The sequence below is a fragment of the Sorex fumeus genome, unplaced genomic scaffold, assembly GCF_029834395.1.
Source record: "Sorex fumeus unplaced genomic scaffold, SorFum_2.1 ptg000055l, whole genome shotgun sequence".
Lineage (NCBI taxonomy): Eukaryota > Metazoa > Chordata > Mammalia > Eulipotyphla > Soricidae > Sorex > Sorex fumeus.
This window is the reverse complement of record NW_026606112.1, coordinates 861,207-1,005,385: the sequence shown is the minus strand read 5'-3', so window position 1 is coordinate 1,005,385 and position 144,179 is coordinate 861,207. Positions and strand designations below refer to the sequence as shown.

The 144,179-nt window shown below is 37.3% G+C and overlaps 1 protein-coding gene and 1 non-coding gene across 2 annotated transcripts; one reads left to right on the top strand and one right to left on the bottom strand.

Annotated features, from left to right (window-relative positions):
- The first annotated feature begins 25,895 nt into the window (after positions 1-25,895).
- On the top strand, positions 25,896-135,317 carry GRXCR1 (glutaredoxin and cysteine rich domain containing 1). Its single transcript, XM_056125564.1, has 4 exons — positions 25,896-26,291; positions 51,248-51,490; positions 124,285-124,350; positions 135,138-135,317. The coding sequence occupies exons 1-4, from the start codon at positions 25,908-25,910 to the stop codon at positions 135,315-135,317; spliced, it is 873 nt and encodes a 290-aa protein (XP_055981539.1). The 5' UTR covers positions 25,896-25,907.
- On the bottom strand, positions 109,446-109,548 carry LOC130034047 (U6 spliceosomal RNA). Its single transcript, XR_008794048.1, has one exon. It is a non-coding gene; the product is annotated as a U6 spliceosomal RNA (small nuclear RNA).
- Positions 135,318-144,179: the final 8,862 nt, after the last annotated feature.

Below are 144,179 nucleotides of genomic sequence, written 5' to 3'. Positions count from 1 at the left end.
ATAGACTTTTTAGCAATAATTTTCTAGAAGGCTAGACCTTATTTGTTATGCACCATAGAATCCAGGTGTGAAGTACCTAACCAGTTCACTCAAATCATAGATCTGTGAAACCTCATGATTAAAACATGATCACAGTTGGGGCTGGGGAAATGGTACAGAAGAAAGAGAACTTGCTTTGCACACAGCCAACTGAGGTTAGATCCCTGGCACCATAAAAGGTCCCTGGAGCACTGCCAGAAATAATTCCTGAGTGGAGAGACAAAGTAAGCCCTGAACATTGCTGGCTGTGGCCCCTCTTTTTTTAATTTTTATATTTTTAAAAAAGTTTTTTGCTTTACGGATCAAACCTGGTGATGCTCAGGGGTTACTCCTTGTTCAGCACTCTGGAATTACTCTTGGTGGTGCTCCAGGCACCATATAGGATGCTTCATCTGCATGTATAAGGCAAATGCCTTCCATGATGCTATGGCTTCTACCCTAAATTGTGCATATCTAAGTAACCTCATGATCATTGACCTTTATTTGGGCAATTGCTTAACACCAGTGTAGCCAGTGTCCTCTACTAAAGTCCTTCTCTTGAAAATAATAGAGCTGTTATTACTTTCCTTATTAGTTCTTTATGATAAGGATCTATTAAAGGAGGCAGAAAAGCAGACACAAGCAGGCAGGAAAGAAGAAACAAATCCAGATATAATGTTGGCCTTTTAATTAACTAATTAAAAAGTCTTGATTACTTAACTAATAAACCAGTCTTTGTTATCAACTCATTTTATAAAAGTAGCATTGCTGTTTATCTCATTTGAAAATTGTACAGGTAACATTTGCAGATTGTGCAGAAGTCTGTGCTGCACTGGAATAAGTTCAAGAGACAAAGATTACATAATATATTTCTTGTAGGTTTATAAAAAAAGGTTATTTTTTAGGAATTTCCTTTGTAGTCTAAGAAACTGCACTTTGATTCTGTGCTTACGTGCTAAAATGGAAAAATGTGTGGAAGTACATCTTTTTTTTAAATTAACTGTCTTTTTCTCGCGAAAAGTTATCATCTACCTGTGTGTAATGTGAGATATTGGACTTTTGGTGTGAATACACGTCTCTGAATTTATGACAAGCCCTTGAAAATTATATAAAATTACAATTCAATGTTACTAAAATGAAAATTTATTTGAAAAAAGTTAGGTTACTGATGTTCTGTAGCATTAATAAGATGCCTGCTACCTCCCCACATTGTCCTGTGTTATAGGGTACTTAAGACTAGGAGCTTACATTTATATGGAAGAAAGCAGTAACTGCCAATGTAGACTACAGAGAATATTCTTCTCAGGGTGTTTGCTCTGTTGACTGCTCCCGGGGATAACATTTATAGTTTTAAAATTCCTGGGTCTTCAGCTAGTTATATTCTTGGATGCTGGACCTAGGTCCCTGATAGTGTAGAAGGAAACTTCTCAGGCCAACCTTTATCTCATTTCAATTTTAAGGACAGAAAATATCCTTCTATTGTTAGTTCATCTGGAAACATGATCTTAGTTCATTTTTTACCATTTTCTTCTTTATTAATTTCTGGGCATGCCTGGTTTACTTTGTGTAAATACTAAGGACCCATTCCTTTCCTGACACAGCATGGATTAGTGTGGGACATATTATCTATGTTTTAATAGATAGTGGATGATGATAAGAGGTGTTGCCCTAAGCTAACCCCACTAGACACTTCTAATGCACATAGCCTGTGGTAGCCCTAGTAGAGGTTGAACTCTAATGGTACATTAATTTCTGAATTGTTGGTTCCCTTCATAACAAGAAGGCTTGTAGTTATCTTTTTATTATGGCTTGTAGTTACTGGAATTAGTCCTGAACCTTAACATATTATTATTAATCTCTGATAGTATGATTAGTTCTGGCATTACAGCTTTGATTCAGAGAGGGATAAAGTTGTGTCATATCAAGCTATGGTCAGGGTTTCCTTCAGTCTTTGTGCTTTGGGATCATTCCTGGCAGAATTGGGAGACCATACTCAATGCTTCAGAACAAAGATTGGTTTACTATTTACAAAGCAAGGGCCTTGTCATCGTACTACCTCTCTGTCCTGCCATAACATATGATATAAATCTCTCCCAGATTACAATTCATGACAATCCCATTTCCTTAGGTACATGATGGAATCTTTTACAGAGAATCATTCATAATCCTGACCCAGTTACTACTACACTAAGCTTTTGTTTATCATTAAGAATGTCCCGTTCCCTGGAGTCTTCTGCAGCCATGCTGCGTCGATCCAACCTTTCACTGAATCAAGTGAAATGAAGATGTGCTTATCATACTGTAGATTGACTGCTTGTTCTGTTCTCTCTTTTTCCAACCTTTGTGCTGTCTAAATCATCCCCCCATCACTCTCCTTTTCTCTTCTTGATTCTCTGTTTTAGTCAACTTGAATTTTGACATTCTTTTACTTGGATTCTCTCGGGGCTCATTTTCATTCTGGTCATTCCAAATAAAAGCACACACAATGATTTGTGCTGAAATTTGAGAGTGAAGTAAGAGAAACACCAAGGCAACTTTGTAAGGATAGATGATCTGGAGCCCAACAGGTGTGAAATAGAAGGGAAAATAATGGAGAAACAGTTGGTGAGCATTTATCAAAAGAAATGTATAGGAAAGTGGATCCACAACAATACATATCACCTTAGGAGCACAGCACTAACCAAAGTAAATTAAAACTTAACACATATATGATCTTTTAGACTATTGAGACTTGGTAGACTGAACAATGGTCATGGAATAGAAGGCTATCTTAGTCTGGGAGATATCTATAACTGTTTATTGGATGCTCCCCATTTCTTGGTTTAATTATTGATGAAGCTGGATTTTATATCTCTTAGCTTCTTTATATGTGAGCATGCCAATGACTCATTCTAACACCTGGTCTTTTATATAATAGGTTCATTCACTGGCTATTTTCAAGTTCTTTAAATAAATATTAAGAATAGAACAAAATTGTGGTTATAGGGTGGAAAATGAAACCAGCAATGTTACTTGTGAAACATTGACCGGAAAGCATTTAACTAACAATTTAAAAAAGAAATCTCATCTCGACACTAGCTTGTTAAAGATGTATCTCTATTGAGCTTTTATTGCCATTTTTGCTTTGAAATCATTTTTGTGAATATCTGAATAATATATTTTAGTTAGTCTGGATAAATATATATGAATATTCAGATGTTTGTATTATATCAGAGGTTTAATATAAGGATGAAAAGAGGTAATATAGAGAAATTTTTAGAATAGAATAAAAAGTAGTTTTTATCTTAATAATTGTCATATAATTTAAAATATTCAAAATGAAAGCTATCTAGTAGAAATGCCAATACAGGTGAATGGAGCTTCTCATCTTAAATTTACTTTTTAAGTATTCAAATCCTCATCATAAGTTATGCTTTTAATTAAAATTACAAAATTTTATTTTGTGACAATAAAAAAGTGTTCACAAAATAAAAAAATCTTGGTCTTTGAAACTGCAAGTTAAAACAACTGTATCAATATGAATATGAATATAGAGTGTTTTCATATCTTCCCAGTATGACATGCAAATTATGTGTCATTTATAAGATATAAAAAATCTGTAAAGATACTTCTAATTTATTCAATAGTAACTCATTACAATTAATAATTTTACTTGCCCTTTCATTTTGCTTACTTGCAATCTAAGTACACAATTGAATATGGAAATACCTATCACACGTCTTTCAACGTCTTTCAACAAGTCTTTCAACATGTCTTTTAACAATGCTTTCATCAACACGTACTCTGAAGTTTATTAAGTAATGTTTTATTATTTTTTAAAGAAGTTATGAAAAACAAGCAGAATCTGTGGAATATTAAGAAAACTTGATTGGAATACTTACATAGAATTTCTAAGAACAGAATAGCTTAGGAAAAATAATGACAATGATTTAGCATTAGCATTACATGATAGGTATTTCAATGTTCAAGTTTTCAGTACACTTACTACATAGACTTTAAAAATACATGTTTTTTTTCTGCACTACCAATTTTATTTTTTCTGAGAATAAATGTAAAGAGTAAGTTGCTTCCCTCTACCACACATTGAACAAGAAATATTCCCATTTGTTACTACAAGACTTTTCCTTTATACTTTCAGAAATTATAATGGTAATGACTATCAATTTTATTTTTTGCAGAATCCCCCTTTGACCACTGAGCACAAAAAATTTCTTGCATTTATTATGTACTTAATTTTACTGCTTGTTAAAATCGATAGGAAGTTCTTTGAAGAAAGGAGCTCTCTTTATTTCAAATCTGATATAGTTTATCTTCAAGGAAATGCAACACTGTGTATATTAAAGGTAAAAAAGGTAAAGGCCCTCCCGTTGATCATCGATTTGCTCGAGCGGGCCCAGTAACGTCTCCATTGGAGACTTTGTTATTACTGTGTTTGGCATATCGAATACGTCACGGGGAGCTTGCCAGGCTCTGCCGTGCAGGCGAGATACTCTCGGTAGCTTGCCGGGCTTTCCGAGAGGGCGGAGGAATCGAACTCAGGTTGGCCATGCTGGCTGCGTGCAAGGCAAACGCCCTACCGCTGTGCTATCGTAGGGCATTCTGTGTATATTAAGTTGAGCAATACTTTTTCTTTGCTTGAAATGTGATTCACTGAAAGGTGTTCACTATTATCATTCATTACTACTTTTTGTTTTGCGACCATGCATTCTCCAGCATCACCTCTGGAATGGTTGGGAGTAACTAAATGTGGTATGTGTGCAAACACTTGTGTACAAGACAAATAACTTAAGTGTTGTGCTATTTCTCCAGTACTTCTTCATTATTTAAGAAATTTGTCAAAGCACTAGTTGTGCAGGGGAGCAGTTGACATTACACATGCTGTCTAAGTGCATATGTGCCTGGTAAGCCCAGGACAATTGGATTGATGCAGTCATCAGAAACCTTCAACACACTTACTACTGAAATATTTTGTATAAAAAAATTTTAGGACTAGATTAATTTGGGGAAAGAAATTCAAAGAAACTCAGGCTTTAAAAAATACATGAAGTTAATCAATGAATGAGTTCTGACCTATATTCAGAGTTCTGGATCAATTCTCTAAAGATAGAGCCCAAGTTAGTAAGTAACCTTATTTATCTTTATTCTTTTAATCAGTAAATTATACTCAGAGCCAATGGGACTTTGCTAATTTGAGAATCTTATTTAGTCCTCTAAATAAATTTAAAACAATAGTCAAGAAATCCTAATGAGCTCTCCAAGTTTAAAAATATTTTTTTTTACCTTTTTCATAAAAGTTCAGCTTTCTAAAAGTTGTGCTTCTAATGTACTCACCAGGTACCAGTGCATTAGAGTAAAAAGTGGAGACAACTAAAACAAGAAAGTTAAACAGTAAAGTTCTATTTTAAGTACTTTTCATCAACTGAAAGAATCATTTCTTGTTGGGAGTCTGCTACATATAAAAATAAAGGAAAGTTAAAAAGGAACTTTGAACCATCAGTATGATTTCATTCAAATGCATAAATGCCACCCATAATGTCACTCATAAAAGCAATCTTTGTCATTCTCAGCGTAGAGGGTTAAAGATGTTTTCCATTTGACTTTCAGGTCCCAAGAAATAAGTGACAGATCAGCAATCAAGAGGAGAAATGGACAAAACCATCATCTTAGAGGGAGTTCAGAGTTTGAGTAAGTGAACTTGGTCTGAAAGGATATAATTCCTAGTGAAAAGTTGGAACTTGACACCAAATTTCAGAAGGCGTCCTTAAATACCAGTACTTTAAAAGCTGCCTGGGGTCATCACTTAATCACTTAATCACTTAATCCCCGTTATTCATCGATTTATTCGAGCGGGTGCCAGTAACGTCTCCATTCATCCCGGTTGCGTGCTAGCGTAGCCCAATGGTATCTGTTCATTTTAGGAACATGTAGAGCCTCAAACCGATCATTTAGGGTCTTGACGAAGAAGTCTGACCATCTTATAGGTGGGCGTCCACGTGATCTTTTGATGTCTCGTGGAATCCAATCAGTAATGGCTTTAGTCCAGCGGTTGTCTGTAAACCTCATTACATGTCCAGCCCATCTGATTTTTGATGTCTTGGCAAATGAGACAGCGTCTCTGATTCTTGAGCGTTGACGAAGATCAGAACTCCGGATTCTATCTCTCATTTGAGTGAATCGTGATATTCCAAGCATAGTTCTTTCGATTCCTCTTTGAGAGACCCGAATAGTGTTCTCATCCTGTTTTCGTAGGGTCCAGGTCTCTGAGGCATATGTTAATGCAGGAAGAATAGTGGAATCAAAGAGATGTGCTTGTAGTTGGAGGTTCTTTGTCCTTTTAGTTATTTCTTCAATGCTCTTGAAGGCATTCCAAGCCGCTCTCTTCCTCCTGCGTAACTCAGGTGCCAGGTCATTCATCATGTTGATTTCTCGACCTAAGTATATATAACTGTTGCATTCGGAGATGGTGGTTCCGTTGAGAGCGAATGGAGCGTCAGGAACAAGGCTGTTTCTCATAAACATTGTCTTCGTAAGATTCAGCTATAGTCCAACCTTTCCACACTCACGGTCAAAGTCCGCAAGCATTTGTGCCGCTTGGCTGATGTTTGGTGTTATTAGAACGATGTCATCAGCAAAGCGGAGGTGGTGTAGTTGCCGACCATCTATCTTCACTCCCATGTTTTCCCATTCTAGTAGTCGCATGATGTTCTCGAGGGTGGCACTGAAGAGTTTTGGTGAAATGGTATCACCCTGCCGAACCCCTCTCTTGATATGGATGATTACTTCTTTGTAGAATGGTGAGATCTTGGTAGTGAATCCGCAATAGAGCTCACGAAGGATCCTGATGTATTGAGTTTGTACGCCCTGATTGGCTAGGGCTTCCATGACCGCTTCCGTCTCAACAGAATCAAAGGCCTTCTTTAAATCAATGAACGTTAGACAGAGCGGCATCTTGAACTCCCGAGATACCTCAATGAGCTTGGTTATTGTGTGGATATGGTCGATGGTATTGAATCCTTTTCGGAATCCAGCTTGTTCACATGGTTGTCCTTCATCTAGTGTTCTGCTAATCCTATTCAGGATGACTCGAGTGAATAGTTTGTAGATGACAGACAATAGGCAGATTGGGCGATAGTTGCCAATGTCGTGGATGTCTCCTTTCTTGTATAGTAGTACAGTCTTGCTGGTTTTCCATTGGGATGGAACCTTGCATTCAGACAGGTAGCGTGTGAAGAGTCGAGCTAATGTATTGATGAGTACTGATGGTAAGTTCTTCAGGTGTTCAGGTCTGATCTTGTCTGGGCCAGGTGCTTTTTGTTTCTTTACCGACGAGATGGCATGTTGGATTTCGGAAGGGAGAACATTGGGAACGACATATCCATCATGTGGTATGTGGTATGTGGGCAAGTGGATGTGGCTATTAAAGAGATCTGAGTAGAATTCATGAATAATCTTCTCCATTGCCCTTCTGGAAGATGTGATAGATCCATCATGATGTCGGAGGGCAGTCATCTTGGTTTTGTAGTTGGTGAAGTACAGGCGGGCATTACGAATGTTTTTCCCAGCTTCTGCTGCATCTACCAGTACTGCTGCTCTCCTGTTTTTGAGGTCATCCTTGATGGCTTTTCTGCACTGTTTTGCCAGTTCGGATGTTTGCTTGTGGTTGCCTGAGGCACGTGCCACACCACGTTGGCGAATAAGTTCAAGAGTGTTCGAAGAAAGACGGTTTTTTGTGGTTATCTCTCTCTTGGCATTCCTTGCACAATCATGGAGGTGCTGAATCATTCGATCGTATTCTTCATCAATGTTGTCAATGACGGCATCTTCCCATGTTGCTGCAACAGAGCCAAAGAGTTCCCAGTTGGTGGTTGTTCTGGGAGTCTTCTTCTTAAACCTTGCATTCTTTTCTCCTCGTTCTGTGAGGTAGAATTTTGCACGAAGAAGACGGTGGTCTGATCCCGTTTGGAATTTTGGGACAACAGCAACATCGGTTAGGCAAAACCGCCGATTGAATATGATGTGGTCTATTTCATTGTGGAACCGTCCATCGGGAGACTCCCATGTCCAACGTTTAGATTCAGCCTTTTGGAATTGTGAGTTACCATGGAAGGTTTTGGTTGACATGATGAACTCAGACAGTCTGTCACCTTGTTCGTTCCATTCCAGGCCATGGGTTCCGATGTGGAGTTCATCGACTGATCTTCTTGGTCCTATCTTGGCATTAAAATCACCGACAATGATCTTGTAGAAGGTGTGATCTTCTTTATAGAATTTCTCCAGCTCCATGTAGAATTTCTCAGTTTCTTTTTCACCATAACTGGATGTTGGTGCGTAGACAACAAAGATAGAAACTGCCGGTAGTGAGCCACATTTATTCAAGTGTAATCGTCCGATTCGGGTTGTTAGGCATTCAAATGAATCAATGCTTGTGACTAAGTTTGTGTTGACAAGGATACCGACACCACCGACGCCTCTTTTATCACATGTTCCAAGGAACAGTTCTTCTCCAGTGTCGAAAAACAGCATGATGGGATTGATGTCTTCTCGTTTCGGTCAGACCAATGATGTCGTACTTGATCTTTCGTGCTTGTACCATAAGGTCTTCAATAGATGCAGCAGATGCCAGCGTACGAGCATTAAAAGTACAGACAATCATTTTTGTTTTTCTGCGTTTTGGCAGCCCATGTCTGCCTTGGTGTTTTATCAGCTTCTCCTTCCATATCCTTCTCGACTCTGCATAATCAGGGCTAGGCGAATGAGATCCATTTATTACCTGGGGTCATACAGACTGAAAAATAGTATTTTTCTAAAAATTAGACTGAAACAACAATCGCAATGGGAACAGGACCAAGGGCTATGTCAGTCTAAATTCCATTCTGAACTCTACTTCTTTTTGCCTTTCTCTGAATTACTCTATCCTTCCTTTTCTTTACAGCTTTCTTAGTCTTTCCATGAAAATTTTGAAAATTGATGAATCTGAGAGTTCCTAAATGCCCGTGTCCACAAACACTGATAAAATTCATTGCAACCATTGAGAACTTCACCTAATGGACACATGGATTGGGGTTTGAAGGATCTTAAGTGTGCAGAGCTTGGAACCTGTTTCCTTGCGCACTCCAGGGTGTGGACATGGTCAGCATGTACTGATATGTTTGCCGGATTTGGCACAAAAACACAGAAGAAGCCAGAGAAGGTTGTTTTCTTCTTTTCTTTCCCTCTTCATGTAGGCTTGATTTTTTAAAAATTGAATCACTGTGAGAAACAGTTACAAAACGTTATGTTTGAGTTTCAGTCACAATGATTGAATACCCTTCTCTCCACCAGTGTACATTCTCCATCACCAATGTCACCAGTATTACACCCCCCTTTCAAACCTTCCCCCTGCCTCTATGGTAGACAATTTTCCCCATACTCTCTACTTTGGGACTTAATAGTTTGCAATATAGATACTGAGAGGCTATCACGTTTGGTTCTTTTATCTATTTTCAGCACACATCTCCCGTCCTGAACAATTCCTCCAACCATCATTTACTTAGTGATTCCTTCTCTATTCCAACTGCCTTCTCTGCTAGTTGATAAGACAGGTTTCAAACTATGGGGCAATATTCTTGGCCCTTGTCTCTACTGCCCTTGGGTGTCAGTCTCATATTATGTTATTTTATATTCCACAAATGAGTGCAGTTATTCTATGTCTGTTCCTCTCTTTCTGATTCATTTCACTTAGTAAGATACTCTCCATGACCATCCACTTATAAGCAAATTTCAAGGCTTCATCTTTCCTAACATCTGCATAGTAGTCCATTGTGTAGATGTTCCAAAGTTTCTTTAACCAGTCGTCTGTTCTTGGGCACTCGGGTTGTTTCCAGATTCTGGTTATTGTGAAGAGTGCTGCAATGAACATTCATATGGAAACTCTATTTCTAGTTTTTAAAATGAATGTCCATATTGTTTTCCAAGAAGGCTGGGCCAGTCAACAGTGAAAAAATGTCCCTTTCTTCCCATATCCATGCCAGTACTGGCTGCTTTTGTTCTTTTTGATGTGTGCCAGTTTCTGGTGTGAGATGATATCTCACTGTTGTTTTGATTTGCATCTCCCTGATGATTAGCGATGTGGAGTATTTTTTCATGTGCCTTTTGGCCATTTGTATTTTTTTTTTTTTGAGGAAGCTCCTGTTCATTTCTTCTCTCCATTTTTGATAGGGTTGGAGGATTTTTTCCTTGTACAGTTCTACTAGTGTCTTGTATATCCTGGATATTAACCCCTTTCTAATTGGTATTGGGCAAATATTCTTTCCCATTATGTTGGCTCTCTCTGTATTTTGGTCATTGTTTTTTTATGAGGTGCAAAAGTTTCTTAGTTTAATGTCATTTGATTTGTTTATGTTTGTTTCCACTTGCTTGTCTGTGGTGTTTCACCCTTAAAGATGCTTTTAGCTTCAGTGTCATGGAGGGTTTTGTCTTCATGCAGGCTTTATTTTATTCAGGTGTTTTCACAACCATGGGGTCTGCCTTTTCTCATTCTTAGCTGATCTTGACCTCAGGTAACTATGAAGATAGGTTTTCATGTTCTTCTGGGTTCCCAGAAATCTTGGAAATTAGTCAAGTAACTTGGAAATCTGATGATCAAATAAGACATATTCAGTTCTCATCTTTTGGAAAGGGGCCAGAGATACAGTGTAGATGTGCATATCTAATTGCACGTGACTCCATTTCCAGTTTCACCTGGTCACGAGAAAATCTGGGTGCAGCTCTGGTGCTCCAGGAGATTGGTAGGTGAGATCCTGGAGATTCATTGGTGTTGCCAGCATTGCCTGGGTCAATTCCTGAGCTAGAAGGGCTTGAGCATTTGCATCTTCCATTACCGGCCTGATTGGCTGAGAATCACTGGTTTCTTGAACCTCCTGAGAACAATGTCAAAAAAATGGTGGTGGTGGTGGTGGGGTTATAGCGTATAAATTGGAAGATAAACCATCTTTAAATTTTAAAGAAAATAAGTATTTGGAGAAGATACCATAGGAAGTCATCTGTTTCTCTTTGGATCGGTCTCCCATTTTTTTTCTTGAAAGTTCAGGTCTTAAATAAGGAAACGTCTTTCAAGTAAGTGAGAACTAAATACTGGTCATCCTAGAAGTGCAAAAGTAAAGTTTCATTTATTTCTGCAGAGTAGTTACTGGGAAAAAGAGTAGCATTATTTTTCCATCTTCCTCAAGAAATAGGTTAATCTACATTGTTTGTCCATTAAAATATACAGAAGTTGGAAGTGAAACAATAATACATGATCCGGAGAGCTTGCCTTGCACGAATATACCCTGGTTCTATTTATACACCCTCACATGGTTCTCTGAGGCCAACCAAGAGTGATCCCTGAGCTCAGAGTCAGGAGTAAATCCTGGCCCCAAGACAAAAAAGAGAAAAAAATGTATAGAAGCTTAAAATATATGTATTTCTTTGAACTGTAGTTCAATAAATTCCCAGCTTGTCAGTTATGTATTTGTTGCATAATGTATGGGGATCAGGAGTAAGAACTATTCTTTATAAATATTTAAAAAATAAGTTTCCCTTGGGGGTATGGTGCCACCAGCAGGTCAATCTGTACCTGTGAGGCGAGTGCATCAGCAGCCGATGGCACCTTCAGACTTCCAGATTCCCCAAAATTGCTGCTGTGCCTTTGGCCAGACCCCAAAAACTTGGGGCAAAGTTTACCAAGAAAGGAAACGGCCAAAAGTTAGGTATGTGGGAAACATACTCACAAACCACCTCCGGCTCAGCTATATAATTGGAGGCATGGCCTCTCTGGTTCCTGATTGAACTGCTTAATGGCCCATGATCCCAGAAACAAATCTTGAAACCCAGCGGCTTTTGGCAGAAATGCATCCGGTCCCTGTAGTAGGTTACCGGTGCTGGGCCAACATAGGTGGGAATAGGTTTCGTGTCTTGGCCTATTCCCCGCGATAGCCCAGTGGCCACCATACTTCAGAGGCCACTGGACAGTCAGGTTTGGGCCCCCAGTGATGAGACATGCAGGGCCTCACGGGATGGGGGTAGAGCTGGTCCTGTCCTCCCCACCCCAATGAGATCCCAAGTCATTGCCCATGAATGGCCTCTCTGGCTCCTGATCAAGCTGCTTAACGGCCATGATCCCAGAGACTCAGAAACAAATCTCGAAACCCAGTGGCTTTTGACAGAAATGCGTCTGGACCCCACTGTACACTACTATCACCAGGTCACTCCAGGGAGGAAAGGGTGTTGTCCTTCCGCCTACTCCCCCTTGGCAGCTCGGTGGCTGTCATCCTCCAGAGGCCATTGGACAGTCAGGCTTGGGCCCGTAGTGATGAAACTTGTTGGGCCTCACTGCATGGGGAGGGGGGGAATAGGGCCTGTCCTCCCCACCCCAACGAGACCCCAAGTCATCACCCACAAACGGCCTCTCTGGCTCCTGATCAAGCTGCTCAACGGCCATGATCCCAGAGGCTCGAAACCCAGTGGCTTTTGGCAGAAATCGCTTCAGATTTAAGTGTTAAAATTTCGGAATTTCAAAATCACATGGCCCTACTGCAGCCAGGCGACATCATATGTTTTTCATAACCAGCAATAGAACACAAATTGTCTACTGTTGCCTTTTAAGCAGATCTGAGTGTTGGGGTAAAATCTCAAATAATAATGGTGGGTCTGGTGTCGAAATATTGAATGTGATCAAAGTAGAGAGAGAGTAATGTGGAAATCGACTGTCCCACAGGTAGGGGGAGGGTGTGGAATGGGGGTATACTGGGGTTTTTGGTGGTGGAGAATGGGCACTGGTGAAGGTACGGGTGTTTCATTGTATGACCGAGACTTAGACCTGAAAGCTTTGTAACTGCTCTCACGGTGATTCAATAAATAAAATTATAAAAAAATGAAAAAAAAAGTAAGGCAGAGTTCATGCACAATCAGCTAATCAGTGGCTGAATAAATAGCAGTACTCTTACATAAAAAAAAAGTTTCCTTGTTCTAAACCAGCACTTCTCAAATTCTGATATGCACATTGGAATTCAGTGAGATCTTGTTCAAAGTCACTCTGATACAGTAACTCTGGACAGTATCTAAAGGTCTGCATTTCTCAGAAGTACTCAAGCCACATGGTAGGAAGTGTGTGCCATATTGAGGCCAGTGCTTCAATTTTTGTTAATTAAGCCACATCCAAGTGTGACTTTGTGGTGGCATATAGTAGTGCCAACGTTAAGGGCCACTAGAAATACCTGAAATAACAAAATTGATTACTTTGCATTCCTATGCACTGCTGGCAAATATTTCAATAGGATTATTATTTGGGGATATACTTCTCTAAGGTGCCATAATAATTTTATTGGACACATTTGGCTATTGGAAAATGGAGAAGTAAAAGTGCTTGCAATGTGTTGAAGTGAGACTGGAAGGTATAATAATAGGTATTATTAAATTATATTATAATTAAGTATTATAATTGGTTCCTATGCCTTTTCAACAACCTGAATTAAGCTCCTTTCTTTGTGTGAACAAACAAGTCTATGCAAAATGTAGGCCTCACAGTCTGAGGAAAGTTTGATTCTTATGTTAAAGACTCTCTGACAATTCAACTGATTAGGTGGGTGAATTTTAGGTGCTCCAACACAGAAAAGCCTCAAGACTCATTTCAGAAAAGGGAATGAGTCTAATACAGAAAACTCCACAAGTACTCATGAATCCAGCCCTATGAAGTTAATACCCTTTTAGTTGATGTTCACCAGTGATCACTGCCCATGGAGTTATTTAAATATAGTGATGCTGCTGATGGGAATGCCAATGATTCAGCCCTTTTGGAAAAAAGTATGGACAATTCTCAAAAAATTAGAAATTGAGCTCCCATTTGACCCAGCAATACCACTCCTGGCAATATATCCCAGAGAGGCAAAAAAGTACAGTCAAAATGACATCTGCACTTCTATGTTCATTGCTGCACTATTCACAATAACCAAAATCTGGAAAAAACCCGAGTGCCTGAGAACAAATGACTGGTTAAAGAAACTTTGGTACATCTACACAGTGGAGTACTATGCAGCTGTTAGAAAAGATGAAGTCATGAAATTTACATACAAGGAAAGTATTATGCTAAGTGAAATGAGCCAGAAAGAGAGGGACAGACATAGAAAGATTGCATTTATCTGGGGAATATAAAGTAACAAACTAGGAGACTAACACCCAAGAATAGTCAAGATTAAGTACCAAGAGGTTCACTCCATGGCTTGAAGGCCTGCCGCACATGCTAGGGGAAAAGGCAGCTCAGATAGAGAAGGGAGCACCAAATAAAGGGTGTTGGGAGGATCCTCCCAGGATGGGAGAAGTATGCTGAAAGTAGACTATCGGCCAAACATGATTGCCACTCAATGCCTCTTTTGCAAACCACAGCACCAAAAAGGAGAGAGAGAACTAAAGGGAATGCCCTGCTACAGAGGCAGGATGGGATGGGGGGGATGGGGGATGGGAGGAATACTGGGATCATTGGTGGTGGAGAAAGGGCACTGGTGGAGAGATAGATACTCAATAATTGTATAACTGAAACCCAAGCACAGAAATTTGTAAGTCTACACCTGTACCTCATGGTGTTTCACTAATAAAAAAATCATGTTCTAGTGGTAGAAATAAGATATATTTCCAAATGTCTTAAATACAAAGTGGGAACTTGGGGTATGATTTGAAAAATAAATATAGTGATGAAGGAGGCCAGGGTATAATTCTCAAAGGAATAATGAAAATGCCAATTGTAGACCTTTCTCATGAAGTCACAAAGTTCGAGTCAAGAGTACTCTCTTCCAATGCTCCCAAGGATTTTCTATTCCCTGGGTATCAGCACTGTGGAAGTGTTCATTAGGTTTCTTCTACTTCTTGTATCATTTTATATTCCAGACTTACTCCTTGGGTACAAACTCTTCCAATATATACTTGTCTTTAGTCTATTTCTCCTGTAACCTTAGGGCTTCAACCCATTGGAAGGTTTCATTAGGGAAACAGAAGCCAAGACATCATTTCCACTATACATTTATATTCATTCATATTTACTTCTTGGCTTGAACCTGACAAAATAGAGCAAACAACACTAAGAAACCACAATCAGGAACCATCCTTGTAAATTAGAGTTGTGCGTGATGAAGCACAGAAGCATGATGGCCTGTATTCTATGATACCAATGTTTGTTCAGCAGAGGTTTTCTTTTGACCTTTTGGCCACAACCTGATAATGCTCAGGGTTTAATCCAGCCTCTGCACTCCTGGTGGGGCTCAGGGAACCATGCTGATCATATCTCATTAAATAAAAGATAAAAATTTTTTACAAGCACAGAGCATGTCAAATAATCTGTGAATATTTTATAAAAGTTTACTGGTCATACTAACAATTGATGAATTCTTATTTAGTTTCTAAAATGACTGATGACAGGACAAAGAGTATTTGCAATGTTGACTAAACTCCATGAATCTTTTGTCTTAGGGTGATGTGTCTTTGGACCAATGAGCTAATCACTCCGATCCCATTAAACTTCTCTTTAGGACAATTTTCCTGGTCTCTTCTGGGCACACGCATGTGGCACAGAATTTTCTAATTTGTAGACTCAAAATTAAGATATCTCAGGTGATATCTATAGATTTCTGTATTTCTCCCTTCCTTTCTTTTAGTTGTTTTGGTTTCTGTTTTGATTATCATTGTGGAACAGTGTGTATGTGGTGCACACATGTGTTTGTGGAGATCTCTGGCAGTTGAATATTTAATTGTGATTCTTGTGTGTTGCTGCAGATTCCAAGGGATAGGACTCTTATTACCCTCAACATGTGAAGCAGCATCATGTTTGTAGGGTATTCTCTCTACCACTGAGCTATCATCGGACTCTGTAGATTTTTAAAAGAAAAACACATAGTTTTTCATTCTTGCTGGTTCTCTGTTTTCACTCTTCTTGAGAACTTTAACCTTCATGTCAAACAGTAAAATCAACAGTCCCCTGTTACCTTGGCAACTAGCATAGGCTAATAGAATTAGTATGTCCCTGGGTTCTGTTCCAGCATTTTGTTAAAAAAAAACTAATTATGAAATTTGATTTGCTAAACTTAAAAGTACTAATGTCCCATTATCTTAAAGAGTGGAAGTTATTGGTTAAAGATGTTGCATGTTAATCTTTACAGGGTTAAAAAAATTACTATAAGTTTTTTTTTTTAATTTTTATTAGTGAAATACCATGAGGTACAGTTGTAGACTTACAAATTTTTGTGCTTGGATTTCAGTTATACAATGATTGAGTACTCATCCCTCCACCAGTGCCCATTCTCCACCACCACAGATCCCAGTAACCCTCCCATCCCCCATACCCCCCATCCCATCCTGCCTCTGTGGCAGGGCATTCCTTTTTGTTCTCTCTCTCTCCTTTTGGGTGCTGTGGTTTGCAAAAGAAGAATTGAGGAATCAAGTTCGGTCATAATCGACTTTCAGCATGCATCTCCCATCCTGGGTGGATTTTCCTAACACCCTTTATTTGGTGCTCCCTTCTCTATCTGAGCTGCCTTTAGCCCTAGAGTGTGCAGCTGGTCTCCAAGCAATGGAGTAAACCTCTTGGTACTTATCTTGGCTATTCTTTGGTGTTAGTCTCCTATTTTGTTACTTTATGTTCCCCAGATGAATGCGATCTTTTTATGTCTATCCCTCTCTTTCTGATTCATTTCACTTAGCATGATACTTTCCATGTAGTACCACTTGTATGTAAATTTCATGACTTCATCTTTTCTGACAGCTACATAGTATTCCATTGTGTAGATGTATCAAAGTTTCTTTAACCAGTCATCTGTTCTCGGGCACTCAGGGTTTTTCCAGATTCTAGCTATTATAAACAATGCTGCAATGAACAGACAACTGCAGATGTTGCTTCAACTATACTTTTTTGCCTCTCTGGGATTATATTCCCAGGAGTGGTATTGCTGGGTCAAATGGGAGCTCAATTTCTTTGAAATTGAAAGTTTTTTGAAAATTATCCATACTGTTTTCCAGAAAGGCAGAACCAGTCGGCATTCCCACCAGCAGTGTAGGAGGGTCCCTTTCTCACCACATCCGTGCCAACACTTGTTGCTTTTGTTCTTTTGGATGTGGACCAGTCTCTGTGGTGTGAAATGATATCTTATTGTTGTTTTGATCCGCATCTCCCTGATGATTAGTGATGTAGAGCATTTTCTCATGTACCTTTTAGCCATTTGGATTTCTTCTTTGAGAAAGTTTCTGTTCATTTCATTGCCCCATTTCTTGATGGGGTTGGATATTTTCTTCTTGTGGAGTTCAACCAGTACTTTGTATATCCTTTAAAAAATTTTTTTAATAACACCATGAGATACAGTTGTAGACTTACAAAGTTTTGTTCTTGGGTTTCAGTTATACAATGATTGAGTACCCATCCCTCCACCAGTGCCCATTCTCCACTATCACTAATCCCAGTGTCCCTCCCACCCCTCATCACCGCTTCCCACCCTGCCTCTGTGGCAGGGCATTCACTTTTTACTATAAGGTTTAAGAAGAAACAGAAAGGCTTTTTAAATAAGGATGTAAGAACATCACATTATACATAATTTATCCATCATTGAGGTCTCTGTTTTAATTTTACTTTTTCATAATAGGAAAATAATGACTAAGAAATGTTAGAAGCAAGGCACTTGCAAAGAGCACTGACATATCTCATTAAACATTTTAAATGTTCTTGTTTTTTCTTTCCTTTTTGGGTCATACTCAGTAATGCACAGGGATTACTCCTAGCTCTGCACTCAGGAGTCACTCCTGGCGGGGCTCAGGGGACCATATGGGATGCTGGGAATCGAATCTGGGATGGCCGCATGCAAGGTAAACCCACTACTCGCTGTGCTATTGCTTCAGCCCCATGTCCTTGTATTTTTACATTTTTGACAAACACACTGTCATTATAGAAATATAAATCAACACTCTATAATTGTTTTTTGTATGTGTGGATGTTGGGTCAAAAGTTTTGGTACTTTTTGTACCTTTGGTACTCAAAAGTTACTCCTGGAGCTGCACTCAGAAATTACTCCAGTTTGATTAAGGTATCATATGGACTGACAGAAATTAAATCCTGATCATTGACGTGCAAGGCAAATTATTGGTCCAGCTGAAAGGACATTCTAGAAACTGAGAGTGACAGGCTATCGCATTGATAATGACTGAAAAGCTCCTTTTAGTTTTTGGAATGATATTTCCAGTACCCTGACTGCATTTCCTGTATTCATATTCTAAAATAATCCAAAATATAAACAATGTTCTTTTGTTTAGCAGTTTGTGGATACAAAATTAGAATAGAAAATTGTCAGAATTTTAAGGTTGTCTTCTATAGCTATGTATGATCAGCCTCCAATTTTTGTGTGCCTATTGAATATTGACATGCTACTAAACTAACTGTCCTTAAATTTTCTGTCTACAATAGATAAGCTTTTGGAAGATGAGTGGAAGAGAACATTAGTTTTGGAGGAGAAATAATTTATCTTAGATTTTGGCAGGCCTCTTAAGCACTAATGTCTACCCAGATGACCTAAAGCTCGGAAAATTGTTTCCATTTTCTGTGTCTTTATGTTTTCATTCTCTGCAACTAGCCTCTACAACACAAAGGTGCCAAGTCTTAGGCTTAGGAAAATATACAAGATAAAGTCAAGGCTTAGGAAAATATACAAGATAAAATTATATATAATTTAGTCACTGATAAAACATACATTAGTAATCTTTGATAAAGGAGCAATAAATGTGAAGTGGAACAAAGAAAGCCTCTTCAACAAATGGTGCTGGGAAAACTACACAACTATCTGCAAAAATATGAACTCTGATCTCTAACACCAGGCACAAAGTCAAATCAAAGTGGATTAAAGACCTTATTATCATACCTGAATCCATAAGGTACATGGAGGAAAATTTAAGCAGAACCCTCCATGATGTTAAAAGCATCTTTAAGGATGAAACACCACTGACCACACAAACATAAACAAATGTGATTATGTTAAATTAGGAAGCTTCTGTGCCTCAAAAGAAACAGTGACCAAAATACAGAGAGAGGCCACAAAATTGGAAAGAATATTTACTCAATACCCATCAGAAAGGGGTTCATATCTAGTATATACAAGACACTAGTAGAATTGTCCAACCCCATCAAAAAATGGGAAGAAGAAATGAGCAGAAACTTCCTCAAAAAAAGAAATACAAATGACCAAAAGGCACATGAAAGGAAGAGGTCAACCTATCACTATTTGTGGATGATGTGATACTATCCTTAGAAAATCCTAAAAGTTCTACAAAAATAGCTCCTAGAAACAACAGGTTTGTATAGTAAAGTGGCAGGCTACAAAATAAGCACCCAAAAGTCCATGGCTTTCCTACACACAGATAATAAAAGAGAAGAAAGAGATATTAAAAAACAATTCCGTTCACAATAGTGCCTCAGAAAATCAAGTACCTTGGAATCAGCTTAGCCAAAGAGGTGAAGAACCTATACAAGGAAAGTTTTAAAACACTACTTAAAAAATTAAAGAGGACACTAGGAGGGTGAATAGTGCTGCAGTCATGGGGAAAAGTTTTTCCACAAAGCGCCAAGACACATTTCACACTGGGTCCGGGCAAAAGTGGGATGAAGGATGACGGGTGCAAGGAGAAATACCCTCCTGGAGCAGCTGATGGCTGTTCACTTTATTGCCAAACACGCACACATATTTTATAGAGGGTCTCGGCTTACAAGAAGGTCCAATTACATAAAGTTCAGCTATTATTGGCTTATCACCTTTTCTTCTCTGCTTTCCCCCAGTCCAATCTCAATGAAGGCTAGATGCTGTGGTTAGGATGACCTGCAAAGCGTGACAGTTTCTGTGTCTTTGGCACATGCAACTAGGAGGTTGAGTGAGGCTCAAGGTCAAACACCCTGTGCTGACAGCTTGTTCTTGCCAACTTTGCCCAGATACTCCCTCTTGCGAGGCTTTGTTTCTCGGTCACTTTGTAAGGTCAGGTCTTATCTGCTCCAGTGCCCGTCGCTATGCTCCACACTGCAGTATGATGCCACTCTATGGAACATTTGAGTGATCACACAAGATTGATTCTCCGATTCTCCTTCTCGACCTAGATTAGAAGGAATCTATTAGGAGGGAATGAGGGAGGAAAAGGTGCCTTCACTAGAGTGTCCAACAAAACTTCACTTGCACAGGATATATGCTATCGAGTAGTTTGTTTCACAAGATCTTTCTTGCTTGGAGCATAACAAATCACACAACAGAAAGTGCAAAGGTGATTGGATAAAAATATATATGCATAGATAAAATATATTCGGTGACACTTTTATTTCACCATAGAGGGGGAAGGCAGAAGATGCAGAAAGACTGTAAATGCAGATATCACAGACAGACAGCACAAGTGGCTTGCAAACTATTTAAGAGGAAAAAAGTAGGCCTGGCTCTTGGGGTAGCTATTTTGGACATATTTTCCTGCTTCTGCTGTTGCTCAAGCTAAATTATCAGCCAGCAGAGAGGCTGCTACATGAGTTGTAAAATAAAGAGCATGAACACTGAAGACATCTGGTGGCTTCTTAACTGATTTTGTTTTCTACTGTTTTTCTTAAATTGAATAATCGCGAGATATGGTTACCAAGCTTTCTTGACTGAGTTTCAGTCACAGAGAAAAAACACCCATCCCACCACCAGTGCACATTTCCCACCACCAATGTTCCCAGAATCCCTGAAGCCCCCACTATTATCTCACCATTTGCCTGTGTAACAGGCACACTCCTTCATATAGTATGCCTGAAACTCACTAATGGCTAATATATAAAATATGGTGCTTTAATTAAATGATAGCAACTATACATACATACACGTGTATCTATATATACCCACAAACACAAATATATTGCACTGATCTAGATAATTTTGTTTAAATATGTTACCAATGGGGAATATATATATATATATATAATACCATTGAATTTAAAAGTGTATTATTATCTCTTTGAGTGGAACTCAAAGGACTTGTGGAACTCTCACTATCAGAATGAAAATAGATTTTCAAAGGTCTGCCCATTGTAAAAAACAAATTATATTTTTATTTTAAAAGAAATATGTGAACTATTGCTATCGATTATCAGTCACATATTTCTCATTGTAGCAGATTCTTCTGTATGCAGAGACGTTTCAAATCTATTTCACTTTCAGGTGCTGTTAAAGAAATGATGATTTAACTATTCATATAGTTTCAGATGTATCATATAAACATATATGCATGCACATATACTTATCTATAGGTATAGTTATTCTACTGATACCTCTTCTCAAATAGATCTACCGACTGTGATCCTTTATAGCCTGTATTCCTCCCATTTCGCCTTATTTCTTGGCATTGGACAAAATATTCCAATATTTGATTCTCAAGATAATAAACTGTGACATAGAGACTTTTCTCCATATACTCTCCAGTGAATGTTATTTATGAGGAAATTAATTAGAATGAAAGGCATCAAATGTATTAAAGTTTTGAAATAGCAAAGAAACTTTGATTTTGAACTTGCCAAGATCACAAGTATCTGAAATTGATCCTTTCCATGTAGGCATTGGCTTGAGAGAGTAAAATGGAAACTCATATACTAGTAGAAATATACATTATACAACTTTGCATGTTAGATAGTTTGTATGAAAAGATTTATATTTTAAGAATATCTTAGTCTGTCGATTCTACCCAGAAGATGTAAAAAATAATTACTCAGATAAGTATGTATATACTCATAGATAAAGAATATTATTAAATTACCATTTTATTAAATAGATTAAGTAACTAAAGCACTTAGAAATTCAAAATAGCTGGAAATGTGGCTAAATAGTCCAGCTCAATAATCTTGCATACGAAAACTCTGGGTTTGATTCCCAACAACACAGAGTCTTGGATTAGCCTCTGACACTTTCAGTTATAGTCCCCAAACTGAAACAAAAAATTCAGCGAACAATTCACTAGAATACATTAAAAAGGTTTGGGGAAAAGGCTGAAGTGTCAGGGGTACAAAGTGCAGAGTTCAAACCCTGCATTGAAAATTAACCCTGCCCCTCGGCCCCTTCCAAGCATTGCTAGAGGTAGTACTGGTAGACCCTGAGGACTTCAGGTCTGGAGCATTGCATTGACTCTCTAGCCTGGTTGGCTCTTTGTCATTGGGTTTGACTCAGAATACCCCTGACATTGCTTGGAAACCTCTACCTCAACTAGAAAACCCCAAAACTCAAGTATGATATAGCTACTAGAAAAAACTTTTATATGCACATTAAGCTAAATGGTTGTCAAAACTAAAGATAGAAGAAATGGCTCACTAAATCTCTCTAAAACTATAGCACTGTCATTCCGTTGTTCATGAATTTGCTTGAGCAGGCACCAGTAATGTCTCCATCGTGAGACTTGCTGTTAATGTTTTAGGCTTATCGAAGATGCCACGGGGAGCTTGCCAGGCTCTTCTGTGCGGGCGGGATACTCTTGGTAGCTTGCCGGGCTCTCTGAGAGGGGCGGAGGAATCAAACCCAGGTTGACCACAAGCACGCCCTTCCTGTTGTGCTATCACTCCAGTCCTCACTAAAACTATATAAACTAGGTATATATATGTGTGTGTGTGTGTGTGTGTGTACACATACACAAAATACACACATATATATCACTGTATCACTGTAATCCCATTCCTCCTCAATTAATTTGAGTGGGCGCCAGTAACGTCTCTATTCATCCCAGTCCTGATATTTTATCAGCCTCTCCTAACTCGTCTTTCCCAATGATTGGAGGCTCTCTCAGGGCCAGGGGAATGAGACCTGTTATAATTACTGGTTTTGGCACGTTGAACATGCCACGGGGAGCTGGCCAGGCTCTGTCTGTGCAGACGAGACACTCTTGGTAGTTCGTCAGGCTCTCTGAGATATATATATATATATATATGTATATATATATATATATATTTGTTGCCTACTGTCTGAACCCCGTCAAACATGTGTGGTAATTATGGAAAATGGGTGGAATTTGCAGCCACGCAGTCTGGAAAGTGGCCTGGAGCATGGCAGCGGGTAGGTAGTGGAGGTCAGCTGCCGGGGATGAGTCCCTTGGGGTGGGGGAGGGCTCTCACTCATCCCCCTCTGGGGCCCCCCAAGTGAGAGCAGCCTGGTGTGTTATAAATAATGTGAACAGCCTGGCATGTTATATATAATGTGAACTAAAAAAAGCAAGGTAATAAGTGCCTTATGAGTCATATAAAGGTAAAGGTAAAGGTAAAGGCCCTCCCGTTGATCGTCGATTTGCTCGAGCGGGCCCAGTAACGTCTCCATTGGAGACTTTGTTGTTACTGTGTCTGGCATATCCAATACTCTCGGTAGCTTGCCGGGCTCTCCGAGAGGGGCGGAGGAATCGAACTCGGGTCGGCCATGTTGGCCGCGTGCAAGGCGAACGCCCTACCGCTGTGCTATAGCTCCGCAGTCATATGAGTCATATGAGATATATGAGATATACTATTTGAGATAAGATATTTGAAATATAAGAGCACATTAGTAATGTGCTTTTTTCATTCAGTAATGAAAAAGCGGTTCCTATCATCAACTCTTACATCGTTATTACCTTGGTTTAACAGAATACATATTTTTATTTTCATGACACAGGATAGCATGGTTGAGAATTTTCCTATGACATAGAATTAGTGGAGTAGTAGCTAAGAAAAGAGAGTTAGTGGGAACCAGGTCCTACTTATCACAACATCTGCAGTCCACAATTAAAATATGATTTAGTTCCCTTTATTCCAATTTTTTAAATATAAGTACCTGTTCTCTTTCGATGTAAAAGCAAGTGCCTGTCTTTTTTGTCCATGCCAGAGCCTTTGTTATTCATATGCACTCTAATACAATCCACATTATAATTAACATGAGACAGATTGGGAGATTGGGAGTTTTAACAGATTGGGAGATTGGGACTTTAAAAAAGGAACTGATATTTTGGGGGAGGTATTTCAGACACCTAGTGGTGCTCAGGGCTTACTTCTGGTACTGCAAGCAAGGACCACTAGTCCAGCCTGGCATAGTTGATCAGCTATACAATCACTTGGTCTGAGTTTGTGACTTTAATATCTAACTTTTGAGATATTTTATTTTATACTATCTTATTAAAAATTTTCTAAATTCTATTTTAATTAATATTATTATGATTCAAATTAGAAAATGATAAAATTCAGATAAAAAATTGGGGGCATTAAAGCAACTGGAAATGTACTGTGAGAGGGTCTTGTAGGTTTCCTTTTTATGCAGGTGCTAACAAAATGGGCACTCCCTGTAGAGTAATTTTAATATCGCTTTAGAGTAGATTCTCATATGCTTGACAAAGTGACAGAAAACTACAGTGCATATTGCTTCTTAAAAGTTTTTCTCAAGACATGGATAATTTGGTTTTAATATTTATCAGTGTCGATCACTTTCACTACTTGGGCTCATCTGGCTAGCAGGGAGGATTTTCCATTCTTTCCTCACTGTTCCATATGTTTTCTTTCCAAAATCTTTCCCTATATCAAAGACATAATGATTCCCTCTTTGTTTGTTTTTTTAACTTGCGGGAGTTGAAAAGAAGCGAAACAGAAGTTTCCTATTTTTGTTTTGTTCAAAAGGTATTTCTGCGAAATAAAGCAACTTTGGCATAAAGATGTAAATGAAAATTCATTTTATTTTTTATAGCACAGAGTTTCTCAAGCCCATCTGAACCTCTACATATGACCCACTATACCCTCTTTAAACAAATACACCCCCCAAAAAAATCTCTCAGTGCATATCTGGAAATATAACTTCTTAAAGGAAATAGAAAGACCCATCTCCCACCTTCCATTTGAGGCTACTGGAGTGGTTCCCATGCTCCTCAGGTAGAAATATCATTCACTTTAGAAAACTATTAAGATGTAGTCTATGTATCATAAATGTAATATATATAACTCTATGAAGGTATGTGTTTTCTGATTTAGAAGAGAGGCAATAAACATTGTGAGAAATCTATAACAGCACTTATCCTCTGCAATTGAACTAATATTTTGTCTTTGGTAAATAAAATGCAGAGATAATTGTGCTAGGAACCTTTTATTTTTTATTTTATTTTTTAAAATTTTTTGTAGGGAAACACATGAGGTACAGTTGTAGACTTACAAATTTTTGTGCTTGGATTTCAGTTATACAATGATCAAATACCATCCCTCCACCAGTGCCCATTTTCCACCCTCATGGGTCCCAGTATCCCTTCCACCACCCATCCCCCCATTCCACCCTGCATCTGTGGCAGGGTATTCTCATTTGTTCTCTTTCTCCTTTTGGGTGTTGTGGTTTGCAAAAGAGGCATTGAGTGGCAATCATGTTTGGTTTGTAGTCTACTTTCAGCATGGGAGGATCCTCCCAACACCCTTTATTTGGTGCTCCTTTCTCTATCTGAGCTTCCTTTTCCCCTGGAGTGAGTGTGTGGCTGGCCTCCAAGCCATGGAGCAAAAAGGCTAGAAACCTTTTAAAACTCACGTCTGGCTACCAAGTTAAAGAAATATTTCAATTGCTTGTCTTGTACTTTATTTTGTTTCATCACATGCCACGTTTTTTGCACTTATCCTGTAAAACAGTCGACCACGGCTATTTAATATTTAAGCGATAGGATCAATTTGCAGGTTTTAGTTTAAGGGTAACTATATCAAGCTCACACACATTCATTATTAACGGCACTCTAAGTCCTTGGGAATCTTCTTCCCTTTCAATGTTAGTTTCATGTGAATGTGCTGTCACCGGAATTAAGCTCTGACATGTGGCTAGGAGACTAAGGGATTAATGATAGATATGGAACTATGTGAACTGTTGCTATAAGTGGATGTGATCATGCTCAAAAGAGAGACCAAATCAGAAAATGACAGGCCACGGAGAGTCCGGTTTCGAATTGCTTCTTCTCACAGCGGGCGAGTTCTGAAGGAAGTGTATGAAGATGGGCAACCCGCAGGCTCTCTGGATTCTGAATGTGCCAGTATATGTGGCATAGATGGACTAAGTGAGTCTGACGGACAGCAGAATGGCCACCTTGGATCAGAAAGTGATGAATATGAGAACGAACAGGATAATTTGCTCGTGTTAGCTAGAGCTGCATGTGAGAAGGGTTTTGGTACAAGAAGAGTTAATATTATAAGCAAAAATGGGACAGTGAGAGGCGTCAAATACAAAGTGAGTGCTGGCCAAGCTCTTTTCAACAATCTCACCAAAGTGTTACAGGTATGTCATGGCAGTTTGATTCTCCTGAGTGCAGTGCTAACTTACCATCTAAATCTCTCTCTATTCTCTAGTTTAAAGTAAGTCTTTCTAATTCATGACTGCTACTCCTGTATTTATCTTCCATATAAGAAGTCCTGAATTGAAAATGTGGTCACTACTCCTAGGAAATTAGATGGGATTTTTTAAGCCATAACTTATTTCTTTTTTTATAAATTTTTATTAGTGAAACACCATGAGTTACAATTGTAGACTTACAAGTTTTTGTGCTTGGGTTTCAGTTATACAATGATCAAGTACCCATCCCTCCACCAGTGCCCATTCTCCACCACCAATGATCCCAGTATCCCCCCGCCCCTCCCCGCCATCCCATCCTGCCTCTGTGGCAGGGCATTCCCTTTTGTTCTCTCTCTCCTTTTGGTTGCTGAGGTTTGCAAAAGAGGCATTGAGTGGCAATCATGTTTGGTCTATAGTCTACTTTCAGTATGCATCTCCCATCCTGGGAGGATCCTCCCAAAACCCTTTACCTGGTGCTCCCTTCTCTATCTGAGCTGCCTTTCCCCCTAGCATGTGCGACTGGCCTTGGAGTGAACCTCCTGGTACTTATCTTGACAATTCTTGGATGTTAATCTCTTATTTTGTTACTTTATATTCCCCAGATGAATGCAATCTTTCTATGCCTGTCTCTCTCTTTCTGACTCATTTCACTTAGCATGAAACTTTCCATGTAGTATCGCTTGTATGTAAATTTCATGACTTCATCTTTTCTAACAGCTGCGTAGTATTCCATTATGTAGATGTACCAAAGTTTCTTTAAGCAGTCATCTGTTCTTGGACTCTCGGGTTTTTTCCAAATTTTGGCTATTGTGAATAGTGCAGCAATGAACATAGAAGTGCAGACGTTATTTCAACTGTACATTTTTGACTCTCTGGGATATATTCCCAGAAGTGATATTGCTGGGTCAAATGGGAGCTCAATTTCTAATTTTTTGAGAATCGTTCATATTGTTTTCCAAAAGGGCTGAACCAGTTGGCATTCCCACCAGCAGTGAAGGAGAATCCCTTTCTTGCCACATCCGCATCAACACTGTTTGCTTTTTTTCTTTTGTATGTGGGCCAGTCTCTGTGGTGTGAGATGCTATCTCACTGTTGTTTAGATCTGCATCTCTCTGATGATTAGTGATGTAGAGCATTTTCTCATGTGCCTTCTTGCCATTCGGATTTCTTCTTTGAAAAGCCAAAACTTCTAATATTTCATTATCCTTTAGAAGTATAGCGTGACCAATACAATGCATCTATTTCTAAATCAACAAAAAACACTCACTATACCATTAAAAACATTTGATTTACACTTGAATAAACTTTAAGTTTTATATATTTCAGGTGCTAATTTAGCATTTATACAGATAAAATGCTAGACATATGTAAAAGTGTAGATATTTAACTAGAAAAGATTGATTGCTGCATTCAATAAGGTTGTTTTTAGTTGGAAGGTTAGGAAGAAAGAAGGGTTACTTTCATCCATTCCATAGAAGGTCATGGGTTTCGCATGAGATTTATTGCATTTGCATATCTGGAAGAATCTTATAGCAACAGTTAAAAATATTGTTCTTCATAAAAATGAGATCCAGATTTTATGGCAAAAATATCACATAAAAGGTAATAGATTACACACAATTTTAAAGGAATTTATTATCAAAGTCCTTAGTCCTATAGAAATGTTCTACCCTTAAGCCTTTGGAAATTTCCTGAAAGTATAGTAGATGATATTCTTTGGAAACAGACATCAGTTCTAGAATAGAATTCATGATCATTTTAGCTAAGGCAGCAAACTAATATTTTTATGCAATACTCCCTTCTGGGAGAGCCCGGCAAGCTACTGAGAGTATCACGCCTGCACTGCAGAGCCTGGCAAGCTCCCTGTGGTGTATTCGATATGCCAAAAACAGTAACAAGTCTAGCAATGGAAACGTTACTGGTGCGCACTCGAGCAAATCGATGAACAATGGGAAGACAGTGCTGACAGTGCTGACTGCTCTATCAGTATCAATATTTTAATAAAATGATCTTTTACAATAAATTATTAAATTAATCAACATTATATAGATTCAGGAATGAAGGGAGAAGAGACATTAGCAAAATGGGACAGGATATTTCTTTATTTCAAGAAAAAAACTTTAAAAATATCATGAATTCATAAAAAATTCATTTAAATAGTAAGATAAGAAAACTAAGACAAATGGTTCATTTTGTAAATGGAATTTACCAGTGAAGATAATTTAGGGGTGGAAATGAGTTGCCATAAACTGATGACTCTGTTAGAATATGCTGGTAGTCATTTGTACAGATTTCTAGAAATGAATTAGGTTAAATTTATCTTGGTTACCACTGATACCCAAGTACTGCAAAAGTTATTACTGCAAAGGGCCAGAATAAAACTCTGTAAAACTATTTTGAATGCAGATATTTATGCTTAGCATGATTTGTATTGTTTGAAAAGTTTGAGTATTCCTTCAAAAACTGCTATATGCTAGTGTTAGTACTTAATGAACTTGAAATTTTCAGATATCTGCCAAGTGATCATTTATGTTAAATTATTATTGTGTTAAAGCCTGCAAGAGTAAAAGTTTTCTTCCCGTGATGTTATACTGATAGCAATGTAAATTTTGAAATAGAAGGAATTTCATTATAAACATTTTAGTGATGCATTGAATTACAATATTTACTTGTATACTTTTTAATACATGATTCCATAACTCCATTTTTAAAAACCTCTAACAAAACTGCTATTTCTAACATGCAAGTATTGTATTTGAATCGAGTTCTCTTTTTATTGAAACTTTAATGTCAAAGAGTTAAAAGGAATAAAATAACCACTTTATTCTTATTAACTCTTCGACATGAACATTTTCCACCTTGAACGTCATAGTGTTAGTAGTATTAATTTTCTTGTTGAGTTATTAATTTTTTTTATAGCTAGGGGTCATATTATATAGTGTGGGAAAGAAAATCCATTTGTGTTTTCATGGGATTAATATTTAGCATTGCACTCTCAGAAGTTGGATAAAACTACTCTTGTAAGAACTTAAGTATAAAAAATTGATATTTTTTCTTAACGTCTAAAGGATTCTCCTTCTGCTTTCATGTTAGTCTAACATAAATTCTTTTTCTATTCATATCTCAATGCTTATTCCTTCTTCAATTAAATATTTCTGTAATATCAAGCCATAAGTTTTTGGAAAAAATTTCATTTTAATCTACTTCTCTGTTCCATTTCAGGGTTCAAGAAGTGAAGGGTAATTTACATAATTTCATTATTTTTTCTTTATTTAGTAAATGCCTAAAATAATTTAAGGCAACTTCTCCCACATCTTACTTATCCAAGTTCTACAACTCACTGAAAGCTTTTCTCTTTAGTAAATGGATAAATATCATAAACACTTTTCCAGTAATACTCATCAAACTCAGTGGATATCTAAACTGGAGTATTTCTCATTCTTCACTATTCATCAGAACCCTTGTACAAGAATGTAGCACTGTCCTCCTGTTGTTCATCAATTTGCTCGAGCGGGCACCAGTAACGCCTCCATTGTGAGACTTGTTGTTACTGTTTTGGCATATCGAATACACCGTGGAGAGCTTTCCGTGCGGGCAGGATATTCTCGGTAGCTTGCCGGGCTCTCTGAGAGGGACGGAAGAATCCAACCTGGATTGGCTGCATGCAAGGCAAACGCCCTACCCGCTGTGCTATGGCTCCAGCCCTGTACAAGAATAATGTTTTAATTTGTGAAAGCCTTGGTTTCTTTTCTGTCCCTTTTATTGACCTGCACAATACCTTATAGCCTTCTTCTGTCTCTTTCCTCTGACAGCTTGACAGCATATCGTAAGCACCTAGCAGAAATGTCCTTCCACATTCCAATATTCTAAACTCTCTCCTTTTCAATAACTTAATTTTCCAAAGACATGAAGAGTGGGGCTTTTGGAATCCAGATTAATTATTCTGACTATATGAAAAATTAAACCAGCCATATCTATATTTAGGAGAGACTTAATAATTCCGTGCATTACTTTTCTCTTACTGTTGAAGAATTACCCAAATATAGTGACGTCAAAGAACAAAGAACAAAACTTTTATAGTTTTTGAGACCAGAGATGAAAATGAGTCATTTGAGATTTTAAAAATATTCAGCAATAATAATGTTCCTTTTGGAGACGGTAGGTGAGAACCCGGTTTTGGTCTTTGTTCAGCCAGTGGCTGCTCATGATAATGGCTTATGGGTCATGCCCATTAGGACTTCTACTTTCAGGATATCACCTGCTTCCCCATTAAACCTATGAAAACGGTTATAATTATACTGTGCACAGCTGACTAAGCATTATCTGTTGCAAAATGACAGTAATAAACCACCAACCCTAAGACTCCACTTATATTTATTTATTCATTTATTTATTTAGTGTCTCACCTGGCAATGAACAGGGGTTACTCCTGGCTCTGCACTCAGGAATTACCCCTGGCGGTGCTCAGGGGACCATATGGGATGCTGAGAAATCCAGGCCGGCCACGTGAAAGGCAAATACCCTACCTTCTGTGCTATTGCTCCAGCCCCTCCACTTATTTTTTAAACATACACAGAAAAGTAAATAATGGGCATTTCAGCCAAAGCTTTACTGAGTATCTGAACTGTAACAACCAAGTCACTTTCTCTGTTATTTGAATTGTGGGATTTATCTATATATAATTCTTACATATATATACTTTTGTATGTATCAAAACACTATATGTGTGTAGATTTATAATTATCCTTTCTATTTAGACTTCTTGGCTTACATTTATTCCCACATTCTATCAAGGCCAAGGCTACCTGCATCATCTACATGCTAACTTTCTTAAAGAGGTTTTTTTTTACGTTTTAGTAAGATATTCTGGAGATCAAATTATACCGATAATGATACCCACTTAGTAATGGGGGTATCTAAGGAGAGAAACAGACCCAAAGACCATTTTGGAGTTTACATGGCTTCCTAACCAGAGTGAACAACTATCCTGTCTTCCTCTATACTTACCTATTTTCTTTCACTTTCCTTCAGATAAAAACTTGAAACACAAACAATGCAAGAAAGTCATTGGAAGTTATTTATTCTTGTCAGATGATAATTTGTTCTTGGCTTTTATTTTTAAGAGCGATCAGGAAGTCATATATTCGTCATCCTGAGGTCTCCTTTCCACATCCTGTGACCATCAAGGCACAAAGTTTTATTAGAGGCCAGAAAATACAGGGACAGTCTTGTGCAGATATCCTTCTGAATCTCATTATTACATCCCCTTTTCCCCATAAGACTCAGCTGATGCAGAACTTTGTAAAGGTTCTCTGATATAAGACATATCCAGGATGCCCAACTTTGACCTCCTCCAACTACCAGAGTTCCTAACTTTATTGTCTTTTCCCAAGTCTCTATCAATTATTCTAAAACAGTAGACTCAAGTTTCTAGGACTCAAAGCTTCACTTTGCTTTATGAGAGATTAGCAAAGTACCTATGTTCTCTTTCAGGTAGTATCTTAACATATTTTTGTGCTCACTCTCCCTTCATTAATTGGCCTGAGTTCCAAGGCAGAGTCTGTTATATTCAAATTGGGGGAAATTTGCATAACTCCTCTCCATCCCCATTTTTGCCTTAGGAAGGTGGGAATGGTGTCTTTTTCCTATGAAATAAAAGAGCTGTTTTATATAAAACATTGTGCACCATGGTGGCACATCAAAAATACTTAAGTAAATACTGTTATAATTTTTATTACCCATCTCTCAAATTACGTATTTATGATTGCTAAGTATTCTGGTGATCAGAGAGGGCAGAGATTTTGAAAAATTTTATTTCTGTGCCCAGACTTAATTCCTTGTCATAAGAAAGACTATCTTATGATTACTGATTAAATATGATAAGCATTCAGGATCTCTGACCTGGTCTTAAAATCTTACAGAGATCCTGTTCACCCACACTAAGAACTTTATTTAGGAACAAAAACGCCATTGGAAAATCCTGGAATATTCCTTAAAATACATGCTGATATTGAAAGTGCTACTGATAGAGAACACTTCCCTTCAGGAAGTCTCTGTGACCGGCTTTAAACTTTGCTTGACCTTTGCCAAACAAACCTGTTTTACTAAACCCTCTCTTTAAGATCCTGTTGTTTTGGATTCATTTCCTACACGGCCTTTGTTTCGAGTTCTTTAATTTAATTTTCTAGGGATTCTTGGTATATGTTTGTTAGATTGTTCCTGCAGATCTTGGCTCCAGACCTGTGTGAGCATACCTGCCACCCACACACCTTGTATCTCAGCACTGGATATAACACTCACATTCACCCACCTGCTCCTTCCTGTTTGAAGTAAAACTCTCTCTTCTTTGATGATAGTCTGAATTGACTTAAAATGCCTTACATCAATAAATTAGATATACATTATTATTTAGACAGGATAAGCCACAGATAAGATATTTAGACATGATAAGCAACAGACTCCTGGACATGACTTAAAATGCATAGACATTCATTATATTCATTAAGTTTTATAGAGACCACGTTGAGTTGTTTGGTGGTGTGATACTGTGATAAACCACACAGCTGCTTATTCTGTGCTATCATTCTGCACTTGCTTTTTTCCCCCATCTGGGTCTGATAGATTTTAGTGCCAACCCAAATGAAAACCAGGAAGAGTGGTGGCAAAAGAAAACATACTTTTTAGAAAAGATGTTACTATCAGAATGAAGTCCAGAAACATCCAAGAAAAATTATACTATTTCATTTATGAAAATATAGTCTTATTCACCATTTCTTGCTATGATAGGATGCTGGGATTTTGAATAAAATGACATTGACAATTTTTATGGAAAACATGGAACATAGGGAGGGAAAAACCTTTTAGATAAGCAATGCTGCCTGAGCAGCATTTATCAACATCTTCCATAAGACATAATTTTTATTTTTTGCAATTCAACTCACAGTGCTGGAATAACAAAAATATATTCATAGTGATTTTATTTCATAACGGGCACATATTGCTTGATGTGATCTTTTTTCCCCTTTCCAGATTTATTTCCACTTATTTTCCCCTTTTGGTATTTATTTCTTTTGAGTTTGGGTAAATTGTCATTATATATTGGAATTTAAAAGGTAAAAATTAATGTATTTATAATATGGTGGAAATTGTTTCTTTTGCAAAAGGTGGTTGAGATTCTCGACTTAAAAATTGAAAACAAAACACTTTCTTCCAAGAATGTATATTGATTGTTTTCTCTCTCTTTCGTGACAACATTCATGTAAAAACAAAATAAACTATAAAGTACAGTGATTTCCAGCCACAATAATCACTTCCCACAAGAATACAACTGGCTTTGGGTTCCACAATTAGTGCTGTGGGATTCTTCTCACATTCAAAGGGAACAAAGATAGACTAGTGTTTTCTCGCTGCAGGGGGAGGCATTTCCTATCTCAGAAAAACTCTAGCAAATCCAAGTTGCTCTTGGATTTCTTGAGCAATACTGTAAACAAGTAACCACTTAAAAATTATTTAGGAGAACAATAATTTGATGATAACAAGAGCAACCATTTGTTGAATGTCTCTATAGCATTGCTATAAGTTTAGCCTTACAGTTATTGCTCTTTTTTTTTTTTGGTGAGTTCTATTCAAAACTAGCAGATTTTGGTCATCTGATAAAAGGATATTGTCTAGTAAAATGTAAAAAAAAATCTATGATTTTTAATAGAGTAGAAGGCTCAAAATAGTCATCTGTTCTTTTCTCTTAAGGAGATCGTTAGACCACGAAACACTTACGTCATTAACCAGTTGGATCACTGGTGGACTGTTCTCTATGCAGAGAACAGGTTTGTTTTGTGTCCTGATAGGAATTTTTGTGTGTGTGTGTGTGTGTGTGTGTGTGTGTGTGTGTGTGTGTGTATGTTTTAGGATGATGCCACCTTTGCTCAGGGCTTAATCTTGTCTGGATGAACAGATATGATCCCTGACAGTTATGGAGTGGGAGGATCAAACTCTGGTTGACCAATTGCAAGGCTCATAAGGTCTTAATGAGATTATGTTTCAAATAGAGGCGTCCGAATGTGAGTCTTTTTGTTCATGTCAGTGGTTACCCTTCCAATTTCCCAGATGAAGTAGTTTCCATTGAGCTAAGAGATTAATATTTTTGTCTAGGGAAATATACAGAGAGAACAAACAGTAGACACCCTTAATGATGTACCAGCCTGGTAAATGAGATGAAATGGCTGAGACCCACATCAGAGCCTGTCTACTCCTTGTAAATATAAAACAATGTTTTATGCAGACAGGGAGGAGTGGATGTGAATGGGTAAGTGAACAAAATTTAGGGTAGGAGGAATTCTGTTTATGGCATCACATTGAAAAGCTGTGAAAGTTCCGTTTCATCAGAGAGAATTGGTAACCAGAGTTCTGAATGGCCAGGCACATTTTTTGTGAAAACTGAAAATGGTGTGGTACAGAAAGTGGTATTAAATATTAATATATGTGAGTAACTTATTATACTGTTGGCACCTTGATTTTGGCCATGGATTCTGTCCCTCCAATACAGAAATCTACATAAATTTGGGTACACTGTCTCCCCTAAAATGTAGTTTACCAGCACATCACCCCTACAATAAGTTTATGAGAATATACAGAACAGGAAAAGATAAAGGAAAAGAGGCAAAGTCACTGTCACGAAGAACAACAAACCATATGAACAAAACACAATACAAGCTCTAACTACATAATTATTCTGGAAGCCTGTACATGTATGCTTTACTAAAATGCAATCAGTAAATGCCATCTGTTTAGTCATTTTTGAGGCTATTAGTGGTTATTTTCTCATTAAAATTTTCCATTAATTTTTGAATGGAATTTATGCTTAGTATAATTTTTGTTGCAGAAAACATGAATAACTCTTCTGATTTGTTTTCCATTTCTGCCTTAGAATAATTCTTTCTTAATGTAAGTTAAAATTGAATCACATCATTCTCTGCTAAAAAAATCCAATTGTGTTTCTTAGCATTTGAGTAGAAAAGTAAGCTGCTTATTCTAGTGTATGCACTAGATATTTTAGTTAGTTTACTGAATATATGAACTCGATAAATTTGAGAATGTAAAACTGTTTTATCTTAACAGTGGATGGTTGCTTAACAGTCAAAGATAGTACCTTAGAGAAAATTAAGCCAACAATTATTTCTTAAAATGAACAGATAAGAGGACATACACAATTTCAATTTATTTTTATGCATTGCTTTTAGGGGCTGTGCATACAGACAGCACTTTCTTAAATGTTAAATATATGCTATTATCATACATATGACATCATTTAAAGAGTAATCATTGGCATTGATAAAAGTCTAATCTTATTTATTACTGAATGCATGAATATATAAAGAAGAAAAAATGTGGCTTATTTCCTCCAGTACTGCTAGTGCAAATGAGAGTTCAGTATTTCATTTCAAGGAGGCCGTGGCTTTCATTAGTCTCATATACATATGATGAATGAAAATTGTTTTATTGTATGAATACGTCTGTTCTTGCAGAGTAATTAATCCCAAGTGAAAGATTGGAACAACAGCTGATGAATATACAGTTTATCTGCAGCTCACCAGTGAGGGTTTTGCTGGCAGCAAACATGACTTTAAGATTTTTCTCACTTACAGAAGAGTGACAAATGGGTCACCAGACAGGCATTTTAATTCGTATCTAAAACAGGTTACCAGCGGGGTAAAGAAGGTACAAAGGTGATATAAGAACTTAGATAAAGGCTTCTTTGAATAAATGATGAAACACAAACAGGAAAGCAAAAAAAAAAAAAAACAAAGAGACATATTGATGGTTTTTAAGAAAATCTATGCAATATTGACTGTACTAATTAGTTTCTGAGCATTATTAAATTTGATATAGAACTTAACTAATAAAAAGTCATTTTTAAAGTTTCGCTTAAGAATCACAACGATAAAATCCTGTGATTTGTAACGGCATGAATGTGCCCTGCCCAGAAAAGTGTAATAATATGTGGAATTAGTCTGATGGAGAAAAACAAGAACTGTATGCTTACACTTATAAATGACAATTAACAACCATAAGATAAATAAAAAATATAACGAAAACACAATATTACAGCAGCAGTAGTAGCAATGAAAATCTTCCAGCACAGGAGCTGGAGAGAGAGTCAACAGCAGCATAGGTGCTTCCCTTGCAGATGCTGATCCTGGCATGACAAAAGGTAATCAGATACCTTCCAGGATCAATATCCCTGAGCTCAGAGCTAGGAATAGGCTAAATACCTCTGGGTGTGGCCCCCCCAACAAATTAAATAATGTCTGTTCAAATAGCTCATCTTTTCCTTTTATGTGGAGCTTAAAATATTAATTTCTACAGACAAAATTTCTAATAATTTTTTCGATACATGTAACTTACTTGGGATTCTGCTTGCTAATATTTGTATATATATTAAGGAGTTGATTTCTATCACTCTCAATTTTACTTTTGGATATCTGGACTGTGGAGAATTATCACGTATGTCTCCATTTCCAACATGCCTGTGGAATATCTGCTTTATGCAAAGAAGGCTGGCCATTGTTGCGAATGAATGGACTACAGACTTCAGAGAGTGAGGAGCTGGCAGGGAATAAAGCACTGCTGCCTATCCATTAGTGGAGCTTTCTAAAAGTGCATTGCTAAAAAGAAGTTTAATATGGGACAATGGATGTACTGAAAAATGACTGGGTGTGAACATTGAGCAATGTGAATGTCATCCTTGGCAATTATATCAATGAAAGAGAACTCCTTGATGTTCCTAATAGTATGCTTGCTGATTCAGCCAAGAAGCCTTTTATTTCACGTCTTATGATGGATGAGTATGAGAACAATTTCCTACAATTGCCATCTCTACTTAATGTCTACATCAGAAAAATTAGCTTTCAAATATAATTATGAACTTATGTATATATGTGAGGATAGAGCATCATGTAGAAATAACAAATAGCCATATTTTATGAGGCAAACATACCTAGTATGATGGAAACATAGAGAATGTGTCTATATATAAAACCTATTAAAAGCAATAGACCCTTCTACTTCCTAATGCCCAGTGCTTAGAAATAATTTATTATCTCTATTAAACTGGTCTGTATCTTTCTTCCTTTCTCTTCTATCTTAATCTGTCCTTACCTTCTTCCCTCCTTTTCTGTTTTCCCCTTTTCTCTCTTCTCACACCCTCCCTCCCTCCCTCCCTCCCTTCCTCCCTTCCTTCCTTCCTTCCTTCCTTCCTTCCTTCCTTCCTTCCTTCCTTCCTCCCTCCCTCCCCTCTCTCCTTCCCTCTCTCCTCTCTTACTCCCTTCTTCCCTTCCATTTTCCTTTCTCCCACCTGCCTCATTCCCTTCCTGCTTTCCTTTGTACTTTTTTTTTATCTTTTAAATCATTTTTACAAAGTTTAAAAACCAGCTGTTTGGAAAATGTTTCCCTTTTCCATACTTCCCTATTGGCTATTACATTAATCTTGATGAAATCATTAATATATCCTTAATAGTATTTCTTTTGGGTTTTCCACCTCCTGTCTTCTTCTTTAGCAGAGACTAATAAATTACTCCCAGTATACTTTGCTTTGGATTTAGTTTGTCAGAGTCCTTGAAGTCTCTATTAAGAAGATAAATGCCAATGAACTTTCTACACAAATTCTGTTTGTATCCTCAGCTCACTTCTAGATTTTTATTTCCTCCAAGAATATTCTAAATTTTGGGTCTCAGAACACAGTCAGGCTTCTGGTTATAGAAGACTTATGCAAAATATGCATCGATGCATAGCAATTTAAATAATTGATGCTTTTATTCCTTTCGAATAACTATAGATTAAATTTATTTTTCCAATCTCTTTTTTTTCAATAACTTAGACAGATTCTATTACATGTACAGAAGTTTTTACTTCTAAATATTTCTTGGTCTTACTCAAACTTTTTCCTTTGGTCATTGTTGACTTACCTTGGGTTAGAAAGATAAATAGATGTGGTCTGCTCAGAAAATATCTGCATTCATTGTCCCATATGTTTTATTAGATCTCCTGGTGCTAGAGAATGAAGAACATTGATCGAGAGTAACAAGTACCAGTCATTTATGTATTGATTGGCACTGGTTGATTGACTCCAGTGTCTTTCAACTGCTGCCCCTAACATCTGGAACTAACTCAGATTTTGTATGCCTAAATATGAATATGAACTTCTGTTTTTATCTATCCTATATTCCACGGGCTTATAGTGATGCACATGCACCAAACATACAACACAATAGCATTCAAGATCTGGTTGAAACAGTTTTCGAATGCCATATAACTATGTGGACTGATATGGTGGATCGACCATCAATGGATTTTCCCTTTCTACCCTTTCTACCCACAAGCCAAAAAGCTCCGTCCCTTATCTTTCCTAGATCTGATTCACCCTGGTACTGATCTTGCACAGTAACTACAGAGGACAAGACCAAGTTTTGCTTTATTTCCTGCCTTCTATTATAAATGGTCACTTTTGGCATAAGGTTTGTGATCTTTAGATAAATGACCTCAGGAAGAAGTGTGAGAATATTGTATAATTTGGTTTAGGACCATTTGAGGGAAAATAAATGACAAAATTTATTTAGAAATTTATAAAGAATTTTTGCAGAATTTTACTGAAGTCTTACCTCACTTTAGAACCTCAAAATTTTCATTTAAGAGTGTATCAGCCTTCATGCAGCTATTGAAATTTTAGACAAGGTCACAGAGAATAGGCAGCCAATGGACCAAGCTAAGAGTTTATGGGAACCAAAAGCTTTGGGGGATAACTTAATTTGAAGAAGGAACAGCGCTATGTAAAAGAGAACTAGGGGAAAATGGGAATATTAAATAATGCCAATGAGAACAGACATGTTTTGTGACCTTGAACAAGTGTGCAATATCTCTACAACTTGTTTACGTTGATAATGAAATAATGATTCTACTGCAATGTAATGATGAGAATTACTATGACAATAAAACAATTATCTGACATAATACCTAAAACATAAAATTCATCTATGATATGCTTTTGTTTTACAATGTTTATGGGGTTACTGCTAAAATAGATGAATATAGAATATTATATTTTCTCTTCTTGGTACTTATTGTTTCAGTTAGCAATTTTGTTACATTGCCTTTATTATAGCTGGGTCTTCAAAATCCAACGACCAACTCCAGTAAGGAGTCACGGTATCAAACTAAGTGGAGTCTGATTAAGAATATGTCCAGATTAATTTTTCCTTTGCATTATACTGTGCACAATATTGTTTTAAAACCCTGGGTTTATTTTATAAATTTTTTATAAATATTTTATAAATATAAAAACAGAAGGAATAAACACCTCTTATAAAATTTCATTGGCCAGACCAAATAGTACTCTATGTATGTGAGGAAATATGTGAATATAAAAATTTGAGGATTATCCTGATTATTCATATGTTTTCATTAAGTTAAAGTGCCTCCTCTTAACTTAGTTGTTTTTATTAAAGCACCGTAAATTGGGTAAATTCCAGTAAACATGAAAGACGGTCTCTTTTCTTCAATATTGTTTTGATTCTGGAGTCAGAAATTTTATGATTTTTTTTTTGGTTCATGTTAAAACTGCATTAAAAATAGCTAGATTTTTTTACAGGATTTAAATTTTTTTAATTTAAATTTTATTGAATCACTGTGAGATAGTTACAAGCTTTCATGTTTGGGTTACAATCACACGATGATCAAAACCCATCCCTCCACCAGTGCACATTCCCCACCACCAATATCCCAGTATACCCCCCTTTACCCACCCTCCCCCTGCCTCCATGACAGAGATGATTCCCCATAATCTTTCTCTACTTTTGGGCATTATGGTTTGCAATACAGATCCTGAGAGGTTATCATGGTTATTCCTTTATCTACTTTCTGCACACATCTCCCATCCTGACCAATTTCTGCAGCCATCATTTTCTTAGTGATCCCTTCTCCATTCCAGCTGCCTTCGCCCCTTTGCTTATAAGGCAGGCTTCCAGCTATGGACCAATCTTTCTTTCTTTTTTTTTTTATTAATTTTTATTAGTGGAGCAATAGCACAGCGGTAGGGCGTTCGCCTTACACGCGGCCAACATGGCCGACCCGAGTTCGATTCCTCCGCCCCTCTCGGAGAGCCCGGCAAGCTACCGAGAGTATTCGACATGCCAGACACAGTAACAACAAAGTCTCCAATGGAGACGTTACTGGGCCTGCTCGAGCAAATCGACGATCAACGGGAGGGCCTTTACCTTTACCTTTACCTATTAGTGAAACACCATGAGGTACAGTTGTAGATTTACAAAATTTTGTGCTTGGGTTTCGATTATACAATGATCAAATACCCATTCCTCCACCAGTGCCCATTTTCCACCAGCACGGATTCCAGTATCCCTCCCACCCCCCATCCCCCCATCCCACCCTCCCTCTGTGGTAGGGCATTCCCTTTTGTTCTCTCTCTCCTTTTGGGTGTTGTGGTCTGCAAAAGAGACATTGAGTGGCAATCATGTTCATGATCCTCCCAACACCCTTTATTTGGTGCTCCCTTCTCTATCTGAGCTGCCCTTTCCCCTAGAATGCCTGGCTGGCCTCTAGGCCGTGGAGCAATCCTCCTGATACTGATCTCGGCTATTCTTGGGTATTAATCTCTTACTTTGTTACTTTATGTCCCCCAGATGAATGCCATCTTTTTATGTCTATCCCTCTCTTTCTGACTCATTTCGCTTAGATGATACTTTCCATGTAGTACCACTTGTATGTAAATTTCATGACTTCATCTTTTCTAACAGCTACATAGTACTCCATTCTGTAGATGTACCAAAGTTTCTTTAACCAGACATCTGTTCTTGGGCACTCAGGTTTTTTCCAGATTCTGGCTATTGTTATGAGTGCTGCAATGAACAAACAAGTGCAGATATCACTTCGACTATACATTTTTGCCTCTCTGGGATTATATTCCCAGGAGTGGTATTGCTGGGTCAAATGGGAGCTCAATTTCTAATTTTTTGAGAATCGTCCATACTGTTTTCCAAAAGGGCTGAACCAGTCAGCATTCCCACCAACAGTGAAGGATTGTCCCTTTCTCGCCACATCCGTGCCAGCATTGGTTGCTTTTGTTCTTTTGGATTGGGCCAGTTTCTGAGATGTGAGATGGTATCTCATTGTGGTTTTGATCTGCATCTCCCTGATGATTAATGGTGTAGAGCATTTTCTCATGTACTGTTTAGCCATTCGGATTTCTTCTTTGAGAAAGTTTCTGTTCATTTCATCTCCCCATTTTTTGATGGGGTTGGATGTTTTCTTCTTGTGGAGTTCAACCAGTACTTTATATATCCTTGATATCAACCCCTTGTCAGATGTGTATATGGCGAATATTCTTTCCCATTCTGTAGATTGTCTTTGTATTTTGGTCACTGTTTCTTTTGAGGTGCAGAAGCTTCTTATTTTAAGATAGTCCCATTTGTCTATCTCTGTTTTCACTTCCTTGGCCAGTGTTGTGACATCTTTGAAGATACCATTAGCTTCTATGTCATGGAGGGTTTTGCCAACTTTGTCTTCAATGTACCTTATGGATTCCGGTCTGATATTGAGGTCTTTAATCCACTTTGATCTTACTTTTGTATGTGGAGTTAGGCAGAGATCTGAGCCCATTTTTTTGCATGTAGCCATCCAGTTTTGCCAGCACAATTTGTTAAAGAGGCTTTCCCTGCTCCACTTCACTTTTCTTGCCCCCTTATGGAAGATTAGATGCTCGTATGCTTGGGGGGAGATGCCAGTATATTCAACCCTGTTTCATTGGTCTACACCTCTGCCTTTGTTCCAGTACCATGCTGTTTTAATTATTACTGCCTTGTAGTAGAGTTTGAAGTTAGGGAGGTTGATTCCTCCCATTTTCTTTTTCCCAAGAATTGCTTTAGCTATTCGTGGGGGCTTATTGTTCATATAAATTTCAGGAATGTTGGCTCCATTTCTTTGAAGAATGTCATGGGTATCCTAATAGGAATCACGTTGAATTTATACAGTGCATTGGGAAATATTGCCATTTTGACAATGTTAATTCTCCCGATCCATGAACAGGGGATATTTTTCCATTTCCTCGTATCCTCCCATATTTCCTGAAGTAGCGTTTTGTAGTTTTCTTTGTAGAGGTCCTTTACTTTCTTAGTTAAGCTGATTCCTAGGTACTTGATTTTCTGGGGCACAATTGTTAATGGGATTGTTTTCTTCGTGTCACTTTCTTCTCTTTCACTATTTGCATATAGGGAAGTCATGGACTTTTGGGTATTGATTTTATAGCCTGCAACTTTACTATACAAGCCTTTTGTTTCTAGGAGTTTCTTGGCAGAAGTTTTAGGGTTCTCTAAGTATAATATCATATCATCTGCGAATAGTGAGAGCTTGATTTCTTTCTTTCCTACCTGGATGCCCTTAGTATTTTTTTCTTGCCTAATCGCTACTGCCAGTACTTCCAGTACTATATTGAACAGCAGTGGAGAGAGTGGACATCCTTGTCTTGTCCCTGATCTAACTAAGGAATTTTGAGCAGAAAATTTTATCTTGAATTACTGATGGAGTTAATTATGTAACAGAGTCTTGAAACAGGCAAGAAAGTCAGAATCAGAGAGAAGATGAGACCAAAAAAAAGCAGAGTTTTCTATGAGTATATTGAAGACAGCAAAGGGAATAGCAGGAGTCAAGGTTCCCACCAGAAAGGAGGCAAGACAAAGCAATGCAACAGATTCTGTTCCAGCCAACATTTGGTTATGTGTTTACCAAGGATGTAAATTGTAACCTCTAGGATCACAAAAATAATAAATATTGCTCCAAGCTACTAAATTTGTGGCGATTTTTTTCTACAACCCAAAGAAGCAAGTACACTATCTCTATATACTTATGAAACTTTAGGGTTCAAGATTCTTTGTCTCAATAGCTACTTGTTCTCCTGCAAATTGAATGAAAAATAGACTTTAGAGTTAGCAGAGGCATTGCATCACCAACAGGCTCATATAAAGGTCCGGTGATGTGTTCAGATCAAGTACCACAAGTCATTTCTAGTTGTATTAGTTTAAGCTTCTCACATCTCTCTGTGTCTGTTTTTTCTCATCTGAAAAGTTAAGGAACTTTCTGAATATAATTAAATGCCTTAGCACTTTAAAATGTACTTACCTGTCCCAGCTTTTCATCACTGATTCCCTGGGTATCTTTCTTGACTTGAATAATGTTTAAAATATGGAGAAGAGTTTCTTAGAAGTGATTGAACTATAACCATCTGTACAATCAGAAGGACAGAGGAATTAAATCAGTAGGTGTGGGAAGAACAGAAATGAGGGAATTGCCTGAGTTCAGTCAAATTTTCTTAACTCTTAATTTCACTTGCTTTCTTGCTTTCAGATTTTAGTCTATTCTGGGAATTCCACAGAGAATTCTCTTCATCACAAAGGAATTTATAATGCATTTCAAGCTATGATATTTTTATGCAGGTATTCATATTCTAAAATAGATTCTTTTTATAGCTAAACACTCTAAAAGGGATTGGCTACACTTAGCTAATTATTCAAACATTTTATTTGATATAGAAAATGGAGAACATTCGAATTATTAATTGTTTGATATTTATTAATGCTATGCATGCACTTAAGAGAGTGAAAAAAGGGGCATCTTTCTCTTCAAGGAAGAGCCATGGATTTTGTAAAGAATAAGAACATTCTTGAAATGGTCAGTATGGGGTTGCCAAAGTACTTAGTATGCTTATGTTAATTGTTCAGCCTTCAAGTATTTTTTTTTCCTTCTGATTTTGCAACTTGAATTCATGTGCTGGGAAGAGATTTTGTTTTTGTTTGTTTGGGGATTATATTTATGGATTAGGCCTGACTTTGTGCTCAAGGGTCACTTCTGGTGTGCTCAAGGATACATCTATGGTATAGGGAAGTGAATCACATGCAATGGTCAGCCACATGCAAGGCAAGTACTTTACTTTCTGTATTATCTCTTTTGATCCAGAAAACAATTTTTATTTTCTGTTTTAGTTTTGGGTGCTCAGTTATTACACATGCAGGCTTGGGAGGAAGGCCATATGAGGTGCAGGGGATCAAATTTTAGTCAGTCACGTGCAAAGCAAGCACTGTACCCGCTGTACTATCCCTCTATTCTCCTGGAAAAAAAAAATATTTGAAATCATTCCATTTGCAAAATGTTTCTGATTCATTTGCTGCCTGTCATTTTGCTACTGTGAACTCATTGCTTTGGGATTGCCGCCTCCTAAGTATAATGATTTTACCATTTACCTGAATATCAATTTTATCTTTAGAGAGTAAAATGCAAATATGCATGTTTATGGTAATGAATTCTTTTTCTTTTGGGGCTACACCCAGTGATACTTTTGGCTTACTCAGGGATCTGAAAACATGTGGCAAGTTCATAAATTGTGCCAGGGATTAAACCCCTGTCAGAGACATGCATGGCAAGTACTGTAATATTTATTTAAGGCCCTGTGATAAACATGCAAAAGCTAAACTATACTTATCTGGACATAGATACTTTAGTTCAATTAAAAGGAAGTTCCCATTTAAGATCCTTGTCACACTTCTGCCAGCTGCTTAACTATCAGGGACGATGAAGATTGATGTGTCAGTAAAGTCTGAAAATTTACTATTTGCATTTACATAAGATTTTACATATTTTTTGCTCTTTAGATCTCTTCTATATCATGAAGATAAAACTTAATCCCAGAATGTTATCAGATGTCTCCAAGCTCCAACTTGTAATGAGTGCTAATTTTACTTTCTTAAAAACACTTGATTTAATTACTTTAAATACTTAATCTGAGACTTTCTAATTTAGGCGTTAGAGCACAGGTTGTAAATACTTAAACTTGAGTCTCAGTTTCCTTCCATGTAAAGTGTGTACACAGATGCATTAAACTAGACATATTACACATTCACATCTGAAGGGGTCACAAAGGTAATGCTAAAGAAAAGATTGGAGACTTGGGCGAATGGTATTGGATGGCATCCAGAGCCCTATGAAGAGAAAGCTTCTGTCAGACACCAAGACACCAGATTCTCTTTTCTGTGCAAAATGAGTGCTGTCAGATTTTTCTGCCTTTTTCAGAGAAGTAGGAACACTAGATTTTTAAATGAATCTACCCTCTACTTGGTTAGTGTAAACCATGACTCCTTTTTAAGGTCTCAATGGGTGGTGGAAAAAAGCAGCCACATTTTCATTAACTGAGGTGTGTTGCAAATCAGCATTGCTAGGGTTGAGCTTTTGGGAAAAATCCCTTCCATTTTGATATGAGGGATTTACTAGACTCCTTAACTTATGAATTACTGACTAGGCCAATTCAGTAGCTGATCTGGACAAATAGATCATTCCGGTGAAAAAATTTATACTTATTTACTTGATTCTGGAGCACTTGTGTAAACAGAAAACACTCCCTATAGAAATTCTTTCATGCAAATATTATTCCCATGCATTTTTTTCATGTCACTGAAAATGTACCTGGACTTTCATTTTTAACCATAACTGATATGCATGTCCTACTTTTTACTCTCACTCTCAATCAAGTGTCTGCTGTTTAAAATTATGGTTCCTAGAGCCTGGATGGCCCATTGCCTGATAATCAAGCAATTTGGATCTGGCCCTAAATTTCTTCTGACATTCTGCATAGCTCTTTGCCTCTTTGCCTTTAAACAGATGATGGGGGAAAAGCCCTCTACCTCTATGCTCTACTTATATCAAAGGAATTTGAGGGTGAAGAGAATGTTTTAAATCCTTCCCCTCAATCGTTGCTTGGTAAGTCTTTGTTGTTATATGTAAGAACATAATTTATTGAAGAGATAAATTTCCTTAAATCACAAGAATTATCTCTTGGATAGAAAACTAGGCGGACAACAGTCTGTTTGGAAACTAACTCCATGCATGGGAGCAGGGCACAAACTCAGAGTGAGACTCCATCTGCTTGGCTCAGTGGAAGGCTAATAGATATTAGGTTAGGCCGAGGGTTTCAAGTTAAACTATACTGAATAAATCTTTTCTCTATGGAATTCGTGGTCTTTGTATATAGAATTCTAGATTTATAAATAGAACTATGGTGAGGTAAAGTTGCTAGATCATGTCTGCCAATGACATTGAAGTATATTTTGTTTTAAATTTTTGTTTAAGACAGAGGTCATGGAGTTTTGTGGAAACTCACATTTACTTGGTGACTAGGGACCGTATTTAGAACTAGAGTAGAAAGCCAATTTCAGGTTGATTTTTCAAATTTGTACCAGATTTTTTAGGAAAAGAGCCAAATGTAAATTAACCAGTGAATTTCCTCCATCCTGATAACTGTGTATTATCCTTTGTGATTCTGTCTTTGTTATTGGACCTGGAGAATGTTTAATAAGCTTCTTGGCTTGAATTTCAGAACAATTTCATTGGGTGTGGAGAGGTCTTACTGTTGTTGGGAGATAACTAAGTGACTAAAGTACTCAGGTTCAAAGCAATTCTTGCAGTACAAGGTACATAGAAGATATACATTAGCTCATTAGTAGTAACCCATTAACTTCATTCACAGAAATTTCTATCCCTTGCCGACACTACTGTATTTGCTGCAGGTTGTTGTCCGGGCAACCCCTAAGACTCATCTTTTCAATCAGAACCAAATGGACTGTCTTTATTAACATCTAGGTCAGTTCTGCCAGAACAAGCCAGCTGTAAATCGCAATGGCTTCAGAGCGTTCTTTCTGACATTCCTGTCCTTCACTGAGTGATTTCCATGGTAACTCTCTAGAAGGGAGAGGAGGGACAGTTAACCACTGAAAGGCTATTTTTAGATTTCTGGCCAGATGCTTTGAGAAATCTGTTGAAAGAAGAAAATGAAGCAAATTTTGAAGAGGATTTCTTTTCAACCCAAACCAACATCATTTAACATTTCCATAACAAATGTGGAAACCTTGAAAAACAGTTCGACCCAATTTCATCTCTAGGAAGTAGTATCCAGTTCCAAATCATTTCACCAAATGAAGCCATATGATAACTTTCCATGGCTTAGCGCAGTAGATGACCATATTTTCAACTCTGTTTTCAATTTTATTTTCACGTCAAGGAATGATACTGGAGATGTGACTTACACAATGGTTTTGTTTTTTGTTTGTCTCATTTTGGAGGTCACAAACCAGTGGTGCCTTGATATTTCCTGGTTCTTTGCTAAGAAATGACCTCTGGTTTTGCTCAGGGGATCATATATATTATGCCAGGGATCAAACCAGATCTGCCACATGCAAAGGAGTGCCTTAATTCATAAACTATCTCTCCAGCCCTTGTCACAGAATTTTTAGGTTTATTTATTTTATTTTATTATTTATTTTGAGGTGCCACAACTTGTCTTTGCTCAGACTTACTCCTGGTAGTGCTTGGTGTGTGTGTGTGTGGGGGGGAGGGCGGGGGGGTATTTGTAGTTACAGAGATCTAAAAGATGTCAATAATATGAGAAATACCAAGTTTATTCTAAATTAAAGATTCACTGTTTTCAAGCGAAACTCATTACCAATATTAGGCACAGAAATATTTTTGTTATCTCTCGCATTAGACAGTATGACACATTTTATTAGTGTTTTAAAATTCTCATTTTTTATAGACACACTGAGAAATGGCACTTTAGTGTCTTGTGAACAGAGATAATTCTATGTGAGTCAGTTAATGCAGCAGGAGAATTATCTACTCTTAATGTTTGTCCACTCTTTTACACATGGCACTTGTGTACTTATCAGGTATATCAAAGTAAGTGTGGATATCTAAAAAAAAAAAAAGAAAGGAAAAGAATCATTTTAATAGAACCAAAGGCAGTTATAGCAACATTTTAGTGGAGAAAAAATGCATAAATACTAAAAAGTATAATCAGAAAAAAGTACTACACTTCTTAAATGTGCAATCTTTATTAAAGTTCCTTGATTCCCACAGACATGAATGTGTACTGGAGCCATAGACTCCAAGACCTGTACTTACTTTCTTAAATCTAAATATCTTCTTAATAAAAAAATGTAGTGTTAATTCCTTCATTGTCATTAATTTTATCATTTTACACTGGCTTATTTTTGCCTTTTAATATGAAACATATAATTATATGGATACAATGTGTTTATTATTTTAACAAAATGATACCACTAAACTTAAAGTCTCATGCTGGTTGTTTGACTCTTATAGACATTTATCACAAAGGATATCAAAACATTAATTTGGAAGGCTATTTACACCAGTAGAGCATTATTTGCTATTGCATATATATGTAATCAACTAATACCCATGTATAAGTTGATTGATAGTTGATGGATAAAGCAGCTCTGGTACTCAGTGGAATCCCACTATTACAAAATATAAAAGAATGCCTTTTGGAACTAAATATTGGGTGTTGAGGTGACTATGGTAAATGTAATAAGTAAAAATATGAAAGGAAATTATCAGATGGTTTCATTCTCATTTGAATACATAAAGCAAACAGGAAAGAAGAAACAAAACTAAATCTTAAGCCTGGTAAAAGATAGGTGTTGTGCGGAGGGGAAAATGAGTTGAGGGGTGTTTTTGGTGGTTGGATTCTACTGAACTTTGGTGCTGAGTGAAGTGACTTCTCTAACATATGGAGTTGTGAAGCTAAATCCTTAAAATTTTATAATATTGTAAGCAAATAGGGCTGGAGTGATAGCACAGCGGGTAGGGTGTTTGCCTTACAAGTGGCCAACATGGCTGACCCGAGTTCGGTTCCTTCGCCCCTCTTGGAGAGCGCGGCAAGCTACTTAAGAGTATCTCACCATCACGGCAAAGCCTGGCAAGCTCCCCGTGACGTATTTGATGTGCCAAACATAATAACAACAAGTCTCACAGTGGAGACATTACTGGGCCCACTCTAGCAAATCGATGAACAACCGGGAGGACTGTGACTGTGTAAGCAAATGATATATTAATTATACAATGATCAAGTACCCATTGCACCACCAGTGCCCATTCTCCACCCCCACCACTCTCAGTATCTCTCTCACCCCCCCATCCCCCATCCCACCCTGTCTCTGTGGCAGGGCACTCCCTTTTGTTCTCTCTCTCCTTTTGGGTTCTGTGGTTTGCAGAAGAGGCATTTGGTGGCAATCATGTTCGGTCTATAGTCTACTTTCAGCATGCATCTCCCATCCTGGGTGGAGGAAAATATATTTTTGCTTAATCTACTAGCAAACTTTTTGAATAAGATACTATTGTTTTTATATTCTAAAAAATCTTAATAGTTTATTAATTTAGATATACAGATCAAAATCCAGGTGTATCTGAAGATTTCTATATACTAGTGTTAATAAATTGGCATCATATAGGCTAAAATTTGCCTTCAGAGACCTTGATCCATAAATTCTATGTGTGTCTTTATAATATAGCTAATGATTTAGAAATCATACTTCATCTATAAAACCTATACAAATAATATTTGGTGTATATATTAAGTGTAATAATGTGTGAAAACATTGAGTGATGTGCCTGCAATCCAGTCATTTCTTGAAGCCAAGTTCCTTTTTAGGTAGCACTCTCCTTGCCTCTCACTCTTTTATACCCAACCAGCCCCAAGATTTGTGGTATTACATATGGTCTCTAAATTATATTGAATTATTAAATGATTCTTGAATATTTAAAATACTTGTTATCAGGAAAAACACTCAGTGAGGTAGGGACCAATATTGTATCGCATATTCACAAGCTTGCACATTTTCAGGACTACCTGTACATCTACTTCTTTAGGAAATGTCTGATTTCTTTGAATAATAAGTGATATTTAGTAATCTACTTTATAATTTTATTATACAACCATTTTGATCAAAATTTATTTCTCAAAGATTTTCAAGCAGTAACGTTTTGTTTTACAATTTTCACTTCTACAAAACTCCTGTATCCCTGTATCCCATGATAGAGTTGTATTGTGTTCAATCTCCTCCAGGAGAGATTGATAATGAAGGACTTTTCCAGGTATATGATGTACTAAACAAAAGATTTAAATTATGGATTCACTTTAGTTTTTGTTTGAGTGTGTTATTTCTTTCTATCTCGTTCCACCACTGGGTAGTTTTCCAAACTGGGTAGTTTTCACCACTACCCAGTTTGGTATTATATCTTTGCACATTTTCTGAGCCACTCAGTCTTCTAACTCTTGTACATGAAAGCCCTGACACTCACTAAACATATATTATTATTCAGTGTTAATTGACCTGAGAATATCCAATCCTGTCATTCCCAGGAAATCTTACTTTGAAATTTACAATACATAACTTACTGGTAAATTGAAAAATTCTCAAATGATTACATACTAACATCAATTACTTTGTTGCAATGAATGTTCTTTGGCAGGTGAAATGTTTAAGCAATTGCTGCATGTCATAGAAAAAATAACTCAATCATTGGTTATTTTCCCACATAACATGTCTGTCTTATAAAACAGTTTAAGGTACTCCATTGTTTTACATGCCTCTAAAGACATAAAATATACTGTCATGTCATATTTTGCCATTTTTTGGATTGTTATCTCTTAGTTACAAATATTCCAATGGAAAGGCACATCTTAGAAAGGCATATCTCATTCAACCTTTATTGCATACCTTTAATGTAAAGGATATACATCAACAACATTTTTTTGGTGTTGTTTTGATTTGAGGGTCACACATAACAATGTTCAGAGTTTATTTCTGACTCTATGCTCAGAGATTAGTTCTGGCAATGCTCAGGGGAACATACTTGTTGTTGAAGATAGAAATGAAATTAGCCATGTTCGAGGTCATGTGCCTTAGTCTCTGTATTATGTACTTGATTCCCCCAAACATAATTGTATTAAAATAATTAAATGATGCAAACATATTTATATTATAACGTTTTCTCTCCAGCAACCATCAACCGAGCTAGAATTTGACCGTGTAGTGATATATACCACTTGTCTTCGTGTGGTACGGACAACCTTTGAGAGATGTGAACTCGTTAGAAAGATCTTCCAAAATCATCGAGTAAAATTTGAAGAGAAAAACATAGCATTGAATGGTGACTATGGCAAAGAGCTAGATGAACGCTGCCGACGAGTATCTGAAGCTCCATCCCTCCCTGTTGTGTTCATAGATGGCCATTATCTTGGGGTAAGCATCTGCTATGGAAAAAAAAATTCATGACACCCCCCCTACCACCCCACCCTCAAGGGATGCTGAGAGAAATGTAAGACTATGACTATGTAACATGCAGTACCTAACTACCAAAGCACATTTGGGAGTTCAAACTAAAGGTATGATGCCCTTGTTTTATACTCAATCATGTTTTGTGTGAAACATGGAGAGATGAAATCAGCACAAAAGTGCTAGAGGAATAGGATATATTTTCAAGGTGTACTATTGATTTGACATTTGCATTGTTCTGTTTAGCAAGTGTTATAAAAATGACTTTTAGTGTACACAAAGAAACATGGAATATTTGTAGATACACCATATCATCAAAACCCAGTTTTCTTTCTAATGAACCTATGATGATAGTCTTGAAAGGAAATCAATAAGATATGAGGTTTGGATTTAGAGATTTATTTTCTAATTGTGAATGAATTTGGCTGGAGTGATAGCACAGCGGTAGGGCATTTGCCTTGCACGCAGCCAACATGGTCGACACGAGTTCGATTCCTCCGCCCCTCTTGGAGAGCCTGGCAAGCTACCGAGAGTATCTCGCTCGCACAGCAGAGCCTGGCAAGCTACACGTGATGTATTCGATATGCCAAACACAGTAACAACAAAGTCTCCAATGGAGATGTTACTGGGCCCGCTAGAGCAAATCGATGAACAACGGGAGGACAGTGACCGGACAGTGACAGTGACCGAATGAATTTGGTAGTGCAACACTGTGAGACACCAGTTCAGACTTGGAGTATGTGGGGGGGGGGGGGGACACCCTCAGGGGCAAAGAAACAGGCCTGTTGCACTTGTCTTCAAATCATAAAGTTAATTTAATTAACTCTTCTATCAATCAGCTTGCCAATCAGCAAGAAACTAATAGAGAACTCTGGAAAATGCATTTGGAAAAGAGTGAAAGGTTAAGGTGGAATGACTATCTAGTCCCTTCTCAGAGTGATGGAGGGAGAGGGGGGTGGTCTCAGGGCTCAATGAATACCTGGATCTAGGTTTAGTTTTGAACTTGATTTTAACTTCAGATTTCAGGAAGGTCAGAAAAATCTAGAGATGTTCCTCTTTTGTGTTGTGGTAGTCTGTGTTATGATATTGTCTCGAGTCAGAGATGTTAGAGACACCCTGCCATCTTAAGGAAAGATAAATGCAGAAAAGCTATGAATTAATAGTTAGGACATTATGAAATATTACCTTTAATCAGCGCTGGGCACAAATTATATTGTGAAGCAGTGAAATTTGATTTGAATTATTGAATTGCATATATACACACATATACATATATATGTATATATACTACATCTATCTTTATCTTCACTATCAGCTACATATATTTCTTATCATGTAATCCTCAAACTAGCAATAGAAATTGGCCCTCCATATGACATACTGATTAGGAGGCACACCAGAATCAGTCTTGTTTCATGTTCCTATTCTTAACATATTCCATTTGATTCTGGGCAATCTATAAATTGGTGTCTTTGTTTTTGCATTTGTGAAAGAAGGTTGATAGTAGAGCTCATATTATAGGCTAATCACTGTCACTGTCACTGTTCTCCCATTGTTCATTAATTTGCTCTAGCGGGCCCAGTAACATCTCCATTGTGAGACTTGTTGTTACTGTGTTTGCCATATTGAATACATCCCAGGTAGCTTTCCAGGCTTTGCTGTGCGGGCGAGATACTCTCGGTAGCTTGTAGGGCTCTCCAAGAGGGGCAGAGGAATCGAACTCGGGTCGGCCATGTCAGCCACATGTAAGGCAAACGCCCTACTGCTGTGCTATTGCTCCAGAAGATTTTATGTTAGAGATGTGTGTATATGTTTTCATTGAATATTTATACTATTCCTGTTTTACAAAAGACAACTTTAATTCCTCTTCTTTGAGTCACATGCTGGTATTGAGACAGGGCCAAATTCTAAGGTAAGGTCTGGCTGGTTACTCAATTTGTTGCTGTTTGGTACATCTTCTCCAACGGTGGGTTCTCTGATGGTGTGTTTTCTTATTTACTCTTGGCACCAAAAACAGAACCTTGCACCTAGTGCTCCAAAAACATGCTAAGTGATGTCTACATTATGCTGTGTTTTTTCTGCATGTTTCTCCCTTCTCTCCCTAATACATAAGGGAGAATACTATAAGAAAAGTATCTGAAACTCATCTACACAGGGATGAAGTCACTGCTGAAATTTGAGGCATTTACCTTTTAACTGAAAACAATTTTTCCTCGAAAATGAAAATTATTATTCATTTTGGAAACTTCATCTTGTAAAAATTTCTCACGTGATCTTCTTAGTGGTTACTGCCTAATTAAACAGTAGCAGCTCCCTCACCTGATAGATTGTTCTTGGCACCTTTTTCCTACCTGAGACTATTTAACACGTTGCAGTACCTTTCCTGTACTTTGTTTTAAAACAGGAAACAAAGGAAGTAGGTGCAAGTTTCTCTCACTTTTTCTCTGTGATCAATTTATTTATACATTTTGTATCACAGAAGTGTAAAGGATCGCATAAATTCTGCCTTGTTTCTGAAATTTGTGGCTAAAGCCCCAAACCTGGAGAGAGACAAGAGACATCATATATATTGCTTTGGCCCATATATATATGGGCCAGAGCAATAGCATAGCTGGTAGGGTGTTTGCCTTGCACGCGGCTGACCTAGGTTTGGTTCCTCCATCCCTTTTGGAGAGCCCTGCAAGTACTGAGAGTATTCTACCCCCACGGCAGAGCCTGTCAAGGTACCCGTGATGTGTTCAATATGCCAAAACCAGTAACAACAACTCTCACAATGGAGACGTTACTGGTGTCTGCTTGAGCAAATTGATGAACAAGAGGAGGACAGTGCTACAGTGCTATATATATATACACACACACACACATACATATATGTATATGTATGTATATATATGAATTTTTTAATCTATAAAAGAACAATTATTAAATATCCCAAACACCATTAAACATTCCAGAACTACTTAAATTCTCTCTACTTTCCCCCCAAAACCCAGTACAATGGCCCATTTATTCAAATCCCAGTGTCAGGGTTGATAGTTCTTTTTTTATCCCTGCAATATTCACATATCTGAAATGGAAGTATGCCCTCTGCTGGCCTTTGGCAAATGGTGAAACAATTTTTAGGGATGAAAAGAGACCATTGTTGATAACTTCCTTAACATCTATCATCTTTACCCAGTCACTTGCACCTACTTAATTTACATTAGCACTGTACACTGCACTGTCCTCCCGTTGTTCATTGATTTGCTCGAGCGGGCCCAGTAACGTCTCCAATGTGAGTCTCGTTGTTACTGTGTTTGGCATATCGAATACGTCACAGGTAGCTGCCAGGCTTTGCCATGTGGGCGAGATACTCTCGTGCAGGCGAGATACTCTCGGTAGCTTGTGGGGATCTCCTAGATGGGTGGAGGAATCGAATCAGGGTCTCCCAGGTCGGCCGTGTGCAAGGCAAACGCCCTACCTGCTGTGCTAAAAATCCAGATTTGTCAATCATCTGTGCAATACAGCTTTAGCAGAGCAAATGAGAGATGAAGACAGAGGCCAGAGTATGGGGAAGACAGACAAAATGACATGTGGAGGCAGAATGTTGGACAAAAGTGAGATGGGATTGGAAGTTTGAGAACATCTTCCAGTTCCCTTATTTACTTCCATTATTACCACTTCACCCAAGATCAGTGGTGCCATAATAGATGAGTTATTGACATCAGAGGGAAATAACAGAGTTAGTGCACAGAATGGAAGAATGTAGAAAAATATGGAGCGAAAGCACAGCGGGTAGGGCATTTGCCCTGCATGCAGCCAACCTGGGCGGACCCAGTTTCAATTCCTTTGCCCCTCTCGGAGAGCCTGGCAAGCTACCGAGAGTATCCTGTCCTCATGGCAAAGTTTGGCAAGCTGTGACGTATTCGATATATCAAAAACAGTAACAACAAGTCACAATAGAGACGTTGCTGGTGCACGCTTGAGCAAATCGATGAACAACGGGAGGACAGTGCTACAGTGCTAACTTTTTACAAGACAAACTAAAACCTGTAAAGGTAAAGTAAAGGCCCTCCCGTTGATTGTCGATTTGCTCGAGCGGGCCCAGTAACGTTTCCATTGGAGACTTTGTTGTTACTGTGTCTGGCATATCGAATACTCTCGGTAGCTTGCCAGGCTCTCCGAGAGGGGCGGAGGAATCGAACTCGGGTCGGCCATGTTGGCTGCGTGCAAGGCAAATGCCCTACCGCTGCGGAAAGAGGAAACGAGGGCCGAGCCGGTTGGTTGATCAGTTGCCGTTTATTCCATTCTCCCCATGCACCTGTTACAGTCTCGCTAAGCTCCCCATTCTAGTGTCACACTGCCCCTCATTCCCGTCTCCTCCTGTCTCTCCCGCCCATCTCTCCATGCTCCATCTTGTAGCCTGGTCTCTCATCTCTTCACGCACCTGCTCTTGCATTCTTCCCCTATATCCTTCTTTCTCTGTCCCCCTTGCTAGTCTCTCTGTGCTCCATCTTGCTGTCCTGGTCTCTCTCTCCTCTCCCCAACTCCCCAGCACTGGGGATAGATGCTATACTCAGTCTGCTAGCAAAATTAACGTAATAAAAATCCTTCCCTGTCCACCCATCATGCTCAAGGCCCATCAGACTCAAGGGCAAAAATTCCACCTAGGGGTGTTCCTTTTCTTCTTGGTCGAATAACTTAATTAACATCTTAATTCTACTACTTAATATTTAGTTATTTTGTATGGACACAGAGATAGATTGAGCTTGTAGGTTGACTTTCCTGGGAGCATCTTGCCACAGACTCAGGCTACAGTGTTCAGGCCAGATTAATCTTTCCTAACCCTAGCAGTGTCCAAATATAGTTATTACTTTTTGGATCATGACAGAATTTGTCCATGACCATGTTCTTAACTTATAGTCAAGTATTATGGCACTTTAGCCAGGCCCATTTTGATGCCAGGATAGCACATAGCTCACAGCTCACATTGCCCTCGTCGGGACCCTGCTTTTGGGGTGCAAGGAAGTAAGGGAAACTGAATCTTAAGTTTTCATTTCATTTCATTTCATCATCCTGTTATTCGTCGATTGCCTCGAGCAGGCCCCAGTAACGTCTCCTTCATCCTAGCCCTGAGATTATATTCAAGGCTATTTAGGAGAATGAGACCCATCATTGTTACTGGTATTTGGCATATTTGGTACGCCACGGGGAGTTTGCCAGACTCTGCCCTGTGGGCAGGCTACATTCGATAGCCTGCAAGTTTGTCCAAAGTAGGAATGAGACAATAAATCATAAAAAAAAGTTCTGAAAAGATGTCGCGCGGCCGCGAATGCTGTTCTCGTCCGGGATCTGGATTTTATAGTCTCTGAGTCTTGGCCGCTGATGGGATCACACGGCGCCAGGGGGCCAGGTGGTGGGTGTGACCCCTGCCTACTGGAATTTGGAGGATCTGGGTGGAAGAAAATCCAGATCCCGGACGAGAACAGTGCAGTCTTCTGCCCCCGCGCCTGGGTGTTCCTTCCCGGAGCCCCTTGGAGGGGAGCGGGTTGAGCTTTCCTCCCCGCCCCGACCAGGGTTCTGGCAGCCGAAGACCTCCAGGACCAGCCACCACCATGCTGAGACCACTCTCCGCACACATGAAGGTACTGGCAGAGGGACAAAGCCACGTGGGTTCCGGGGCCGAGACCTCCAAGCCTACTCGAATTGGAGTCGAATCTTAAGTTGAGAGAACATATGTGCAGGAGGAAAATATTATTCAGAGTCAATTAACTCCCAAGTTACAAAAGCATAGCATTAACTGTTTTCTTGTGTCTATACAAAAAGAGCATTGCTCTGAATTAACTATGTAAAGGACTTAAGGAGAAGAGAAAAGCAATATTTACAAATCAACAGAGCACAAAGAAAGAAGTTACAAATAAACAGAGGAATGGGAGCACTATGATGGGAGTAACCCAATAAACCTAAGCTCCCTGTGACAAGGCGGAAAGGACAAACCAATGTTATCCTACAGTTGGTGGTAGATATGATGGTTTTTTTTATAATCTTCTTTTCTCTTTGAAGGTAGATATAAGTTTGATCTTCAAGTTTTTCTGTTCAAAATTTGAAGTATCAGTTCTTTTTTACCTATTTACTTAAGTACAAATCTGAAAAAGTTGGAATTTTAACCCTAAGTCTGTCTTTGTGATTTAAATTAAATGATACTTTCTGTATAATTGCTCTTACCCCATGACTAAGGATAGCTTTGCAGAGCAATTAAAAAAAAACTAACATGAATGATTATTCTAGTATGGTTCCTTTCTTTTTCTCCTTTTTCTGGGAGCATGGCCACACTTGGAAATTATCAGGGATCACTTCTAGAGGTACTAAGGATCACTTTTGGAGGTGGATAGAGGACAACATGTGCCAGAAATATATGTGCAAGGCAAGATCCTAAACTCCAGTACTATTTTCTAGACCCTGTTTGGTAGTATTGAATTAAAGTGGGAAAAATCAGAACGATTCTCAGTTTTTATTTACTTTTAGGAGAGTATATACCTGGAAATACTCAGGGTCCCAGGGACACTTTGGGAGCGCTTGGCTTGTGTGTCCTGCAGTGCTATATGGTTGTGTTAACAAGTTACTGAAAGTTAGGGTCCTATACATACTAGGCATGCGTTTTATCACTTGCTTACCTTCCTAGGTAATCATTTGTATCTTAGTCCAGTACCTTTTGTTTTCTTCCTTCGACATTTGTGGATCACACCAGGTGTGGCTCAGGGTCTCTTCACTCAGGAACTACTCCTGGCTTTGCTCCGGAGACCATATGGGATGCCAGGGATCAACCTGGGTCAACTGTGTGCAATTGCAAACACCCTACCCTCTGTACTATTGCTCTGGACCCCAAGTACCGTTTTTTTTTTCTCCACAAGACGATTCTATATTTTTTAGCCATTGAGGTCCAATAGCTTAATTTTCCTTGACTGTGATCCTCTTCCTCATATTTACCTAGTCACTCATCTTTCAATCTTCACATATTTAGGAACTTCTCTCGGTGAGTAAAAGTAGTAAAGCAAAGTGGCAGCAGGTATCAGTAGGGAAGACTATGTGGTTTTTTTTTTCTGTTAAGTGTTTTGGTCAAGTTATTTACTCAAGGACTGGAGCGATAGCACAGCTGGTAGGGAATTTGCCTTGCACACGGCCAACCTTGGTTTGATTTCTCTGTCCCTCTTGGAGAGCCCGGCAAGCTACTGAGAGTATCCCACCCGCACGGCAGAGCCTGGCAAGCTCCCTGTGGCATATTCAACATGCCAAAAACAGTAACAACAAGTCTCACAAATGGAGACATTAGTGGTGACTGCTCGAGCAAATCAATGAACAAGAGGAGGACAGTGTTACAGTGCTACTATTTATGCTATTATATTAATTATACTATTTCCAATATATTAATACGATTTATAAATCTATTTTATAAGCCTTTAAGCTTAACAATTTTTATAATACAGCTATTTTCTCTTAATTGAACTTGTATATAAGACTCTGATGATTATATACTCTGATAATTTTTCCTTAAAATATGACTTTCAATTTCCCACTCTCTTTTTTAATAGTAAATAAAATTTTACTCTTATAGATCTCAGAAATAATTTTATCATATTAAAACGCGATAGCACAGCGGTAGGGCTTTTGCCTTACAAGCGGCCAACATGGCCGACCCGAGTTCGAGTCCTCTGCCCCTCTCGGAGAGCCCGGCAAGCTACCGAGAGTGTCTCGCCTGCACGGCAGAGCCTGGCAAGCTACCCGTGACGTATTCGATATGCCAAACACAGTAACAACAAGTCTCACGATGGAGACGTTACTGGGCCCGCTCGAGTAAAACACAAACTGACTTCTAATACTCTCTATGAAAAAGCTAATAGATTTAACATCTGTACCTAAATATTAAGCAGAGAGAGCGAAAAGGGCTCATATATTCCATTCTTCAATTAGTACCCCCTCTTCTAATATATCAGGATCAAATAGGGAGTCTGAAGGAAATCAGTAGGATGTGATTGCAGCAATCTTAATTATCTGGTTTTAAAAGAAAAAATGTGATGATAGACATATTGGAAGGAATTCTAGAGAGCATCCTGTCTAATGTTCTTTTGGTGTGTGCATTTATTCACCATATCCTTGATGGAAATTATATTTGAATATGCCCTGTGACAATCACATCACTTCTGTTTAGACCAACAATTTGATTGAGGTGTTCCTTTCATATTAGAAAACTATTTTATATATTGAAAAAAATCCATCTCTAACTTTATTCACACAATTGATCTTAGTTCTTCCAGAACAATTCAAATCAACAGTTCTAGAGCAATTCAAATCGGCCTTCCCTTATTTTAACTAGAACTTAATGTACCGTTTTCTCATGGTTTCCTTAATTTCTACCTTACTTATGGTTAGTTGAATTTACACATCCCATTCTCTCAAGGCCACAATTGATCTTTAAGTGTAACAATCAAATTAAAGTCAATATTATCACTTACTTGCCTGGCTAGAAGATGATCCCTTTAGTAATGGAACTTAGGTTTATTTTAAACATCTATATCTCATTATGAATCATATGGTGTTTCTGGATTCGGGTTACCTTAGGCATCTGTACTTCTCATAAGCTGCAGTGTGTTTCTGGAATGTTAAAACACTCATGTAACTTTCTTGTGAACTCTTATCAGGTCAAGACTAACTTTGTATACTTTAATTTTCTGATCCATTTTACTAGATCTAAAAATTATTTTCCCATGTAAGTGTAGTTAATGAGCAATCATTCAAACCACAAGAGGCTAAAACTTTCTGAGACATAACCCCATGATTTTTGGCTACCGAGGCTGAAGTGATAGTACAGTGGGTAGGGTGTTTGCCTTGTATGCGGCCAACCCAGGATCTATTCCTCCGTTCCTATTATAGAGCCTGGCAAGCTACAGAGAGTATCCCGCCCACACTGCAGAGCCTAGCAAGCTCCCCGTGGTGTATTCGTATGCCAAAAACAGTAACAAGAAGTCACACAATGAGACGTTACTGGTTCCTGCTCGAGCAAATCAATGAACAACGGGAGAACAGTGCTACAGTGCTACAGTCCTTCTCAGAAACTTCCAGTAACTCAGTGGTACTACATTTACTCCTTAGACCAAGAAGCAAATAACTTATAAATGTCTCCCATTTCACCTCCAGACAAATGTGGCCTTGGTATGAAAACAAACCAGAGTCAAAATTTAGGTTGTGTGAGGTAAGTATAATAGTACTGCCAAATTTAGTGGTTTAGAACAACAATTATTTTATGGATTACAATGTTGGCTGCCTTCACTGCTGTTTATTACTTGATGATAAGCTAGCTAGAGCTTGGTGATTTAGATTGACATTTTTTACATGTATAAAAATGTTTTTTACCTTCTCTAGAAGACTAGCTGGAACATATTAAAAGGTTGTCAAAATGGATCCTTGTAATGAAAGAGGGTACACTTCAATGTTCAAGCATATTTAAAGCCTCTCCTCAAGTCCTTTGTTTTTGCCCTACTGACTAAAGGTTACATAGTCAGGGCTAGATTTAAGATGATGAGAATAGAGAAGGTCTACATATGTGAAGGTTACTATCAAGTACAGTATACAGTGTGTATATGACACAGTGTATATATAAGTAAGTAAAGTAAAGTAAAGTAAGGCCCTCCCGTTGATTATCGATTTGCTCGAGTGGGCCCAGTAACGACTCCATTGGAGACTTTGTTGTTACTGTGTTTGGCATATCGAATACGTCACGGGGAGCTTGCCAGGCTCTGCTATGCGGGCGAGATACTCTCGGTAGCTTGCCGGGCTCTCCGAGAGGGCGGAGGAATCAAACTTGGGTCGGCCATGTTGGCTGCGTGCAAGGCAAACGCCCTACCACTGTGCTATCGCTCCAGCCCATGTGTATATATAATCATATACCAAATGCAGAATTTTGACATATAATCCTGACTCATTAACATTTTCATGATGGCAAAGATTAAAGATTCTTTTCCTAAACGGTCAGTTATTATGCTATTATGCTAACATTCCAGGTGTCAATAATATTTGTTTTATGGAAAGTTTGTTATCTAAACTATGTGGAAACTAAATCAAAGCATCAGTCCTCTTTATATGTCCAGTCTCATAACCACTCTTTAGTTATTTTGTAGCATCATCGGTAACATTGTGTTATATGTGCTTAATTTACTAACTAAATCTACATCTCCAGCTTCATTTTATGCATGAATATTCCTTCTTACAAAGAAATGTGAAATTACTGTGATCATAAATTCTTCATCTTATATTTTGATCCTTCAAGAATTCAATGGAATAAAAAATCATATAATAGTAGCACTATCATCCCGTTGTTCATCGAGCTGCTCAAGCGGGCATCAGTAATGTCCCCATTGTGAGACTTGTTGTTACTGTGTTTGGCATATCGAATATGCCACGGGGAGCTTGCCAGGCTCTTCCGTGTGGGCAAGATACTCTTGGTAGCTTGCTGGGCTCTCCAAGAGGGACAGGGGGAATTGAACCCAGTCAGCCGCATGCAAAGCAAATGCCCGACCCGCTGTGCTATCACTCCAGTCCATGTAAACATATAATATATAATAAATATAATATATATGTAAATATATAATAGTAAGTACTTGATAACTGGTTATATATAATTCAAACACCTTTCAAAAAATGGTCATTGAAGAAAGAGGACTTTTGAGACATTGCAGATATTTAATATTGGCCGAAGACAGTTTCATCTTTAATATATTTCTTAATATATACCCTAGGTTTATCATTTCATAAACTTAAATCTATTTTCCAATTTGCCTAAAACTTTGCCACTTCTCATTTTGCCTATTTTAATTCTCTAAAAAGTGTTCAGTAGGGCCATGGTCTGAAGATTTACATAATGTTTCAAAATCTGAGCTTAAATTAGTGCTTTGGACCTATGGACTACAAATACTTAAATTGTGGGTTTGTTTGTGACTTAAAGAGGACATAAACTATATCACCTAACAAATAGAAATTTCTGAAGTCAATTTACCTATATCTCAATTTAGATAAAAATTTCTAATTATCTCAATCTGGTTGTAAAGAAAATGCATTTGTGCATAATCGAAGGTTCGCTTTTTTTAAAATTTGGAATTCAAAATTTAAGATCTTTTCATTTAGTCATACAAAATGCATAAAATAAATTAGCCTACCATTCTGTGATCAGGTAAAATCCAATATAAATTTTAATAAATAGCCATATCCAAAGATACTTTAATCAATATCCCAGTAAAGAAAGATTTTTCAGGTATTGAACTATACTTTTATTTTATAAGCAGAGATTTAGTCTCTTTCTAACCACTAGAGGGCTCTCACAATACAAGAAATAATATTAAACACAAAAGTGAAAGTGTGATACAACCTTCTTTATAGATGGCGTAATAAAATGTGAATTATAGATAAACTTTTAAATAGAAAATTCCCCTTAAGATAATAAAAAAGTCTTAATATCTTAAAATTACTCTTAGAGTAATAAAAATTAACTTTAAAATAAAAGCCATAATAATGTTGATACTATTTAGGGTTTAATCCTGAACAAACATTTGTGGCATTTTTAAATTACAATTTATGTTTTAACTGAAAAAAAGATGAATGGAAAATAAATGTTTTTTAAAATTTTTCTTTGGTTTTTATGACATTTTTCTTTAAACATCTAGTTTGTTATCATGATATTATGTATAATTACCAAATGTCTTACACAGGGATTAAACAAAGTAAATCACTACTGTGCCAAGGAAGACAGACTTCCTTGTTTACAGGTAGAATGATGATACATTTTGTTGTGGTTTGATTTTATTTTAATCACTCTGGGACTCCCACATTAGTTGAGCTCAGCCCAAGATGCCTCTCTCTCCAAAAACAAAAATTAAGCTAAAGAACCTAACCATATGTTTGGTCCTGATGGTGTTTATTCTCTGGATTAGACGAAAAGAATGAACAGAATGAATAAAATGAAACAAACCACCTGTCCAATAATGTCCTGAAAAGTAGATTTGCAGAGTTGCGGCTTTACTCTACCTACCCTGAATCGGCTTGCAGAAAATTAACAAAACTGAATAGGGGGCTGGGACGGTGTTTTTCCCTTTGTGCTTCTCTCTGATTCTTGAAGTCTTGAGAAGCCACTGAGAAGGCTGAAACAGGATTAGTCATATTCTAGTTATTTTCCGTGGTATCCTAGCTCTGTATTTGACCGTTCCTGAGGGGGTCATAAAAACAAGAGTGATTTTAAGCTCTTCTTGGAGTTAATATGCTATACTCTCCCGTTCATACACTTCATAGCATTCCACGTTCTTTGACAACTTTTTTTTGGTTTTGTTTGGAGGCCACACACAAAAAAGGTGTGGGGGTCACACTCCTGGCTCTCCGTTCAGAAGTCACATCCAGTGAGCACAGGGAAATCAAATACATTCCCATAGATTGCCTGGTATGGAACTCTGGTTCCATGCATGGCAGGCACCCTGCCTACTGTACCATGGACCCTGCTACTCCTTGATTATTTAAACAAAAGAAAAATTAGCTGAAGATCTTGTTCAGCACAGAAACAAATGATCTAAAATTCCCTCTCTGGGGCTGGAGCGATAGCATAGTGGGTAGGGCGTTTGCCTTGCACACAGCCAACATGGCCGACCCAGGTTCAATTCCCAGCATCCCATATGGTCCCCCAAGCACCGCCAGGAGTAATTCCTGAGTGCATGAGCCAGGAGTAACCCCTGAGCATCGCTGGGGTGACCCAAAAAGCAAAAAAAAAAAAAATAAAGAAAGAAAAAATAAAATTCCTCCTCTGCCCAGTTATAATATTTGGATTTCTATAGCACTAGGGTTGGAGTGCTAAATACAGGGCTTAAGTGATGATCTACAGTCAGGGGTGAGTGTGGGAGGGGCATGTGGGATATGTCATAGCCTCCAGACTCTCTTATAAAAGGGGTCACGAAAGAGCTTGGAAGGAATAGGGCAAACAGTCCTTGAAGAGTCCTTGAACAAGTCATGGAACTCCTCATCCTATAAAGCACTGGGCAATATTCGAGGCATTCAATGATTTTAAACACATAATTCCTGTCATCCAGGCTCAAAATTTATGTTAAGTGTTCATACTCTCCTACAACCCTTAAATTTTTGAGTCTATATGACAGTGATTATGTGTTTAAAGTCATTGAACGCCACTGTGACAAGTGTTAATTACTGTTATGGTGAAATTTATGTAGATGGCGGCTTTTAATCAAGATGTTGAGGGAAATTTGTCTGTTGATACAGAAAGTGTTTAGTTGAGTTATAGCCAACTCCTTGCAGCTTATATGTTTTATTGCAGAATGTTACCTCTGAAAAGTTACAGCTAACATGTTCAGATTTTATTGGGGCTTCATAATTTCAAAACTTTATTCCCAGATACAGACCAAAGATCTTCAGCTACGTAGGTTAGTGCTTCCAGGAAGAAGAAGATATGCATGTGGGCAAGAAAGGGATTAACTAGTCTCATTTAGCTCCACTTTTGCAAAGTGTTTCAGACAGTACAGTTTTGATTGGTGAGAAGTTGTCTGGTGGTGACTGATTATCTTTTATGCCTTCATAGTCTTTGTTTTGGGCTGGAGCGATAGCACAGTGGGTTGGGTATTTGCTTTGCATGTGGCTGACCCGGGCTTGGTTCTTCCGTCCCTCTCTCGGAGAGCCTGGCAAGTTACCGAGAGTATCCTGACCGCATGGCAGAGCCTGGCAAGCTACCCGTGGTGTATTTGATATGCCAAAAACAGTAACAACAAGTCTCACAATGGAGACGTTACTGGTGCCTGCTTGAGCAAATCGATGAACAATGGGAGGACAGTGCTACAGTGCTGCTAGTCTTTGTTTTGCCAGTTGTTTCATTTTCTTGTTGGACGTCCCTGGCATCTGGAACATGCTGAACAAGCCTGTTGACCATAACTCAGACAGACCTTCAGCAGCCTCCAGGCTCTTGTGTTTTATTTATTTATTTATTTTGTTTGTTTGTTTTTTCACTTGAACTGGGGATAGTTGCCTGTTTACTTTTTCCTCTTTTACTATGTTTTAGCATTTCTAACAAGAGAGCCAGCATTTGAGGTCTGCTTGGCAACATAAGTAAAAAAGAATTGCATAGGTAGTGGAGAGAATGAGCCCCTAATTATATGTCTCTCCTGCATACAAATGTCTAGAAAGAATTTAATGTGATACTGAAAGTGTGAACACGTCTGATTCTTTTTAATGAAGTGTCATTCAGTTCAGTTCTGAGAGAGATCTAGAGGATGCAATACAGGATAAAAGAACTCCAGAGACTCATGATCGGTTTTCTCAAGTGAATTGCCAATCAGCATAGATAATGCTAAAGCATTAGTAACTAAATAAAAGAGTGTGGTACTTCTCTGACATACAGTTTAATTCCATGCTGATTGCAAATAGTTTTCTTCCTACTTGTCATTTTATTAAAAACTCAAAATAAAAAATCCTAAACGGCACCAGAGATTACGGAGGACATGATGTGTTTCCCTAGTTGTCTCTTTAGAATTTGTATAGATGACAGTTATTTTTAGAGTGTCCTGTGTTCTGGAGATTAACTTGAGCCTCAATAATTTTTTCATCCCTGTAAATCAAGAGAATGTCCACATGTGGTGCAGGGTGTGAGAAGCTGGTGTAGCTTTCAGATGGGGAATGTTTTCTGTGAATCCTGGCTTGACTTTCTCAACAGTGTCTTTTCTCTTGGGAAAAAAAGGGGACATCTTCTTTCCTTCCTTCCTTCCTTCCTTCCTTCCTTCCTTCCTTCCTTCCTTCCTTCCTTCCTTCCTTCCTTCTGTCTTCCCTCCTTCCTTTCTTTCTGTTTTCCACTCTGGTCTCCCTCCTTCCGTCCTTCCTTTATGGAGACTACACAGAGTATATCTGTTTTCTCCATAAAAAATCTTTGTCTCTCACTAAATGTACTGAGATTACTTTTAGCCTAAGGAAAAAAAAATGAAGGTTGCAGGGGTTGTATGTGACACACTTGTAATAACAACAACTAACTTCCTTTACCAAGGTAGTAGATACTTTAAGCATTGTAAACCAATGTAAATGGCATCTGAAGACTCACTGTTGCTTGATTCAGAAGCTCATGGTTGTTTAGTTAGTGTTTTCAATCTTATTCTTCAATATTAACACCTCTCTACTATAGTACTATAGATGTCTGTGATTTACATAAAAAGATTAAGGATTTTTTTCTTCACATTTCTCTAATCCTAAAAAGAAAATTTGCTCACCTGGGCACATTCTTGTTTTTAAGAATACATGCTATTTAGAGAGGTCTCCTTGCATGTTGGTAACATGTTTGAAGGTATTTCCCATTTTTGTTTTAGGTGTTAATCTCCCTTATATGACAGAGTTCTTGGAATTTTTCTTCTTGTTTGCCCTTACATTTGCTACATTTCCGGTAATTACCTAATACATGAATATTGCCCTGTCCTAATATTTATCATTAACTCAAAAATTTCCAAGTTCCCAATTCCCTTTCATTTCCATGGGAAGTCGAGTAATGAAAGTATAAAGGTGTTAGTCACAAACATTTTTCTTAATCTTACCAGAAACCCATATGACTGTTTCCTAAGAAAAGTTTTGAATATAACTATAAGATGGCATTAAAATAGAATATAATTTTCTTAAAGCTCCCTTTTACCACTTTCTTTCTTAGAAAATGTCAACATACTAGAATTTAGCCAATATACAGTGGGTAGGGCGTTCGCCTTACAAGTGGCCAACATGGCCGACCCGAGTTCGATTCCTCCGCCCCTCTCGGAGAGCCCGGCAAGCTACCGAGAGTATTCAATATGCCAAACACAGTAACAACAAAGTCTCCAATGGAGATGTTACTGGGCCCGCTCGAGCAAATCAACGATCAACGGAGGGCCTTTACCTTTTATATAGAAAATAGCAAATGCTGATGTAATTAACCATGGAATTTCCTTCCTGATTCCTTTCCACTTGTTCTTCCACAAAAGTGTGTTTCATCTTTCACAGGAAAAACATACATAAAATTAAAGAAGTAGCAAAAATGTGCTCCAGATGCGAGCAATTTGTTTCTATATCATTCTGAATTCTTCTTCTTTTTTTGTTATTGTCCTTTTTCTGTTTTCTCCTGACTCTGGAGAGTTAATTCCTGATAAATCTGTAGCTTGAGCTGGAACAGTGGAAAACACAGTGAGGGTATGTATAGACTTTTACCTGGAGTAAATAGTTTCTATTTACTAATTTAGGAATATTGTAGTCCAGTTTTTAATGACTTAACTTTAACAAAGAAACATGTTTTAGCTTCTGGTAGGCACCGGTGATTTTTCTGACGCTATGTATGTTCTGAAGAGCAGAACACATGTGACTCCTATTTATAACTTTTGTCAATAACTAATTGGAAGAAAATTTTCTAGAATCTTGCAGTGAGCATAAGTCATTCTTTGATAATGTGACTGTAAGAAGACTTGGGAAGACCTTTCTGCTACTGAAAGGGGTATGAAATATTTTACTGGACTGTAGCAAGAATAGTTCATTGAAAGATTTAAGGCCTAAGAAGAACTGGCCCAAGATAGATCTTGAATAATTATTCTCTCTTGATTAGTAACTGTCAATTGGGAGAAGGGTAGAGTAGAAGGCTTAGGACAGAAGTCATGTGCAAGAGGAAGACAAATGAACAAAGAGACAAGAGACAGGGATCAAAGAAGACACAAGATAAACATTGTTAAACTTTGGTGTCTATTACTTAAGAATATCTGAGGACTTTAACAGGAAGAAGTAAAGAGCAAATGGTCAATTAATATTTACTACAGAGTACTGGATAATTATGAGATCAACAAAATTCTTGTGGATTGTTTGAATTTCCCAAAATGAATGAATACTTAAAAACCCTGTATTGCTCTGATCCAACTGCCAGTACAATAAAAGCAGTAAAGTGTTCAAGTTCAATGTCTCACAGAGACAGTGATGTTATTCTACTTGTTCCATGTATTTTATTGAGTGTATATTCTCTTTCTCACAATGTAATATACCTCAAATCATGCCAAACCTTTCTGATTTCTTCATTAAGCTACTTTGTCACAGGCAGCATTTAATCAATACGAAGTACAATTTTTTTCAGATTATTATATACTTTAGAAAATTGCAGAAAAATTATATATATTTTTTCAAGCATGTTTGAAAAGATAAGGTTAGGGTCAAAATGATTTCATTAGAAGAAAAAATATTTGAGGAAGTGAAGTGAAAATTTAATTTGATTTGTAAATCCTGCTCTGTATGCAATGTCACAGAAATCTATCTCTTACATAAATAGAGTTACAGTCATCTGTCCTTGTGACTTGTGGTTTGCGCTGCATGGCTAATACTGTCTGATTAAAAATACACATTATAGTCAGGTAGAAATAGCTTTGGTTACAAAATGTCAGGGAGAAAAGCAAAGACATGAATTTACTACATCCAGTGCTGTTTTATGGCCCTAATAAGTTATGTTTAACTTTGACTTAAAGTGGCTTGGAGAATATATCATCTTGTTTTTCCATCTTTTACATTTGAGCTCTTTGATTTATACAATGAGAAAATTTTGACTAATACGCTATGCTTTTGAAAATGTGTTTTGTAATTCTAATGAAAGAATATTTTCTTAAGATCACTTAAAATTTTGCTTTAAAAATGATCAGGTACTATTTTTGTTGTGAATTTAATAGTGGAACTATAAATACTATAACTTTAGAGTTATTGTAATGATCTGTTAATCTTATAGTACTCTGAAGTCTCCATAACACACTCTCAAAAACTAAGGTGGAGAAAAATCTTATCTCTACAGAAAAAGATCTCCATAGAAATACAGGCTCTATTATATGTTATACATAAGTTTATTTATATTAATAAGCAGAAATTAATGATTAAGAATATCTTACAGCAGGGCTCGAGCGATAACATAGCAGGTTTGCCTTGCATACAGCCAACCCAGGTTTGATTCCGGGCATCCCGTATGGTCCCCCAAGCACTGAAGGAGTAATTCCCGAGTACAGAGTCAGGAGTAACCCCTGTACATCACTGGGTGTGACCCAAAAATTTAAAAAAAAAAAAAAGAATATCTTACAGCATGCATGTATGTTCCTTTCTTTATCTCTTTCTTCACAGTGAGATGGTCACTACCTAGTACTCTAGTACTCTGAATTCTTCTTCCTAATATTGTTAAACTTCGTTAATTTTGAGAAATCTTCATATTATTTTCCTTGGTGTCAGAGAGTATTATTGGTTCTGTGCTCTGTGCTTGGGGGTCATTCCTGGCAGTGGGGGAACCAAAACATGTAGAGCTAAGATGTACAAAAAGAATGTGCTCAACTTGTTGAGCAATTTCTTTAGCTCCAACAATACTCAGCAAGCCTACATCAATAGAGAACTTTATGAGAGGTACAGATATTGGTGCTTACCTGTAGATTCTCACTGAATTCTTCCTATTTTATTATGTGGGTGCTGCTATGAGTCTCCATTTTATAAATGAACGGATTGATACTGTGAGAGATTAAGAACGGTCACGGTCCTCCCGTTGTTCATCGATTTGCTGGAGCAGGCCCAGTAACATCTCCATCGTGAGACTTGTTGCTACTGTGTCTGGCATATCGAATATGTCACGGGGAGCTTGCCAGGCTCTGCCGTGCGGGCGAGATACTCTCGGTAGCTTGCCGGGCTCTCCAAGAGGGGCGGAGGAATCGAACTCGGGTCTGCCATATTGGCTGTGTGCAAGGCAAACGCCCTACAGCTGTGCTATCGCTCCAGCCCGAGAGATTAAGAAATCTATTTAAATTTCCACAACCATAAAGTTCGAACAAAGTAGAACAAGGATTTCTAAACTGAGTATCTGTATTCTTAACCACAAGGTTCACCCATGCTTTAAACTACTGAGGTGCATTGTTTATCAAATGAAACACCATCTCCATTCATACTTTTCATTTAAAAATGCTTAATTACTTTCTTTACCTGTTATAGAAACAACTTGAAATAAATATATCAAAACTTATACCCCATAAACATAGAGCTCTACATTTTATTTATGCAATCAATTTGTTCTAGCTATATTTAATTAGGTAGAGAATCTGCTACAACACATGTCCAAAAATAGGAAATGAGAAAAATCATAGGTTTTAAAGACAAAAAGAACTACTAGTAAAGAATAAATTATAAAGGTGTATTTAAAAATCACTAAATGATGAAATTTTATTTAAAAAATACTTAAAAACTGTGGCTTTTCAGTAGGAAAAACAAATATCAAACTAAGAAAACAGAGCAAGGTCAGCACTTGGGCAGGCCAATTTGAATTTTATACCAGTTACATTTCCCAAGACTCCTCTGTTTAAAATACTCATGGGTCTCTGGCTTCTCTAGAAAGCAGAGGGGCATATCTTAATGCATTACTTAAGGAAAGGGAAAATTAAACAAAATAGTATTTTTATCTTTTGGGTTATTTTTCCTTACTGGGGTGACTGGATAAATTTTATATGTGCTAGAAAATATTTTGAAAATAAGCTTAAAATATAACCTGATGTCTTGATCTTGGTCTTTTTGCTTTCATTAGAATTTGATATCTACATGGGCTGTCAAAAAAGCATTTCAACTTTAACATATTGATAAGGAAGAAAGGGGAACAGGCAGAATGAGATAAAGGATATGGCCCTAAGCAAAAGAATTATTGCAATGGAATGGTACAAGGGTCTTGACCTAGGTGGGAGAACCTGTTGGATCCTAACCACAGGAGATAATAATCTCAGAATCCTCTCACCCATTTTTTTTGTCAGTCACATGTTTTATTAATCAAACTTGCATGCAGGGATACAATTAATACATAGAAAATATTAAAAGAGTAACTGAGATGCATTAAAAGATAATTTTGTATTCTCTTACGCATTTTTAAATTTTTATTAGTGAAACACCATGAATCACAGTTGTAGACTTACAAATTTTTGTGCTTGAATTTCCATTGTACAATGATCGAGTACCCATCCCTCCACCAGTGCCCAATCTCCACCACCACTAATCCCAGTATCCCTCCCAACTCCCTCATCTCCCCATCCCACCCTGTCTCTGTGGCAGAGCACTCCCTTTTGTTCTCTCTCTCCTTTTAGGTGCTGTGGTTTGCAAAAGAGGCATTGAGTGTCAATCATGTTCGGTCTAGAGTCTACTTTCGGCATGCTTCTCCTTTCCTGGGGGCATCCTCCCAACACCCCCCATTTGGTGCTCCCTTCTACATCTGGGCTGTCTTTACCCCTAGAGTCCTTTCACCCATTTTTAATGGAATTTTTTGGCCACATTCTTGGAGCTTACTAATGAAATGCTCATCTATCTACCTTTGTTAAAAAGGTCAGCTGCATTAAAGGCAAACTCCTTATCTTCTGTACTATTTATCTGGGTCAATATTTTAATCTACTTTAAAATAAAAAAAAGGAATTTGTTTTCCTAAACAGTCTATGAATGTAAAATTGGATATTGTAAAATCACTAATTTAAGTGTCCATTTAGTAAATTTCCGTACTGTATAACTCTAGCACAATTCAGACAGAAAATTCCTTTCTCTCAGATGAAATCCCTTAAACTCTCTGCAATCAGTCCATTAAGATTTCTGCATGTATGTCTACATACATATATCCTTTCCCGAATGTTTCATATGAATGAAATCATATGACTTGTGATCTTCAACAATTTTGTTTCATTTATTGCTATACTCTAATTAAAAGTGGGGAGGGTGTTGCTTGAGCAATAGTACAGCTAGTTGCCCAGGGTAGGATTCCCTGCACTCCACATGGTCTGCTGAGCACTGCTGGGAGTAATTTCTGAGTGTAGAGTCAGGAGTAACCCCTGTGGGTTACTCATCATGTGTAACCAAATAAAACAAACAAAAGAATCTGAGACATAAATGACCTATAATTGTCCCAAACAATGAGTCAAGTATACTGGGGATATAAGACTGACAAAGCTGCACTGTTTTGACTCAATCATAAATTATGTGTAGTGTTTTAAAGTTTAAATTCACATTTTATTAATAATAGAATAGGAAGGTGATCTTTCATGGCACGAGAAATTTTAGGGGTTGCAGTTAATTTAAATATATTCAAATATATTCTACATAGTATAGACAACTCCTACAATAGTATTGATATTTTCTCTAATAAACACATCTTATGGTGATGCCATCAAAGACATGTAGCTAATTTTGGTCATTTTATGTAACTGATCAAAGTGACATAAAATTTTATAAATTTATAAAATTAGAAATCGCTTTGTATTCAGGCTAAGCAACTCCTCTGTGAGCTTTATGTCATTCAACTTTTACTTTCAGTATTAATGGAAAATGATTTTTGTTGTTGTTGTTGGCTTTTTGGATCACAATCAGAGGTTACTTACTAGAGATTCTGCACTAAGGAATTACTCCTGGCAGTGCACAGGAGAACATTTGGGATGAAAGGGGATGGTACTCTGGTCGGCTGTGTGCAAGGCAAATGCCCTACCTACTACTATGTCTCCTGCGACAATGAAACTCAATTTGTCTGATTGAATAATGATAATGAGCAGGAGTTAAACTAAGAAGAAACCAGTCAACATTATTTTGACAGATAATAGACATATACGCTGTGGTTTAAGATGTCCCAAATATGGTGTTGACATGGAAAATGAGTGAACCACCCACTGGAAGACCTCTGGACTCTTGCGGCGTCAGCTGCCTCCTTACCAGAGTGATGCTCAGAGCCACTGAGGAGCCTTCAATGGAAGGCCAGGAACTTTAAAATGCCTTGAGAATGGTACAGTCAAAGCCTTGAAATTTGATGTCATCCAGCTTCCAATTGCTATTTGATGCTCTCTTCCGGAAAATAGCTGCAAGCCAGTACTTCTGGTTTCTTGAATTTCCCCCCAAAGAGGACTTCTATTTGTTGGAACAGGTCATTTTATTCACTTTGTAGCATTGATCATCATCCCACTTCTTGTAGAGGTTGTCTTGATTGGTGGCCATGATCTATCCACAGGATATGAGAGTTCAACCTGAGTTCTGAAACGTGTCACTTCTTCAGGGTCAATTTTCTCTGCAGTCACAAGAGTTGATAATGGGGATCTCCCGACTTTGCATCTAGCTCCAAAATCTTACTATCAAGCAATGGCTAGTTTTTTCAGATGTTTTTCCTTCATTGGAAGACTTGTGGAGTCTTCTCCAACCTTTTTGATCACTCCCATGTTTTGGTAGTTTTCTGGCTACTTCTTTCCCCCCTGTTTAGGATATGGATGGGACACATTTGCAGTGAAGTTATCTACCTTCCAGAAATACTCAATGAGATGAATGTTGTTAACACCCAATATTTAAAGCTTTTTGTTTTTCATTTCCAATTTTCATAAATCAATTAATTTAATTTAAAATTATTTTCAAAATATGTATTGTCTTTGAGAACTGATAATTGAAATCCAACATTAGTTTATTTTCTATAATTACTAGGGTGAAGTTTTTTGATCTCCTTTTCGCCTTTTAAATAAAACAGCTGATATATAGAATATCAAAGTTTTTTTTCTTTTTGTTGTGCTCTGCTTTGTTTTCACTGTTGTGCTTGTGCGTGCACATGTGTGTTTGTATCATATGTGCACAACATGTACTCCTCTGCCCTTCTTTAGTATTCAGGTAAAATAAAAATGTTCAAAGTCCAAGGTATGAATAATTATGATGACATCATCAGTTTAGCATATTTGCAACTAATTTCTTATGCAAAATAGCAAGGATAAGAACTTAAATATAATTAGACACAATTGGAGGACTATAACTTTTAGTGCAATTATCGACTCTAAGCTCCTCTAGATCTAAATCAGAAGTTAAACATCCATCCTTTGGACTTATGTAACAATTTGTTAAAATAATAATCAATGTAGTAGATATGACTAGCGGTGGATATGAAAATTTTCCAGAACCTAAATAGGTGAACGCTGAAATCTAATGCATTTATGAATCCAACTTTTATTATTTTCTTCTCAAGCTGCTACCAATAGATATTGATTCTCAATGTCTATAGTTTAACTGAGATTCGGAAGAATTTCAGAGTTGTGATATTATTTATGAATTATTAGATGTTATACAATGAGTCTCATTCCCCTGACTCTGAGAGAGTCACCAATATGGCAGCATTAAGACTTATTGATGATTGAGAATCATGGACTCTGTATCATTTGCCAAGGCATCGAAAATCAGATGGGCTGATATGTAATGAGATTTGGAGATGACCGCTGGACTAGAGCCATTATGGACTGCATTCCACAGGACATCAAAAGATTGCATGGCTGCCCACTTACGAGATGGTCTTCTTTGTCAATACCCTGAATGATTGGTTTGAGGGTCTTTGTGTTCCTGGAGCGAGCAGACATTATTGAACTACACTAGCATGCAACAGTAATGAACAGAGACGTTACTGGCACCCACTCGAGCAAATCGATGAGTAACGGATGTCAAGTGATCAAGTGATTAGATGTTATGAGTTGAATTATATTCCTGACCCCCATTCATATTTTGACGTTCTAATCCCCAATACTTTAGTTGGACGGTGAATGAATAATAATAATGGAGATCACAGAATGATTGCTTATATTTAAAAGTATTTCCTTGTTTTCATGATTCTACCAAGTTCACATGAAACTACTTCAGTTTTAATATATTTGAAAATAGAAGTACAAGTATTGGCTGTGAAGAGATTGAATATATACATATTTTATTATGTAAAGATATACATATTTGTATACATAATAAAATATGTATATATTCACAGTCCATTATATGTATATATTCACAGTCTATTATATATTCACATAATAATGATAGGAAAATTTACTAGCTATCTGAATAATGAAGAATGTACTAATAACCAGTGGTTTCAGAGAATTTCAGAAAATTAGACTGGAAATTGAAATTAAACTAGACATTTCAGTTGAGAGAGTTATTTTCTTTCTATGGTGATGTAAATTTCAATAATTTGCAGAGACAACTTTTGAATAATTACTAAAATTTGGAGGTTATAGTATTCCTTTAATGTATTTTTCATTTAAAATGGCATTTTTTTAATCATTGTAATTTTTTGAAACATTCTGTGGTTAAAAGTATGTAAGTTTTATTCCCCTTCCATTTCCGCAATTAGAAATAATACTTTTTTTATCTGCTATAAACTGTTTATTTCTTGATCTCTCAACTGATGCTTAGAGCAGAAATCTAAGTTGTAATTCATGTAAAATTAAGTATATGTCCAGTAAGAAGTTCATACATGTCTGAACTTTTTCTGCATTTCTATGTGTCTCTGATCAAGATTTTCTTGTAAAGTATAGAAACTTCCTTAGTCAGGAAGTGAGCCTAAGTGATTTTTATAAATTATGAAGTGAAGGCTATCACTTATATTGAGAGAGATCTCTATTTTACTAAATGTTAAAATTGAAGTTATGTTTGTGCTATTTCTCTCAGGGCAGTGAAAGATAAAATCACTGTAAAATGGATCTCCTTAGGAAAACAACTTAAAAGAATAATTTATAGATCTGTTTATGCCTAATAATGTCAATTTATTGTTTATTTCAGCAGATTAATATTTCTTCCTGTTTTATTTAAATTTCTGTTTTTTTTTTAAATAAAACTTAGACTGACCTACTGACCTATGGATTATTTAAGCTATCTTTTGAGAAGTTGCTCTTGGGACATCTGGAAAGTAAACCTTTAAAACAATAAAATTTGCAGACCTCTTTACTTTTTTCACAGAAGACTTGATAAAAGTAATCAGGGGTACAGATACTGAGCAAAAGGTGATGGTATTGTAGGCTCAGAGTACATTGGTGTTGTTATTTCTGACTGAATTTCTTAATAATGGAAAATACATTATATTGAGTTTGATTTGCAATTCTGCTAACATGTGTTTAACCATACCAATACTGCTGTGCACAGATGCATTACTCATACATGGAAAAATGGAGTCATCGTAGGGAAAGAGAGAAGTTGAATCTAGTTTGGCCAGATGAGATCAGGTGTATTCAGGGTGGTATGGCTGTAGACAAATCTAGCCTGGCTAGAACACGTTGTAGCAGAAGCATCTTTGTTTCAGTTCTTTTGTTTTAAATTTAATTTTAGTTTTACAAAGTTGTTAACAATAATTAATTACATTCAATATTCCAACAAAAATCCCTTCACCATTATACATTTCCACTGCCATATTTCTAATTATTCCACCCCAATCCCCAAAGCCTGCACCCAATGCAGAGCATAATAATTTACTTTGTATTGTCTGTTATGAACAATCTGTTAAAGAAGATCCAAAAAGTTTTCTTAGAGGAAAGTGTGTGAAGATTGTTGTATCACCCTGGAGCCATTAAGCCCTTGTATAGATTATAAGACGTTGTGTGGCTATGCTCCAGAAATTCTAAGATTTTAAGTAGGGTGATACAGCAATAATTAATTTTTTAACTGGATGGTGACTTGGGGTCTGATTCAGAGGCATCTCTGCAGGGTGTTGCTCTCTTCCTCTTCTGATGTTTATTTGTGAGTCTCTTATCATGGCTCTGGATCATGACCATTAATGAGCTTAAATGGCACCAGAGGAAGTTCATGGGTGTGACTGGCAGACTACTTGAAGTGTAGGTAAATGGCAGTAGGCCACGCATTTTCCAGCTAAGCGAGCCTGGAGATTTCGGTCACAAGTCCTTCATACCTGGGTTTTTCAGCAGATTCACTCATGAATGAGGTTTGTCTGAACTTGTAGAGATCGGCCCTGAGCATGCCTAAGACTAAGTTTTGTAGATTTTCAGCTGCAGGGGCTTTTTTAGGGGTGGGGGGTGAATCTCACCTGCTCCCCCTCTGGATTGCCCTGGATGAAACAGCCTGCTGTGGGATCTAGTGGCATCTCTGCAGCACGTTTCTCTCTTCCTCTTCTGAGGTTTATTTGTCTTGTTTAAGTTCTTGTTTTTATTTTTGCACAAAGTACAATCTACTCATTGATATGTGATTCCTGCATATCATGTACTATTCTCTTTGCCTGAATGAGATTCCCTTTTCAAATTCAAACAAAGTTTATTTATCTATTTTTGGAAGGCCTAGAGTGTAGCCTATATGGACTAAATTTGTTTTGTACATGACAAGATTTCACATTTTTTTTATGACTGGCATTTCATTGTGTGTCTATAAGTATAGGTATATACAGATACAGATATAAAGGCCTGTACCTACATATAAGTACAGAATACCTAAATTTAAATAGGGGAAAGAATAAATATAATACTCCAAATAGAAATAAACAGTGATAAAATTACATGAATAAGAGCCACACTTGAGAAGTATCATCATTATTGTCATTGTAACCATAATTGTTTATATATATAATATTATGTTGACCTCAGCTCTCATTGTATGGTCAAGTGAGAGCTGAGGTCAATATCTCACCAATTTACTTTCCCCCAACAGTGAAGGGTTTTTAACTTTTCACATTCTCTTCAACACTTGCTTGTATCATTTGGATAATAGATATTATCACAACTGTGAGGTGATGCCTCATAATTGTTTTTATTTTCACTTTCCTAATAAATAGAGATGTGGGATGTTTTCTTACACTTATTTGCCTCAAACTTGTCTTCTTGGTATAGTAGCTATTTAGATCCTCTGTCCATTTTAAAACTTGGATTACATGTTGTATGTTGAGAGTTTAACAACTGTTTACTCAAGAATAAAAACTTTTGAGTTTGTATTGTCCTCAATCTCATTCATTTACCCCCCTTTTATTCCTGGGCGATTTTTCAGCTCTAACTTGGCTATAGTTGGTTTGATCTTATATAGGTGAGAGAAAAGAAAAGAAAAAAATTGAACCATTAATGCTAACACTGTTTACAACTTGTGAATCTTAAAGTTAATCAGAAAATTTAAAGAATTATAATAAATAAACACTTAACTCTACCTATAGCAAATTATTTTATAATATAATCAGGACTGGTATAATTACTTAAGGCAATTAGCCATTTTCCAAGTTGCTAAATATATTGCATTAACATTAGAAAGTAAAATCCAAACAGTTGCTAACAATTATGTATTTCAGTGAAATTTTTATAATTTAAAGTGATGTTGATATAAATGCATTGATTTTACACAGAAAAAAGGACTTAATTAAGTGTAACAGATATATCTATTAGGTGTAATAATTTTTCCTAGGAAATTTATAGGAGCATTTAACTCATGTTTAAAATGAATCTTAGAAAAAACAATTTTTATTGAGTCTTCAAATTATTTGAGGAATTTCATCTATGTCCACTCCTCAATATTTTTTGTATACTTGATTTTATTGTAGTTGTGATGTTTATTCAGAATTTTCTCAAACATTGTTTCACTCTCTCTTATGTTATGTGAATCAAACAATATAAGGCCTATTTTCTCCAAAATTCCCCTCTAATAATGTGCATCCTCGAATTTTATAACCAGAAGATGTAGACAATGATCTTTTTACCACCTGTCCATTGATACGATCATGCAGTTTTAAAAATTAAAAAAAATCTCATGTATTACATTAATTGACTTGCATATATTTTCAGACTCTGTCCATAGAATGAATCCAATTTGATATGGATATATAATTGTTGTTGCCTTGTTTGTTTTGTTTTTGGGGTCACCTCCAGAGTAGCTCAGGGCTTACTCATGGCCCTGTTCTCAGGTCATGGTGTGGAGAACCTTATGTGATGGCAGAGATTGGAACTAGTCAGCTGCATGTAAGGCAAGAAAGAGAGAGAGGGGGGAGAGAGAGAAAGAGAGGGAGAGAGAGAGAGAGAGAGAGAGAGGGAGAGAGAGAGAGGGGGAGAGAGAGAGAGAGAGAGAGAGAGAGAGAGAGAGAGAGAGAGAGATATTTTCTCTGTGGCCTTTGTTGTTGCTAAATTCGGTTCACTAAGATTCTGTTGAGAATTTTTGCATTAATGTACTTTAGGGCAATTTAATTCCTGATTAAAAAGAAAATGGCAAAAGAAGGACAGAGGTTTTCAGGGGAGAAAATCTCCCTTAATAAAAACCCAAGGTAAGACAAGTTTAGTTTAGACAATTATGACAGCAAAAATTTGTGCAAGCAAGGAACTTCATGCTATCAAAGAATAGGAGATTGCCATGACTTCAATACTGTACATCAAAGATACTTGCTGATTGCTCATCACCCTAAACCAAAACAATGTAAATGTCCCCAGTATTGTTCTTAGACCTTGAAATAGGAGGCAGGTGGAAGGATTTTTTTTGGAATGATGCAAAAAAGAAAATTCTAAGAGAAAAATATATGATTAAGCTTTTCCCCTAATTTCTAAATGAAAAAAAAAATAAAATGAGACTCTCACAGAAGCTCTGCTCCATTGGAAAAGGTCTGAATAGTTTTTCCAGGTGATAAAATAGTGAATAAGCCTTATTCTCACACTATTATTTCTTTCAGGAACCTTTGAGGAAGAAATGATGTGAGGGAACTATGTTTTAAATTGGATTTTGGGCTGTATAAAAATGAAAGTACTTAAAAATGCTCTAATATTTCTTCTCTGGAAATGACTATATAGAAGTAATTCTGTAAATAATCTTTATCAATTATATTTTGTTTCGTGGTTTAATATTGATTTCTGGAAGGAAATAATTTTTTGTTGTGAATGTATAAGGGCATATTACATCTATTCTCAAACCTTTGAAAAATGTTGGAAACTCATTTTCCTTCTTTATTTGCCTTTCCCAAGGTGCATCAGGAATACTAATTTTATTATTTCTAAATAGAAGAGACTCAAAAATTATTAAAAAATTGATGTTCGTATTTTCTGTGCCTGATCATGCTCTATACTGATATTCAACAAACAAAACTTCAAATCATCTTGGAACTCACTACCAAAATTTGCATTCTTGTAATAGAATAGAAAATTATTTGCCTAAAAATATTAAGAAAAATGACAAGGCATAGTGTTCAGAAATATATCAAACTGGAGACTAAAAGGATACTTGGTCACTATTCATGCAGAAAGAAAACATTAACTGAGCAATAGATTTGACATCAAATGAGCCAAATACATTTGAACCCCTTCCTTCCACATTGTATTTTATCTTCTCTAAACAGAATGGTTCTGAGAGCTATCTTTGCAGGGAGATTATTTGCATAATGACTTCTCTGTTTTCCTTTTTTGCTTATTGAGTGGATTTAGGATAAACCTATTATTTCCAGCATGGGTCAGATAGAAATTGCCCTTTTTATTTGAAAAATATAGAAATGTTTAAATATAATGTTTTGATTTATGTAGGCTTTATGAACAGAGGATTAAGAAATCTAGTGAAGACAATGACTGACTCAAAATAAAATATATGAAGCACTCACAGTGTGAAGCAAAATGACAGAACAACACAAATCTTTTGGATTTTTTTTAGCTATGATGTTTATTTCTTTAAGCCACCCTAGGATATTATCCTATCTCGACTACCAAAACAGTGGAAGATGGACTCTTCTAACTTTACCAGTAACTCTTTTGCTTATTATAAATGATTTATCCTCAGTTATATATGATAGTTAAAAAACATTTTATTTATATTGATGCATGACATATATGTATATATATGTATATATGTCATGTATGTCATATATACATATATAATAAAATCAAGTGTAAATATATATATATGTATATATATATATATATAGATCTCCAAGCCTACTCGGATTGGGGCTGAGCATCCTCCACCCAGATTCTCCAAATTCCAGTAGGCGGGGGTCACACCCACCAACTGGCCCCCTGGCACCGTGTAATCCCATCAACAGCCAAGACTCAGAGACTATAAAACCCAGCTCCCGGAAGCATGCGGCCGCATTTGCGGCCGCGCGTGACATCTTATTATAACATTTTATTATCTTATTCCTACTTTGGACAAACTGGCAGGCTACCGAATGTAACCTGCCCACATGGCAGAGTCTGGCAAACCCCCCATGGCGTACCCAATATGCCAAATACCAGTAACAATGATGGGTCTCATTCTCCTAACTCTGAAAGAGCCTTGAATATGGCACTTTTTAGGCATAGTGTTGAATATGGCACTTGAATATGGCACTTCAGGGCTAGGGCGAAGGAGACGTTACTGGGGCCTGCTTGAGGCAATCGACGAATAAAAGGATGGTCATGATCGATATATATATATATATATATATATATATATATATATATATGCTTTTTGGGTCACACCCAGCGATGCACAGGGATTACTCCTGGCTCAGCACTCAGGAATTATGCCTGGCAGTGCTCAGGAGACTATATGGGATGCTGGGAATCGAACCCAGGTCAGCCACATGCAAGGCAAACGCCCTACCCACTGTATTTAATCCTATTGCTCCAGCTCCTACATTGATATATTAAGTTCTGAATATTCCTATGGAAGAAAAATACATGTACCCCAAACTTTATTAGGTAATTTAGTAGTTATGTGATATCTCCCTTTTATTTGGGCTTGTGAAATATTTATGACTTTGAAATAAAAATAATTTGATGACTTTAATAATTACCCACCTTGTAGGAAAAAAAATGTTTCTGACAAAATGCAGAAATAATTTTTTAATTATTTTAATTAATATTTTAATTTATATTTAATCAGTGAAACACCATGAGGTACAGTTGTAGACTTACAAGTTGTTGTGCTTGGGTTTCAGTTATACAATGATCGAGTACCCATCCCACCACCAGTGCCCATTCTCCACCCCCACCAATCCCAGTATCCCTTCCACCCCTCCCATCCCCCATCCCACCCTGCATCTGTGGCAGGGCACTCCTTTTTGTTCTATCTCTCCTTTTGGGTGCTGTGGTCAAAATGCAGAAATAATTTTTAAGAATAGCAATGAAGGAATACTTTATTGGTTTCTTTTTATGGTGCATAAATGAATCTCCTTAGTGATACTTGGGGCCAGGAATCAGTAAGATTGCTGCATTTTTGAAAACAGAGAAAGTTGCTTTTAAAAGAATAAAAAAAAGCAGAATTTTCGCTTCTGAGATCTCCTTAAAATATTCCAAAATCATGTTTTTGGGGGCTTATCTGAGATTTCCTATCCGCTTTCTGTAGTAAGTCTATATTAAAACACTGTACAGGCTTCAGTTGTGTATCACTGAAAATGTCTACAGAACATTAAGTTTATTACTAAAACCTGATCCTCCATGCCACTGTACAATTATCACTCCATCCCGAATCACATACACACCTTTCTCTTCCCCTTCTGGCAACCACTAGTGAGATCTTAAATCAAATAATAAAAGCAAAATGTATGAAGGTGAGCAATCCATTCCTTTTATGTGGACTCGATGTTCAACGCTCCATCTTTTTTTTTTTCTCTTTTGGTTCTGACTGACTAGAGCTTTGTCAAAATCCTTCAAGTCTATGATAATCCTTTTCTAAGATTTTTTTTTACTATGTTTAAGCTTATTATACGACCTTCATGTTCCTAATTATAGATGATTGTTCTGGGATAGATATGTTGGAAACTCATTTTCCTTATTTATTTGTTTTTCCCAAGGTGTGTCAAGAATAGAATATTTATTATTTCTAAATAAATAAAATTTCTAAATTTGCATTCAGCAACTAGTAAAAAAATAGATAAATTGAGTCAATTTTATTCTTCTAGTAGGTTCCACGACTTGTTCCAAAAATGTATTATGTGAACTTTCAAATATATATATTCTATTGGAGCACATTTTGTAGGTTTTATGTCAAGCTCAGAAATACATAAGTAAAAGCCAAACGCACTGGAGAAAACTGAGCCTGCAGTGTAGTTATTTGATATTGCAGGTAGTTATTTGTTCCAGAATTATTGATATGCATAGAATCCCTTCTAAATTTTTTGATGTCCCAATGCAGTGATATCAAGATAAACCTAAGAAGGGAGATGCTTTAAAACTTGACCATTTTCTTCAACTTTTTAAAGATTTCTTTCTAACATTCTCATGACTTCATCTTACCTAATAAAGTTACTTATAGGCTCTTGGAATCTAGCCCAGGCCAGAATGGGAGTGAAAGAAAAAAGTATAAGCAGAGAATTGTGAGGAATTTTTTTGGTCAAAAATAATTAAATAATAAAACTTTAGAGTGTTTACCTTGGAGACAGGAAACAAAAACCGTCAATGGAATAGAGGTAAACATTGCTCATATTATTGATAGTATATTGATGCTAACAAAGGGTACAAAATTAAATTTTATTTCGAAAACATAATTACTTTCAGCTTAAGAATAATAGAAAATATGATAACTTTTAGAAAGGGTCCTTTGAGAATTGCATAATATTAGAAAACTCAAGACACTTCAAATGCCCCGATTCAAGTAATAAAATATGCTTGCCTGAATTCTTACTCAGCTGTTTTAGAAAGTATACTACTTCGACAATTAAGAAAATAAAATGTTGGACATCGTTAACCTTGAATGCCTGAGGGAATCTTATTTATATTTAGTATAAAATGGCTAAATCTAAGTTTAGGCACTCGTTTATAAAGCAAGTCGTTTATTTTCTATATCCTTTGCTCCGTTTTGGGAAAATCATGACTTTTCTTCTTAACAACAAAACAAAATCTGCATATTTTATTTCCTCTTTTCACTCTTTTATGTTATCTTTCATCTACTCTGTCCACACATTTACCATAGTAAATAACTTAAAACTGGGAAGTTACTTAAGACAAAATTCTCTGAAGTAGTTGATGAAATAATTTTCTTCTGACTTCCACACAGTAGGCTATTAAAGTTTTCAGGTGTTATTTTTTCCAAGCCTGAAATATTTTATACTCAATTAAATTATACTGTGGAGAACACTTATGTACAAAGCAATGTACAATTTTTATGAATATTAAAATTTTTAGATACATCTTTCACACCTGAGAGTCAATTCTACAACAGGATTTATTATATGGCTGTGAGAGTGCTCAAGAGTGAAATTTCACCATGATGGATATAGATTAGAAAGTATTTTTCAAGTAGATGATACCTGATCTGAGGTTTTTTTTCTTTTTTCTTTTTGGGTCACACCCGGCGATGCACTAGAGTTACTCCTGGTTCTGCATCAGGAGTTACACATGGCAGTGCTCAGGGGACCATATGGGATGCTGGGAATCAAACCTGGGTCGTTCTCATGCAAGGCAAACACCCTACCCATTGTGCTATCTCTCCAGCCCCTGATCTGAGATTTTTAAGATAATTGAGTTAACCATATGTGACAAATATGTTCACTATTAACTATATTTTTAATTCTGTGACAACGACATTATATCTGAAGGTGTGGTTTTCCAGTAAGAGATTATAAACATGCTTTGGAGAGAATAACACACGATTTTAAATTCCTGTCAATTAAGAGTGAACAGAAGTCATGTTTTCCACTTGCAGGAATAACCTATGACACTTGTATGTTACTCTATACTATAGCTATCCATGTACTTTGTAGTAGTTGATTATTAAAACTGTCAAAGATTTTTTTTATCAATGTCAGAGCCACCATAGGCTTTAAACTTAAAATAATTGGTTTCAAGAAAATGATTTTATTTCTTTGTACTGTAGCACCAACCCTCAATTATTAGGTAATAAAACATTAACTAGTTTCTTTCAGCTATAGACCTATCTAATTGTGTATTTACTTCCTCAAAAAGAAATTTACTCTGACTTGTTAAATAAAAATTAATGACAATATCCATTGACATTAAGAAACTAATGACAACACTCAAATAGTGAGATAAATATGCATTTGTATGATATATGAAGACAAAATAAAATGATAAAATATATTTACATCCAAAGTGGGATTCCAAAGAAGCCAGACAAGGTTTAGAAAGAAAACTTAGGGGAATGTTGATATCATATTTTTTATGAATAAAAAATTCTCAAAGAAAAAAGAAAATAGCTTACAGATAATACAACTGAAAACAGTAATTAGAACTCTGAGAATTAAGTGGAATAGTAAAGAATTTACAGGGATATTAAGCATAAAGGAATATTAAAAAAATAAATGAGAAGCATGAACATAATATTGCCTCTATAATGTGAAGGAGGTCCTATGTAATACTCCTACTTTCCTCATTTAGAAAATAGAATTCAGAAAGTTATATTTACATGAAAAATTTCCATTTTTAAGTGCCACCAGTTAACTGTTAGAAGTACTGGTAGGCTATACATAACAGGCATGTGAGTACATTTCATTCCTCAAAATGAAAGGGATGTAATTTTCAGTACCTGGTCTTGAAAGTTCAGTTGTCACATTTTCTATTTTCCACACCTAGGAACTATGATGATGAGACATAGTTCTACTAAGAATATAGTTCCACTAAAACACAAGAATCTTTTAATTTTTATAATTTTTTTATTGAATCATGGTGAGATAGACCCTTACAAAGCTGTTCATAATTGGATTTCAGTCATACAGTATTCCAACAGCCATCCCTCCAGAAGTGTACATTTCTTAACACCAGTGTCCCAGGTTCCCTCCCATTACCCTCCAACTCTACCCTCTGCCTGCCTCTATGGCAGGAACATTTTCTCTCTCTCTCTCTCTCTCTCTCTCTCTCTCTCTCTCTCTCTCTCTCTTTCTCTCTCTCTCCTTCTGGGCATTGTGGTTTGCAATATTGATAATGAAAGTTTATTAAGAAAAATGCTGTTATCTACTTTTAGTCCTCAGATCTTGTCCAGCGTGAAAATAACAGGCTATTATTGTCACTGTTCTCTTCTCTATCTTAGCTACACTTTTTGTATATTTATATATAATATATATATAAATATATAAAAAGATCACTTGATCACTTGACATCCCGTTACACATCGATTTGTTCGAGCGGGTGCCAATAACATCTCCATTTGTCCCTGTCTCGTGCTAGTGTAGCTCAATGGCGTCTGCTTGCTCCAGGAAAATGAAGAGCTTCAAACCATTCATTCCGGGTCTTGATGAAGAAGTCTGACCATCTCGTAGGTGGGCGGCCATGCAATCTTTTGACATCCCGTGGAATCCAGTCAGTAATGGCTCTAGTCCAGTGATCTTATTCAAATCACATTACATGTCCAGCCCATCTGATTTTCGATGTCTTGGCAAATGAGACAGCGTCCTTGATTCTTGACCGTGGAGGGAGGTCAGAACTCTGGACTCTTTCTCTCACTTGAGTGAAAGGTGATACTCTAAGCATAGCTTTTTTGATTCCTCTTTGGGAGACCCAAATAGCGTTCTCATCCTGTTTTCATAGGGCCCAGTTCTCTGAGGCGTATGTTAGTGTAGGGAAAACGGTGGAGTCAAAGAGATGTGCCCGGAGCCGGAGGTTATTTGTCCTCTTAGCTATTTCTTCGATGCTCTTGAAGGCGTTTCACGCTGCTCTCTTCCTCCTGTGCAACTCAGGTGCCAGGTCGTCATGTTGAGTTCTCGACCTAGGTACACATAACTGCTGCATTTGAAGATGTTTGTTCCATTGAAAGCAAATGAAACGTCAGGAATGAGTCCGTTTTCCATGAGCATTGTCTTCGTGAGATTCAGCTGCAGTACAGTAACAATATAAAATTATATTTTTATTATATCACAAACGAATGCAGTCATTCTATATTTGTCCCTCTTCTTCTGACTCATTTGACTTTGCATTATACTCTCCATTTATAGGCAAATTCTTTTTTTTTTTTATTAGTGAAGCACCATGAGGTACAGTTGTAGATTTACAAATCTTTGTGCTTGGATTTCGGTCACACAATGATCAAATACCCATCCCTCCACCAGTGCCCATTTTCCACCACCATGGATAAAATCCCCCCCCCCACCTCCCCCCCCACCCTGCCTCTGTGGCAGGGCATTCCCCTTTGTTCTCTCTCTCCTTTTGGGTGTTGTGGTCTGCAAAAGAGGCATTGAGTGGCAATCATGTTCAGTCCATAGTCTACTTTCAACATGCATTTCCCCTCCTGGGAGGATCCTCCAAACACCCTTTATTTGGTGCTCCCTTCTCTATCTGAACGGCCCTTTCCCCTAGAATACCTGGCTGGTATAGGCAAATTCTTGACTTCATTTTTCCTAACAGCTGCATGATATTCTATTGTGTAGATGTTCCATAGTTTCTTTATCCATTCGTCTGTTCTTGGACAGTCAGGTTATTTCCAGATTCTAGCTATGGTGAATACTGCTGCAACCATAGGAGTGCAGATGGTGTTCCTGGTGTGTGTTTTTAGGCTTCCAAGATATATTCCCAGAAGTGGTATTGCTGGCTCAAATGGGAGCTCAATTTCTAGTTTTTTGAGAAATGCACATATTGTTTTAAAAGGCTGGACTAGTTGGCATTCCCACCAACAATGGAGACTGCCTTTTTTCCCACATCCACAACAACACTCATTGCTTTGTTCTTTTGGATGTGTGCCAGTGTCTGTAATGTGAGATGATATCTCATTGTTGTTTTGATCTGCATCTCCCTGATGATTAGTGATAAAGAGCATTTTTTCATGTGCCTTTGGCCATTCGAATTCTTTCTTTAAGAAAGCTTCTGTTCATTTCATCACCCCATTTTCTGATGGGATTGTATTTTTTTCTTTCTTTAATTATTTTATTTTTTAATGAATCACTGTGAGATAAAGTTACCGACTTACAAACCTTCATGATAACATTTCAGTCATACAATGATCGAGGTCAGAACTCTGGATTCTTTCTCTCACTTGAGTGAAAGGTGATACTCCAAGCATAGCTTTTTTGATTCCTCTTTGGGAGACCCAAATAGTGTTCTCATCCTGTTTTCGTAGGGCCCAGGTCTCTGAGGCGCATGTTAGTGTAGCGAGAACGGTGGGGTCAAAGAGATGTACCCCGAGCCAGAGGTTCATTCCATCCCTCCACCAGTGTTCATTCTCTACCACCAATGTTCCCAGTATCCTTCCCACCACCCCACTCTCGACCGCCCACCTCTGTGGCAGGCTCATTCCCATTTACTCTCTCTCCTTTTGGGTGTAATGGTTTCCAATACAGGCAGTAAGTGTCCAAGTGTCCATCATGTTCGGTCCAAAGTCTACTTTCAGCACACATCTCCCATCCTGAGTGAGCCCGTCTAGCATCATTTACTAGTGGTTCCTTCTCTACCCAGCTGCCTTTTCACATGTTGGGGGAAAAGGAAAACATGGATTGTTCTTTTCTTGTAGAGTTCAACCAGTGCCTTTATATTTTTTATATTAACCCCTTACCAGAAGAGTATTGGGTGAATATTCTTTTCCATTCCATAGACTGTTTTGTATTATGGTCATTGCTTCTTTTGAGGTACAGAGGCTTCTTAGTTTAATATAGTCCCATTTATTTATATTTTCTTTCACTTGTTTGGTCAGTGGTGTTTAATTTTTGGAGATACCTTTAGCTTCAATATTGTGGAAAGTTTTGCTGACCTTTTCGTCAATGTACCTTATGGATTCTTGTTTGATGTTGAGGTCTTTAAACCATTTTTATCTGACTTTTGTGCATGGTGTTTGGTAGATGTCTGAGCCTGTTTTTTTTTTCTTGCATGTAGCCATCCAGTTTTGCCAGCCCTACTTATTAAAGAGGCTTGCAGTCAATCAACATAATCTATCATATCAGTAAAATAAAAGATAGAAACTGTATGATCTTAGATGCAGAGAAAGCATTTCACAAGATCCAGTACACGTTTATGATGAAAACTCTCAGCAAAATGAGAATTTTAAGAACTTTCCTCAATATAGTCAAAGCCATATACCACAAGCCCATGTCAAGCATTTTTTATCTAAGAATAATGGGAATAATCTTGCCTCAAAGATCAGGGACAAGACATGGATGTCCACTGGAAGTACTGGAAGTACTTGCCATAGCAGTTAGGGAAGAAAAAGATATTGAGAACATCCAGATAGGAAAAGAAGAAATCAAGCTCTCACTCAATGCAAATGACATGATACTATACTTAAAGAACCCTAATGCCTATACCAAGAAACTCCTAGAAATAATAGACTTGTATAGTAAAATTGCAGGCAGTAAAATCAACACCCAAAAGTCCATGACTTTCCTATATGCAAATAATGAGTGAAGAAAGTGATATGAAAAAAAAACCAATCTGGTTCACAATCATGCCTCAGAAAATCAAATACCTCAGAATCAGCTTAACTAAGGAGGTAGAGGACCTGTACAAAGAATACTACAAAATGCCAATTCAAGAAATGAAAAAAGGAGACAAGAAAATGAAAACATGAATTGGGAGATTAACATTGTCAAAATGATAATACTCCTCAAAGCAATATACAGATTCAATGTGATCACTATGAGGATACCCATGACATTTTTCAAAGAAATGATCAAACACTCTTGAAATTCATATGAAACAATAAGTCCCTATAAGATATATGATTAGCTAAAGCAACTCTTTGGTGGGGGGGAGGAAAGATGGGAAGAATCACCTTTCTCAACTTCAAACTGTACTACAAAGTGGTAATAATAAAAACAGCATGGTATAGGAATACAGACAAATCCGCAGTCCAATGGAATAGGGTGAATATCGTTATACATACCCTCAAATATATGATCATTTAATCTATTTAACCTTTGATAAGGAACACGAAATATGAAGTGGAGGAAGACACAAAAAACCTTTAGTGGTATTAGTGAAATTCACAGATCAGTTCTATCTTCATTCTACCTGATGATAGATTTAGGAGTGGTGTTATGGTAGATTTGCCTGTTAATATTTTCTTTCTATTGACTGAGAGAACAAAGTCTTTTTAATTAATATTTTCCAATTCCAGTGTGACTGTAATTGGCTAATGTCACGGTTATATGGTTAAAAGAATACAGTTTTTTCGAATATCTTCAGTGATTTTCTGTCAGTAGGATTGATTGTAACTGCTTTTAGCAAAGGGTATTTTGGAAACCCCATAGCCAGAAGCATAAGGAAGCAGGCAACACTAAATTAAAAACGTTTAATTGTAAAGAATGATCCTATTGGCCCTCTGGGATATGCCCTAGATAAAGCAATAGCTTTCATCTTTAATTGAGGTGTCTGTTAGGGTGAAATTCATTATTAAAATTTTCATTGACATTCAATCTATTTTAAACTATATAATTAACCAACCTTGTTAATCTAAGTGTGAACATCTAACTTTAGAGGTCATTGTTATAAATGCCTTCTAAAATATTAGTCCTTTGATTTTTATAATATTTTGGAAAATGATTCATCATATCATGTCATCTTATAAATACTTCAGGTCTAGAAGTTAAATGACAAAGAGATTTATCATTTAACAAATTACTTTTCACAGACCTACTTTTCATAATTTTAGAGTCGCTTAGTTTGTTACATCTAGGGATTTATTAAATACATATCACATTGAATTAATTAAGCTTCAGCTTGTGAAGTAGACTCCACTATGGGCAATTTGAGTTTAAAGGTAGACTGAAGAGGAGTTTTAAATGAAAATATTTATGTTAAACTCAATGATGTTTATAACAATTAAATAATGAAGCATATGTAATTTCTCTGTCAAGTTGATATTTCATAGCTTCTTTTGAAACATTTTTGTGAAATTATAAAAGGAAAATAAAGATGCATATTTCATGTTATACTCTTTGGGAGAGCTGCTACGATAGCACAGCGTGTAGGGAGTTTGCCTTGCGCGTGGACAACCCAGATTTGAGTCCTTTGTCCCTTTTGGAGAGTCTGGCAAGCTACAGAGAGTATCCTGCCCCCACAGCAGAGCCTGGCAAGCTCCACGTGCATATTCCATATGCCAAAAACAGTAACAACAAGTCTCACAATAGAGATGATACTGGTGCCCACTGGAGCAAATCGATGAACAACTGGAAGACAGTGCTACAGTGTTACTCTTTGGGAAGAGCCACATTCATGGTGATTAAATACTACAATTTTTGTCATTTTCTTTGAATGGCTCTTACATACAAAACTTAGTTTCTTAAAGAGACAAAAATATAACTAAATGTATTAGAAAAATTAATTGAAATATGGATTTTTATTCTTGTTTTATAATGCTCTTATGGTGGTTATTCTTCTTTTTATAATTAATTTATCATTAGTCTAGAAAGTCTGGCATATCGAATACTCTTGGTAGCTTGCCAGGCTCTCCGAGAAGGGCGGAGGAATCGAACTCGGGTCAGCCATGTTGGCTGCGTGCAAGGCAAACGCCCTATCCGCTGTTCTATAGCTCCTAATACTTAACATTATTGTCATTAAAATAGCTGGGATGTGGGTCAAATGAAGAATTTAACATGGTAATATAAGGATGTACTTTTCTTTCACTATTACCATAAGTGTCATTGTATAAACTTCTACAATATTCAGTAATTTTAATCATCTTAGAGCAGATGTGAAGCAGTCATAATAAGTTAAATTTTCTGTATACAGAAAACCTCCAAATTTTTATGACTTGAACAAAGAGAGCCTGTTCTTTACCTATTTAAAAGTTGTCAGGATAATGTCATAAGGACAATTTACCAAGATGAAAACTGATATGAAATGGCCCTATTTGAACGTTGCCCATATTCCTGGATTGTGTGGTATGTTATAGAGTGAACGACTGATGCATATGTACACATATGTGAAGCATGGTAGCAAGGTGCTCCAATTGTTCATTGATTTGCTCAAGTGGGCCCAGTAACGTCTCCATCATGAGACTCATTTGTACTGTTTTTGGCATATTGAATACGTCACGGATAGCTTGCCAGGCTTTGCTGTGTGGGCAAGATACTCTCGGTAGCTTGCCAGATTCTCCAAGAGGGGTGGAGGAATTGAACCTGGGTCGGCCAGGCCGGCCACGCGCAAGGCAAACGCCCTACCTCTGTGCTATCGCTCCAGTCCATTCAATATGGTATCCTTGCTTATTTTGTGTTTTTGGTGAATTTAAAGCAGAACTGAAATTGGGGTGGGGAAATGGAAAAAGGAATTTTTTTTTGTCTTGAGCCACACCCAGCAATGCTCAGACCTTACTCCTGGCTGTGTGCTCAGGAACCACTCCTGACAAGGCTTAGGGAGCCATATAAGGTGCCAGGGATCAAACTCTAGTCAGCCCCTTGCAAGACAAGCGCCTTACCTGATGTGCTATCTCTCTGGCCCCAAAGGGATCTTTTAAGTGTTCAGCTATTCTGGCAAAAAGTTGGGGGAGAACAAGTGCTCATGGCTCAGATACCTCAGGAGACTGTACGTTTTCTTGGTAGAGGGGTGCCGACATGAAGCTCTTGACAGCTGGGCTGTCCATTTCAAAGATGACCATCTGGAATAAACATATTACCAACTGTACCACAGAGCTGCAAGTACAATAACTAGATAAGGAAATCTCCACCAAGCTCCTCTTTCAGAAAACTCTGGAGAACACAGATAAGTGATCTCATAGAAGATATACAGACAAATTTCTCAAAGGGTGCAGTCTCCCCCTGCCCACTATGTTCTTCCTTCAGGCCTAGCTGCTGACCCTTCCAGTACTTTCCACCCCTATTGCTCCCCAAAAGAGTATGAAAACCCCTTCCCTAAAGTTTCCAACTGAGGTGAGTGGAATTCTCTTTTCTGCAGAACCATGACAGAAAAGACAACTGGAATACACCAAGCTGAAGAGTTAGGCTCAGCAACAAAAACCATCCACCCACTGGACGCGGAGGTTCACAATATAAATACCCTAGGACAAAAATATATAACGTTTCCACCCTTTATAGTAAACTTGATAGCATTGCATTTTTTTTTCTTTTTGGTCACACCGCTATGCGCAGGGGTTACTTCTGTCTCATGCATTCAGGAATTACCCTTGGCGGTGCTCAGGGGATCATATGGGATGCTGGGAATCAAACCCGGGTTGGTTGTGTGCAGGCAAACATCCTACCCGCTGTGCTATTGCTCCAGCCCCTGTAATTTTTTTTTTTAATCTCAAATAGCCATGTTTCTGTCTTTCTAACAGAACTTCATCCACCTCTTTTTCAATCACAGAACTTAAAACTCTACATTGTATGTATATAGTTTCAATTAATCACATGCATTGGTAACTTTCAAAGATTTCCCAAAACATAGAAATAAATCTTATGGGGTGAAAATATTTTCATTAGAATACATGCTTGATCAAGTTAGATGTAAAGTATCTTCAATTAGATTATTTACAAAGGTAGTGGCAGAGAGTAAGTCTATGGAACAATTCATAATCTCATTGTTCTCTCTCAAAATTTGGTACTATATGACAGTGGATGTTAAAACATATTTTCATCTATATGGTTAACCTTGTAATTAGTATGTACCCTCTCTTATGGAAATTAAATAATTCAGAAAATTTCTCTAAATAAATAGATGCTAAAGAATCATTACCTGTCTATAACTTACAATATCATCATCTTGGCTTCAACCATCAGAGTATAGAAATGAATATTTTTTGGATTTTTTTAGTATCGGGATACAAAAAATACAAATAGTCTTGCTTCCTAAAGTACTCAAAAATATGGTTTTATTATAACACTTTCATCAATACAAGTTAGATTCAGTATACAGACCAGTTGATTCTTTTAAACAAACAAACAAAAAGAAAATGGCCCACAAAAAACTCAAGTGTTCAAGAGCTCTATTAGGTTATTTTTGCTTGAAATATTAGTCTCTTAATTTTATTATTCACTTATATACATTTTGAAAGTTACTAGCAAAGGTATTTATAAAAAAGAAATTTTCTTTACTTCCATAAAAATGAATGCAATTCCTATCTCAAATGACTTTCTGTACTCTGGTGGAAAAAGCAGTACTGATATGTGAAATTTTGTACCTTTGGGGTTTTATATATCATTTCAGTTTTAAGTCCAATCCCAGAAGGTATGAGGAAGTTTTTACCTGCCTTAATCAGCCACTGAGACACTGATGCTTGACTATATCAAATCTAGGGGCTTGATGCAGTCATTAGAACTTCTTTGCCCCCTTGTGACTTCTCTCCTTTGGTTCAGAAATTCTACATAAGCATTGATATTTCTGTGAGACTAGCTCTTTCTTTGAAGTGCAGCAGTACTTCTTCAGTTTAATTCAGGAAGCTGGATTTATTTTCTCTTCTTTTAGATACATGCATAATTTTTTTGATACATGCATAATTTTAAAAGTGATTCCAGATTAGACTTTGATTTGTGTGTGGGAGTCTGGACATATGACCCTCAAATTTCATATGACTGACTTTATAACTCTTTATCTTCAAAGACTCTTATGAATAAGAGTTGTGGTGAATTAGAAAAGTCTAGTAAAACCAGTGATTCTTTCATTTTTCTGTCTTGGTATAAATGAAAACTTTTGAATATTAATGCAAAGGGTGTGGTGCTATCTCCTACTTCTTTCTCTGAAAAAATGGCTGTATACATGAATGTAAGATGGGAGGAGTACCTCTAGCATTGAAGAGATTATTAGGATTAAAAAGCAAAATTCACTTTTATAAGATTACTTCCTTACTCAATCTCTGATTAGAAATTGGGGACAGAGCATTTCTTTTTCTCTAAAAGCAACAACTATAGGATCAAGGGACGACTGCTCTATGAATCTAATGCATAGGTATGGATTTACCATATCAAAAGTTTTTGGTTACATTTGGTATATTTGAACATACTAAATGACTACCTTTTTTTTTTTTGATTTTGAGGCCGCACTTGATGATACTCAGGGCTTACAAACAGCTTTACATTCAGGGATCACTCCTGATGGCCTTGAGGGACCATATGTGGTAAGAAGGATGGAACCTCGGTCTGTCATGTTGCAAGGCAAGGTCTTCACCAGCTGTATTATCTCTCCCCACACTGCATAAACATAATCATTGTGTGAAATGGTTGGTAATTAGCATCCAAACTATTTGTTTAATAAAGTATCTTTTCTTCTTAAGTTTTAAATGTCTGTACCTAAAACTATAAAATGCCATTACTAATGCTTGAATGTTATTATTATATATACATTTTGTTTCTTTGTTTTGGGGCCACACCTGGCTGTGTTTAGGGATTACTCCTGGTTCTGTGTTCACATCTCACTCCTGCAGAGATTGGGGGACCATAGGCAGTCTGGTATCAAACCCAGGCAAGCTATGCCTTACCCATTGTAGTATCTCTTTGGCCAGGTTTTAATATTTTAAAGTATATATTTCTTTGTTGCTGTTTTTAATTTTGTTTTGGTGCTACACCCAGAAATACTCTCGACTCACTATGGGAGGTATCACTCCTGGCTGGGTTCAGGGGACCACGCATGATGCTGGAAATCAGACTTTAATTGGCTGCATTCAAGAGTGTGCTGACTTCTCAGCCCCTAAAAAGTCTACATTCTCAACATTTACAGATCACACAGAGTTAAGGTAGTTGTCCCTATGCGCATTAATTTTTTTCTCTTCCTATTTTATTTTTCAAAAGTTATGCTCAGATGGTCTAGGAGAAATAAGGAGATTTCAAGAGCCTAATTTTCTTTGCTTCAATATGGTGGTATATTTGAATTTCTATAGAAGTGTTCTTTAGTAATGCTATTTTGTTTTTATTCTTTCCTTTATACAATGTAATTTGAAGAGAGTTATTTCTCTGGCTTAAATGTTATTAAGTAGTGGGAAAAAGCTTAACTGAAATAAGGTGATACAGAATCTTCTCTCTACTATTTGAATTCACTATGTCATATCATGTTTCAGATAATTACATTTCTAGGAGCTTCAATAACCCTATCTGTTAAATAATTAAATTGTATTGGATTATTTCCAACTTTGCAGATTCTAATTGTGTTCGTTTTCAATGTATATCTAATCTAGCATCTGCCAGGTCTATTTTATTATACTATGCATTTTAATATGATTAATAATAGCACAGGGGCTGAAGCGATAGCACAACAGGTAGGGCATTTGCCTTGCATGCGGCCAACCAGGCCAACCCGAGTTCGATTCCTCTGCCCCTCTCAGAGAGCCCAGCAAGCTACCAAAAGTATCTCGCCCTCACGGCAAAGCCTGGCAAGCTACCCATGACATATTTGATATGCCAAACACTGTGACAACAAGTCTCACAATGGAAACATTAACGGGCCTGCTGGAGCAAATCAATGAACAACAGGAGGACAGTGCTACAGTGCTAATATATTATTGAATTGTCACTATCAAATCTTTATTATTAGCATTTTATATATTATGCAACTAAAGATCAGAGAAATTTAGTGGCTTGCATAGGATTATGTATCTAAATGTCATTTACTATTGCTATAATGCAACTCAGAAAATGAAGGAAAAAGATCATTTCTTAATCAGTCATGGAAATTGGAGAACTACTTTTTTCTGAAAAAACTATATTTGATGTTAATTGATTGTTATTCTTTTCATATGCTGAAAATTTGTGTCAGTGGTTTAATTTTAATTTTGACAGGATTAAAATGTATATTCTATATTAGGAGATCTTAGAAAATCCAATTTTATTTATTATTAAGAAATTATGCTTAAGAAAGTTGTATGTAATGAAGAAAACTTAAAAATCATTGGAGGAGAGGCTGGAGTCTGGTAAGAGGCTAGATAAGGAACCAGAGGAATATAAAAGATGATCTAATTCCCTAAATCTTAAACTAAACCTGCATGTGGATATCACTAAAAATCTATTTTGATGGTTTCTATTTGACCTCGCTCCAAAGAGTCACGGTCCTCCCGTTGTTCATCGATTTTCTCGAGTGGGCCCAGTAACGTCTCCATTGAAGACTTTGTTGTTACTGTGTTTGGCATATCTAGTATGCCACGGGGAGCTTGCCAGGCTTTGCCGTGGGGGCGAGATACTCTTGATAGCTTGCCGGGCTCTCTGAGAGGGGAAGAGGAATGAAACTCGGGTGGCCATGTTGGCTGCGTGCAAGGCTAACGCCCTACCCGCTGTGCCAGCCCATCACTAAATATCTTCTGATCAAATAGGTTGGATGCCTGTAAAGAAATTGTCCTGTTTCTTTGATATGCTATTATTTTGTTCAAGAAAAAACAGGGGACTGGAGCGATAGCACAGCAGGTAGGGCATTTGCCTTGCATGTGGCTGACCTGGGTTCAAATCCCAGCATCCCATGTGGTTCCCTGAGCACCACCAGGAGTAATTCCTGAGTGCAGAGCCAGGAGTAACCCCTGAGCATTGCTGGGTGTGACTCCCCCCAAAAAAAAAGAAAGAGAGAAAGAAAAAATGAAAAAAACCCTTTATTTAAAGAAGAAAAGTAGAATTACTCTTGCTAAATCCTAATATATAGATGAAAGTGGAAAGGGGCACATGGAACAATAGAAACCAGCCTCCTTTTCTCACTCTCACTCTGCACAAGGAGAGCGCAACTTATTGAAATTCACCTAGTAAAAGCTTATTCACAAAGTTTATTAGTAAACTTATTCAAAAAGAGTATAACATGGATTGCTGTTTATGTTATTCAGTAAATAAAGAAAATATTCACATGTTGTAAGATAGACTTTATCTATCTATTGACTTACTTTCATATTTAAGTGCCACCACTTACTAACCTGAAGCCTTCAGAAATATTATTTAACAGTTTTGGTAATACAACATTTTCCATAAATATTGAGAATTAAGTAAAGTCATTTTTGCACAGCAGTTGAGAGAATTTTTGCTCATAATTATAGTTTATAATTTTCAATGGTTAAACTATTGTATGAAGGCAAAGGGAAAAACCTCACAAAGGAAAATGCTCACTGAATATCCAACTCTCAAGACTGGATGCTTAGCATTCTCCATTTAAAGTCTTTAGTGTCTGTATTCCCATAGCACACATTTGGATGAGTATTTATGGTTTCCCTAAATTACACTATTGGAATTACCAGTTAAACATCCCTACAACTCTATTCAGTTACTCATTGTGTACTGTTACTTTAAATATATTTCTTTCTCTTTTTACTGCTTTAAATATTGGCACACACTATAATTTGATACAGAATGCTTCTCCTAATCTCACTCTTCTCCCAGGTCACCCTGTACATAATTGCTTTGTGAAACAGAATATATTAAATTTGTTCAAATACCTACCTCCTTCACAGTATTGTGGCTTCATCAAGGATCAGATCAATGCCCTAAATTGTTTACTGAGAAACTGATATCTAGGATATCTGGGATATTTTATTTATGTCTGTTGGCAGAATACATAAACCAATGAAATTTTTAAATTTTAGTACATTTCTGCAACATTTTATACATGTTAAGAAAATTTAAATTTTATGTAACAGTCGGAATTCACTAAAACAAGTCTATAAAAACTAATTTATTTTATATTTATAGTGTTTAGTGTAGAGACTTCCAGTTTTTTCCCCAAATTCACTTTTTAAATTCCAGAGCAAAAGAATATCAAATTTTAACTGGGGCACATGAGCACACTGAATTTAAAAACACACATTCTAGCTTTCTTGGCAGAGATCTGATCATATGACCATGAGATATTTGAGAAAATGGCTGTAGCAGCTGCCAGAATTCTTTCCTAAAACAAAGTGCAGTTTTCATTCATTTTTTCCATCATCTTTTATGATTGCTGGATTGTGGATTGTTGCTTGGTTCATAATAAATAATGAATTAAGCTTTATATTGGAGGTCTGCATGATAAACACTTTAGAAAAAACCTATGGCTCTTGAGAACTGTGCAGAACCATACAACCATATTACTCTGGACTGCCTACTTGAAATTTTTAAGTGACAGATAAATATCTGTCTTACTTTAAGTATATTTGTTTGGTTTTCTGTTTATAATTATATAAATTATGTTACATATTTCCAGGGCATATATGATTACTCAGAGCAGAATATGTATGTATACACTATTTATGCTACGAAGATTTAGCACGTTCTTAATGTCACAGGGCTAGTAAGTGATAAAATAAAATGTACTTTACCCTCTTGCCTTCAATGTTTGTGACATCATGTACCTTGAAAACTTACCTAAACCTCTGTGTCCTTGTTTGTGTGAGATAAAAAGTCCATCTCAGAGAGTGGTAGTAAACAAAATGAGTTATTTTTCAGGCTGAAAGTCCAATAAATACCCAATGTTTTCCTCATCACAGCAATCTCTGCTAAATCTATGAATTTGAGAAATGCCACCATCAAGGTTTATTAGAATTCCTGTAAAACAGTTGATAAATTCTTTTGGATAGGACACAATTGTAGATAAGACAAAGAAATGCTTGTTTTAAGGACTAGAATAATCAATTGAGAACAAGTACAGCACCCTCTCCCTCTGCCTCCCCTCTTGTGTAGCTTAATAAATGACTGCAACCTTGGAGGGAGGTACCTTGTCCTTACGGAGAAAGAGTCTCTCTTTAGCTTCATACATTTCCGTCAATGAATTGAATGAAGGGACATTCATCAAATCTGTAGCTGATGTAGTGCTGGAAAGGGAGTCAAATGGTTGGTGATAAAATCAAGGTTCAATAGTTTACCGAATAAACATACAAAAGCAATACAAGGCTAACTCCTATTCATACTGCAGAATTGACATTGCCAGAGGGATGGATTTAGTCCACAATACATGAAGGGCATTAAATAGTCCAAGGTGGAGGATATCTGCACTTAGCGATATCTGCATGGTTCTACAACTTATTTTCAAACAGGTGTGAGAAGCACTCTTGCAGCTTATACAGTGGTGTAAACTCAAAAAAGAATTTTGCTCAACAATCTTAAAAAGTAGATCAAATTAAATAGAATCATAACGAAAATTATAAATGCAAATTTATAATAACTAAATCAATTGTTGGCCAGAGAGATAGTATAGCAGCCAAGATACTTGCCTTGCACATAGCTGACCCAGGTTTGATCTCTTGCATAGCATATTGTCCTCCAAGCCTGGCTGGAGTGACCCCTGGACACAGATGGATGAGCAAATATTTTGCTTGCAGGAGCCCTGGTTTCAATTACAAGTATCACATGGTGGGGCTGGAGCAATTGCATAGCGGGTAGGGCATTTGCCTTGCACGCAGATGACCTGAGTTTGATTCCCAGCACCCCATATGTTCCCCTGAGCACCGCTAGAAGTAATTCCTGAGTGCAGAGCCAGGAGTAACCCCTGTTCATCGCCAGGTGTGACCCCCCCAAAAAAACCAAAAAACAAAAACAAGTACTACATGGTACCCTAAGAACAGTGGCCCCTCTGTTCACTGAACTGGGAGTATGCCCTGGTAGCACTGCATGAAACTTAAAACAAACAAAGAAAAGCCCAAAAAAGCAGACCTAGAACCTGAAATAACTGAAACTCTGAATGAGTTTATCTTAACTTTAATGGGCATCCATAATAATTAAGAGATAATGATATTTGTTATTAATGAAGTCTACCTTAAGACTTCTTCTATATGGTGTATGGACAATTCAAGTCAGAATTCTGTTCTTAAATATTTATTTTTAATTAAATCCTACCAATTTTTGAGGAAACATATTTAAAATAACTATCCCAACATTTCTTATCAGAATTTTGAAATCATTGATTTGAATAAGTAGCACCTACTTATTCAATATTGTACTTTTCAATATTGTAATAGAATGAAGAAAGACATTGTTGGCACTGTGTCTATCTAGAATTAGATATTCATATGGTAGAGGATTAACAAGACACTTCATAATGAAACAATGGGAAATGAGAAAATTTTACACTATAAATGATTAGACCTGCAAGAGTTATAGCAACAGTCTTCAAACATGGGAAAAGTTTTCATTTGGAAACAGGTAGAATTAATATATTTAAGGTAAATCTTAGATAAAATCAGTTCAAATATATACAAAATTTACACTATCACCATGCAAAAACAAAAAAAATTAGGAGCATTTATCATTTTTTCTGACTTTTTTAGCTATAATTTCTGCTTCTCTTTCCTGTTAATAATGATGCTGCCTTGTTTCAGCTTTTTGTTTCTTTTAGTCATTCACTTAATCACTTAATCACTTAACTTCCCGTTAGTCGTCGATTTGCTCGAGCGGGCGCCAGTAACGTCTCCATTTGTCCCTGTCGCGTGCTAGTGTAGCCCAATGGCATCTGTTCGCTCCGGGAACATGAAGGGCCTCAAACCGATCGTTCATGATCTTGACAAAGAAGTCTGACCATCTGGTAGGTGGGCGGCCACGCGGTCTTTTGACATCCCGTGGAATCCAATCAGTAACAGCTCTAGTCCAACGGTCGTCTTTAAATCTCATTACGTGACCAGCCCATCTGATTTTCGACACCTTGGCAAATGAGACAGCGTCCCTGATCCTTGATCGTCGACGGATGTCAGAACTCCGGATTTGTTCTCTCATTTGAGTGAAACGTGATATTCCAAGCATAGCTCTTTCTATTCTTCTTTGGGAGACCTGAATGGCGTTCTCATCTTGTTTGCGTAGGGCCCAGGTCTCTGAGGCATATGTTAATGCAGGAAGAACAGTGGAATCAAAGAGATGTGCCCGGAGCCGGAGGTTCTTCGTCCTCTTAGCTATTTCTTCGACGTTCTTGAAGGCGTTCCAAGCCGCTCTCTTCCTCCTGCGCAGCTCGGGTGCCAGGTCATTTGTCATGTTGACCTCTCGACCTAGGTACACATAGCTGTTGCATTCGGAGATGGTCGTTCCATTGAGAGCGAATGGGGCGTCAGGAACAAGGCTGTTTCTCATAAACATTGTCTTCGTAAGATTCAGCTGTAGTCCTACCTTTCCACACTCACGGTCAAAGTCGGCCAGCATTTGTGCTGCTTGGCTGATGTTTGGTGTTATTAAAACAATGTCATCAGCAAAGCGGAGGTGGTGTAATTGCCGACCATCTATCTTCACTCCCATGTTTTCCCATTCCAGTCGTCGCATGATGTTCTCGAGGGTGGCACTGAAGAGTTTCGGTGAAATGGTATCACCCTGCCGCACCCCTCTCTTGACATCAACGATCACTTCTTTGTAGAATGGTGAGATCCTGGTAGTGAATCCGCAATACAGCTCACGGAGGATCCTGATGTATTGGGCTTGAATGCCCTGATTGGCTAGGGCTTCAATGACCGCTTCCGTCTCAACAGAATCAAAGGCCTTCTTTAAATCAATGAACGTTAAACAGAGCGGCATCTTGAACTCCCGAGAAACCTCAATGAGCTTGGTTATCATGTGGATATGGTTAGTCATTCATTGGCATAGAAATACTTTGCTGCAAATGCTTACAGTAGCAACACTTTAGTGACCGGATTATTTGATAATGTTTGATAAACAAATTGAGGCCATTAATTCACACTGGAAATATTAAGTTTTTAATTAAGAAAAACATCACATACATTAATGTATAAAGGATTTTAAATAGATCACATTTTCATGTAGATGTATTAGTATTAAAAATCATCTCTACAGTCCAATGATCTTTTGCACAACTTTAAAGCTCTCCTACAATACTAGTAAAAGCATTCTATCTAGATTTGGTGGTAAATATCTTGCTTGTATTGATTTTTAAAGACTGTAGATAGAACCACTGCTAATAGGCTTGGTCTTCTAGATGGTGAGCATTAGCGTTGAGCGGAGGTTGGTGTGTCCAGTCCCACAAGGGGTAAAATTGACTTATATAAGCTTTTTCTTGTTAGATTTTCAAAACTGACTGAGTAACCAAACAGAATCTACAGAATCAAACTATATCTCCATCTTATTGTGTAATTGTTCTTTAAAAAAGTTAAAAATAATTGAACTGAAGGGCAAAATTTGTATTAGTCTGATTAAAAAATTTTAAAATTTGATTCTTGAAAATAACATTAACAAAGTGCTCACGCTACTAAGTTTATATACTTTTCATAGTTTTCAGAAAATAATATTTTTAGATGGTATATAACAAAGTTCACTGTCACTGTTACTGTTCTCCCGTCGTTCATCGGTTTGCTCGAGTGGACCCAGTATCGTCTCCATTGTGACACTTGTTACTGTATTTGGCATATCGAATATGTCACGGGGAGCTTGCCAGGCTTTGCCATGTGGGCGAGATACTCTCAGTAGCTTGCTGGGCTTTCCGAGAGGGGTGGAGGAATCGAACCTGGGTTGGCCAGGTTGGCTGCGTGCATATTATTTGCTACCAACATACTATATATACTATAAAAAACACTCAGGTGTTTTACTATTTAAAACTGTTAATTTCAACTCTGAACAGAGTATATATGTTGTAAGCATCCTTAATGTACAAAGTGAGTCCATGCATTCACTTTACTTAGAACTGAGAAAATATTTAAGTAAAATAAAATTATAGTTCCAGAAAACATGGGAGTATAAGAATTAATGTGTTGTTTTGCTGGAGCGATAGCACAGCGGGTAGGGCGTTCGCCTTACACGCGGCCAACATGGCCGACCCGAGTTCGATTCCTCCGCCCCTCTCGGAGAGCCCGGCAAGCTACCGAGAGTATTCGATATGCCAGACACAGTAACAACAAAGTCTCCAATGGAGATGTTACTGAGCCCGCTCGAGCAAATCGACGATCAACGGGAGGGCCTTTACCTTTTTACCTTGTTGCAGATTGAGTAATAATGGTAAATAAAAATAACACATTTGAACCACATTTTACAACTGTTTCTACCTTCAGGAATTAGAGGAAATAAACTTCTGAAGTTGATAACAAGTAAATAATATTAGGAAGGTTAAGTATGGTGATCATCACAAAGATTAAAGTGAAACCAGGACAAAGATTGATACTAGGCAAAGACAGCTATCTGCCTTTGCTCTAAAACCTGTTTGCCCTCAGTTTACCCATTCTTTAAAAGTCTAGTCCTTACTTTTTAGGTTTGTAGCTAAAATGGAATAGTCTCAGGGAACTGAGCCATGAGGAGATTATATTGTTCATTATGACTTCCTCTGGTCTGCAACCTATCACTTTATCCCCATTATTCACCTATAAATACCCCTATTTAGATGAGATTTTGTGTTTCTTGGATGACATGAGTCTGCCATCCTCTCATATTCCTAGTCCCTGAATGAATATGATTTTCTGGCAAGTCTTTTCTCTAAATGTCTTTAAGCTGTCATCATCTGAATTTGTATTCAATAACAAGATCACAAACATGCAGAACATTGCATATCGACATAGTGACTTCTTAACTGGCAGACTTGCTTTAGAATAATTAATGATTGTCACAACTGAGGAAAGGTATCATTTAGGAGAAATGTTGCTATGACGTGGAGAGCAGAATGTGAAGATTCTCTTAGAAACAAATGTTGCTGATGAATGCATAAGCTTTTCTCTCCATGAGTTAGAGGAGATTGAACCAACTGGATGACCCAGCATGGATCAAGCATACTTATGTGTCAGATCTGCAGAACAGAAAGTCAGAATATCAGATCAACTTTCAATCGTATTATCAATGATTCAAACTTTTTATTTTATTAGAAATATTCCTGAAACAGTTGGGTTGATAGTGAGGGTTGGGGATTAGGGGAGGAGAAAGAGAGGTTTGAAAGTTTCAAGGTAAATCTTAAGTCAGAACCAAAATGTGATTTGTAAAAAAACCCCTGGTGATTCTAGCTCGAACTCTTCAAGAACCCTTCAAACACCCAGCAAGAACCTTTACAGGCTTTTCAGTAGTCCTTCCTTGCCAATATCCTAGCAATGGGCAACAATCTCTTATCTACGGCATCGGGGAAATTTGTATAAAACAAGCTTTGGGACAAATGTGGAGGAAAATAGGATGTAATTTATCTTGTCTGGAAGTCACTCCTGTCTACCATGGGTGCATAACTGTTTGTTTCTCTTTGTAAGCAAACTTCATACCCAGGAGTCACCTGTCTTTCAACTCAGGGTACAAAATTCTTTTGCTTTTGCTTAGTCTCAGAAGACCATGTTCTCTCTGGAATATGTTTTCTTTCTCTCTCTCTTTCAGATTTTCTACACAAAACAATTATGTTATTACTGTCTTCTCTGGAAACTCTATTAGGAGAACAGATAACAAACCTGGGAAACTCGGAAGAGGGTGTAGACTTTACCTATTTATTTTGGTTTCGGAGCCACTCCAGGTGGTGCTCAGAGGCTCTTCCAGGTGCTGTACTCAGGATTAACCCCTGGAAATACTCATGTTGTGAGGGAAAGCCTGATTCCTATATCCATTTTTTTGAGCCTTTTATCCATTTTAATGAGCAGAGGTCTCATTCCTGTGAAGGGAGTTCTGCTCTATTTCCTCTCCTTTCTTTTTGCTCATTACTATATCAGGCAAACCTAATTTCTAATTCTGCTTTTACTATTTCTTTGTACTGAATCACCTTGCCCAGTAAAATTTGCCGACTCCTCTCCTGAGCCACAAGGGTAGAACATCCCCCAGTCCCAGGATGAGACCTGTATAAATGTCACCTGAACCTTGGGTTGGGTACTGAGCCTTTACACACACACACACACACACACACACACACACATACACACACACACTCACACACACACTTTGTTGTTGTTGTCATTTTTTTTTAACGTAGGAGTATTGCTTTTGTTCTGCCACTGATTAAGCTGACTTAAGCAGGCATTAACTCCACATTACTCTTTAAAAAACTAATTTTATTTTCATAAAGTTGTTCACAATGATTATTTACATTTAACTTTTCAACACCAATCCCACCATCATTACACCTTCTACCACCACTATTTCCAATTTTTCCAACCACCACCAAGCCTGCCCCATTGGTAGATGCTAAATAATTTATTTTGTATAGCTTGTTATGAATAGTACTCATAACTGGGATGGTACAGGACATTAAACTAAATGCCTTATACAGAAGAGGCATCCACTCTGCCACTGAACCTTTTTCCTGGCTTGTAAATTATAATTTTAGAGAAAAAATAGTCTACTTCTATTTCTCAGATGATGAAGCAACTATCATTGAGAGGGACTGTTATTGTATTAACAACCAACACATTATTGATTTATAATGTTATAAAGCAGGATTTGAATAGAGTTCAACACTGCTGCAGTGACTCAATGTTGAAGCAGCCATTAAACTTGAGACTATTAAGACGGGTTGAGGAGAGCTTAGTGTCTAAAGTGCTTTCCTTACATGTGTGAGACCACAGGCTGATTTCTAAGTCCACCTAATGGACAGAGTGTGATCCTGTCAGCTGTGTTGTTAGTGCCTGGTAGCTCTGCTGTCTTGAGTTACCTGGAGCTGCAAATAATTTTCAGCTATAATGCAACCAGATATGCTGTAGCATTGCAGCAAAATGGTTCAATACTAAGCAAATATCACAACTAAAGAGATATATGTATATTGTAGGAAGTAGTATAATCCCAAATAACCACATGGGCTGGAGCGATAGCACAGTAGTAGGGCGTTAGCCTTGCACGCAGACAACATGGCCGACCCGAGTTCGATTCCTTTGCCCCTCTCGGAGAGCCCGGCAAGCTACCAAGAGTATCTCGCCCTCACGGCAGAGCCTGGCAATCTACCTGTGATGTATTCGATATGCCAAACACAGTAACAACAGTCTCCAATGGAGACGTTACTGGGCCCGCTCGAGCAAATCAATGAACAACGGGAGGACAGTGACAGTGACAGTGAGTACCTAAGTGACCCCCTACAAGTACAACTAAAATAGACATGAGCAGAAAATTAAAGGAATGTGGCCTCCTTTAAGACCACAACTAAATGTGTGAGCACCATAACCAAATGAGTGCGCTATCTTCAGTCTTTGTGCAACACCAAGTGAGGAAAGAAAAGGAAGAAAAGGGAGAAAATAGAACAATTGCTTTCCTGAGTGTCCTCCATGTGAAATTAAAACACATTCAAGTTAAACATAGGAACTTTTTATTTTGAGTTCCCACAATGATGTCTTTAAGTATAAAAAAATTTCCCTAGGATACAAGCTTCTGAAATAACATCATCATCATAACCTTAAATGAATTTATTAAGCTTTCAGATTTGGTACCTCATTCTCATGAGTTTTCTACTTCAGCCTAACCTAAAGAAATAGATGCACTCTTGTTGTGCTGGAAAATCAGATTTTGAAAATTCAAGGACAGACTCTGGGTCAATACAATTTCAGCAAGATAAGTGTGGTGCTGAGTCCTCCAGGGAGGCTTAGAATTCTCAGCTCATTCCATCGATTTGTCTACTTACTACCACCAATTACTTAGAAGAAGATTATTCGCCATTATTTTAGGAAGGACAACTATGTGCTAAGAGTTTTCATGAATTAATTGTGCAGCATATTTATAGTCTTTCAAATCTGAAAGATTTTATGGACTAGATATTAAATTTACTCAATTATTAACTTATCTTGAATTCAAAGTAAGACATATCTGCTTCCAAGCCAAAGTCCTTTTCTCTTGGAAGAATTATTTACCATATTATTCATTTCTTAAGAACATAAAATAATTATTTAAATCATTCACATACCCATATCACTAAGGACCTCTTTGACAATAGTAGATTTGTCAAAGCAGATTTGTCAAAATAGATTTGACAAAATAGATTAAAACTTAAAGTAATGTTATGATTATAGGCTTTATAGGTTTGAATTTAATTTTTTCTACCGGAAAGTAATATATTTTTTAAAATATTGATTGACCATATTCACATGGTGAAGAAGCTCACTGAGATTTCGCGAGAGTTCAAGATGCCATTCTGTCTGCACTCATCTGGGGAATATAAAGTAACAGAATGGGAGATGAACACCCATGAATAGTTGAGATAAGCACCAGGAGGTCTGCTCCTAGGTAGCACACACTGGGGGGAAAGGCAGCTCAGATAGAGAAGGGAACACCAAGTAATTGATGTTTTGAGGATTCACTTGGGATGCGAGATGTATGCTGAAAATAGACTATAGACTGAACATAATGGCCACTCAATACCTTTATTGCAAGCCACAACACCCTAAAGGAAAGAAAGAGCAAAAGGGAATGTCCTGCCACAAAGGCGGGGCAGGGTGGGGGGGATTGGGTGGAGGGGTGGGAGGGCTACTGGGATCCTTGGTGGTGGAGAATAGCACTGGTGGAGGGATGGGTACTCAATCACTGTATAACTGAAATGCAAGCACGAAAGTTTGTAAGTCTATAACTGTACCTCGTGGTGTTTCACTAATAAAAAAAAGATGCTGCTCTGTCTAATCTGTCTAATGTTCATCGATTTAAAGAAGGCTTTTGATTCTGTTTAGACTGAAGTGGTCATCAAAGCCCTAGCCAAACAGCAAGTTCAAACTCAATGCATTAGGATCCTCCGTGAGCTGTATAACGGATTCACCACATGGATATCACCATTCTACAAAGAAGTGATTATTGACGTAAAGAGAGGGGTTCCGCAGGGCGATACCATTTCACCAAAGTTCTTCAATGCCACCATTGAGAACATCTTGCGATGACTGGAATGGGCAGGAATGGGAGTGAAGTAGACGGTTGGCAACTACACTACCTCTGCTTTGCTGATGACATCATTCTAGTAACACCAAACAAGTGGTAAGAATGCTGGCTGACTTCAACCATGAGTGTGGAAATGTCAGACTGCAGTTGAATATCATGAAGACAATGTTCATGAGAAATGAACTAGTTCATGACATTCCATTTGCTCTCAACAGAACGAACATCTCATTATTCAGGTCTCCCAAAGATGATTCAAAAGAGCTATGCTTGGAATATCACATTTCACTCAAGTGAGAGAACGAATCTCGAGTCATTACCTTCATCAACAATCAAGAATCAGGGATGCTGCCTTGTTTGCCAAGGTGTTGAAAATCAGATGGGGCAGACACGTAATTAGATTTATAGACAACCTCTGGATTAGAGACATTACCAACTGGATTCAACACGATGTCAAAAGAATGCATGGCCGCCCACCTACGAGATGGTTAGACTTTTTCATAAAAACCCTGAACAAACAGTTTGAGGCTCTTTGTGTTCCTGGAGTGAGTAGATGCCACTGGGCTACACTAGCATGCAACAGGCATGAATGAAAATGTTAGTGACACCTGCTCGAGCAAATCTATGATCAGCGAGATGACAAGTGATACAAGTGATACAGTAATGATTAAAGGTTTCATAGGTTGGGATTTCATTTTGCCTACCTGAAAGTAATGTATTTTTTAAAATATAGAATGCTTCATGAATTTATGTGTATCCTTGTGAAGGAGCCATGCTACTTTCTGTATTTTTCTAATTTTAGTATATGTGCTGCTGAAGCGAGCACAATATGTTGTTTTAACATATTAGAACCTTAACAAAACATGCTGGAGAACATTGGGTTCTCTGATCTTATTGCAGGAGCATTATTTCCAATTACTTCTATTATAGGGCTGGAGCGATAGTACAGTGGTAGGGCATTTGCCTTACAAGCAGCCAACATGGCCGACCCGAGTTCGATTCCTCAGCCCCTCTTGGAGAGCCCGGCAAGCTACTGAGAGTATCTTGCCCACACGGCAGAGCCTGGCAAGCTACCCGTGATGTATTTGATATGCCAAACACAGTAACAACAAGTCTCACGATGGAGACGTTACTGGGCCCGCTCGAGCAAATCGATGAACAACGGGAGGACCGTGGCCGTGACCATGACTTCTATTAGAACATGAAACCATTCATCAGACTGTCACTGTCCTCCCATTGTTCATCGATTTGCTGGAGCAGGCCCAGTAATGTCTCCATCATGAGACTTGTTGTTACTGTGTTTGGCATATCGAATACGTCATGGGTAGCTTGCCAGGCTTTGCCGTGCTGGCGAGATACTCTCAGTAGTTTGTCAGGCTCTCTGAGAGGGGCAGTGGAATCGAACTCCGGTCGGCCATCTAGGCCGCGTGCAAGACAAACGCCCTACCACTGTGCTAATGCTCCAGCCCGAAACCATTTATATCCTGGGGAAATTTTAAGGTGATCTCAAGTATGCTCACATTAGAAAACCATACAGATATTGTTGGTTATTTTTTCTTCATCATCTCTATGAACAATTCTGCGTCTAGACCCCACAATCATTTATCATATATCAACAAAATGGATTGGATGTCACTTGCTTTTTAGGGATAATGAGTTTATATATTCACCGTGACCCCTGAAATGGCTTCCAACTTAAAATAATAGCTTAGTTTGGCAATTTTATGTGGCTCTCTCATATGTATAATTATTTCTATAAAACAATATACTTAGGAGTTATACTCCAATTGTAGAAATTTCTCGGCAAAAAGAAAGATTACTGTCCTAGACTATATTCCACCTGGAGTTGAGAGAGAACAGGATAAATGCTTTTTTCTCCCCTCTTATCCCCTGTCCTCCAGAGTCTATCAAATAGCTCCTACTGACTGAATTAACTGGAAGTCAACTATGAGAGATTCCTAGAAAATACAGTTTTCAGGGCAGAAGAAATCAAACAGTGGGTAGGACATTTGTTTGCATGCAGTTGATCCAGGTTCAATAGATGCCAGACACCCCATATGGACGGCTGAGTGCGTATCAGAAACGATCCCTAAGTGCAGAGTCAGGAATAAGCTCTAAGTATTGCTGGGTGTGTATTACTACTACTACTACTACTACTACTACTACTAATGATAATAATAATAATAATAATAATAATAATAATAAGAAGAAGAAGAAGAAGAAGAAGAAGAAGAAGAGATGAAGAGAAAAATTAAACAGTATTGGATACCAGAGAGTGAATTCAGTTTAGAGGAAATGAATACAATTCACCCACTAGTTAGAGTGATACCTAAACAGAGCCAGGAGTAAGCCCTGAGCACACTAGGGGGTGGCCCCAAATCTACCCTGCCACAACCTGCAAAAAAAATGAAAACAGACACGCAGGATATGGTTTTCTCTTAACAGGTATTACATATATATATATATATATCCAGTAAATAAGTAGTGAAATGACGAAATACAATTAATTGGGTCTTTTTGAACCCCTAAATATTAATAACTTATTCTGAAATTCTTAGAAAAATATTAATTTTTGGAAAATATTCCCACACTTTTCACCCTTTTCTGTGCAACATAGTTTTTCACACCTACCTCAATAAATACTTCAAATTGTTTTTACCTTCAGAGTTTCAATTTGGTCCTTCCAAATTCTGGAAAATCAAAGCATTCTATTAGCATCTGACCAGAACTTAGTCCATATTATAACTTCAGGATATATTTACATCATAAGAGAGCAAGATATACTAATGAAACTTTGTTTCAGTGGGAAAATAAATTTTTATCTCCTTCTTCCTACTCTAGTTATTACCTCATTCACATCTGGAATTGCAGCTGGTATCATATTATCCTACCTAATTAAGTTTGTCATAATTTTGTCATCCTCAAAGACCCATCTGTCTCAGTGACTGGGTTAAATTTGTGAGGCAAGTGTGCTGTCATAAAAATCACTACTTTATATTATCATTACATCCATAGAGATTTTGATGATGAGATTTAGTTTTTTATTTTTCCAACAACATGCTGCTACTTTTTATTTATTATATTTTAAATAGAATGAAGTACACTGTTCCTTCCATAATAACTCTTTACCAGAATCATGCCAATTAATTATATGATTTCTAGAAACCCTATACTGCAAAAGAATCAAGTACAGGCATACTACTCAATATAGAATAGTCTTTACCAAATCATAATTCAACAAGACGTTTTTTTGATCCTCAGCAAGACATTTGTTTGTTTTCCCAATGCAGTCTCAATTCAAGGTCAATATCCAATGGCAAATATGTCAGAGTTTATTGGAGAGAATCAGAAGATAAACTTTGTATATTTATTTGTGATATCATTATAGGAATATTTTAATTTAACAATATGATAATTGTTACGAAACTATTTTGGGAAGTCAAGAAAGTTATGACTTTTCACTTAAATTCTCACTCTGTCTCATTTGGAGAGTTGCTTTCCAGCTATGAACATCAAGGAAGATAGTTGTTTATGTTCAAAATTAATGCCAAGTCAAAGCATTTTGTGCGGCAGAGCTCAGCCATAAAGGTTGTTGCAATGTTGCCTCTGGTAACTATGCAACACTCTGACTAACTACTTGTTAATTTTTTGTCTTATAAAAGCAGAAAGTCCATTTCTGTTTCAGCATTGAAATATCTAACCAGAATACTAACTCAACAAAATCATAACTGTTGCCTACATATTTCTACAGCTGCTTATGATGCCAGGACAATATATTTCTTATGATCAAAATATGAGGTTGGTCTTCAGAAAATAAAAGTCGCTGAGCAGGCCATAGTAGCAAATCAACTTTAGCATTTTTTCTTTTTTAATTTTTATTAGTGAGACACCATGAGGTACAGGAAATCTCAGGTTTTTTTTTTTCTTTTTGCTTTTTGGGTCACACCCTGGGATGCTCAGGTGTCACTCCTGGCTCTGCACTCAGGAATTACTCCTGGAAGTGCTTGGGGGACCATACGGGATGCTGGGGATCAAATCTGGGCCAGCTGTGTGCAAGGCAAACACCCTACCTGCTGTGTTATTACTCCAGCCCCTATCACAGGTATTTCTTTAGTAAGGATTTCATTCATCCAATTGCAGAAGTCATTAGAACCATACTCAAATCCTCAAGGTGAAACACTTATCCTTCGGTCTGTAGAAAGTTCATCCATGTTAAAATCATAATCCAGCTAACATTTATATTTGCTTATCTTTCTGGTGTCCTTATATTAATTTCCTTCTAGCAATCCAATCTGTTGTTGTTTTGGGGCCACACCTGAAAATGCTCAGGGTTTACTCCTGACTCTGAGCTCAGGGATCACACTAGAAATGTGGGGGATAGAACCCAGATCTATCATGTGCAAAGCAAGTACTATATTCACTCCAGCATCTAGTAATCCATTTTTTATAACAATATGGTGGAATGGAAGAGTAGAGTGCCAAGTGAACTTGTTTAGGTGAACATTTTAAATTTTGCCTGCGAAAAAGATAGTCAGTCCAAACAGGAAATGGGAAGCGAGAGTTAGGAGATAGTAGGAGATAAAGGAAGCCCCAGCCAGTCAAAATTCTCTTTGCTCCTCACATACAGATGGCAGAACAGCAGGGATCTCACCCATGCATGAGTGGTCATGGCGGGGCTGGAGCTACAGTACAGCGGGTAGGCCGTTTGCCTTGCATGTGGCCAACCAGGTTCAATCTTCGGCATTTGTATGGTCCCCCAAACAGCTCCAGGAGTAATTCCTGAGCGCAGAGCCAGGAGTAAACCTTGTGCATCGCCAGTGTGATCCGCCCCCCCCCCGCCCCCCTCCAAAAAAAAAACCACAGTGGTCATGGCTAGAGACTAAAGAAAGCGGAGGAGATAGGGAACCACTGGAGCTCTGGAGTTCAGTCCTAAAGATGCCCAGTGATAGGTTACAGAACAGTAACATCCAGCAAGGGAAATGATTGTAGCTGCAGTTTTTAGAATAGGAAAGCATACTGTGTATAGAGAACAACATAGGGATAAGGCTTGGTCATCGTATAAATAGTGACAAGAGTAGGAAGCTGTACTCTAGACCAGGCTTCAAACACTGGATAAAGGAGAGACCTGGCCTTTGGGGAGGACCAAGACTCATCTACTAAAAGTTTTATAATAAACTTTTACTTATTATGTATCTGAAATTTTTACGCAAATCTTTCATGCAATTCTCTAGAGCTCATGAACTCAGAAATAAGTTTATTTTCATGCTAACAATATGAATCAGTCAGGTTAAAAAACTGGGGAGGAGATTAAGGGTATCTTCTTGTTAAGCCTCTCAAGGTGAAATTTTCAACTGTCTCCTTGCCATAAAAGTGGGTTGTGGGGCCCGAGAGACAGTAAAGTAGATAGGGCCTTCTGCCTTGCACACAGTCAAATGGGACTCAATCTCCAGCACCCCATGTGGTCCCTTGAGCGAGACCAGGAGTAATACCTGAGGACAAAACCAGGACTAAGTCCTGAACACTGTCATGTGTGACCCAAAACCCAAAAATGTTAAGATTGAATTTTAAGTTGACTGTGGTTATGGATCTACAGATTATGAGAACAAGTTTGGGACATGGCAATCAATTGGTGAAGCAGGTAGGACACCTGCCTTGTAAGTGGTCAACCTGGGTTTAAGTCCCAGCATCCCTTGAGCACCACCAGGGGTGCCTGCTTTACACATGGTCAGGAGTAAGCATAATCATCAGGTTTGACCCAAAAGTAAGCAAAATAAATAAATAAATAAATAAATAAGTTGGCGGCTTGGACTGAGCATCTGGAATGCTCTGCCTGGAGTAAGGCAGTGGCTGGGTAGTGGAGGGTAGTCCTATGCCAAGATAGGACCAAGAAGATTGCCCTAAGAACTCCACATCAGGACCATGGCCTAGAATAGAACGAACAGAGTTAGAGACTTTCTGAGTTCATCATGTTGACCAAGACCATCCATGGTAACTCACAGCTCCAAAAGGCCGAATTTGGATCTGTATTTTAGCCTGTTAGCATTTCTAACCCTAAGGCAATATTTCTGTTGTTTTAAAACAAGTCTGTTATAGAGGTCATAGGAAATTAGAATAATCACAAATTATGATTCTCCTTGTTAGACTTATGTGTATTATTCTGTTTTTACTTCTTTTTGTTGGTTTATTTTGAAACCACACCAAATGGTGCTCAGGGCGTAATCCCTCTCTGTGCTCTGTGTCAAGAGTTCACTCTGTCAAGGCTCCGAGGACCAAGTAGAGTGCCAAAGGGGACTCTAGGGGATAGAATTTGGGTTTTCTACTTCCAGGGAAAGAGTCCCACAGTACTCTCTCTTCAGCACACTCATGTATTAATATGACCCAAAATTCTTAGTTGCAAGCAAATGGACAAACAAACAAAAATCTTTCCCATGCAGTGGAAAATGCCTCAGAAATTTTGATGATATGGATGACACACAAGAGTACTCTGTGAAGGTCAGGGATTAAGCTGAAAATGAGTACAGAACATAGGTTGGAATTTAGGAGTCAAAAATCCAAACCAGCATCCAGAACCAATCTGGTAGCGCAGCACTGACACAGGATATTAGACTAAAGAGTTTTCTGCTTTGTAATTTTTAAAAGTATTTGAATTAATTATTCACATGGAATTATTTTTTTGGCTACACAGTACCTGTAAAAAATAAAAACCAGTAAAGGGTTTTTAGTCATCACTATTGAAATACAGTTCTTGACTATCCAAGGAATTTGCCTCTAATTCTCATTTGAAAGTTTTTTTTCTTTCCTGTGTGACTAAGGAGAGTATATTGTTCCCCACAGCTTTTCGTGGTGTGGTTTCTAATTCTCTATTGTGGTTTTGCATTATCTTGCCCTATTCTGAATATATCATTTGTAGTTCAACTATAAATCTATGATTATAGAAATCATATACATTTATGATGCTTTTCAAACCAGCTAACCTTGAATTGTCTGTGATGAATCCATCTTGTCCTACATCTGTCTCTCTCCCTTTTGTCTAATCCCTCAGTTTACTGAATCATAGTGTTTAAGATTTGAAAGAACATGCTTTTTCCTCTTTTTTCATATTTGGTATTACTCAGGGTTTACTCCTTGATCTGCACTGAGGGATCACTCCTGGCAGGCCTCATAGGACCCTATGGGGTTCCAGTTATCAATCAAGGCATGAGCCCTACTGCTGTAGTATGTGCCTACAGCCCTAGAATGTGCTTTTTTAAGCCAGTATTATAATCTTCAATAGCTTTAATGAGTATTGATATGATTCATGAAGTTTCTTTGGTATTCAAGGAAACCTTCTAAGCCATTAGGATTTGGATGGTAGAATATTTTAGTATCATTCATCAGAGTGTGGTGGCCCTACATCAAAGAGATGACTTGTTTTATTTTTTCTTGTATTATTATATTGTCTAACTCTTGTATTTCTCCTGATTAGTATCTCCAGCTATCCAGTAACATCCAATCTTTTAAGAAATTTCACATATGAGGGTTAGGAGATTAATCAATGTCCAAAACATTTGTCTTATTTGTGTGAAGTTGTGTGTTCAATACTTGGTGGCATTCAGTATGCCCAATGTGATCTTAGGAATTCTAATTTTCTTTTGAACCACAAACAATTTCTTTGGCACCACAAACAATTTTTGCTGCATCAAAATCAGATGTGTGTGACCATCACAACTAAAGTCTGACACTAAAAAAAAGCACCACAACTAAAATGAAGTGTGAACATTGTGGCTAGGAATGTGACCACCAGGGAGCAAGCACGCAGGACAGTCAGAATGGAAATGAGCACCGTGACTAAAGAGTGTGACCAATGACTGAAAATTTAAGATACTTCAGTGAATTACGAGTTGGAAACCAAGGGTGGGAAGGAAGGCTATAACACACTTTGTATGAAAACAGGTTTCAGAAAAGCTCTTAAAACTATGCCCAGTTTAGTACCTAAAGTACTGTACATTGCCCTGCTAGCCCAGTTAGCTGTGCTAACAGCTAACATAATCTTCTGTGCCAAGGAGACTCTAGGGGTCCACTGTTGTTCAGATCTGTAGCTTATTTCTCATAACTGGCTATATAAACCCCTGTTAAACTGCTTTCCAAAAGTAATGAATCTGTAGAAGAAGGAACTTATTCCTGAAGCTGTCCAGAGTTGTACACAATAGGACTCCCCAGGACTGTGCTCAGTGAGTCTCTCTTTGGAGGTTTCCACTCTGTGCATCTGACCAGTGGACACTCTTTTCCTAAACTTACTGTGCACTGTCTAAACCATCTCACTCCCTTGATAATTTTTTTCACCACTCCACAGCTTGGAACCACTTAAGCCTGGGTTCAAGCATCCCTATCTTTTCCTTCATAAAAGATACACAATTTTTTTTAACTAACCTCCAAATTGCTAATACACAGGTCAGAGTAAAGCATCTAAATGCATATTAAGGGAACTGCATATTAAGGAATGCTTCTAAGAGGCAGACTGTGTTATTTGTCCAACTTTGTTAGAATCTGAAAATAAAATATAGCAGCATTTTCCCCCAAGAATAAAATAAAATTCAGAGTCTCAGAATAGAATATGTAAAGTTCTGAGATGCAATCTAAAAGTTATTCAATGGAAGAAGTAGAAAAAAAGGCTCATTCTCAAAACAACAGAATATCAGTATAGACCACCCCTTATTTGAGCCGAATGTTGAATTGAGCAAAAATCTGATCAGATTGCCACTCAATGCCTCTTTTGCAAACCACAGCACCCAAAATGAGAGAGATATCAAAAGGAAATGCCCCGCCACAGGGGTGGGGTGGGATGAGGGGTTGGGGGGGCGGGAGGGATTCCGGGAGCATTGGAGGTGGAGAATGGGCACCTGTGGAGGGATGGGTACTCAATCATTGTATAACTGAACCCAAGCACAAAAATCTGTAAGTCTACAACTGTACCTCAAGGTGTTTCACTAATAAAAAAATATCTGATCAGATATCTATCAAAAAGGCATTTAATTAATGGATTAAAATACTTATTCATGGGAAAGAAAGATGCCAGCCGCTTGGGAGCTTTGTGAAAAGCCAGGAATGAGCTGGTCATGATGGGGCGACTGAAACCTCTTGGGAAGGCGGGGCGTTCCCGGCTCATCCTTCACGCCCTGCCGAGGCCACGAGTTGCCCCCCATGAGCGGCTCTCCAGCACGGCCATGGCTCCAGAAGCACAAGAACTTAATACAGAGCCCAGCCGCTTGCAGCAGAAAAGTGAATGGACTATGCCTTAATCTACACCACCATGCCTGCCCGGAGGGGAAAGGGTGTTGGTCCCTTCCGCCTTTTTCCCTCTGGAAAGAAAGATGGCAGCCGCTTGGAAGCCTTGTGGAAAGTCAGGTATGAGCTGGTCATGATGGGGCGACTGAAACCTCATGGGAAGGGAGGCGTTCCTGGTTCGTCCTTCACTCCCTACCGAGGTCAGGAGTTGCCTCCCACGAGCGGCTCTCCAGCACGGCCATGGCTCCAGAGCACAGAAACCAATCTCATAACTATCTGACTCTCAGCAGAAATACTTCCAGGGTTAATAAGTAAAATACCAGAAATCCAAAATATCGCAGCTGTGCGACATTGTTTGATTCTTGTGACAGTTGTAGAAAACAAATTATTTCACAATGCCTTTTCAGCATGTCTGATTTGGGGGTGTAAACTCTAAATAATAATGGTGCATCTTTTGTCGAAACATGAATCTAGTCAAAGTAGATAGAGTGTTAACCAATAAAGGAATCAATTATGCTTGCAGAGAATAAAACACATATTTAGAATTAAAAGTGCAGTATGTTTTACATTCATAGGTGTCACCAACACCTACACAAGCATATCTTTCCCATATGTGTGACATAAAGAAACATAGTAAGGCAGCAACAAATGACCAAATTCATCATAACTGGATAGAACTGAGCTCACATGGGAAGGTCTCCTGGGACATGTGTGGAGGTAAGCAGGCTCTCTGGGTGCTGGATGTGGTATTACTTTTCATGTCTGCGTGAAAAATGTAACTTGCCTGCTGGGAGTGATCCCTGAGCAGAGAGAATGAGTAAATCCAGTGGACGGGAGGACATGAACCAAGTAAGTGCTGAACACTACTAGTTGTGCCCATCCCTCAAATACATAAATGCTTTAATCCTTATACTATTTCTTCAGCCTCTGGAGGTATTTTTTTAGCACTTTATAGAAATCATGTCACTCACTATTGGCTGGTAAAGTCTCTGAATAAATCTGTGGTGGGTGTTATGAATGTTTATATATATAGTCTGGAGAAAATGTTTGAAAATTAATTTTTTTATTGAATCACTGTGAGATACAGTTACAAAGCTTTCATGACTGAGTTTCAGTCATACAATGATTGAACACCCGTTCTTGAAGAAGTGCATATTTTCCATCACTAATGTCCCCAGTATTACCCTCCCCCACCATCCCAACTCTCCCCCTGTCTCTATGGCAGACAATTTCCCCCATACTCTCTCTCTACTTTGGAGCATTATGGTTTGCAATATAGATACTGAGAGGCTATCATGTTTGGTCCTTTATCTACTTTCAGCACACATTTCACAACCCGAATGATCTCTTCAATAATCATTGACTTAGTGAACCCTTCTCTATTCCAGCTGCTTCTCCCCAAGTTCATGAGTCAGGCTTCCAGCTTAGGAGCAAATTTCCTGGCCTTGTCTCTACTGTCTTTGGATGTCAGTCTCATATTATGCTATTTTATATTTCATAAATGAGTGCAGTGATTCTATGTCTGTCCCTCTCCTTCTGACTCTTTTCACTCATTTAATTTTACTCATTTCACTTCTATCAAATACTCTCCACAACATCCACTTATAAGCATATTTCATGAATTCATCTTTCCTTACAGCTGCATAGTATTCCATTGTGTAGATGTACCAAAATTTCTTTAACCAATTGTCTGTTCTTGGGCACTCGGGTTGTTTCCACAGAATCACAATAGTTGATTCTAGCTATTGTGAACAATGCTGTAGAGAACATACAGGTGAAGATGTCATTTCTAACTTTGCCTTTTTGCACTTTTGGGACATATTCCCATAAATGCTATTGTGGGGACATATAGAAGCTCAATTTCTAGTTTTTAAGGAATACCCATATTGTTTTTCAAAAAGGCTGGACCAGTTGTCATTCCCACCAACAATGAGAATCCCTTTCTCCCCACATCTGCTTTAGCACTGATTGTTCTTGTTCTTTTTGATGTATGCCAGTCTCTGTGGTATGACATATATCTTATTGCTGTTTTGATTTGCATTTCCCTGATGATTAATGATGTTGAGCATTTTATTACATGCCTTTTGGCCATTTGTGTTTCTTTTTTGAAGAAGCTTCTGTTCATTTCCTCCCCCCATTTTTTGATGGCGTTGGAGACAAAACTAAATTTCCAATGCTGTGCATTAATTCTGTGTGCAAATTAGCATTTATAAATGTTGATGATAATTATTGAATCCTTATATATCATGAAATGTTCTAAACTTATATACGTCATGTCATGAAATATTTAGAATACTGTAAAATTATTGTACCATACTTACAATAAAAATCGTCTTGGGAATGTATACATGTTTATGAATATAATAAACATAAAGTAAAGTAAAGTAAAGTAAAGGCCCTCCCGTTGATCGTCGATTTGCTCGAACGGGCCCAGTAACGTCTCCATTGGAGACTTTGTTGTTACTGTTTCTGGCATATTGAATACTCTCGGTAGCTTGCCGGGCTAAATTATAAATAAATTAATTAATGAATATATTAATAGTATGTTAGTGTATCCATTAATTATAAATATATCAATAGATTGATATAATACTAATAATATTTCACCTACATTAAGATGTAGGAGAATGTATAATGATTTAATTCAAATTCTACTCAAGAAAAACCTTTGGTGAGCTAAACTATAGCAATGTAAAAAATTAGTTTATGCAAAGAGGACTTTATGACAAAGTACACGAACTATCTAAAATCTGTTTTCTAGCTTTCTTTTCAACCTAGTGATTTAGTAAATATTATAAGGAAATTATTATTTTTAAGGCAATAAAAGAGTTTACCTCCAACCTTAAGTAGGAAAACATATATCTGTGTATATATATCTATACATCTATGCATATCATTTAATACATTGAAATTAATTTATTCTGTAAAAAAACAACTTAAATTATCCTCCATAAAAATATTTACAACTACATTAAAAATGACTAGGAATTGACAACAGAATGAAAATCTCTATATCTGGCAACTTTTTAACACCTAAATGTCTATCTATGTCTAGGTTATATAATTTTATTAGACAAGCCAATTTATATAATTTACATTTAACATTATCTGCCAGGTACATAAAAAAGTAGTTTGCTTTAGAATGATGGTCTATGTGAACATTTATAGGGTTTTATAAAATACACTGCTGGGATTAATACACATCTTTGAACATTTTACAGGACTGAGTGTTTGTTGTAGGAATTAAAGTTTCGGTGGGATTTGTTCATGTGCTACAGAACATTCAGAGCCGATTCTTCACAAAAATTTTGAGTTTATCATCAGCTGGACTCAAGCAATCCCTCTCCAGTCTTGATGTAAATGCTCTCCAAGTCTAGTGGACATAGAAGCACGACAAGCATTTACTGACACATCTCTTAGCAGACATTGTAATAGGTACAATCACAATGTACCTATCACCTTGAATGCCAACCCTTCCATCTGTTTTCCTAAAACAGATAAAATTAGAGTTACTTCCACCAAAATGTAGTTTGACTTATGCTCATGTTTATTTCTCTTCTCTTAAATTAGCTGTTATATAAGAAAAACCCATTGGGAATTTATTGGTGTATTTACTACAGAGAAGACTGCAGGTATGAATACAGCATTCTTACTGAGAGTTTATTAGTGGACCACACAAAGTGTTGGGTCTATGAGGAAGTCAGAGACCCTATATGCAGCTCAAACACTGGGCTTGCTTTGCTAAGAAGGTGAGATAAGGTCTGGAAGCACAGCATAAAGAACAATTGGGTTTTAGCTGGGAAAATCAAAGTCACTTCATTAAGAAGGTAAACTTTCAATTGCAATTTGAAGGATGTAAATTGACTTTTTCAGAATAAGATAGGATGAAGAAATTCTAAGGATAACAAGGGGCATATGTGATACATTTCTCAGGGACTTAGTATGTCCAGAAATAGGGGGGAAAAACCTAGAACATCAGGAGGATATTTTATCACAGGAAAAGGCAGGAATATTTGGTACAACCACATAATGAAGATAAACGATGCCATTTGTGAAGGAAGAGCTGCTGGTTACTGATATTACTCAGTTCCTAGCTTAGGGATTTGAGTACTTAGTTCAAGAAAACAATCTCAGGGACACCCAGGCAGGAGTTGCTGGTGAAGGTATGTTGAAAGATTGACAAAGATTCTCAGTTTCCAGAATTCTTCCTTCTTCAGCACTTAATAAAACCCCCTGTGTACTATATCTGGGGGGTTGTTAAGGGAATCAATTCTCATGCCTGTAGGTATACTACTGCACAGGATCAAAATGTGCATTTCTCCTGGAAAAAGGTGGGGGTGGGGGTTGCTTCAAGGATTAATGGTGCTGAGTTCTCTTGGCTGAGGAAGAGCAAATTTGATGCATTTAAGAATAATGACCTAGACATTTCCTGTTAAGCATCATATTCTAAACAACTGACTGTGCCTCTCCGAAAAAAGATAAGGAAAGGGCTGTTGAACAGATGCTTGATAGTCTCTCTGGTACACTCATTTTGTTTGGAGTCGCTGCAGAGCATTTTCTTCCATTCAAGAAAAATGAGCCATACATTCTCCTTGCATTTTTAGCTCATGGGCCAAATTCCCCAGAGGTATTTCCCATTTCTAACTCATAAAAGAAATAGAAAGTAGCAAAAGTAAAATATTGCCGGTATTAGGGTGTTTTAGAATGGAATTATTCATTTTGGTACTTTTGTCACCTTCACCCTTACTTTTAGGTGTGCTGTCTCCTAGGGAAACATTCATTCCTGAAGTCTTATGCATTAATTAAAATTCCTCTTGCTCTTTAATGTGTCAAGTGGATATTTCTGATGGCAATTTATATGAGTTATACAGAAAAAGGGAATAAAATGAAAGCCATTTTTTTTATGAATGAAAGACTCCCAGATCTCACTATAGTAATTGCCCAATATATCTTAGAAATCTCTCCTATCTTCCAGGGCTGGATCAAATCCCACCCATCACAGAAAGTTCTCTGTTCTCAGTCCAGATCTTTCCCTGCATCTCCCCTGTGATTTCTTGACATCCTTTTTCAACTTCATTTATCATCGATTTAGCCCTCTGTATTGTGGGTGAAAATGCTGTGTTTGAAACGAAGGTATATTGTAACTTCCTTAGCAATTTCCACTTTTTAATTTTTAAAATACCTCTGTTTTTTATTCTTCCTCGAACGTGTAGAAATTCTTCAGTATTTATGATTAACAAAACTGGTTCACTACCTTTTCTGTTTTATGCTGGGGAGTGAGGAAGACTTGGTTTCTGCATTGATTAGTAATAATTAATTATTCAAGTTGTCTCTTTTTCCCCCTCTCAAAGTAGAGTGATGAAAGAGATAACAGAAAAGAATAGGGGAAAGTATAGTGGAAGAAACCTATTTTGCTCTTCACAGTAAAATCTTGGAAATTTAAAACATTGATTATGGGACCCAAAGAGATAGGTGTGTGACTATATGAAAAGACCTCAGACTGCCTGCTCCTTCAGGCATTACAGTATGCAGCCCTCAGTCTCCTGGGTGAGGTTTTGGAGGCTCCTAGCACCTTTGAAATGTTCAATGGTGAGCAACTACACATACTTGGACCCCCACAGTGAACTGTCTGCTTGGCGGGCCAACAATATCTGCAAGGGGCCCACTGGCTTCTTAAGGACCACTTCAGAGGTCCTCTCAAAAGAAAAGCTAAACCATAAAAACTTTGACTATGAAATAAGTCAGTTCTTCCTACCTGGGTGACCTTGAACTTATTTAATCTAACCAAGATTCAGTTTCTGCTCTCCAAAATGCTACCTGTTAAGTTTGATGGTGATGGGTGTTTAGCTTACAGAATGTGCTTGAATAATCAGTTTTGGTGACTTTCATTTTCATTATTGTCATTATTTGATAGATGCTGTATGCTCAGAACTTCTTGAAGCAGGACACTAGATTAGCAATTTGCTCAAACTTACTGTCACATATATTTGGGCTGCAGAATCCTGGACAAGTCAGGTGCATGTGCTTGAACTTTCCTCTCTGAACTGAATCTTACAGCTGAGGGTTTCCCTGGGATCCTCAATCTCCAGATTGAAATCAGGTTTGCTAGATGGGAAAAAAAGGAATGAGACTTCCTTTCCTCACCCCCTTTGCCATTGTGGTTGTGATGTTTACTTAGGTTTGAAGGGATTAAGCACACTCAGTGTTTTGGGGATGAAGCTTTCTTGACTAGAATTATGTTTTCTCAAATACTAACAAAATGGATTTTCTTTCCCTCCCTCCTCTCTCTTGTTAATAGGGTGCTGAGAAAATTCTATCAATGAATGAATCAGGAGAACTGCAAGACCTCTTAACCAAAATTGAGGTAATTGTGCTAATAGCAACTTAATTTTAGTAATCAAAATGGCAAATACATTCTGCTATCACTGAGTTTTCCAATTCAAGAATTTTTCCCATGATCTTACATAATATAACAGCATATAGAAGTTGTATTATTTTTCAGATCATTGTCTTTTAACCCATCTAAAAATTTTCATTATCCCAAGGGGCCAGTTCATCATTCCTAAATGTTACAGAAAAAGAGATTTCTAAAAGTTGTATTTGAATTTTGTGCTTATAATGAGATCACCAGAGAAATGCTTACTTAAATATAGAATGGTTTGAATCAATATGCATCCAGGATGTCCTTAATATACCTCTCTTCTAAACTAGTTCATATCCCTGTACAGAGGCAGATTTCAGGGTTTTAGTTTTGTTTTTATGGTGACTCCTGACAATTTAGACCATAGTTGGTGCAGGGATTGAATAAGGGTTAGCTGTATTCAAGGCAAGTGCTTTATCCTCTGTACCCAGATTGTAAGTTTTTTTCATTCAATCTCAGACACTTTGAGAGGGAGACAATGCCTTTCTAGTTATTCTGGGACAACATGAACATGAACCAGGACTTTCTGCAGGTGAACGAGGCAATATGGCTACTGCCCCTTCTGTCTCCTTCACTGGCTCCATTTCTGATTACCACCAACAATTTGACTTCAATTTTTAAAAAAGTAATTGGTTTTATGGTGATTTTTCACTACTACTTTTTTTTGTGTAAGTTATCCTGTGTCTAGAGTGCCATTAATCTAACTCATCATTTCCTCCCACCATCTGCAATACCACTTTTTCCTATAGTCATTCCTGATCTCTTTCACCTCCAATTTCCCATAACTCTCTTTCTTTGGGTTTCTTACCAGTCTATGGTTTTGTGCTGTTTACATTTGGGCATTTAACTCAAATCCAATGTGATTTTTTGTTTTAGGAATCACGTTTTATTGTTCTTGGGATCTTGCCTAGAAGTAAAAACAGAAGAAACATATATAGTCTCAGTGCAAACATCTGTATGAAATGGAGCATTTTTCTTTAATACTCTATGCTGCCAATCCTGCTAGACCATTAATTATGGTAAATGATTTCCAGTGAAAAAGTTAACTTTGTTGATATTTTTCAGTAGATGATATTTGTAAGTTAGATCACCATAAGTAAATGGAAGTGAATGAATGAAAGACATAGAAGTGAAAAATTGAAAATCTAATAGGAGAAGTGTAAGAAAATTTCTTTGAGACTTAAAATGCAATGTTTTTTTAATAAATAAAGTTAAATAAAACATAATAAAATCATAGATTCAGTTATCTCAGTGGATTTTTGTTACATTAAGGATACCATAAAAAAGTTCTTTGAAAAGGAAATGTCAACATGACTAAATAAAACAAAAGTTTGATATCTAGAACATATAGAAAAAATTACTGAAAAAAAATCCTCCCCCAAAAGATTATATTACAAAACATTTACTGGGCAAAGAATATGCAGTTTGGGCTATGTTTGTGGCTCAGTGGTAGAATGCTCGCATTGTGTGTGAGAGGATTCAATATCTGACATCACACATACATGCGCACACTTATGGAAGAAAGGTAGTAACCTAAGAATAAACATATAATAGACATACCTAAACTAAGTGATAATTAGAAAAATGCAAATTAAAACAATATTTTAATATACCTTTAGGCCAACTATTCTGTCAAAAATTAGAGAACTTTAAATCAGAGAACAATTATAAAGTATCTTGGAATGATAGAAACATAAGCTTTTGCTAGAGGAGAGAGTATTGAAAGACAAAACTAATCCAAAAAGACTTCTTGCATTTCCTGAAAAATGAAGTACATAATAAGGTATGATCCAGAAATGTATGCTCTTAGAAAACACATTCATAATTTTTTTGGATATATTTTTTAAAATTTTATTGAATCACTGTGAGATAGTTCAAGCTTTCATGTTTCTTTGATATTTTTTTTTTAAAAATTAAATAAAATAAAAATAATTCTGGGCCAGAGAAATAGTACAGTGGTTGAAGCCCTTGCTTTGTAAGTGGTATACTCTGGTTAGACTCCACATGGTTCCCTAAATACCACTGAGAGTGACCACTAAGCATAGAGACCCTAAACACTGGGGCTCAACTAGTCAATTCCATTAATCTATTTTTGTACTACTTTTTTGCACTGATTTTGTACGTTTTTGAATAATTTAATAGCATTCTTTAGATTCAAATGATGGATCTTTCTCAGTTATTCATGGACATTTATTATCTTGAGACTCTAACTTCTAAATTTAATTTAATACTATTGTATCATCTGGGACACTCCTAGTGGACTATGGGTTCTATATATCATACTAAATAGAACCTAAGTCAGCAGAATGCAAAGCAAGTACCCTATCTGCTGTAAAACTCTTTGGCCTGATCCATGCTTTTTAAATCTTATTTTTTTCATTTTGGGGTTACACCAGCTGTACTCAAAAATTGCTCCTGGCCTGGGATTCAGGCATCACTCCTGGAGGACTTGGGGGACAATATGGGATGCGTAAGATAAAATTCGGGTCAACCACATAAAAATTATACACCCTACTCACTGTACTATCTCTCCAGCTTCTCCCAGGTTTTTTTTTAATCAGTTAACTGATGAAAGAGTAGATAATAACATTTTGAGGCTGCTAGGGTAAAAAGGATAATAAAGCAGAATTTGAGATAAAATTTATTTATAAAAGAAATTATTAATAGACATGCTAAGGACTATAAACAAAGAGATGTCTAAGGAATCCCCACAAACACATCAATCAACATGATCATTAATATTGTTGGTGTACACACATAGAAAGTCGTAGGTGCCCTGAAATGTATAGTAAACAGAGGGCAGAGGAATTTTGAGGCAAGCTTTGCTTTTCCATATTTAAAGATCTGAGCGTTTTATTGTGATTTCTAGTGAGATTGTCAACAATGGTGTCCAGGTTCTCTTCGTTTTTTCTTGTAAAATCTGATTGTTTCTAGAGGTGGCTGACTAATTTATTGTTCATGAAGGCCAGAGGAAAGATTCGCAGTTACACACTGAGGAAAGTCATAAATAGTATAGGCTGTTGAAGGCATTAGAGCTGTCAAAAATTGTCCTTCTTCTCTCTTCTGGAGAAGTATAGTTGTGGTAATGGTCCTGATAATAGATCCTCAGAACTGAAGAGCTATGACGTGTCCAGAGATTATAGTAGCACAATTTCTTCTTTTCACCTGGGAAGTCAGACCATGTGCTTTCCTTCTCTTGGAAATCTACACATCTGTTTCAGTATTGACAGTACTTGTTTCAGCAATGACATTGGGTACAAAAATCTGATTCACACTTTCAGGCTCATAAATTTAAGTTAAACGTTTCTTTTGCATCTGCATTTTTGTTCTGTGATCTCCTTAACTCTGCAAGTTAAGAGTGTGACAAATTCTATTAGGAAAAGTTCTGTTTATTTTCTTAATAGCATATCATTACGAGAGGTATTAAATAGGTAGTTAACAAGCATTGGGTGAATGAAATTGTTGACTATAGGTTAAAAACAAAACACATCTTCTAGAAATCATCATATGACTGTTGTCCTTTCTTAGAAAATTTGTTGTCTAAATGAATCTGCTTCATAGCCATTTTAGATTATGAGGTTAATGATTACAGAGATTAGAGCAATTGCTTTCCTTTTCACGAATATTTTTAAAGAATTTTAAACTCTTCTGAAATAGGGTTAAATGACTTGAGGTTAAAAATAAGAAGTGCATTCATTTCCAGGCCTCAAAGAAGACACTGAAAAATTTTGGTAGCAACATCCAAGTTATATAAAGGTAAAGGTAAAGGCCCTCCCGTTGATCGTCGATTTGCTCGAGCGGGCCCAGTAACGTCTCCATTGGAGACTTTGTTGTTACTGTGTCTGGCATATCGAATACTCTCGGTGGCTTGCCGGGCTCTCTGAGAGGGGTGGAGGAATCGAACTCGGGTCGGCCATGTTGGCCGCTTGTAAGGCGAACGCCCTACCCGCTGTGCTATCGCTCCAGCCCTCCAAGTTATATTTTATATGATAATACGAAGACTCTTTATATTGCTGAAATTTGAGTTTGTGCTATAAAGAAACTTTATTAGAAAATCATTCATGAACTCCATCTTAGTATCTATGCCCCTTTGATTCTGCATTAGAAACTTGTGGGTTTCTTTGGGCTTCAATTAGCACCATCAGGTGTGGTCCAAACATTTAAAAAAAAGCAATAGACTGATGGAAATGACTGATTGAGTGGACTTATTCAAATACCTGAGGGGTATTTGAAAGTGACTATTGAGAAAATGACTATAGTAAAATGACTATTGACTATTGACTACTGAGAGGTATTTGAAAAGCAAATGGCTGATTGAGTGGATTTATTCAAATACCTGTGAGGTGCTTTCAGGACAGGGGCATATCTAGTGCACTACTTCATCTCTTATGTTTTTCAAAGCACTTGACAAATAGAGAACCAATAAATATTTGTGGAAGCGTAAAGTACCTCCCTGACTGAGCATTTTCAAGTCACTCAAAAAGAATAGGTAACAGATATAAGGATGATATGTTTCTCTTTTCTCTTTTTAGTTCCTTCCCAAAAGATTATCCTCTACACAGGTCACTATGCAGAGGAAAGATATTTTGTAGATTCAGTACATTGTGTACTATTCTCAACCTGTATATGCTACCAAAAGTATCCTGCCCACACGGCAGAGTCTGGCAAACTTCCGTGTCGTACTCAATATGCCAAATACCAGTAACAATGATGGGTCTCATTCTCCTAATCCTGAAAGAGCATTGAAATGGCTCTTTTAAAATCTCAGGGCTAGGAAGAAGGAGATGTTACTGGTGCCTGCTCCAGGAAATCGATGAACAACAGGATGATCGTGATCGTGATATGCTAAAGAACTACTTCAGCTTTCTTAATTGCTTAAATATCAGCATTTCCATAGCTATCCTCTCCTCTGAAAATTCAAGACTGTTTTGCTATTAGTAGTAATCTCTATTGTTTTTTTTTTTAAATGTTTGAGCCACACCTGATGGTGCTTAGGACTTCCTCCTGCCTCTTTGATCGGGGATCACTCTTAATGGTGCTTAGGGGACCTTATGCAGTGCTGAGAATTGACCCTTTGTTGGTTGCATGCAAGCCTTACCCACTTTACTGTCTCACAGGCCCAGTAATAACCATTTGTTTTATTTTGTTTTGTTTTGAGGCCACAATCTTGGTGCTCAGGATTTACTCCAGGCTCTACACTGAAGAATCACTCTTGGAGGACTCAGGGGAGCATAGGGGATGGCCAGGGATCAAACTTGGGTTGGTCATGTCCAAGGCAAGCACCCTCTCTGCTGTAGTGTCTCTGAGACCCTACAATAACAATAACTATTGTTATTCCTAATTCTTTCAGTTCAGAACATTGAAAGTTTTTCAATCTTGGGAGAATTGCTAGCTCCTTTTCAGTCTTGTCTTGAGGACAAAGTTTCTACTGAATTGTTAGACTTCTCAAGTGACAAGCACATTTAATATAAGGAAAATCCTTCTCTTTGTAGAGAACCAGGTAAGTTGGAATTAAAAGCACAGTGCAGAGCAGCCCAGGAACAGGAACCCAGTATTATAAAAGTGATTATTTTTAAGGACATGCACAGGAATTACTGAATTTCTTTTTATTATTTTTATTAGAAGAACAACTGAATTAGTTTATACTGGATGTAACAGGAATGGGATTTTCAAGCTTACTGGAGTGGAAACATGACGGGGTAGCACAAAAACTGTCTCCATGCTGCTTTAGCCATATCTTTTTAATTCGGTTATATCTGGATGAAGCAACCTAGGTTCTGTGTCTTCTCTCCACTTTGCTTGCTTTTAACTTGATTGTGCTAAAATTTTTTTCCATTTATGTTATTTATTTATTTTGGGCTGGAGCAATAACACAGTGGGTAGGGCGTTTGCTTTGCATGCGGCTGACCTGGGTTCGATTCCTCCATCCCTCTTGAGAGCCTGGCAAGCTACCGAGAGTATCTCGCCCCCACGTCAGAGCCTGGTAAGCTCACAATGGAGATGTTACTGGTGCCTGCTTGAGCAAATTGATCAACAATGGGAGGAGAGTGCTACAGTGCTATATCTGGGGATTGCATGTAATATATTACTTGGGAAAAATGAATGTAAAGAATGCAGAAAACTACTTTTGAAAAGACCGTGTGTTGCCCTTGAAGAGAGTTCTCTAGTTTCTATTTTCACTGTTAGCTGAATATTTTCTTTAAACCATTTGGTTTTTGTTTCATCATGTGGAAAGTGGAAGCATGTTACATCCAGTAGATGGGAGTATTGGGCATGTACTTGACATGCTATGTAAACTATCCTTTTCCTCTCAGGAGTTTATAGTTGAAATAGCTCATTTTTCTTAAGAATGCAAGTAACCTCAAAATCTTTCCAGCACTGGACCCAAAACATTAGAATTGGCATGTGAGTTGAAGTGTGTTTTTTCTTCTCTTCTTAGAGTGGAACACAATTATGCTCCTTTTACTCCAGAAGACTAAGGCTAGAGGAAGCATTTAAATAAAATGCTTACAAGTTTTACAGAACATTGTTACATTGTATGAAGCCATTAGCAATGTAGAAGTTAATAGAGAAACTTTAAAAAAGAATCTATTAATTAAATAAAGACTAATAAATAACTTCTTTTATTAAAAAAAAAGAAGTGTGGACAAAGTTCTGTTCACTTACTATAGAGTAACTCATTGAATTCTCTCAACAACTCTTTTCATAAAAGACAGATCCTAGTATACTGCAGACACCCTAAAAGACATTATCTTAGAATAACTTTGGTTTATTTGAAAGAACCTCAAACTGTCAAGGTAGCTTTTACTATTTATATGTTCTGTTCATTTTATTTCAGAAAATTTATTCTGGCTTCTGAGTAAACTTTTAAAAAGACGGTTCATCAAACAGATGTGCAATATCTGTTTGGTATTTTAGCATTTTGGAAATCAATATTTGTAAATTATATTATAGATCCACAATTTTAAATAAATTTTAATTTCTTGAGCTGCCATTTTGAAATCTTTATACAAGGATCCTTGAGACTGGAGTGAGTGAGATAACCTATGAGCGAGCCTAAGGAAGTTGCACTATCTTCTAAGATTTAAGATTTTAGACTATCTAACATCTCTTGTTCTTTGCTTGTTATTGAAAGTACGTTTTATGGAAAATTTATCTGACATTTACTAATATGTATATTCACAGATATCTTAGGTAAGAACAAAAATTCAGCTAATGTTCACTGGTATAGCTGTACTGGCTGCTGAAGGACTAAAACATGTTCGTATCAGTTGTTAAGATACAGCACTATTTTACATTTTTTGGTAAATAACTACTCCTCTCAGATACTCACACATCTCTTTTCTATCAGTAACTCTTCTCAAAGGGTAGCCATATGAAATGTAGAATGCCTGGACAGGAAAAATAGAAAAAGAATAAAGGCATAGGCCTTACATATATACAATCCAGGTTTGAGTCCCCAAAACCTCATGGCCAGCATTGCCTGGAGCCTTGCTAGTTGGCACTGATAGTTGTTTGGCTGAGAATCATCTCAGTGGAACCATGTTCCTACTGAGTCTCAAACAATTGGGTAGGTGGCACACTGGCACTGAGCAGGGCTTACTCCTGGCTGTGCACTCAGGAATTACTCTTGCTAGATCTCAGAAGACCATATAGGGTGCTGGGCATTCAACCTAGACAAGCATCCTACTTGCTATATCACTCTAGCCCCCAAGCCTTAGATAATTTGTGAATCACATTCTAGTTTAAGTCCCATGAAATAATTGGCAAAGGCTTATGTAAAAAATTAATTTGGTGTATCTGAAATTCAAATTTAACTGGGTATCCCATATTTTTATTTGAAAAATTTTTGGCAGTCCTATTTTACTTGGAACCCAGATTGACTCACAGTCCATCATTGATGAGTGAATTCCAGAACTTGGAAGCTCTGAAAGTCATTTGTCCAAGATTTCAGTCAGCATCTGTTCTATCTACCTTTGTGCTGTTGCTATACTAGTAATTATATACATGTTTCATCTAACTCCTAGTATAGATCTAGCCAGTGTTAAAGCTATATAACATATAACTTTCTAAAACTTGATAAGAATTCTATTACTGGATAATTCTCATGAGACTGTGCTTAGACTACACTTTTCTGTCACTGGTTTTACTTTTATTCAATATGTTATTATTTGGTGATATTTTAATAATATGATAAAGGTAAAGGCCCTCCCATTGATCGTCGATTTGCTCGAGCGGGCCCAGTAACGTCTCCATTGGAGACTTTGTTGTTACTGTGTCTGGCATATCGAATACTCTCGGTAGCTTGCCGGGCTCTCCGAGAGGGGCGGAGGAATCGAACTCGGGTCGGCCATGTTGGCCGCTTGTAAGGCGAACGCCCTACCCGCTGTGCTATTGCGATAGCACAGCGGTAGGGCGTTTGCCTTGCACGCAGCCAACATGGCCGACCCGAGTTCGATTCCTCCGCCCCTCTCGGAGAGCCCGGCAAGCTACTGAGAGTATCTCGCCTGCACGGCAGAGCCTGGCAAGCTCCCCGTGACGTATTAGATATGCCGAACACAGTAACAACAAAGTCTCCAATGGAGATGTTACTGGGCCCGCTTGAGCAAATCAATGATCAACGGGAGGGCCTTTACTTTACTTTACTTAATAATATGATAAATTATGATGGGGGAGATAGTACAGTGGGTAAGGTTTCTATTTTGATGTGACTAATCCTCCTTGGTACCCCAGATAGTCCCCCAAGTGTACCAGGAGTGATTCCCTCAGTGCAGAGTAAGAAGTAACCCCTGATCCCAGGATGGGAGATGCATGCTGAAAGTAGACTACAGTCTGAACATGATTGCCACTCAATGCCTCTTTTGCAAACCACAGCACCCAAAAGGAGAGAGAGAACAAAAGGAAATGCCCTGCCACAGAGGTGGGGTGGGATGGTGTGAGGAGGGTGGGAGGGATACTGGGATCAGTGGTGGTGGAAAATGGGCACTGGTGGAGGGATGGGTACTCGATCATTGTATAATTGAAACCCAAGCACAAAAAATTGCAATTCTACAACTGTATCTCATGTTGTTTCACTACTATATAAATTAAAAAAAAGAAGTAACCCCTGAGCACAGTCAGATATTGCCCCCAAAGAAAAAATATGAAATTTTAAAAGTCTACTACACTTTTGGAGGGACTAACCTTACACAAAAGAATAACCCCTAAAATTAAACCACCTACCTCCATCTAAAGTTACTGCACTATAATACACAAAACTGAATTTTTTGGAATAGTTTTAAATCTTTCCAATTTTGACAAAGTTTCTTCCAGTGCTATTCATTCTGGCAACTGTTACTTTTAATCAAAGTAACTGTGTTCCACTAAAAATGAGATATTACATGGATTTTGCAATCTTTCTATAAGCCAAACTGTAATTGCTAGTGAATTTTGCTATAAATATGGAAAATGCTTACCTGAAAAGTGATCTGGAAATATATAAATTTTAAAGCAATCGTGTGCTTAATGTTAGTTTTCTGACGTATTCCATAAGGCACTAGTATGATAGAATTATAGTTGTTTCTTGTGACAAGTGTTACATAGTGTGTCCTGGGGTAAAAAAAGGTGGATCATATTCAATTAGGTTCCTTTTCAGTTCTTATTTTTCAAGACTTTGCTACATAAATCTTCAGAGAAAAACTGTATATATGTGTAAAAATATTAAGTGTTTATCTCTGTGTGACCCTTTCTATTTAAATTATTTTCTTTACAAAACTGGTCTTTCACACACCACTGCAAAATTCTATCTTTATAAGCTACCTTTTAATTCTACCCTTATAATATTAACTTAATTTTCTCTTTGCATTTTCTAAAACAATTTCTAATGTCTCCACCATTCTGCAGTAGTTGATTGAGGCAACTCTGGAATCCAGCAAAAGCTACTTGCTCGACACAACAAATATGAATGTGCATGAAAGGTTTTTAGAGCTAGCATTTGCAACACGCTTGCATAGCTATTTTAGATACTGTTTTCTTGTACTATTAGGTACTTTATTTTATTTTCACTTGAGAGTACAAGGGCATTGTTGCAAGTTTTATGGACTAGAATAAATGTCTTTAGATTTCTGTGCCCTTTTACTTAAATGTATAAGGAAGATAATAAATGCAGAATTAACTGTTGTATACAAGATAGTGTCTGTATCTGTGGAGAGTGTGGCCTGAAGATAGTACATTTGAAAATGCTTTAAAAATTAAAGCATTCTTCACAGATGCCATAAGAAGATGGATCTTCAGTTCTTAATGGTTCTTCCACACTTCAGCTTTTAGTTTTCTAATTTTTCCAGACATACCATAGTGATACTATTCTACAAAGACAAAGACCTGTTAAGAAAAATAAGAGACAGTTACATTACTTTTTCTAAATAAATTTTCAGAGCTTTTTGATTTCAAATATGTATCTTATATGATGGATTTCTTGAAGCATATATCCTTATTTTGCCTTAAATGTGCATGGTTTTGAAAACCAAGCTTGTGCTACTAATAACAATCAGTAAGACAAAGACAAAACTTCAGTGAGTTTTCCCCGGGTCTAATATAGGTTGCATGGAATGTAGCTAAGTAATTTTCAGGTAAGTAGTTTAAATTCAGAGTCATATTACGCCAGCATTGCTTTATGACCATCCACAGTAAACAGACGACATGGAGGCTAATTGAGTTGTTCCCGCTAACAATCTTCTTTGCCCATTATACAGAGAGTGCAGCATCCACACGAGTGTCCCTCCTGTGGCGGCTTTGGCTTCCTACCATGCTCCGTGTGCCATGGGAGCAAGATGTCAGTGTTTCGCAACTGCTTTACAGACTCATTCAAAGCCTTGAAGTGTACTGCTTGCAACGAGAATGGTCTTCAGCGCTGTAAGAGTTGTGTTGTTTAGATGGAGCTTCTACCCCAGGAATGTATTGTTTTACAACTGAAGGCAGTCATTTGGTTTATACTTTTTTTTTTTAATATGGTCATGTTCACGAATCAATCAATAAACATTGCTCTGTTTTATTTGTATTTTTCATGTGATCATTTTTGTCGATTCATTAAATAAATTTCTACTTAACTATTATGTGGCAAGTCCAGTGCTAGATCTTTGTTTCATTTTTCTTAAAAATTTCTTTTAATTGAATCACCATGAAATATAGCTACAAACTTCCATGTTTGAGTTACAATCACACAATAATCAAGCACTCATATGTCCACCAGTGCACATTCCCCACCACCAGTATCCCCAGTATCCCCCCACTTCCCCACCTCCCACCATCTGCATAGCAGACAATATTCCCCATATTCTCTCTCTACTTTTGGGCATTATGGCTTACAATAGATCTTTGTTTCTAGATGGAATGAATGGAGTACCTAATACTAGGTCAAGTTATACAAAGTCTAATTCTCTAAGGATGTTACATTTTCTAAAGAAAATATAAAATATAGCTCATGGCTTCTGTTTTAGTGACATCATATTGTCTAGAATGTGTCAATCTAGCCCTGCAGATGTACAACATTTCTCTGTGTGTCTCAGCTGCAGAGAATAACTCGTTTGTGGAAAAGAATATAATCATATCTAAACAGGCAGCATAATTTTTGGCAGCATAATTTAAAAAAAATATAGAACAGTTTTAGAGTTGATGATATTAGCATTGTCACTAATGCTTCCAGATGAACTTGTTAGTGATGATACAGATGCAGTCAAAAGACTTCTCTGAATTTATTTTTAAATATCTGCTTTGCACTTTTGTTACAGAAAAATCTCCTATAGAGTACTTGTAGTTTGAATGAGTGATACAGTGTTTGTCACAAAATAATTTGGTTATGATTATTGCCTGATGTCTATCTATACACAAGCACTCATTCAGTGGATTTACTTATAGTAATTTAAAAATATAGCAAATAGAGTAAAATTTAAAAATATATAGTAAATAAAGCATCTTTTTATATACAAAGGTGATGAAATTTTTTTAAAAAGCATCTATTTTTACATTTTAATTAGCTAAGGGTATAGTATAATGCATGGTTTCTGTTTCATGTTGCTTACACTATATGAAGGAAGAAAGTATTGAACAAATAAGGTGATTCAGAAACAATACACAATGGCAGTGAGCTCAGGGCATGTACAGCAGAACAAACAGTGAGGGAATATTGAGAAAGCGATGTTTAATCTAATATATGAAGTGTATTTGGAAACTTGTCTGCCCAGGAGCAAGGGGGAAAGTACTTAAGATAAATAACTAGGACAGAGTATTCTGTTGTGAACTGTAAGAAATTCACTATGGAGTACTGGAATAGGGAGAGAGTTTAGAGCAGACCTTACCGCCTACTAATAAAGCTTTTACTCTGATGAAACAGAGCAATTATTGAAGAAATTGAAAAGAAAATAAGAACAAAAAGAAAAGGAAGAAGGGGGATAATCACAAGGGGAGAGAGAACAAAATATATCTGTATAAAACCTCGAGGGGTGGCTGGGGAGAGGCCCGACAGCTCTCCCCCTCACAGCCTGGTTTTGGGGGCCCTGGGGCCGCTGGCCAGCTGGGGCGGCCTGGGCCATGGGGCAGACAGTGGACAAAATGAGGGCCAAGCCTGTTGATTGATCAGAGGCCATTTATTCCATTCTCCGAATGCTCTTGGCCCGATCTCTCTCGAGCCTCCTATTCTAGTCTCACATTGCTCCTTATTCCTGTCTCCTCCTGTCTCTCCTGCTCATCGCTCCGCACTCCATCTCACAGCCTGAGCTCTCTCTCTCCATGTGCCCGCTCCTGCATTCTTTTTCTACATCCTTTTCTCTCTGTCCCTCTTGCTAGTCTCTCCTCACTGCATCATGCTGCCCTGTGCTCTCTGTATTCCAAAGCTCTTCCTGACTGCCCACGGCAAAATACCTCTTAAGGTGTTTTTCTCCTTTCCTCAGTCCAGTAACTATCAACCTCTTAATACTAGTTATTTTGTATGGACACAATAAGAGATAACATTGAGGCTTGTAGGGCAGCTCTTCTGGGAACATCTTGCCACAAACTCAGACTACAGCACTCAGGCCACTAGATCCGAATCTAATCACTACTTTTTGGATCATGACAGCATTTGTCCATGACCAAGCTCTTAACTTACAGTTAAGCATTGGGCACCACCTTGACCAGGTCCATCTCAATGCCAGGGTAACACATAGCTTACCGCTTGCCCTGGTTCCACCCAGTCCCTCATCGGGACCCTGCTTTTGGGACATTGTGACCCTGCTTTGGGGTGCACTAGGAAGTAAGAGAACCTGAGGCTTAGGTCCAGAGAACAGATACCCAGGAGGAAAATATCACTGAAGGTCACGTTACAAAAGCATAGCATATACTGTCTCCTTGTGACCATACAAAAAAGACATTGCTCTGAATAAACTATGCAAAGGATTTAGAGAGAAGAGAAAAACAATATTTACAAGTCAACAGAGCACAAAGAAAGAAGTTACAAATAAACACAGAGGAAGCACTGTGATGGGGCAACCCAATAAACCTAAACTACCTGAGGCTAAGCAGGAAGAACAAAACAGTGTTGTCCTACATATATCCAGTTTAACTTTTGAGAGTATTTCAGGTTTTGCACATAGCACCAATCATAAAGGGCAAACTTATGAAGATCTGAATAATGGAAGATGCTTCTATAGTATTTGGAATTGAATCTAGAAAATTGAAAAACAATGAAAGAATCATGAAGTGAAACCTCAGAGTTTGCTTGTAGACTATGCAAATCAAATTTATCACCTACTAATGTGGAAGAAAGATGCAGACCAGAGGCCAAAGAGATGAGCAGAGTCTTCATCTTTGCCCATCTCAAAATTTTGATTTCAAATTTTTTAAAATTCCAAATGAAAAGTTTAATAAGTATTTTCTTTTACTCACAGAAAGGGTTTATCTTCAGACTGAGACTGAGGAGTGAAGGTTATGTGGTAGAACTAAGAGGAAATTAAGACTTTCCCTTTGAACATATAAATTCAAGCATTTGTGACTTCATGGAATTTTTCAGGATTTTAGTGTCAGCCAGAAAATACTTGAGCATTCAAATGAGGAATAGGGAGGAAATTGTTGACTATGGAAATCAAGAACTAATGTCATACAAATTTGATTATTATTAACTACATATTGTAAAACCAGAAAGTTCATAAATGTTCACTTTATGAATATTCCATTAAATATTGTGATGATGTATTGAGTGAGATTAGGAAGAAAAAATCACAAAGAATGAAAAAAATAAAACTTGCTGTTTGTAAACAACATTGTATGGATCTAGAAAACCCAAAGGAATCTACAAACTACTAAACTTTAGAGAAAAATTATTGGAGTCGAGTCACCATAGAAAAATGCAGCATAGATTCAATCTTGCCTATACTGTTAAAATACAGAAATGAGCAAAGACGTGGGATATATTTTTCAAAAAATGAGTATTACTTCTACATTTAGAAATATAGTGTTGATTTTGCTGAGAGGACAAAATATATCAATTAACATTTGAGGATTAGAATGTATCATTATACTGTGCCTGTAGTTTTAGTATGTCACTGTCCTCCCGTTGCTCATCGATTTGCTCGAGTGGGCCCAGTAACTTCTCTATCGTGAGACTTATTGTTACTGCATTGGAGACCTGTTGTTACTGTGGTTGGCATATTGAATACGTCACGGGTAGCTTGCCAGGCTTTGCCGTGTGGGCGAGTACTCTTGGTAGCTTGCCGGGCTCTCCAAGAGGGGTGGAGCAATTGCGGACAAATTGAACTGGCTCAGCCAGGCTGGCTGCGAGCAAGGCAAATGCCCTACCACTGTGCTATTGCTCCAGCCCAGTTTTAGTATAATTACAGTTAAAAATCCAACCAAGTATCCTCTAGGATTTGATGTGTAATTAGAATTTTATGAAAATTAAAACAAATTAATTGTTTTAAAATTTAAAGAATTCAACTGATGTCCATATGAATAAATAATCCCCAAGTCCACAAACATGTTACTGTCATATTGGGTTTTAATTATATATACTATTTATACTATAATTAAACTATATCTTCTAAAATGTTACTATATTATCATTATTAGAAACTATTAAATGTTCTTCTTAAGTTTAGCATTCTCAATAGCAATGAAGCATTTCAGTTCACATTCTCCCAATAATTTAAATCTCAGCTTTTCAGTAAATTTAATCCCTTCTAAATATGATTAAGTACTATCACAACTGCTGTTTTAATTTACATTCCCCTGAATTATATACACTGAAAAGAATTTAATAAATGATTTCCACATTGTTTAAGAATTTCATGGATCTATATTTATAAGGGCTAAAAAAATGGGAACTCTTGCTGGAAAGAAAAATGGCAGCAGCTTCGGAGCTATGTGGAAAGCCAGGTATGAGCCAGTCGTGATGGGGCGACTGAAACCTCATGGGAAGGGGGGGAATTCCCGGCTCATCCTTCACGCCCTACCGAGGTCACGAGTTGCCCCCCATGAGCGGCTCTCCGGCAAGGCCATGGATCCAGAAGCACAAGGACTTAATGCAGGGCCAGGCAGCTTGCAGCAGAAAAGTGAATGGACTATGCATTAATCCACACCACAATGCCTGCCGGGAGGGGAAAGGGTGTTGGTCCCTTCCGCCTTTTTCCCTCTGGAAAGAAAGATGGCAGCTGCTTGGGAGCTTTGTGGAAAGCCAGGTATGAGCTGGTCATGATGGGGCGACTGAATCCTCATGGGAAGGGGGGGCGTTCCCGGCTCGCGAGTTGCCCCCCATGAGCGACTCTCCGACACAGCTATGGCTCCAGAGCACAGAAACCAATCTCATAATTATCTGACTCTCAGCAGAAATACTTCCAGGCTTAATAAGTAAAATACCAGAAATCCAAAATCGTGCAGCCGCTATTGTGGCCATGCGACATCATTTGATTCTTGTGACCAGCTGTAGAAAACAAATTATTTCACAATGCCTTTTCAGCATGTCTGATTTGGGGGTGTAAACTCTAAATAATAATGGTGCATCTTTTGTCAAAACAATGACTCTAATCAAAGTAGATAGAGTGTTAACTAGAATTCATCTGCCTCACAAGCATTGGGAGGGTTGGGAGGGGCGGGTTTATTGGGGTTCTTTGTGGTGAAAAATAAGTATTGGTAAAGGGAAATGTGTTTGCTATTTGCATGACCAAGACTTAAACCTGAAAGCTTTGTAACTTTTCCCACAGTGATTCAATAAATTAATAAATAAATAAATAAATAAATAAAAATAAAAATAAAACAGGGAACTCTCTCAAAACAAAAGACCACTGACAATATAAATGTATCAAGTTTCTTATATTATTATAGTCCGATGGATTAGCATACTATGGATATAATATAATGGATATTGTATAGTTATAACATATAACATATACTGGATATCATATTATGGGAGAATTTAGTACACTTCCTATGTATTCAAGCAGTAGCTTGAATGAATTTCACAAAATTATGTAAATAAACTAGATCCGTTACAAAGAATTTTTATTATACCATTTATATGAGGGAATAAATTTAATTAATCTGTAGAATAATTGTCTCATGCAGTAGGGGGTGAGGAAAGACTTCAATATAACCACAATTAGGAGTGTGACAATTCACGGCTAGTTGGTGGTTAATTGGGACTATCTTCTCCCTCTGTTGAGAAAGGGAGTTTCTTGCATCAATGAATAATTTCTTATCAGACTTGTAACATGGTTCTGAGAATCTATTAAGTAGTAATGCCTCGCTGGAAAGTTTTTGACTACTCAGGTGCTGGGTTATTTTTCGAAACTTAATTATCCTAGAGTCTTTGTTGTTTGAGGCCTAAATGAGATGAAAACAAGAACGGCATAAAGAATTCTGATTTTGAAATTTGACTCTTTGTTGGACTGTGCAGTGAGAAGACACATTTGGTGTTCATAGAAATTCACTTTTCTTTCTAGCTTTTGTTCTCTTTCATTTTTTGTATGCATAGAAATAAAGTTCTATGTTTTCTGCTTATTTAGAGCCTCTAAAGAAAAATACAATTCGGAAGAGCAATACAATTAATTCAATTGTCTTATAGAATTGCAAGTTTAATGAGAGTAATAGGCTCAAAAAATAAGCTCATAATAGGTTTATTAAAACGTAAACTTATCTTAATTTTCTAGGAGAATTTGGTTCAAACACTTCACAATATATTTTTCAGTTTTATAAAATACAAATGTAGTATAATTATGCCTGCTATATTAATCCCATCATATTTCCCATGAATATGTAGAATATTTAAGAATGTACTTAAAATGCACAAAGCATATATAGAGGCATAGAGCAATTTTATAATTATTACCTAAATTATGTTTTTTTAAAATAGCAGTAGTATGTTTTTAGAAGATATCTCATATATTTATGTTACAATACTGTAAAGTATTGTAATATAAATATAAATATTGTTTTTTTAAATAATAGTAGTGTATGTTTTTAGAAGATATCTCATATATTTATATTACAATACTGCGAAGTATTATAATATAAATAAATATAAATACTGTGAAGTATTGTAATATAAATATAATATTTAGAATATTAGTTTTCAAAAAGCCTCCCAATTCATGTTAGTTCGTTGTATCTTAAGTGACATACGGTCTGTTTTTGTTTCTGGTGTAAAGTGGAAAAACTGTCAAGCAAAGAAAGGATTTTTCTCACAGAAGAAAAATCTTGGGTCCTTATGCTCTTCCAATGTCAGACATTCCTTTCTGAAGATCTTTTTTTCACTAGTCAGGCTCATTGTCCGCAAAGAATATACAGTAATGTAATCAGGCAGGGGTTGGCTCCTGAATAATTTTTTCAGAGATGAATAGAGATGATTAGTTGATAATACTGGGGTTAGGAGAGAGCTCAAGTAGAAAACAGGCCTAGTATGTAAAAGTCTGAGTTCAATCCCTGAGACTGCATGGGTCTCCCCAACCTCACACTGCTGAGAGTGGCCTGTTTAAAGCTGTTAACATCTATATGCATATTTTAATCATTTTGACATTTCTTTTTGTTTTACAGGACTCAGGGGTTACTCTAGTTCTGACCTGAGGAATCACTCCTGGTAGGCTGGGGTACCATATGTATGCCAGGTTGAACCAGGGTCAGCAAGCATCTTACCTCCTGTACTATCTATCTGCTTTTTCAGGTATTTTCTTTAAAGGTAAATTATCCATATATTATCTGGCCAGAGTTAGAGTTTTATCTGGATTTCAACATACTATCCTCACACAGTAAGAATTTGTCTGTAATTTCTTACAACAGAGTGAAAATTTAAAATTTGGCAAGCAGCCTGCATTCAATCTCTTCTATATTTTCATTTGTGATTGTGCACACATGAGTTGGCATTGTTTTGCTTGTCTTTTTTTAGCTTTCTTATCTACAAAACCTTGACATTTTAAAGAAATGCTGGGATTTATGAAGTTATTAATAACTCATAAAACTTAGTTTCCCCTGGAGGAATCATCTTTTTCTCTGTTTTCATATATAACAAGTCTAGTATTTTCTTAAGCTGAATAACTACATTTAATAAAAATTATCACTACTGATATATAATTATATATGAAAATGTAATTATATCTATAATTATAGACACAATAATCAGGATAATTGATCTGGGAAGAAACATAACAGTCTCTTGGCATAAATATTTTTCTGCTGGCAGCAGAAGTCGGCAGGTAGGTAAGTGTGCTCCTTCTGATTCTGAGCACTCAGCAGTCAGAAGCCTTGAGTAGTGTGATACAGAAGGACCGGAGATCATCTGCCAACTTTGAAAGTCTGTGAAGTAGAAATTGGATGAGGAAGATTTCTGTTGTGACCATTAACAATAACAAGGGGTTTTATTGACACTGTCTGTGCTCTAGGTTATTCATCCTCACCTTCCTTTCCACTGTTCACATTCCGTGGCAGCTGGTTTGGCTTTGAATCCAGCCTTGCAAATGCAGCCTGTATTTGACCTGCGATGTTTGACAAGAGACTCTATTGCTTTAGCAGATATATTATTTGCAAGGCTGAAACACTTCCATGGCATCTTCCTTTAGAAAAAAAAGGCATCTTTCTCTGTGTCTGTTTTATTCACTTAGCATACTGTACATGGCATAATCTCACTCATATAAAATTGTGAATACACAGAAACAGAGTTTAGAATAGAGGTTTCCAGGGTACTTATGGGAAGGGAAATAATATTCAAAGGGCACAAAGTTGCCCTAGGATAATTAAGTCTTAGAGATTTAATAAACAGTCTGATGATTATCATTCATAACAATAGATAGAATGTTGGCATGTTACAAAAAGGCTAGATTTTAGGTGATCTCAATACCACACACATAAAAGTTAACTATGTGAGATGATATATTAATTGACTAGTCCGCATAATCATTTTGCCTCATATAAGTATATCAAATCATCAGGTTATCCCTCAAATACATTTAATTTATATTCATAAATGAAATTTTAAAGAGAGATGACAACTCAGATATTAACGGAAGGGATGGGACTGGATTCCTATCAGGCACTCTCCTTCAGAGAACCACTAATTTCTAGAAATTCTTTGTCAAAAGAAAAACATATTTTTTTTCTGTGATGGGGAGTATGTCTCAAACGCAATTTGTCCACAAAAAGAAAGAGACCTCCATTCTTGTTCTATCTTGAACTTTTTGAACTCTTTCATTATGCCAAGCAGAGAAGACATTTTAAAAAAATCACAGCGTGTTATTTAGTGGCAAGGTGACTTTGAATGGGAATGGAGTTACAAAGTTGTA

Excerpts from the sequence above, each read along its gene's own strand:
- GRXCR1 (XM_056125564.1), top strand. The coding sequence starts at position 25,908 with ATGCTCAAAAGAGAGACCAAATCAGAAAATGACAGGCCACGGAGAGTC. Across the intron at positions 26,292-51,247 it reads ATCTCACCAAAGTGTTACAG|CAACCATCAACCGAGCTAGA; the intron begins GTATGTCATGGC and ends TTTTCTCTCCAG. Across the intron at positions 51,491-124,284 it reads TAGATGGCCATTATCTTGGG|GGTGCTGAGAAAATTCTATC; the intron begins GTAAGCATCTGC and ends TCTTGTTAATAG.